This window comes from Glandiceps talaboti, chromosome 20 (genome assembly GCF_964340395.1).
Source record: "Glandiceps talaboti chromosome 20, keGlaTala1.1, whole genome shotgun sequence".
Lineage (NCBI taxonomy): Eukaryota > Metazoa > Hemichordata > Enteropneusta > Spengelidae > Glandiceps > Glandiceps talaboti.
In genome coordinates, this window is record NC_135568.1 from 18,558,454 (window position 1) to 18,702,632 (window position 144,179).

The 144,179-nt window shown below is 34.3% G+C and overlaps 3 protein-coding genes across 7 annotated transcripts in view; 2 read left to right on the plus strand and 1 right to left on the minus strand.

Annotated features, from left to right (window-relative positions):
• Nucleotides 1–11,763: 11,763 nt before the first annotated feature.
• On the plus strand, nt 11,764–20,629 carry LOC144450814 (protein Wnt-10a-like). Of its 2 annotated transcripts, none has more exons than XM_078141549.1 (4): nt 11,764–11,939; nt 12,156–12,427; nt 18,034–18,308; nt 19,601–20,629. In XM_078141549.1, the coding sequence occupies exons 1-4, from the start codon at nt 11,893–11,895 to the stop codon at nt 20,060–20,062; spliced, it is 1,056 nt and encodes a 351-aa protein (XP_077997675.1). In that variant the 5' UTR covers nt 11,764–11,892; the 3' UTR covers nt 20,063–20,629. The 2 variants fall into 2 exon arrangements, with proteins under 2 accessions (XP_077997675.1, XP_077997676.1); XM_078141550.1 differs by having other exon boundaries at nt 11,785–11,887.
• Nucleotides 20,630–43,893: 23,264 nt separating this feature from the next.
• Nucleotides 43,894–106,631, minus strand: LOC144450800 (flagellum-associated coiled-coil domain-containing protein 1-like). The gene is made up of 13 exons (XM_078141527.1): nt 106,491–106,631; nt 94,575–95,204; nt 81,407–81,599; nt 74,660–74,784; nt 73,728–73,745; nt 58,419–58,512; nt 57,132–57,291; nt 56,091–56,243; nt 54,863–54,966; nt 52,116–52,277; nt 49,506–49,615; nt 49,035–49,134; nt 43,894–45,926 (listed from the first exon to the last, which is right to left on the minus strand). The coding sequence occupies exons 2-13, from the start codon at nt 94,736–94,738 to the stop codon at nt 45,597–45,599; spliced, it is 1,713 nt and encodes a 570-aa protein (XP_077997653.1). The 5' UTR covers nt 94,739–95,204; nt 106,491–106,631; the 3' UTR covers nt 43,894–45,596.
• An 11,919-nt stretch (nt 106,632–118,550) lies between these two features.
• The window catches only part of LOC144450752 (voltage-dependent L-type calcium channel subunit beta-1-like), a 113,938-nt gene continuing 88,309 nt past the window's right edge, over nt 118,551–144,179 (plus strand). For 3 of the 4 annotated variants that reach the window (XM_078141455.1, XM_078141456.1, XM_078141458.1), the window contains exons 1-2: nt 118,551–118,790; nt 119,880–119,969. In XM_078141455.1, coding sequence (XP_077997581.1) covers nt 118,719–118,790; nt 119,880–119,969 — 162 coding nt within the window. In that variant the 5' untranslated portion in view covers nt 118,551–118,718. The remainder of the gene's footprint in view (nt 118,791–119,879; nt 119,970–144,179) is intronic. The other variant, XM_078141459.1, reaches the window with a different exon arrangement.

Here is a 144,179-nt window from a genome sequence, read left to right on the forward strand (position 1 = left end):
TGGTCAGACAACATCACGGTACACGTCATTAATTTGTGTATTTGAAGTGTGGGGGGGGGTTACAACGTCCCTGTGTTCTATAGTTGATGGGTACAACGCCTCTGTGTTCTATAGTTGATTGGGTGTACCATAGGGAGCCCAGGAATCGTGTTACAAACAAACATATAACCAACCAACCAAATTAATTAATAGATTTAAAAAAAAAAATATGCATGAGTAAATGAATCTCATTTTAAACTCATCTATAACTGTCTATACATGTATGTATATATGTACATACGTCTCTGTGTTCTATAGTTGATGGGAGGTACAACGTCTCTGTGTTCTATAGTTGATGGCGTGTTTTCTAAGACCACTATGAATTCTGTGCAATGAACGTTTTTTGACAAGTTGTGACGTACATGTAGATGTAGATACTTCGGGATGAATAGGTTGATACAACGTTACGTTCGTCTTTATAACGGAACATTTAGTTCATGTTAGGGACGATCGCACAATGTTGCACAAGCTCAATAAACGTCCATTGTTCGTTTAAAGCAACCCCCCTCCCGCTAAACGGACACCCCCCCCCCCCCACTAAACGAACGTTCATAAGTTTGACGTCACACGTTTATATATGATGTAAACTATGAAAGTGGCCACACTGTAGCGGTCATACCACTACGATCGCTGCAACGTAAAAACATGATGGTTTAGAATATGAAGTTCCAACCTTATGAAGCTGTTGACTGAGATGACTGTATAGACATCAAATACTACCGGAAACCCAGCACTGTATCTCACATTAGAAGTAAATTTTATCAACTTATCAACATCTCAGTAGTAAATAAGAAGCTGTTATCATTGAATGCCCGAAAGTTTCGAAATTTGGTTAGAAGTGTGAAAATGAAGCTCAGCAATTGCATTGACGCCAGACTCCTCCCCCGAGACGAACGAAGTTCGCTGAGTGAGATTGTGTGATATTGTGCCCTTACTTACGTTGTGATATTTGTGAGATACCCATCGCATTTTCGCCTTTTTTGACAAGTTTATTATAAACATGTATTTTCTGTTGACTCAACAACAATTAAATACTTATAATACTTTGGACAACTTCACAAGATATTATGTTGTAAGGCAGGTATGAAGTACGACATTTTCGATAGTACGAGCTACAATATGACGATAGACGACTTTTCAGCGGATTCCCGTTTTCTTTACCAAACAAATTGTGTGGTTCCGGTTACGCTCAATTTTAGAATAGACAGGGGTAGACAGGTTTTTATTTTATTCATTTTTTAAATTCCACGTGTGAGTGTCTAGTTCAGGTAGTTATGTTTTCCGTTGTTTTATATATGGTCTGTGTTATTGGTTTTTCCCCTCAGATGTACAGCCATTACAGATTGGAAGAATAGTTTTATATTGGTTTTTTTAATTAAAAGTTGATGTCAGATTCCGCACCTCATACCAGTGCAGCACAAATGTCCTTACGTCCGATGCTAGCACCAACATAGGACAGTTCTACTGGCATGGCACACTTTAGGTTCGGTCTGACAGCGATGGTGTCACGAACATTAATAAATATCACTATTTTTCACAGACTTCACAATTTTCGCGATTTTATTATTTTTTTCTCGATTACATAAGAAAAGTTTAGGATCGGCAGTGAAAATCTAGGTGGGGTCGGGTAACCGGAACTACACAACTTCGTTTAGGCCTTATAGCAGCCCTTATAGACTAGTGATCTTGAACTATTTGTAGGAAATAAGTTTTATTTCCTTCATCATTAATTTGTTAACCGCCCCTCTTACAATTAAAATGACTTTTCACAGTGCCTATAGACTTTGATAGTTGTGCATTCACGCATTGCCTTACGCGCCTTCTCTTGATAAAACCTAATAACTCTCATAATACAATGTAATAAGGAATTGAAGATACAAATAAATGTCATTTCTATTAACGGAACGCCCAAATAAAAACAATATGTTCATTTCAAAGGTCCTGAGTGGTTGATTTGTGAGATTCTGAGCACCAATCCCACAAAAATTGATTATACAAATTACACCACCAATAGCAATTAGATATATATTCTGTTTTCATGGTATCGTTAACATTTCTACAAGTCTGATGAAATTCTTAGCTACAATTGATGATGTATACCCTAATTATGCAAATTAGTATAGTACAAGTTATGCTACTCAGTCTACAGGGAATAAGGGTATTTTTATGACAGTTGGGTTCTGGTGAGTCTTATCATGATTAATTACACATCGCATAATTTTTGCTGGGTTGCAAAGAAACATATCCAAATGAAACCTCTATTGTTCTTTCAGCAGAACAACATGCATCATGGGTATTACCAGACATTCGTCATGGGTATTACCAGACATGAATATTTATCAGATGCACACTCAATATTCATGACTCCTATGAGCTTATTTCCTTTAGATAAATAATCAATAACTGTATTGCATTGTATTGTATTGTATTGTATTGTATTGTATTGTATTGTATTGTATTGTATTGTATTGTATTGTATTGTATTGTATTGTATTGTATTGTATTGTATTGTATTGTATTCGCTAGATTTAAAAGCTTCATTTATAAGCTTTGTGGGATGTTTTTGCTTTGTTATTATCAGTGTTTGTACCAAAAGTGAAGCTTGCGTACAAAAGATATTAATTAAAGAAAATCATTTATTATGCAATTTACTCATTTATTATGAAATTTAGTCATTGTAGTCAAAAGCTACAAAAAAACAACATCAAGACATACTACCACCAAAATGTGTACGAAATTATATGAACATGTACTATAAAAACATTAACTAATTGCCGAAAATCGTTCATTGCACAAATACCTTATTAATATTCTTTGAACTTTACTCAAACCTTATCAGTTGTAGCCATTACCCTAAAGAAGGTATGTACCAGAGCGATCCGTTCTAGCACAACTGAACTGATAAGGTTCAGTAGTGCTATAGGCATGTGCGGTGTCTGTCCGTCTGTCTGTCTGTCTTTCTGTCTGTCTGTCTGTCTGTATGTATGTATGTATGTATGTATGTATGTATGTATGTATGTATGTATGTATGTATGTATGTATGTATGTATGTATGTTGGCTTAAACTCAAAAACCACCAGACCGATTGTCTTGGAATTTGGTGGGGATATTACTTTTGGCATCTAGATGGGAAATTTTACAAAACAAAATGATCGCATCACAGATATGTGATTTGGGTCAAAAAATGTCATTTTGGTCAAAACACTTAAACTCCAAAACTACTTGGCAGATTGGTCTGAAATTTGGTGAGAATGTTTCTAGAAGTTTTATTAAGATTTGTTCATGGCATGATTATTTCACCAGTAATATGCAAATTAGGGCTAAAAATGTGTCTTTTTTGTCAAAACTCTCTAATTCCAAAAGTACAGAGCAGATTGGGCTGAAATTTAATGGGGATGTATCTTGGGGTGTATTGATGAAGAAATATTAATGATCTTATTAGTGATATGTAAATTAGGTGTAAAAATGTGCATTTGGTTAAAACCTTTACCTCAAAAAGCACTTTATCTGTGAGACTGAAATTTGGTGAGATGTTTCTAGAAATGTTATTCTACAGATTTTCTTCAAAACATTTTGACACAATTGTCCCTAATTATAACAACCATGACCACGCCCTTAGCAACAACCAAATGGCAGTATACTTTGCTAAAGACACAACATCATCTGGTAGGCAAGTGAGTAAACATTCAATAAATGTATATAAATATCGCTAGCAACCATAACCACGCCCATAGCAACAGCCAAATGGTGGTGTGTTTCACAATGATAATAGGAATTTTTTAGACAAGTGAACAAACATTCAAAAAGTGTGTGTAAATGTGCCTAGCAACATGACCACACCCATAGCGACAGCCAAATGATCACAGACAGACAGATCTTCCTTACAGAAGGTAAAAATCAAAAGAAAAATCAAATCAGCCTGCAGTCATCACCACGTATTAAGAGAGTCACGTGACACGTATGAGGCAAGTCACGTGCATGTCACAAGTGGATGGTCGGACTCACAACCATCCACTCCCTGTGCTGTCTTACAACCTGCTATCCAGTCTCCGTGTTGACTAACGGTTAGCCGTCCATCCTCCATATTGACTTACGGCGAACCAGCCATGCTCCGTATTTACTTGTGGCTAGCCACCCACCCTCCGTGTTCATATACAGTGAGCCACCCACCTACCCACCCTCCGTGTTCATTTACAGTGAGCCATCCATCCTCCGTGTTGACTTATGGCTAGTCATCCCCCCTCCGTGTTGACTTACGGTTAGCCGTCCATCCTCCATATTGACTTACGGCGAACCAGCCATGCTCCGTATTTACTTGTGGCTAGCCACCCACCCTCCGTGTTCATATACAGTGAGCAACCCACCCACCCACCCTCCGTGTTCATTTACAGTGAGCCATCCATCCTCCATGTTGACTTATGGCTAGTCATCCCCCCTCCGTGTTGACTTACGGCTAGATGGCTGTCCATCCTCCGTGTTGAGTTACTCCTAGCCATCCACTCTCCGTTTTGACTGACGGCTAGCCATCGATCCTCCGTGTTGTCTTTCTGTAAGCCAACCAATCTCCATGTTGACTTACGGCTAGCCATCAACTCTGCAATGTTGACTTTAACGGCTAACCATCCAACCTCCGTGTTTACTTACGGCTAGCCATTAACTTTCCGTTTTGACTTATGGCTCGCCATGCATCCTTTGTGTTGATTTACGGTGAGCCTTCCATCCTCCGTGTATTCTTACGGCAAGCCATCCGTGTTGCCTTTTGGCTAGCCATCCACCCTCCGTGTTGCCTTTTGGCTAGCCATCCACCCTCCGTGTTGCCTTTTGGCTAACCATCTACTCTCCGTGTTGCCTTTTGGCTAGCCATTCACCCTCAATGTTGACTTACGGCTAACCATCCATCCTCTGCGTTGAATTATGGCTAACCGTCCCTCCTCCGTATTGACTTACGGATAGCCATCCACTCTCCGTTTTGATGTACGGCTAGCCATCCATTCTCCTGTATACTTTACGGCTAGCCACCCACCCTCCGTGTTGACTTACGGCTAGCCGTCTCCCTCCGTGTTGACTTTTAAACGGCAAACCATCAACTCTCCGGTGTTGACATACGGCTAGCCATCCATCCTCTGTGTTGACTTACGGCAAGCCATCCACCCTCCGTGTCGACTTACGGCTAGCCGTCCCCTCTGTGTTGACTTAAGGCTAGCCGTCCCCCTCCGTGTCGACTTACGGCTAGCCGTCCCCCTCCGTGTTGACTTACGGCTAGCCGTCCCCCTCCGTGTTGACTTACGGCTAGCCGTCCCCCTCCGTGTTGACTTACGGCTAGCCGTCCACTCTTCGTGTTGACTTACAGCCAGCCATCCATCCGTAGTGTTGCTATTAGTTAGCGAAGGATGGAAGAGAACTTTGGATTCAATTTTGGAAATAACAGTAAGATATGATTTAGTTGTGTAATTTGGGAGAAAAACTAGAAACGTTTGTTAAGCCCACCATAAACTAGCCGGAAGGGATATAAGTTAGTGTCGGAAGTATTACGATACCATCTTCCTTAATCGACAAGGGTTGTTGTGATGACCTCTCTCGATAATACATAAATTTCATATATCTTACGAACTTGTAGGTTCTCATGACCTTGTGGACTTCCGTGTGCTACTACAGTGTGGATTCATTGTGACAATCAAAACTTATTTCATCATAGCTCACGTCTGATTGCATTTCTTGGAAATTGTACTTAATGTTGGTATAATTCCCAATGTACGTAGATATTGTGACGACGTTTGACAGATCTATAGGTTGGGAATTATAATATATCTACAGTTCTGCCACTTTTTTTTAGCTCCACTGTCAGCATAAATAGAGAATTTAAGGGATAAGAACACTGTCCGTCATCTTTCGTTGAAAGCTATCTATTGTCGTCGTCCGTCCGTTCCCGTGATTTGAAACAATTGATCAGGTTGCGTTGATGTTTTATGTGTATGCGTCTAGATGGGCGGGTGTTCATATTGATCTTTGTATTTGGTAGTGTTTTGAATTTTAAGCCTGTTTAGATTTGTTCATGGTTCAAAAGGCAATGTTCTACTTCTCTTAATCCAACTATCAGTCTTAGTTTACTTTGATATGGTATGTATATTTCTAGGATGAAGACGTTCAGATTTATTCTTTAGGATTAGAAAGTGATAAAGTGATGTCTCTCTCTCTCTCTCTCTCTCTCTCTCTCTCCCTCTCCCTCTCTCCCTCTCCCTCTCCCTCCCTCCCTCCCTCCCTCCCTCCCTCCCTCCCTCCCTCCCTCCCTCCCTCTCTCTCTCTCTCTCTCTCTCTCTCTCTCTCTCTCTCTCTCTCTCTCTCTCTCTCTCTCTCTCTCTCTCTCTCTCTCTCTCTCTCTCTCTCTCTCTCTCTCTCTCTCTCTCTCTCTCTCTCTCTCTCTCTCTCTCATCTCTAGAATGAGAGAAGTGCATGTATGTGCGTGTGTGTGTGGGGGGGGTACTACATGCACATCTTAAAATAATATTATGTTTAGCCTGGGGGGACTACAAATATTCTTGGTTTCATTTCGGGGGGGGGGTCATACATTTTTTGAGAGCGCAAAGGGGGGGGGGGCAGCTGCAAAAAAAAATTGACAAAAAATATTTTCTCCCCAAAGTTTAATTGAGAAATGTTGCGATATATTTGTAGTATACAAATTTAATATTCCGACGCCAGTCTAGTCTAGCATGGGTAGGTTTAGAACAGAATTTAAATCAACAAACAGACCCTTTAAGTCATCACTAATGTGTGTATAGTTTTGTATTGCCTGAAAGATAGATAATACAAATTCGGGTTTATTTACATCAAAATCAAACTTTATTACAAAACGCGTTATGTTCTATTATTTGGTATATATCATGATATAGGGACATCATTTGAATGGCTTGCAGTTTATATCGGGTTTAAAATAAAAATGATTTTAAATTTTATACGTTTTTTCAAAAGTGTTGTAAGTTCGTATCATCAAATGATAATTTATTTTGTTCCAACTTAGCAATATTTGATGATCATAGACACTTTTCTTCACAAAGCATAGGTTTGATCAAGTTGTCAATTTGAAATACTGTACTATTTACTCCCTTCCGTCGACTTCAAACACATAGTGTTCAACATGTATCATTCCATGCGATATTATGTTGACATCACGTGGAGGGTATACTTAACCAATGCACCATCTCTACATACCAAGTACTCTCCTGTCCCCAATAGGCTCAACTGATCGCGATTTGATTGGATTCGAAACAACCACCCTGAGTGGGCTTCGCTCTGGATCAGTAAATTTAAATTTGATATGAATGAAGCACAAGTGGGTACAGGTGAATGGTTAGACTCTATGTATTTGTGTGTGGGCATACCTCGATATTACGATTGAAGTTTTATCGAAATACTGTATGTCTGAACTATCAACGGCCAAGTTATCAATGAAAACGTCACTAGCGACCTCTGTAACCTACCTTATTTGGTTTCATTCCCTGGTGACTTTATATCGTAACGGAACTTTTAGTTGTGGTTCACCAAGTGATTGAATCCAAATAGAACCACATGTGGAGTTTCAATAAAATTGTCATCACTCCCTGTTACGTTTGCCGTCTTTACTCTATTACACAGGATATCAGATCTGAGACGATAATAATCGCTCTTTTCAGGATCTTAGATTTAAGTCTTTACTAATAATGTACATTATTTTAGATTTGAGAGACGATGATAATGTACATGATCTTAGATTTCAGAGACGATGATAATCAGAAAGTCATCCTGATAATTCTCAATGAAGTAGTTTCTTTTACTTTAATGTTTGGCAAGGAGTGTTTTCGTAACTCATATACACCATTGTATTATATATCGTAAACGGCAAGACTTCAAGTTAAAGATCGTAAAAACGTCATTTGATGTGCGTGGTAGTTATTTTCTATGTAATCCGTCAAATGGTAAAACATTAAATTAATGTAAATAAATGTGAAATCAATTTATCAGAAATTATATCGTACGATTTGAAAACGTTCAATTGTAATTTGTTTTCAGGATTGGTGTATATGTAGAATGATAAGTAGTCGTGTAATCTGTGCACTAATTAGCCCCCCTCACCCTCTCAGCCCCTCACCCTCGACTCCATCAGTTCATGACAAGTTCCTCGATTCATAAAAACACTTCACTTTTCTTATTTGTGGTATTCATGTTTTTTCAAAATTTTTGTTGATGTTATTTTCTTAGTCATATTTATTACTATTATTACATGGTAATCTAATCAAAAACCTAATGTATTGTAGTATGTAACATTACTACTGTAATATGTTGGACATGTATCTCATAGATGTATAAGCAAATGAGATAAGATAAATCGTAATCATATATCACATCACTTATCATATCATATCATATCATATCATATCATATCATATCATATCATATCATATATCATCACATCATATCATATCATATACCATATCACATCATATCATATCATATCATATACCATATCATGTCATATCATATCATATCCATACTGCCATCATATCATATCATGTCATATCATATCATATCCATACTGCCATCATATCATATCATATCATATCCATACTGCCATCATATCATATCATATCATATCATATACCATATAATATCATGTCATATCATATCATATCATATCATATCATATACCATATAATATCATGTCATATCATATATCATATCATATCATATCATATCATATCGTATCATATCATATCATATCATATCATATATCATAATATGTCATATCATATCATATGTCATATCATATCATATCATATTCATTTCGACTCAAAACAGGGGCATAACCCTATCTCTTTCCAACTCTAACCCCACAAACACCCATACATATACACAAATACCCATACATATACACAAATACCCATACATATACACAAATACCCATACATATACACAAACACTATGTAAATTGCCATCAAAAGTATTTTTAACTAGTAGACTGTAAGTATTGCTCGTATTCTTGTATAAATTCACACCTGTCGTGTAGATTCTTAATTATTATTGGTATACTATTCCATAGTTTGACACCTGTGTATTATTTTATAAATATGATTATATATATCAGAATTAGACTTAGCATACAGTGTGTATTATTCTATAAATCGGATTATATATATATCAGAATTAGACTTAGCATACAGTGTGTATTATTTTATAAATGGGATTATATATATCAGAATTAGACTTAGTATAAAATGTGTATGATTCTATAAATGGGATTATGTATATATCAGAATTAGACTTAGTATACAATGTGTATGATTCTATAAATGGGATTATGTATATATCAGAATTAGACTTAGCATACAATATGTATTATTCTATAAATGGGATTATGTATATATCAGAATTAGACTTAGCATACAGTGTGTATTATTCTATAAATGGGATTATATATATCAGAATTAGACTTAGCATACAGTGTGTATTATTTTATAAATGGGATTATATATATCAGAATTAGACTTAGCATACAGTGTGTATTATTCTATAAATGGGATTATGTATATATCAGAATTAGACTTAGCATACAGTGTGTATTATTTTATAAATGGGATTATATATATCAGAATTAGACTTAGTATAAAATGTGTATTATTTTATAAATGGGGTTATATATATCAGAATTAGACTTAGCATACAGTGTGTATTATTCTATAAATGGGATTATATATATCAGAATTAGACTTGGTATAAAATGTGTATTATTCTATAAATGGGGTTATATATATCAAAATTAGACTTAGTATAAAATGTGTATATAGAGATTATAAAATCGCTACACTTTGAGAGTTAGATTCCAAATCATGTTGAAGTGTAAATCATTACAATAGCTTCAGATGATGGTATGCCGAAATGTGGTTTAGTGATTGCTTCAATGTCCAACTAGTCTAGTCCCCTATACGGTATCATTACCATATCACGTTGGCGTCCAGACTAATGTTCAACCAGAAATGTAATGTTATTTCAAGGCATGGCTTCTTCTAAATCTCCAACTTTCAAAAATGTATTAAAATGACAGTGTTGTCGAAACTATGGAGTCTAGATGACTGACCCTTTAATTCAAATTGCACATTCCCCCACTCACGTCAAATAAGATTACAATAGCACATTCCTTCACCCAGATATAAAATTAAGATAAGTTTATCAGGTTTGATTTTGCTCTATCTCAACCCTGGAGTTAGAGCATAAAGATTACACACTTCAACTAACTAACTAACTAACATACCTTATTTGATGCCAGCGGCGTAATTCAAACGATGGTTAGCATGTTTGCAAACCATGACGCCCTCTCTTTGGAGAGGATACGCCGTAATCGTTTTAATTTTACCATTGCTATGGCAACGTCACGATATAAAGGAATATTGTGGTCAACCTCGCGACCACAACCCTTTAATAGTCAGTAAAACAAGACTTTAATTTAATGTCCAAGGTTTGGGCCCTATTGTGTTAGGAGCAATTAGATGGCGAATGGACTGTCTAACGAGATCGTCAGCTCTCGATCTCAGCAAAGATACAATATCGACTTCGAAAAGTCAGTTATGTCGAGCTATGTTACACAATGGAAATGTTTATAAACTCTGTTATTTGTCATATAAAAACATCAAATCCAACCAAACTGACTCCATTTATATGTAGCTCAATCATGAAGTTTGAAGTTGTATATGTACGAATATATAGCATAGGCTGTTTGCATCAAAATGTGTGCGTATTGTGAAGATATATGTATTCACGTCAGTAAACCAGCCGAGAAAAAACGATGCGCTTTAAGTTTTAATTCAACACGACGTAAACGCTGTGTATGGGTGTATGTATGGAACAGTTCTAAGATTTTATTTGGAGGTAAGTATTTGTTCGACACATGCATTTTTTTAATAACTCGAGTTTGAACGGGGGGAGGGAATTTGAAATGACTGATTTTGGTCTGTGTGAAATTCAGAGATTACATTGAAAGTTTAGGACTTGATTAGGGGTAATTTATGTGTTCGCCAGGAGAACTTACTAGTTATATAGACCACATATGTTGGGATAGGGTGTATCTTTACACAGAGTTTACATCCGTAAAGCCTTCACAGATGAATTTATTAAAAATGAAAAAAGACAGCTGATAAAGCTAGACGCATAGCTTGTACGGAACTATATAACAGCTGATTATAGTTTGTTGTAATATGAAGTGAATGGCAGACTCTACATGCACACTCATATTTTTTCATACTTGATCCCACGATAGACTTTATCAACTGAACATGAAGAGTAGCCGATCATTTATAGGATAATTATTGACCACCAGACCTTGTCGGGAAACTCACACAAAACGTTATAAATACAATCCGAGATCCCTGTTCAACGGTTTCCTAACGTTTGATGAGACGATCATGGTGGTATTGAAAGTCGTAGTTGACGGCACCGGGAAAATAGGAAAAGTTCTGGAATGGGAAAAGAGGTAATTGTAAAAGTGAACCTTAATCAAAAAGTCGTTAACATGTTATTGTTTCCGTTCATCGATGACGTCCCCCTTCGTTTGTAAAGGTACTATAAACACGAGCAAGGGAAGTCATCCTCACCATCAGCTTTGTTTGTGACTCATATCACACGTCACTATAAAGCTTGGCCAGTGGTGATGGGCTATATAAAAAGCAAGCGACGACTTGGTGATTGACAAAAGTACGCATCTACTCATTATTCGAGTTGAAACAGTAAATGTGCTGAGAGAGAAGTGAATTGAAGACAGGAACGACGACGTGTTGGAAAAACGAAGCCATTGAACTAAAAGTGTGCTGCCTTGTAAATTGAGAAGGTGGAATGTTTCTCATATTGATTGCTTTGTTGATCTACTTGCCCTTACAGAGGTAAAGATCGTTTATCTTGATTGAACACCCTTCTTATTTACTGTCTATAAACAGTCCTTCTCGCCACGTCTGTTAGATTGTTATGCCATGTGTAAAGAATGTGGCTGGCTATCGGGACTGGCTTGATCAAGCACATCTATACTGATTTCATATGCATTATGCTTCTGCAATGTCCCAACAGTTATTATAATTGCAGTATTGTCATTTCTTTTCTAGAGGGTACGGTAACGAAATACAGAATCCAACAGAAATGACTCGACCAACATATAAAGCATTAGACGCTTATACTGTTTGTGGAATGGTACCAGGATTTACTAGACGGCAACACCGACTGTGTATGCAGAAACCAGGACTTGTAGCCAGTGCAATACAAGGAATGATGGTAGCAGTTCACGAATGTCAGTATCAAATGAGAAATAGAAGATGGGATTGTTCGGCCTTAGAACAGAAAAGTAAAAATCCATACGAAAGTCCAATAATGGCAAAGGGTAGGTTGGCAATCATTACTACAACTTTCTCCTTCAAATATTGGTATTAATTGTAGATTGTGTTGAAAAGCTATCAAGAAAGTTATGTACTTGGAGAATTTGTATTGCATCAAGCCTACTTAAGTACGAAGTATGAAACTTAAGTACACTTTAACCTCTCTCTCTCTCTCTCTCTCTCTCTCTCTCTCTCTCTCTCTCTCTCTCTCTCTCTCTCTCTCTCTCTCTCTCTCTCTCTCTCTCTCTCTCTCTCTCTCTCTCTCTCTCTCTCTCTCTCTACATACATATAAAGTATGACGAATAATGTAATTATGCATCATTGTATTTTTACGCCTACAATTATCATTTAAAAGTAAGTTATTGTTAGAGAAAGTAGTTCACTTTCTAAGTTCTACTATAAATGTCCGTTTACATGTCGTTCCGTGTTCGACATCGATGACGCCGACGGCGCAAAGTAACGAAACTGCGGTACATTTTAGTCACACTCACTAAGATATTAGGATGGTCATAAATGCTGATCCTAGTCCTGCTAACACACATCAACATTGCAGCTACGCTACATTCTACTATATTGACCGCTAGATTCATACTATGTTGACCGCTATCATTTCCTCCAATAACGTGCTAGTTAATATTTTATTGCAGCAAGCAACCTCCCCTATTAACACGCTAGTTAATATTGCAGCAAGCACCCTCCCCTATTAACACGCTAGTTAATATTGCAGCAAGCACCCTCCCCTATTAACACGCTAGTTAATGTTGCAGCAAGCAACCTCCCCATTTAGCACACTAGTTAATATTGCAGCAAGCACCCTCCCCTATTAACACGCTAGTTAATACTGCAGTAAGCACCCTCCCCTATTAACATGCTAGTTAATGTTGCAGCAAGCAACCTCCCCTATTAACACCTTGGTTAACGCTGCAGCAAGCATCGAAATCTTATGTCATAGCTATTGATACATGGATAATGTCGTAACTGATTCCCTCCTCTATAATTATATATCTGATAAATATTAACGCTCTGCATTAAAGTCTTGATGCATATTAGGTGAGATTCCATTTCCATTAAACGTTAGTAAATATCGTAGCTAGCCACTTTCTACATTTATAACAGGTTCATAAATATCGTACATTATCCCCTCTATTAAAACACTGGCCCCTACCAATGTTACAATCAGCGTTGCCCCTCTACCATGTGATAAAAGTTTTTAAAGTTTAATACTTCACCCTGTCACTACCATGACAACTGTGTATCTATCCCCTTACTACCATGACAACTGTGTATATATCCCCTTACTACCATGACAACTGTGTATATATCCCCTTACTACCATGACAACTGTGTATCTATCCCCTTACTACCATGACAACTGTGTATATATCCCCTTACTACCATGACAACTGTGTATCTATCCCTTACTACCATGACAATTGTGTATCTATCCCTTACTACCATGACAATTGTGTATCTATCCCCTTACTACCATGACAACTGTGTATCTATCCCCTTACTACCATGACAACTGTGTATCTATCCCCTTACTACCATGACAACTGTGTATCTATCCCTTACTACCATGACAACTGTGTATATATCCCCCAACTGTGTATATATCCCCTTACTACCATGACAACTGTGTATCTATCCCCCTACTACCATGACAACTGTGTATCTATCCCCCTACTACCATCATGACAACTGTGTATCTATCCCCTTACTACCATGACAACTGTGTATCTATCCCTTACTACCATGACAACTGTGTATCTATCCATTTACTACCATGACAACTGTGTATTTATCCCCTTACTCTTTCAAGTCCTTACAGATGTTTTAGTCACCCATTTTAAGAATGTGACGAGGATTACATATACATATTCCCCTCTTCTATTAGTAAGGTTAAAGCTAGGAGACCTGACTGCCTATTACCTGACAATTTGCAAATGTAATGTTACAGAAATGTACTAATTGCAATTTATACCAAGATATATTTACATATGCGATATAGACAAGAATAGTTTTAGTCTCGTAAACATACAGCGACACTGTTACTTTATAACCTTAGTCAGTTTTCTATTTTGATCAGACATCATAAAGTTAGAAGATCTATGAAATCTACGTTGCTATGCCAACCATTGATATGCGAACACTTGCCATCTGGAAGTACTTGGATTGGCGTATTAGTCATACAGTATACTATCATCGTAAACAATGTTGTGTATTTGAATACGTTATTAGTCAAGATAGGTAACTAATGTCATTTCAAATATTGTAATGTTGTGTTCGTTTATTCGTTATAGTCAGTCTGCATAGTTAATATATTGGTACAAACCATTATCGACAAACATACACGTTTGGACATGTCACTTTTCATTTCCTATTTGATATCGTTAAACTACGATTGTCGAATTTAATTGAAGATAATAATTGAATGAATATATCTATGACAACAGAGTTACATATTATGGCATTGACTATTGTCTGTAAGGTACTCCGTGACGGGGCGCCCTCACACATCTGTTGCCATCACTGGCGTTACCACGGAACATCAACATAAATGAAATGTTAACACTAACTACGTCATCATCACCACAACAAGAACAATATTTCCTTCTATCCTTAGCTACAGAAAGTGATAAAAACGAGCCTAACTATTCCAATAAGAATATTCAGACTAAAGATTTACAAGTCGATTCTAATCTCGAGTCCAACAGTGTTAGTCGAACAGTGCAAATTTGTACAACATAGTAACACGGCTCTCAGTTGACACAATGTATTTTCATTCTTAACATCTGGAAAGTTGACTTATTTTGCCAAGTTTTTACGACAATAACCTTGGGTTTGTTGAGATGTCCGATAATCACCGGGAAAACAAACTGCACTTACAAGGTCACTTCATAGGGAACTATTGGTCATTGTCTTATACACATATTTTGTATTACGTAAAAACGTGTAAAGTCCGTGTCACAGTATTATACACCATTGGGTTGTACATTTTATACATGCATTGGAGAATTATCATCAAATGAAACGATCTATGTACAAAAGTAGTAGAAATTAACTGGTGTACAGCGATCGATAGGATATCCATTCATTTCCATTAATTCCCTTATTGTGCACTCTCAAATCGTTTTCGAAAAGAAATTGGTTTTTAAAGCATTATATTGTATTATCCTTTGGCAATATATTAAATAGGCAATAATACCCATAAATAGTTTGTGTCAAAGGTAGAGAAATGGTCTATTATTACAGGATAAAAAGTTATATAGTGTAAATGGTCTATTATTACCAATATTGCATTCAGTGACATTGCAATCGTCCACACCAATATTGCATTCAGTGACATTGCAATCGTCCACACCAATATTGCATTCAGTGACATTGCAATCGTCCACACCAATATTGCATTCAGTGACATTGCAATCGTCCACACCAATATTGCATTCAGTGAGATTGCAATCGTTCACACCAATATTGCATTCAGTGACATTGCAATCGTCCACACCAATATTGCATTCAGTGACATTGCAATCGTCCACACCAATATTGCATTCAGTGACATTGCAATCGTCCACACCAATATTGCATTCAGTGACATTGCAATCGTCCACACCAATATTGCATTCAGTGACATTGCAATCGTCCACACCAATATTGCATTCAGTGACATTGCAATCGTCCACACCAATATTGCATTCAGTGACATTGCAATCGTCCACACCAATATTGCATTCAGTGACATTGCAATCGTCCACACCAATATTGCATTCAGTGACATTGCAATCGTCCACACCAATATTGCATTCAGTGACATTGCAATCGTCCACACCAATATTGCATTCAGTGACATTGCAATCGTCCACACCAATATTGCATTCAGTGACATTGCAATCGTCCACACCAATATTGCATTCAGTGACATTGCAATCGTCCACACCAATATTGCATTCAGTGACATTGCAATCGTCCACACCAATATTGCATTCAGTGACATTGCAATCGTCCACACCAATATTGCATTCAGTGACATTGCAATCGTCCACACCAATATTGCATTCAATGACATTGCAATCGTCCACACCAATATTGCATTCAATGACATTGCAATCGTCCACACCAATATTGCATTCAATGACATTGCAATCGTCCACACCAATATTGCATTCAGTGACATTGCAATCGTCCACACCAATATTGCATTCAATGACATTGCAATCGTCCACACCAATATTGCATTCAGTGACATTGCAATCGTCCACACCAATATTGCATTCAGTGACATTTTCGCTACCCAACCACAATGACCTCATGATAACAGTCACACAAAAATAATAAATTGTATTGTAAGTAACTTACCATGTTGCCATGACGACTGTATAAAGGTGGAGAACAAGGGAACTTAATATTTCCCATGGTAATGAAAACATTATATCACATTCGCCTTTGAAGCTTTTACATGCCTTGGCACATTATCATCAACGATAGCTTAAAGTGGCACAAGCTGAGTTCATACACATTTAGTCATCAAACCTCGATTAACCTATTCTAGTATAAGGTTAACATTGTTACGTGTCTTCTATAATATTCAGATTGTCTCCTAGCATTATTTGAACAGTTGATTACATGGTAGCAATTTCCGTAACATGTTTAATATGTACAATAAATTACGTCATCTGATCATTTATATGTTGTAATACCATGCAGATTTAAGTTCTGTCAATTTGAAGTAATTGTTAAGTATACTTTAGTAAATAGGATATCATGACATGCAGGAGGTTACCCCCCAAACAATACGAACTCGGTCTGTTCCCTTTTAAAAAGAGAATGAATTATCCGTTCATTTGGGAATCTTGACAATTTGTATGTATGTATGTATGTATGTATGTATGTATGTATGTATGTATGTATGTATGTATGTATGTATGTATGTATGTATGTATGTTTTCTTTTTGCATTAAATCTATATATATATATATATATATATATATATATATATATATATATATATATATATATATATATATATATATATATATATATATATATATATATATATATATATATATATATATATATATATGATATCCTTGTCATGCCTGGTGGGATTTGTGATGTACATCACGTAACACTACAGATAAAACCTAAAAGTACATCTTATATATTTTCGTGATTTTCGTAAAAATTCAAAGGTGACTGTCAATGTTAATATTTAAATATCTGCCAACAAAAGAAGGGAAAATTGACTCCTTGAAAGAATTTACCCCCCCCCCCCCCCCCCCCCCCGTTTACTCTACTCTATTTTCGTGGCGGATTGGAAAGTGTATGTTGCTTATCCGTCATTTCAACTAGCCTGCATTGCAAACGTAGTATATTTAGTTGTCAAAAGAAAGATGACATTTGTATGGTACCAGTGTCATATGCGGGGAATAATTACTAACTGGTTACCCGAGGATGTTACTGTACAGAAGATGAATGAAAACCTATTGAAAGCAATTATGAGGTCAATGATCTGTGGAGGACTGTTAGTACGAACAAGACTTTCAAGTCAAAAAGTCTTCATATTTTAACAATTACTAATTTGTCAAATCGATCTCTTATTCTGCTATAGGCTATCGGGAGACAGCATTTGCATATGCCATCGCATCAGCCGGTGTAACGTATCAAGTGACTCGGTCGTGTGCAGAAGGTCGACATCCAGCAGAATGTGGCTGTGATGAAACTCTTAGAATAGCGCCACCTGGTGTGGACTGGCAATGGGGTGGTTGCAGTCACAATGCTGCCTTTGGAGAACAGTTTGCTACTAATTTTCTTGATATTAGAGAAAACGGACGCTCTGATGTACAATCAAGGATGAATTTACAAAACAATGGCGTCGGAAGGACGGTGAGTTGAATATGAAGTATAAAAGATATGCTGGTTTCTTTCTTTTTTTAAATTGAGATACAATATGACCGGACAGTATTAAATGCAAATCAGACAAATCATTTTCTGAGAACAGAATAATATATGTTTAAGATATATAAGATATCCCGTACTACTTAACACCATTACGTCACATACTCGGTAATACTTAGTGTAAGAGTCAGATTTTGAAGTAAACTGTTGAAAATAAAATGTTGATATAATTGAATTGGTCTGTAATAATTGGTAACATTGTGGCACCGTTTAATGAAATTGGTCTGTAATAATTGGTAACATTGTGGCACCGTTTAATGAAATTGGTCTGTAATAATTGGTAACATTGTGGCACCATTTAATTAAATCAAATACATTTGGGAAAGAAGCACTGAAAATACACAATTGAATCGACTAGGGAGACTTTGTGTAAGTTAAAGTGTACTGACTTTTACTCATGCATGTATATCGTCTGAACAGATGAAATATTGACGATCGGTTGTTAGGAGATGTTCAGTTTTTAAGTTCAATAGGAATATGCCAAACTTTAGGAGATTGTTCAGTACGAAATACATTTATTCATCAAAAATGTCACAGTTAAATTGCGGCAAAATTTCTTCAAATTTGTTTAAATTTTAATTCTTTGTTGTATGATACTTGTAACAAATGTTGGTTTAATTAGAGTTAGGACTAGGTAGTTGATGAAGATACTTCGACAAGTTTATATTGGGGTTTTTTTTTTGTTCTGACATTCCCTAGAAAGTTTTTCTATTTTTATCTAGTTGTGATTTTCCCCTTTCTAAACTTGTTTCTCTAATGCCAAGGAGTCAATATCATTTTTTCATGAATTCTGGAATGTTATGATATATAATTCGTCATTTCTCTTTGTTTGTATGTTTATTTACAACAAGAATGTAAAAAAGTGGCCGTGACATCGCCTGATAATGTAGAACTAGCCATTGTAAGAGTTAATGTTTTGTAGGACTTTCCTTACTATTTTTCACAAAAAGTTTTAGTAAATGTTTGCCAATAGAGGGCAGTGTTCATTCAAGATATAAAATTTCAAGATGCACGCCCATGTCCGACCGATTTGTCCATATTACCATTTCATATACTATAAGTTATACTAGGCTTTGTGAACACACCACGTGACGCTTACTTGTATTTGATTATCATAATGATTATTTGAATCAAAACGACCTTGTTCACAAATTCAACAGTTTCCTTTTTATGCATTCACATCATTTTGAATATCTATGTATGATTTCTACTTCTTTCAGATTGTTTCACAATCGGTGGCAAAAAAGTGCAAGTGCCACGGTCCATCAGGAAGCTGTCAAATTAAAACGTGCTGGATGGAAACAGCAAAATTTCGAGACATAGGCGAAAGCGTCAAGGAGAAATTCGACGATGCAGTGATAGTATCGGTTGACAATGGACGAGGAAGGAAGTGGTTTCAGACAGATTCAAACAGACATTTGGAACAAACTGATTTAGTGTATTTTGAAAGGTCACCAGATTTTTGCGAACCAAACACACTACTTGAGACACCTGGTACACAGGGACGCATGTGTAACAGAACCAGCAGTAACCAGGACAACTGCAATAGCATGTGTTGTGGACGAGGCTATAATATGTATCTTGATCAGAGAATAGAAAAATGTAACTGTACTTTCCATTGGTGCTGTCATGTCACGTGTGATGACTGCCCAGTGTCAGAGTGGGTAAATGTGTGTAAATAATTGGTAGTGTCTGTGTCATAGAGGAAGTAAACATGGACTTTGTTTCTAAATATGGATTACATCGTGTATAATGACGTCATGACATGCTAAGAGCTATAGATGACAACAATCCATAGATGATCATGAAAACAATTAAAAAGTGTCGTCATGAAAACCATCTCTGCTGATCATGTAATCTCTGTGTGGAATTGCATTTGTAATGTACATCTATTTCAACGCTATTAGAATATGATGTGGTTTGATTGCCTTCTTTTGACCTCTAGTAAACTCTATGCAAAGTGTGTCTTGTACGTTTTAATCGACATGATAGTATACAATCATCATGTCAGTTTCAAGACACTTCGATGACAATGACTGGTGAAAACATGACCCATGATATGTATACTTACTAATACTAGTATTATCACATGATCCATGTATGACGTGTATACTTACTAGTATTATCACATGACTTACTAGTATTATCACATGATCCATGTATGACGTGTATACTTATTAGTATTATCCAATGACTTATTAGTATTATCACATGATCCATGAGGGGGCTTTTGACTGGTTGATAATTAAAGCTGATTTTTTTACCATTTATTGAATGATTGTGCGTTTTGTGTAAATGTGCTAACCATAAATTTGGTCATTTCATTTACGTCACGTGATGAATAATATTGTACATACTGAGACATCTTGTATTATGATGAATCTACCGTCGTATGCGAAAATCTCCAGAAACTTAAGTCACAATTATTATTGTCAACCGTTTCAGTATTTTACTACCGTGTTTATCCAACTCTTCAATCAATTCTATCTATGGAGATACCTCAGACTTGCAAAGAATAATGATGCACATCTCTAATGTCACACAATAATAATTATCAGCCATGGACACCTAATATAAACTTGATATAAACCTAATATAAACCTGATATAAACCTAATATAAACCTAATATAAACTTGATATAAACCTAATATAAACCTGATATAAACCTAATATAAACTTGATATAAACCTAATATAAACCTGATGTAAACCTAATATAAACCTAATATAAACCTAATATAAACCTGATATAAACCTAATATAAACCTGATATAAACCTAATTGAATGAGATCTGTTCAAGTATGTCTGAGTTATGGCTTTGGACATGGAAAATTGGCTGCTAGGCGGCCATATTGGATCGTATCATAAAACAAATTGATGTGCATATGTATGCCACAGTATGTTGCCCCTAAACCTGATATGCACCTAATATAAACCTGATATAAACCTAATATAAACCTGATATAAACCTAATATAAACCTAATATAAACCTAATATAAACCTGATATAAACCTAATATAAACCTGATCTAAACCTAATATAAACCTGACATAAACCTGATATAAACCTAATATAAACCTGATATAAACCTGATATAAACCTGATATAAGCCTAATATAAACCTAATATAAACCTGATATAAACCTAATATAAACCTAATATAAACCTGATATAAACCTAATATAAACCTGATATAAACCTAATATAAACCTAATATAAACCTAATATAAACCTGATATAAACCTAATATAAACCTAATATAAACCTGATATAAACCTAATGTAAACCTAATATAAACCTAATATAAACCTAATATAAACCTGATATAAACCTAATATAAACCTGATATAAACCTAATATAAACCTAATATAAACTTAATATAAACCTGACATAAACTTGATATAAACCTGACATAAACCTAATATAAACCTAATATAAACCTGATATAAACCTGACATAAACCTGATATAAACCTAATATAACCTAATATAAACCTGATATAAACCTTTTATAAACCTAATATAAACCTGATATAAACCTAATGTAAACCTAATATAAACCTAATATAAACCTAATATAACCTAATATAAACCTGATATAAACCTAATATAAACCTGACATAAACCTGATATAAACCTAATATAAACCTGATATAAACCTAATATAACCTAGTAATATAAACCTGATATAAACCTAATATAAACCTGATATAAACCTGATATAAACCTAATATAAACCTGATATAAACCTAATATAACCTAATATAAACCTGATATAAACCTAATATAAACCTGACATAAACCTGATATAAACCTAATATAAACCTGATATAAACCTAATATAACCTAATATAAACCTGATATAAACCTAATATAAACCTGATATAAACCTAATATAACCTAATATAAACCTGATATAAACCTGATATAAACCTGATATAAACCTAATATAAACATAATATAAACCTGATATAAACCTAATATAAACATAATATAAACCTGATATAAACCTAATATAAACCTAATATAAACCTGACATAAACTTGATATAAACATAATATAAACCTGATATAAACCTAATATAAACATAATATAAACCTAATATAAACCTAATATAAACCTAATATAAACCTGACATAAACTTGATATAAACATAATATAAACCTGATATAAACCTAATATAAACATAATATAAACCTGATATAAACCTAATATAAACCTAATATAAACCTGACATAAACCTGATATAAACCTAATATAAACCTGATATAAACCTAATATAAACCTAATATAAACCTGATATAAACCTAATATAAACCTGATATAAACCTAATATAAACCTAATATAAACTTAATATAAACCTGACATAAACCTAATATAAACCTACTATAAATCTGATATAAACCTGATATAAACCTGACATAAACCTGATATAAACCTAATATAAACCTGATATAAACCTAATATAACCTAATATAAACCTGATATAAACCTAATATAAACCTGATATAAACCTCACATAAACCTGATATAAACCTTTTATAAACCTAATATAAACCTGATATAAACCTAATATAAACCTAATATAAACCGGATATAAACCTCACATAAACCTGATATAAACCTTTTATAAACCTAATATAAACCTAATATAAACCTGATATAAACCTAATATAAACCTGACATAAACCTGACATAAACTTGACATAAACCTGATATAAACCTAATATAAACCTAATATAAACCTAATATAAACCTGATATAAACCTGATATAAACCTGATATAAACCTAATATAACCTAATATAAACCTGATATAAACCTAATATAAACCTGATATAAACCTGATATAAACCTAATATAAACCTAATATAAACCTGATATAAACCTGGTATAAACCTGACATAAACCTGATATAAACCTAATATAAACCTAATATAAACCTAATATAAACCTAATATAAACTTGATATAAACCTAATATAAATCTGATATAAACCTGATATAAACCTAATATAAACCTGATATAAACCTGATATAAACCTGATATAAACCTACTATAAATCTGATATAAACCTGATATAAATCTAATATAAACCTGATATAAACCTGATATAAACCTGATATAAACCTAATATAAACCTAATATAAACCTGATATAAACCTAATATAAACCTAATATAAACCTGATATAAATCTAATATAAACCTAATATAAACCTAATATAAACCTGATATAAATCTAATATAAACCTAATATAAACCTAATATAAAACTCATATACACCAACTGGATATTTAATTATATTCTTTCGTCATTGCGTCGCCCCAATAACTGCTAACGGAAAATAACCATAAATAACTTACGTCATGTATAAAATTTTACCTAATAAATTCAAATAAAATAAAATCAAAATCAAACCTAGTCCGCAAATCTCTTACCGGCTACTTTTTCAGAAATCTGTTTCAAAATTCTTTGTTTCAACCGTCATATCCATAGTTGGGCAGATTCACGGGGCTTGTTCGTAGTCTGGCCATTATAGAGACAACTTGGAATACTGAGTACGATGTCAGACTCATAGTATGACATTGGTGAGTTTCTGATACTCCATATAATTATATGGAGATAATTGAAACTATGTACAACGCTAGACATAAAATGTGTGAATCGACACTAAATTAATAGTAAATTGTTTATTTTGTAAACCATTTGGAAGTAAACCTAAACAGAATACAAATTATCATTTGATTTTAAACATCATGAAAGTCATTCATGTAAGCACTGAAATATTACCACCAGACTAGGGGGCCCACCATTAACATCTAGTATCCTGTGGATTGTGAAAACTAGGATGTAACCATGGAAACGGAAAATCACCAAGTGACTTTTAAATAATTTACATTCAGTTCGTTGATTATTAAGAAGGAACTAACCTATGCAGTGTTTTATATTCATTGTCAAATTAAGATTACTGGTTCGATTTTTTCCTCTTTATTCCAAATCTACACACAGTCTGTCAACTTGGTATATAGTTTGTGATATGTATATGAATACACATATACAATGTGTGGGCAAATAATATTATGGGATACATACACTGATGATACGACGTGGTATGTAAGAACAAATACAAAATATGTGGATATATACGGTACAGACAAAGAAACTGCTGCGAGAGAAGTATGGTTCCCCGGAATAGACAAATCGGTAAAAGCCAAGCTACACAATGTAGTTGTATCCCCTCTGTCAAGCTTCTACACAATGTAGTTGTATCCCCTGTCAAACTTCTACACAATGTAGTTGTATCCCCTGTCAAACTTCTACACAATGTAGTTGTATCCCCTGTCAAACTTCTACACAATGTAGCTGTATCCCCTGTCAAACTTCTACACAATGCCATAGATCAGGACCACTACAAATGATTGAACTACCTGATACGATGCCGAAAGATTTATGCGCACGCAAGAGAAAGCCATTCGACCAGCGCAAGCCGAAGGAAAACCATGGAAACAAGAACTGTATACATTTCTAAGAAACTACAGATGTACACCACTCAGTACGACTGGCCTACCACCAGCCACAAAAATACATGTATTCCAACGACCGCTAAACATCAAACTACCAACATACAATGGCATGGCAACACCATAACCAGGCATAAAAGATAACAGCAGAAAACAAAACGCGCATGATCACCCGAAATGCCCCCATTTTTCAAACGAATACAGGTTAACAACGCCGAAATTGAGGCGCGAAACAACGCAAATGATGACGTCATGAGCACCTCAAGATAAGCCCAAGGACGTGAAACACCCCAGGGAAAACAATATCCAACCAGAAATCGCTGACGTCCTCAATATTTCGACGAACATTATTGATAAGTTAGACATAATCAAGACACTGTCACAATGACTGGGAGAAGAAAAATCTCCGGACTTGAAGTAAAGAGGAAGGGTAGACTCTCTCACATCACAGTCCTCGAAGCTTCGCATAAATAGCTAAAACTTGGGTTGTTTTGAATGTATCTACTGCATAATTGTACTCATATACTAGTAACCCAAGCCCTGTACTGTGCGCCCTCATCGATCACATAGAGCTTAGTGTATTTTTATTTTTATGTATGTATTTTGTTGTATTGTCCTGTTGTGGGACCATGGTTGTTGGCGCTCCCCCCAAAAAACAACAATAACAAGAACAAAAAGGCGTTTCTAAATAACTCCTGCAATAGTAATATGCGGTAGCATTCATTTTCGCGCTCAGAAATACTATCTGAAAGATGATTTTCTCCACTTTGGTCCCATGCATTTTATCTGAGAAAACACTGGTAATGTAGGACGACTTGTTACATTTTTCACTTAGACTTTACCTTGACACTTGATAGAGGTATATAATTAGTGTGCTATCAAATCAAGCCGAAATACGAAGGAATGTGTTGAGTGTGTATAGGACTACAAAGAGTGATATATTCGGAATAGCTATTTTTGTGTTTGAGGCTGCCGCTAGGTGGCGATGCAATAAAATTTGCTGACGGTTCAAATATATGCGCAACTTTGGTGATTTTCAATTTTAGATCGCTCAATGAAAAACAAATACTAGCCAGTTGAACATTATTCAAGGAAAATCAGACTATACTAAAGAGTGACTTTTCCCTTAGTTGATAAACGTGAATTATCAATCAAAGCGTTAAATTGTGCACTCAGTCGCGAAATAAATAATGACATTATTATTATAACACATACCTCTTTTTAAACGGTCCTTATCTGAGTTTTTAGACTTTTCCTCGCATATTACATGTAAATGGTACTTACAGTAGTATATATACTACCAAGGAAACTTAACCATCTCTTGGTATTCATAACGCAACCCCAATATTTTGATGCATAATCAATTAGATGACATCTTACCAATTTAGCATTACCTACATAATAGAATGTTAAAGAAATTCCCAGTATAAATTATCGTAACTTAATATGTAGAACGCCGTCAAATGTGTGCACTGAAACTAACATAATACAATAGTTTATTGTATATTTTGTAAATCATTCTGGGATTAAAAGAAAACATAGGATATAGACTATAACTGATTTTAAACGGGAGGAAAATTATGCAATTACTGAAATACTACTAACAACATTTTCTTGTATCCCGGTGCGACGTTAACACAGAGATATGGAAAATCACCGTTACGGTTATGTCTGAACACATTTTTACATTACATTCTGGGATTATTACTTGCGTCAACTTTTTTGTAAAAAAATAAATAAGCTTACTAAATTATATTGATGACGTGTTGAGGAGTCAATGCATATGGGAGGGAAACTTATATATAAGCTAGACGACAACAAATAAGTCTGAAGCCGCGTTCAGTAATCAATAATGTAAAAACTGTCACCATAAAAAGACAGTAAATCTGACTGACAGCGTATAAATTCTCAAAAAATCCTTTCAATACAGGTCAATAGAGGTACCGGTGATACTGAATTGTGTCGCCAATAAATGTACGTTCGATGATGCAGGTACCGGTGAAATCGTACTGTATCGATCGTATTTACATTTGTTGGGCTCTGACATGTTATACCTGAGGTATGTAATTCAAACGGGGGAAACACATCCTGACTTCTACGTTCTGAGCAGTTTCACAAACGTGTGTACATTGCAGTGCCCAATGTCCGTATTTGCATTTCGAGACGAACAATTTACTAGTATTAGTGTAGTGTGAACCCCCCCCCCCCCCGTGTATGTTATGCAAGGATGTTCTTGAAATAATTGCAAATTCACAGAAAATAAAATAAAACAATTTGTACTGTGCACTTTGATTGGCTGTTTCTCAATGCTACAGGTGCGATACCTCGCGTCACTATTCGTGGATATCATAGACAAAGGTTTCCCGCCAAAATGTCAATTCAAAGCTGGTGGGTTTGGGGATGCCTTTATTGTGATTGGTTCTCATTGACAATTGGAATTTAACACCTGAAGTTGTGTATATATAGAGAGTTATCCCGTTGTGAAAGCCGTCTTTGACCGCAGCTCACGCTACAAAAAAGATGGATGCCCGATGCCTTTGCCTGCTGACACTATATTACTTAGTTCTGTGCTACATACGTGACCTGGTGAGAGAAAGAACGGATGGAAGATTTTCTGGAAGTATGCTTGGTTTGGTCGAAGTGGTTTGTTGCAGTTTGAGAGGTTTGGTTGGAAGAAAGCTAGAAGAGAAGATGGTTATGTATTTCTGGGTGTATTTGCTGTCTGTACTACATGTCGTTGTCTGCCGCTGTATACGTCTACTGCATAAATGGAAGATGAATATATGGACTGCCATGGATGACTTGAGAAGATGGACTTGGAGAATGCCTGAAGTGATGTCTACCTGTTGTTATGTTGGGATAAGTGACCTGGGTTTTTTTTCTTTTGCATGTGGGTACTTTATACGCGTTTGGTTAGGAGAACAATGGAAGACAGTTTGGCCGGTCCCATTGTTAAGAAGTGTACAAAAGTATAGCATAGGGTGGACAGATGAAAAAGTAGGATTAAAATGTTTTGTTTTTTTTAAATTTGGTTGTTGTGTTGTTGTTGTTTTTGGTGGGGGGGGGGGGGTCTTTCATCTACAAAAGTATCATGTTATCAAAATCCAAACACAAATTCCTGAACTGAAGAAAATAGAAACAAAAATAAAACCCCAAAACATACAATATACCCACACGAAAAACAAACTAAAAAAAATACCACATGATAATATTTCTTCATTGATATGCAAATTGGGGCTTAAAAGACTAAAACTAAGTCTATAATTCCAAAAAGTCAATAACAGTATGATCCCATCAGTGATATGCAAATTACAATCTAAAAATGTGTCTTGTTGGTCAAAAGTCTATAATTAGATTAAAATGTATTCTTGATATGGTTATCTCATCAGTGATATGCAAATTAGGGCTTAAAAGACTACAACTAAAAGTCTATAAATAGTATAATTCCAAAAAGTCTATAACACAATGATCCCATCAATGATATGCAAATTAAGGCTAAAAATTGTGTCTTTTTGGTCAAAAATTTGTAATTTCAAAACTAAAGAGCAGATTTGACTGAAATTTGGGGGGGAGCAGTTTTAGGGGTGTTTAGTCTACAAATTGTTCATCACATGCTGATCCCATCAGTGATATGCAAATTACGATCTTAAAATGTGTCTTTTTGGTCAAAAGTCTATAATTAGATTAAGATGTATTCTTGATAGATGATCCCATCAATGATATGCAAATTAGGGCTTGATTAAAACTAAAAATTAGATTAAGATGTATTCTTGATAGATGATCTCATCATTGATATACAGATTAGGGCTTAAAAGAATAAAACTAAAAGTCTATAATTCCAAAAAGTCTATAACACGATCCCATCAGTAATATGCAATTTAGGGCCTAATAATGTCTCTTTTTAGTCAAAAGTCTATCATTAGATAAGATGTATTCTTGATATGATGATCTCCTGTGATATGCAAATTAGGGCTGAAAGGACTAAAACTAAAAGTATACATTTACAAAAGGTTTATAACACAATGATCACTGAGCACTAAGCAAAGACCATTAGTAGTTTTTTTTACCATGGGAGTAGTTTAAAAAAAAAGTTTTATCAGAAAACTACTCCTGTCTCTGTCATTAAGCTCCGTAAAAAATAAATAAAAATAAAAGCTGTAAAAATACAACTGGTGTAAACCAAAATGCTCCTGTAGGTTGCAATTGGTTTTGCCAAATTAAAACTGAATTAAGCAAATTATTCTATTATAACAAAGGTAATTATCCAAACTAAAATTTGTGCACATCACTGGAAAAGTATTGCTATTATAAAAGTTTGATTCAATATTTATCAATTGAAATTTTGAACAAAACTATAGGGTTTACCACACTTGTGTTTCTCTCTCAATCAGAGATTACAATGTTTAGAAAAGGGAATAGAATCTGTCCACCAAAAGCATTTTTAGTCCCCCAAAGTGTGTGACTATTACAATGGGCTCCATCTGTCCGTAATATGTCATTTCTCAGACTTGCAATATCCGATTTCTTTCAAAACTGGCACAAAGGTGGCATGTCATATGGAAAATATGCATGTCACTCTTTTTTTCAACATATGCAAATGTGACCAAATGGCGGCCATATTTGTTATCAAAAATCAATATTTACTGCATAATTAATTCAAAAACTGATTGAGCAATTACAAATATTACCATTCATGAATACATAGCTGGGGCAACTCCCATGGACCATATGGGGAGGGTCTGCTGTAAAGTTTGTATGTCATAAGGTATGACATAGGGTGTATACTTTTCTAGGCCAGAAGATTTTTGGAAAACCCTGCCCATCTAGACTGGTTGATTTTTATTGTAATTGTAGCTCAAAATATTCATATTTTTTTCCAAATAATTCTTACAATTGCTAAAAGTAAGATTTCATTTCTCAAAAATATAATTATTTTTGATCAGTTTTTAAGTATTACATCATATGAAGTACCGTCTGCATGTATTATAGACCTGTATAGTATGTATTTTGAGTGATACAGTTGGTATAAGAAAGGGTCAGACCCTTTTTTAGGGTGTGTAATATGACAACAGTTTGGGTTTTGGGGGTTTCAACATAACCTCCCTATGTCATTTCACAAAGAGTTGCCCACCTCATCCCTGGATACATGGTCATGTGAACAAAATTAATGAAAGTGGTTTATTTTGCCAATACTAGTTCAAAGAAGCACACTTTAGATAAATTTTCTTTGCCGGCCCTACTATTAAATTCTATCTTAATAACAATGATAATAATAATAACTTTAGGGTAATAATAATAACATATAATAAATACTAATAAATGATAGATACTAACATATAATAAATACTAATATATAATAAATACTAATATATAATAAATACTAATATATAATAAATAATAATATATAATAAATAATAATATATAATAAATAAGCACATAATTAGGCACCAATGAATTTCTAATTCTCCTTTCATAATTAATTGCACTTAAAGTTGAAATAGTATTGGCATTATGGATTACTCTCATTAAACATGTTCATATGACAGGACAACTCTGTGTGAAATGATACTAGGAGGCTTTGCTGGGATCACCAAGCCCTTACTGTTGTCATACTACATACCCAAAAATGGAGACACTTTCTAATACCAACTTTATAGCACAAAATAGATACTGTACAGATCTATGATACATATAGGCGTGAGTTTGTATGATGAAATAGCTAAAAACTGACCAAATTAATTGTCTTTTGGAAAATGAAATCTCACTTTTAAGAATTGTAATAATGTTTTGAAAATCATAGAATTATTCTAAGCTGCAATTGCAGCAAACTCTATCAGTCCAGTTCAACAGGGTTTTCCAAAGTTTTCCAGCCCAGGAAAGTATACACAAAATACACTGCTTTCCAGCAGACCTTTCCCACCTATGGGAGTTGTGCACCCCCCCCCCCCCCCCCCCATTACTTCTGCAAAATTAAATTCTCTGACATAGGACAAAAATACACATTTTGATAACACATACAAATCCTACCCACTTTAGTCAAAGTTATTGTTTCATATTAATCAATTTGATAGTATAAAAATGCTTTTGCTTGACTTATTGTCATTGGCTTTTCTTACCATTGGGGTCGTTTTTTTCAGGGAGAAACAGTAAGACAATAAAACAAGATTTGATTTCTTCCCAATTCATAAAATAATGTTGTCTACAAATTATAACCTAGAAAATTTAATATCAACCATATGGGAGCACTTTGGTAAATGTAATTTATATTGAATGTATTTCTTCATTATTTTATTAAATAAAACACAATATATTAACCAAACTGTATTAATACAATTTCCATGCAAGTTTATTTTCAGGAAGCCAGGCTCAACAAAGATGGACAAATGATGGAAAATGTGAGTCAAAAACTTTCTTTTTAATATTTAATATATGTATACATTGAAAGTTAGATTTAGAAACTTTATTTCTATTTGACTGTCATGTTTGCAATATAAAATAAATTTAGAAAATACTATAATTGCATTGTGAGTGAATACTTCAATTCTTATACTATTTCTTAAATTTCTTTCTTTTAGCCTGTGGTGATAAGAAGACCCAAGACTGATTGATTGATGTGATTACGACGATACTGATGTGTATTTTGCTGTTATCTTTAAAATGTAATTTCTGTATTGAATTGTATTTTGAAGTTATTTTATGAGTAGAACTTTTGGAGCAGTTTAGAAGAACAGAAAAACAGTTTTAGACATCAGCACCAAATAAATTTCATGAGTTTTTTTTAGTATGTATGGCTGCATGAGTGATTGCTCTTTTAAGAATCCCACCCCGACCCCTTCCAACATACGTACATCAAATACACTATCATTTTTGCGTCTACGGTACCAAACGTCATATCTGCGCCATCATCTACCTCGCGTTTCGGTCTGCTGTCATCGCTGCACATGATCATATATTACATATTGACATACACAAACAGAATCCCATCGATTTTTTGTTATCCCTTCCGTACGTCTGGTTTCTTATTGTCGTCTTCTCTGACAAGGTGGGTCTCTATGGTTGATACTTTGTTGGTTGGTTGGCAATGGTTGGTTAGTTGGTTGGTTGGTTGGCAATGGTTCATTGGTTGGCAATGGTTCGTTGGTTGGTTGGCAATGGTTCATTGGTTGGCAATGGTTCGTTGGTTGGTTGGTTGGTTGGTTGGCAATGGTTGGTTGGTTGGCAATGGTTTGTTGGTTAGTCCTTTGTAGGTTTTACATATTTTTCACTTGCTGTCTATGGCCTTAATCTCTCATACAAACACACATAAACCTCACAAACCTCCGTCGTGTCGCCGTCATCTCTATTACTGCCGTGTCGCCGTCTTTATTTGCCATCATCGTTGCGCGTCATATTTAACAGTTACATTACAACAATACAGTAAAGTCCCCATTCCTTTTAACTTCCTGTATGTATGTTTGTTTGTATGGTTTAGAGTTATAATGGCACATTCCATTATAACTCTTCATAATTTGCAGTCAAGCATGTGCATGTGTGTAACCCCCCCTCCCCCAAGCATATGTCCTTGTATGGTGAGTCAAATTGGCAACAAAGAATTGCTTGGTAGCGATGACACCCCTAGCATTGACTAGATAATATGGATTTTAGAGTAATCAATTTTCAATGCGGCCTAAATTCAACTGCATACAGAGCTCAGTAGAGCTATCAAACATTTAATCCTCTTTTTATCAGGGGGGTGGGTTGATCAATTTCACTACAAACATTCAAATATTAAACTCTCAAATCCAGGGGACCATATAGCCGGAATTACCATACGAGTATGACTACATTCTCAGTCTCAATAATTGTTGGCATAATGGTAAAAATGCTACTAATGACTGAGTGAATTTAAGGTACTGTCATCTTTAGTGTATCCATGGCTGTGTATTTAAGGTACTGTCGTCTTTAGTGTATCCATGGCTGTGAATTTAAGGTACTGTCGTCTTTAGTGTATCCATGGCTGTGTATTTAAGGTACTGTCGTCTTTAGTGTATCCATGGCTGTGTATTTAAGGTACTGTCGTCTTTAGTGTATCCATGGCTGTGTATTTCAAGGCAATATCTATTACATGGTATGTCTACAGAATATCAAGTATACATCACCTACACTAGTATGCCCTCACACATCGGTCAACCCCTCTCACGAGAGTAGGCCGGTGAGGGTGAAACCTCATGACGTATATTACAGTCTACACCTAACAGCTAAGAGTGGTAAGTGTCATCTATAAATTCTTTTACTAACTTTTTGTTGTTCATCTACAATTGATTTGTAGTGTCAATAACGCATATGAAAAATTATTCAATTGTATTTTCAAGTTATTTCCAGTAAATTATTCCAATATTTCAAATAATACTAGCTAATTCATATGCTGAATTTTTTATGCCAAATATGATCAAAATTTTGTCATCATTGGCAAGGTCACCAAAAAAAAGCAATGTCAAGGTCTTGAAGCTCATTATAAATAACACTGGTTAAGTAACTTAATTTAGATTTCTATGTATTAAGCTACCAGTACAGTCTGAGTTAGTGCACAAAATGTCAAATTTGACAATAAATATGGCTGCCATTCAACCATTATTGCCAATGTCAAAGTACTCTGCATATGTGGACTGCTGTTTCTGACATTTGTGGCAGGCTTGGTTGGAATTGTATCTCTATGTATTTCTGCTGTGTACTATGCACTCCAATGTATGATTAATTTATAGCTCTTTGACCTTGAAGACAGAGGTCGAGGTCAAAGGTCAAGGTCTCAGAAAGACCATAATCGATAATATGGATATAGATAATATCACACTCAAATTGGGTCACCATTAAACTTTAGTAGTTTAAATAGCATGCAAACTGAAGTTTTACAATAATGTCATTCACGTTATTTGACCTTGAGGAAGAATGTCAAAGAAAGTTATCATTACAAGCTTGGCATTGACTCATGGTGGGAGGTGGGACTCCCATAGAAAGGTGTATGGGTATGTGCCATCCAAATGGGTCACTTTTTCATGAACAAAATTCCACAAACATGGGCCAACTTTGTGTCTAAAAAATCCCTAATCATGGGTCGATAACATAGGAAACATCCATTGGCATGCTTGTATCCCATCAACAGAATAAGGGACCAGTTAATTTCTCCAGCCTGGGAGTTGGTGGAATTTTCCATCGGGAATCTGATGAGATGTGGTGATTTGTCGTGTCGATAACATGTAGTGTCAAAAATAAAAAGTACTTATCCCTTCTGACAAGTTCATACTGATGAGTAGAACAATTTAGATTAATTCTTTTATAAAGTAACTATGAAGATTACCATTACGAAACCTTCAAGTTCACCTTTGGCCCAAAGTGCAATATCAGTGAAGCATTGATTGTGAACCAGCCAAGCATTTACATGACATGTTCTGTAACTGGTGTGATAGCTATACATATTTATATATATATATATATGTGAGGTAGAATTGTCATAGTTGGACTGAGTTTATTTCTTTGACCAATATATAGAGTACCGTAGCCTGCGGGGGTGGGGGGGGGGGGGGGGGTGGGGCAGTAAAAATTGTAACTTTTTGCAGCAAATTAAAAATTCTTTGCGCGGGACAGTAAAAAAGAAGTGCGCACATGCACTGTGCATTTTCTGTGAGTAACAGTAGCCTTGAAAGTCTCCTTCATTTGAAAATAGCAAGTCACAATTATAATGTCAGCAAGTGAAACTTAAAAAAAAGACGGAAAAAGTCGTTCAACGTGAGGTCGCCTGCTATGCTGCATGCAGTGACTCCGAAGTTGCGCTCGATCTCATTTACATCTTGTTCATTATATTAAAACATTTCATGCTGATAAATACGGCAGATCTCTTTTTGAAATATTTGGTGGCCCTCAAAAACTATTAACTAGGTACGCAGTTTAAGATCCACTATTTGAAGATATTTCTTTCAATAATTGTGTTCGATGTTGTCTTTGGTTAAAATGTTGTTTGATATAATTATCTCATTGGACACTGACACTAGCGTTATTCTGCAATTCATTTTGAAGCGACAATTTGCTATGGAAAGAATGGCCCTGAATTTGTAAACAGAGCTGTACCTTAGACATCAAAATCCAAACTTCCATTTCCATTATAATGATAATGACAAGGAGAATTCACTGAGTTCACCTTGGGTTCTGACATAAACGAGGCCATAACATTTTTGGGAGTTGGGTAAAGAAAATGATTATTTTGTTGTGTTACTTTAAATAGCACTATTGCAAGAAATGTGGGAATTGAATCCATTGGCTTTTAACAATTTTCAGAATGCTGAATTATCCAACATATTTCCTCAACAAATTCCTAATATTGTTGAAAATGTTTTGCCCTTATGGTCAGATCTATAGATGCCATGTGATGGAGTCGGTATATCTCTTTTTCACTACTTGGCTGACTAATAATCTTTAAAATATCAAACAATAATAAATATGACGTGCACACTTCATAACTAAATGTCCTGTTTGTAAATGTACTGCTCCAGTATAGTGAGATTCGGGATTACAATGTGAGATTTCCATCCAAGGGCATTGTCTAAGGAGATAAACTTAAGTCACTACTAATGGAAATAATGGCATTTTTGTATACAAACACTGCAATCTCAAGTCACTTCATGATTTTACATCACTTATGTTATGCACAGTTGCCTAGAAATACATATTTGAAACTTGCTCCTTATTCACTGTTCATGTTAGCTCCTTGTTATGGGCAAGCATTGCCTTATGGGAGTCCGAGTAGACAGTACATGAAAATAATCAAAATGAGTCCATGTCTCTATAACATTTTGTAGGTACATGTGCAGTTGGGGTAATTGTTGGTGTATGCTCATGCAGGGAGGTGTTCAGAGCACTCTATAATACTATGCGACTACTATAATTGATCATTGCAGAATTCAAACTTGGTGTTCAGTCATACATGCATGTATATACATGAAGTGTAGCTAAAAATAGTTTGGATTTACCAGCATATTGCACATATAATTGTTCCATGTATATGATTTAATAAAAGGGTGATCACAGTAATAATTCAAACACAATTGACACAATTTCAAATAATCAAAATGCTATTTAAATGATTTGTTAATTTAAACTAAAATTTACAAATTTAAAACTTCCACAAATGTCATTCTTGGTGTATGTTTTTCTTCAAGATTAAATAAATATCTTATATCGATTCATGTAAATTACAGAGTTGATTCAAGTTTGTGTATTTGTAAATATTTTAGATGGGAAAATTAGATATTTATTTCCCAAATATTTCAGCCAAGGAAAATATGAGTGACCTAAGGGGCCTTGCCATGAGTTTCAAGATGACCGGTGACAAAACTCTTGGTTCATGAGTATTTTTCCTTTTGATTGAAGTAAAATATGGAAGAATAACATATTTATATCTCCTCCAGCATAATTTATTTAAAATTGGTAAAATTAATGGTGATTTGAAATGTTTTGACCTGTATTTTTAGCACTCATCCAATTACATAGACATACCCGGTCGTTCTGTCTAGACAAACTATATCTACATTTTCTGTTTGAACACAATAACTTGGTTTGTGCATTGTCTATAAATACATGTAAATAATATGCAATTGTACAAATAGCCATTGTTAATCATATGGATAGCCGAATGCATCCCTTGAAATAGGAATAATTAATTATTAAGTTGATTGACTCAAATATTATTTTGCATCATAAAATGTACCAAACATAAAGTGTATTTTGTACAAAACATAGACAAAACACTAAAATGAAAGTAGATACTCACATTCTTCCCCCCCCCACACACACACACACCTACACATACATACACACACACAAACAGACACAGACACACACACACACACACACACACAGACAGACACACACACACACACACATACATACACACACACAAACAGACACACACACACACACACACACACACACACACACACACACACACACACACACACACACACACACAAAGATTAAGGTGATATTTTGTGGTGTTATACTATGGTATAATGATTATTTTTAATTCAAGGGTATATCCTGATTAATTAGCTTGTTAGTGGTACATAAAACAATTTATTCTCTTCCCTTTAGTGGTTACCACACTTTCTTGTGAATGGTGGAATTTTAAAATACCATTTTTTTCTGTCATTTGATCCCAAACAGTAAAAAGCAGCTCTCTGCCATTAATTTATCTCCTAATTCAACAAGCATCAGAAAGTGGTACTTTGTATTGTGATGAATCTATCTGAAATATTCCTGCCACAAAGGCACAAGTTGCTGTGATTCAAACAAAGATTTATAATTTGAGCTGGGGTAAATATTGTTTATTTCTTCCTATCAGATGTACAGCCATTACAGATTGGAAGAACAGTTTCATTATGTTTTTTAAATTTGATACAGTTTCTGCATCCACTATTTCTCATGAGATTTCACAGTTTTTGCGATTTTATTATTTTTTTCTTGAATACATAAAAAAAGTTTAGGGTCGGCACTGAAAAGCTAGGTGGGGGTCGGGTAGTGGAACCAAACAATTATTTCTTTTTATCTACAGTTAGATTGGACGTATTTACTTAGTTATTGTTGTTGTTGTTGTTGTTGTTGTTGTGTGTATTGTATGTATATGTAAATTTTGAAGATTCAAGATTTGTTATATCATATTGGATATACCCAGATAATATTTATTGTCAATTGTCAAATGTATTTATAGGGGTTGGACTAGATTAGTTGCTTGACAACTTTTTCCATTCCTCCTTTCCCATTACCTATTGATAGACATTATATTTATCTGGTAAATGTATTTGTAATTTGTAATTACTATATATTGTTGGGAATAAATTATCATTATTATCATTATTAATGTGTGAATATAAATTTGTGAAAACACAAAATGTGAGAAAGCCCAAGGGATCATGCAGGGTGGAATAGGTTTATAACTCATAGTTGAGTTCTGTTTGCATTTTGGCAAATTTGGTCTATCTTTAGGTAATTCCATACCACGTAACATCAGTCGACCCGGATATATCCATCTTACTCTAACCATTTCCATTTTTTTTTTTTTGGAGGATTTGCACGCAGTTATGTGGTATTGGGTTGATAGCCTGTTTTTATCGTAACTCTGTGAACAAACATAAAAAAGAAGTGATTGTGGTATATACAAACGTGCATTCCACACATGTCAATAAATAATACAACCATTAACTCACCTTGCTAGAAGGTTGTATTGTACCTAGACTATCACCAATCCATTGGAAGATTTTTTTGTCTCAGAATCCTCAAATGTTTGGAATTTGTTCTTCACTTCAAATTTGATAAGGAAAATGTGGTCAACTATTTTTTAAAATTTTTCCCTGTAACTAGTAGTCTCTCAAGGGACTGATGTCAGTCGATCATCAGAATTCAGATATTATTGACCTGAAATGTGGTCAATAAACAGAGACAACAAACACAGGTCCACAAATTACTCTAGCCAATCAGATGAAGTGTATCAAGACTAATTTGCATATATAGTAACCTTGGTACTGTTAAAACACCAACAATTATAGTGGTCATCATTATCCATAAGCAGTACAGAAACAGGTTGAAATCATGATTACCACTGAGGGTACTGAGTTTTGGGTGTGGACCATAAAATCAATTTAATTTTATTTATTGTTTATATAGCTACAAAATACATTGATCCACAAGTGATGTGATATCGTTCACAGTGTACAACATTATGTTAGTATAAATAAATGTAAGTTATTGTACCTAACAAAACATTTTTTTTTTAAATGTTCAAAATACAGTCAGTGCAGCTTTAAAGTGTCAGATTTTCAACAACTGGACTGTAACTTGAATAAAGTTAGGTCAAATTAAGGTTTGTTGAAAGATGAAAGTACTGCCAAATTATGACAAAGAATTATCTTCTTTGTTTATGCTTTTATATAAAACACACACACACACACACACACACACACACACACACAGACAAAGACAGACAGCCAGACACATATACATACATATATATGTAAGAAAGAAAGAAAATTGAAAATTGGTAACATGGAAACCACAGAAAAAAAAAGAAACAAACAAAAAAAAAACCCAACAACAACAACATGGAAACGGAATCCTGAATCATTTTCCCCAGCATTTTATAAAGCATTCATGGTATTCTACTTACTGATGCATACTTACATTTACCCCCCCCCCCCCACCCCCAGTAATCATTACTTGCAATTACCTGAACTTAAACCCAGCAATAACTTATAAATGATCCAATGACATAATTTATTATGTACAGGACTCCATATTATATGTAATCAACAGTTCTAAGAATGTCAGAACACAAATTGTGATGTCATAGAAGGTTTACATCAACATTAACATTATACTAGAATAAGTAAATTGAAGATCTTGTAAGTATGTTCACGTTTACAGACATATATGATACTCAGCTTGTGCCACTTTAATAATCATGTTACACTCACACAGCAGTGTATGTGATATTCCTTTAGCTAAACACAACACTATACAAGCATAACATTGACACATATTGACACATTCTGGCATGTATTTTTAAGAAAGATCACAGAGGATGTCAACATTTGACACTGTAATCCCAAATCAAGATCAAACAGAGATAGGGGCACACATGACAAAGTATCTATAATTGGCTGCAGTGATCATACTGCCACCTAGAGGTCAACTGCAACTGTGGAAATACTGTCATTCAGATGAGAATCACCAACCTTGACAGATGAAAAGTTCAAAATGTTAAAATGTTAACCTTAAGTTTAATGTAATTCTTTTGACCTACTGGGACTGATGAATTATGGTCACTTGTAAATGCTTCTTTTTATTCATTGAAATAAAAAAACTGGTTCTAAGTGGTTTCATAATTGACATAATATACTATCTATAATGGTGTTTGTACAGATAGTATATATATGAACATAGTATATTATTTCAATAGTATTATACAGGCCTGCATATACATATATTTGTTTGTTTGATTGTCTGTTTGTTTGTTCACCTACCTACCTACCTACCTACCTACCTTACTTTACTTACTCATTAACTCCTAGAACTTCTACAGATTTAACTTTAGGTGTTCTAGGTTTAATGTCAGTCGAAGCTTATAGTGCAAACTATGCCTTTTCGGAACTCTATGCAATAGTGACAATTTGTCAACTAGGAAACATATTTCTACAAAGTCTTTTTGAGTTCAAACTTTCTTCAGTTAAAAAATGTTTGGGTTTCATTCCTGATATTATGGGCATTTTGTCAAAATACGATGTTTTAATGTTTCCTTGACGAATTCTGTACCACAAGCTACTTTCCTCCTAAAACAATACGGAAAAACATTGTAAAGGAAGCCATTAATGAAAACGAGTACAATCTTTGGAGACAGAGACTAGATAGTAGAGACGAATTATTACTCTTCTCTCAATTACATCAGAGCCTTGTACCGTGTCATCTGTATTTCCAATTATAAAAGTTCCCTCAATACAGGCCAATAGTTTACAAAATAATGAAAGTCCTAGCTTTTTTAGGACAAACTGAATGTACTAAATGCAAAGAGCTCGTTGGAGATTACCTAACTCATTAATTAACTTCATGTCGTAATATGGCTGTACAAAATGTTTTCTGGTCAACTCCATATCAACGTTAACTTGGCTGTACGTTTGTACAACTTAAATGAAGTTGATTTTACAATCAGTAAGATAGCAAAAACCACTTTCAACAATCGGACGAATGGGAAATATTTCAAGATATAGTCTTTAAGTTTATAGACACATGCTGAGATTTTTGATTGACTTATGATGTCATGTTACATTTGTAATTAACTCTTATAATTACCTATTGACTGATATATTTTTACATTAATTTGTGAATTGTGTTGTATCAATCTGGATGTTTGTACAACCCAAACGAAGTCAATTTTACTATCAATATTTTAGAAGATAGTATCAATTTCAGAAACCGAACAAATAGGAAATATTCAAGATAAAATCTGTAAGTTTATTGTTTGAATAATTTATGAAGTCATGCTCTCTATACTTATTTATTTATTTATTGGTTTATTTGTATATTTGTGAACTGAGTTGTAGGTGCGTGACTAATGACGTCCAAGTGAAATCATAATCTATCCAGAGATGATGTGATTCGTTTTTGACGTAATTTCAAACTATGAATACGTGTTTAAGAAATCAACATTTGAAATTACATGTGACTTTGGAACGTTGTGTTTAGGGTGCTGATATTGAAATTCAAACATTCATTTTTTGAAATGCAATCAAAATCAAACCACAAACAGCATTTCACGTTTCAACATTTTACTGGAGAGTTAGGGGGCACCTTTTACTTGTACTATCTGCAGTTTCTTTGAAGTTTGCAGTTTGTTTACTAAAAATTATATCAAAGCGAAGATCAAAGGAAAGCGAAAACAACAAGTAACAGATACAGTCGGAATATGAACATAACATAACATAACATGGTGGGTGTCCTAAATGTACAAATAAATTGTGAATTTGTAATCAATGTTTGGAGCGGGACCTTGTTTCTAGTGCATATTGCATGATTAACTGATAGGAATTTGAAACCTTCAACATTAACTTTCCTGACAAGAACACGCCGAGTATAATACTTCCTTTCATGTGCACAAAGAACCAGATTTAGGGTGTTGATAAAATCAACCATAATACTGCCAGGTACACACAATAACTCATAAGGTACACAATAACTCATAAGGTACACAATAACTCAATAACTCAATGTACACAATACAGAAACTAACTCATATGTACACAATACATCATAATTAGTCAATAAATTTTATTTCCTGCAAATATTTAACATGTACAATTTATTTATTTACAATTGTCATTTATAAACTAGATTGTCTCCAAATGCTGCACATATAAACAAGAAATATAAGAATTGTTAACACACACACACACACACACACACACATACATACATACATACACACACACACACACACATACATACATACACACACACATACATACACACACATACACACACACACGTACATACATACACACACACACACTCCCACACACACACATACACACACATACATACATACACACACACACACATACATACATACACACACACATACATACACACACACACTCACACACACTCACACACACATACATACATACATACATACATACACACTAAACCTTCATATACTGACTTGAAGTGCAGACTATCAAATAAGTTTTTGGCTGTAAATTATCATCAAAGCAGTAAATGCATAGTAACCAGACAGAAAGACAACAATGGTGCAAACAAAGAATACAAATAACACACATGGCATATTGTATCTCAACTGTATTTTAAGAGGGTTTTGGTCTAGCTGAGTTAATTGTCACCAGACACTTCTATCATCTTTCTACAAGACATAGTTATTTGGTTGTGGCTATGGGCATTGTTATGGTTGTTATGGAGCTGATTTCTTTAACAAATGTCAGTCAGAGTGAGTCATTTTGCAGTTCTTATAGGTGTGGTCTTTACTGCTAGATATAATCATGTCCATTTTTGGAATATAATATTTGTTCACTGTTGTTGTCTTTGAAAACGGCACTGTCATTTTGCCTTCACAATGAGTGTGGTTTTAATTGCTAGGGATATTTGTGCCCACTTTGTAAAATTTTGATCATTTTTCTATTGATCACTTGTGTTATCTGTGTAATAGGCCATCATTTGCCTGTTGCTATGGGCATGGTCACATTGCTAGGAACAGTTCTTTCTACGTGTCTTCAACTATGCCTTCAGCTGGACACCTCTGGGATGATCCATATACCTGATAGTTTTCAAGTTTTAAGTTTTGACAAAAAATTATACCTCTAGTGCTAATCTCAATATCAATAACGAAGCCAACTTGTATTGAACAACTCCAATTTCAGACACCCCTTCAAACATTCCAACCAAATTTCAGACTGGTTTTCCCCTTGCAATTTTTTCGTTTAATATTTGAAAACAAAAAATCCATTTTTAAGACCAGATTTGAATATCAAGAGTTCATATCATATCTACCCATAGAAACATCCACACCAAATTTGAGACCAATCCACCCTGTAGTTTTAGAGTTTACAATTATTGTTTTTATAAAATCAAAAATCATTTAAAAAAAAATCTTATATGCATATTACTGATCTGATCACCTTATCTAGAACACTTTCCCAATGTGGGATTTAAGTAATACATGTATCCCCATTTAGTATCACAATAATGGCCACAACAGTTTTTTAATATAAGTTATTCACATACAAAGACATGCCATGCTTGTAGTACTAAACTAATACTACTACAATTATGCTAATGAAAATCAAATCAATGTACAATCATTTTCCTTTACATATATGTAATCTTGTTAAATGAAATTTTTGTGCACAGCACATTGAGAGGCAGTCATTAATATCTATATATGTCACATATTCAAAAACAAAAATTCTTACAATTTTATACACAAACCATTTCTTCATCTACACTTTCACTTACAAATCATCCTGCCACGACTATCACATTAAAGGCTACACCAAGTCAGTCCACAATGGCTACACCAAGTCAGTCCACAGTGGTTACACCAGGCCTTCTGTGTGCCTGTCAGACAGTTCTGTATAGTCTAATATGTGCACAGTTCTGTATTGTCTAATATGTGTACAAGAAACTTCAAGCAACTCACAAAAATCATACAAAAAATAGATATTCTTAGAATATCTAATACAGGAAAGAAATAATGACTTAACAAACTGTAAGTACAAAATATAAACTGATTGGCAACTTTAAAGATTGTCAACATTATGAAACATATTGAACCCTTTTTAATTTCAATAAAACCTTTGGTTCTAACTTTGAAAGGACTTTGAAATCATTAGTATATCATTTTAAAATCATTAGTATATCATTTTAAAATCATTAGTATATCATTTTAAAATCATTAGTATATCATTTTAAAGTCACTTACATCATCATAAAACGGCCTTTTTGAGACAAGAGTAGAATATTCCAACATAATAGAACATGATAACAACAAAATTACTCTCATAAATGGAAGAAGTGTAATAGATCAATATAACATCACAGCTATTATGGAGACTGAAATCATTTCTGAGAGCTTCACATTGGCCAATCAGTGAGATCCTTCTGAGAGCTTCACATTGACCAATTAGTGTGATTCTTCTGAGAGCTTCACATTGACCAATTAGTGAGATCCTTCTGAGAGCTTCACATTGACCAATCAGTGAGATCCTTCTGAGAGCTTCACATTGGCCAATCAGTGAGATCCTTCTGAGAGCTTCACATTGGCCAATCAGTGAGATCCTTCTGAGAGCTTCACATTGGCCAATCAGTGAGATCCTTCTGAGAGCTTCACATTGACCAATTAGTGTGATTCTTCTGAGAGCCTCCATTTACATCAGTGAGATCCTTCCGATGTTAGTTTACACATAGTTCTTTGAGAGATGTTTATGGCTAGCATAACATTTTATTGTCCAATTGCTATGAAAAAAGTTTGAAAACAACCACTGTTACTCTAAAAAGAATTGTCATTAGCATATGTAAATATTCTTAACAAGGCTTTATAGAAGACACATACCTCTAACCCCTTACTCATACATACTCCTAACTCATACGTGTTAATATAGGGTACACAATTACAAGATGTGTCAATGTCTTTTGGTATCTACACTGTAGTACAACTAGTAGATTATTACAATAAATATGGCTGCAATTATATGTTAATTACCAAAATAACTCAACTGTATTACCTTTACACAAGATGAGAGAATTGGTGGCATCTATATACCACAAAGTGATTGCACTACGCAAGAACAGACTTGATTTGAACAATTTTTTATAACTGTCCCTGATAGTCAAGGGTCAATGTCTAAAAAGAAAGTGTACACCTGATTAAGGTGTAGACACTTGAATGAAGTCACTATTAAATTAGACCTTTTGGTGTAGACACTTGAATGAAGTCACTATTAAATTAGACCTTTTGGTGTAGACACTTGAATGAAGTCACTATTAAATTAGACCTTTTGGTGTAGACACTTGAATGAAATCACTATTAAATTAGAACTTTTGGTGTAGACACTTGAATGAAGTCACTATTAAATTAGACCTTTTGGTGTAGACACTTGAATGAAATCACTATTAAATTAGAACTTTTGGTGTAGACACTTGAATGAAGTCACTATTAAATTAGAACTTAGAGTTAAAGGTATATGGCTGTCATTTGGTCAAATTGGCAATCTTGTGAAATATAATGACAAGCTTCTGGTTTCTAGTGTACTTATGTCCATTGCCAGGTAACAATGTGATCTGTGTTTGCATGTCAGATGGAAGATGGGCCAAAAGACAGACAGAACTATTTGTAGTAGACCCCTTCCCCTCTGGTAATGCCTGAAAGAGGAGGGGGGGGGGCACTAAAAACTTGCATTCAACCATACTGTTTCCTAAGGTAACACAACACGATTCAAATAAAGTAAAAAATATCATCATTCGGTAGCTAGTCTAATAACTCGTAAACTTGTCACAGAGATAGTAATTATGGTCTAACAGCTAGTACAATTGTCCAAAGGATACTATTTCAGAAATGCAACTATATGAGTACTCTATGGTGTTCCTGCATTAAGCTAAGCTTTCTTTACATAGATTGCATAGATCCATAGCCAAATGAATCTAACATAGAAAGAGCCCGCTTGGCATTTGGAGGTGGTGCAGAACGGAAACTGTGTGATGTGTTTGGTCTTGATGGCGGTCTACCACGTAGTAGCTTGTCGTCATGTTTGTCACGTTTCTCTATAGGGTTGGTGATATGATCAGTTTCACCAGCACTCAGCTTGGCTGTAATTTCTTCTTTCTTGGTAACAGGTGCACTGGCTGGTCTTAGTTTAGGTGCTTTGGGTTGATTGTCCAGAGCTGGATCAGAGCATGCCATGCTGACATTAGTTCTGTTTCGTACATGTATCAACATCTACAGAGAACAAACAATAAATGAGTCACTTGTAAAACTCAATATCATGTCAAAGCCACAAAGTGAGTTCACTAATAAATTCCCTACAATATTACTGAACCACAATTTCCCATAAAAATAAGGTTGAATGTATATAAACAAGTGACTTATTGGTTGAAATAGCTCTGTTGTTGTTTTTGTTACATACATGGTGAAGGAGAAGGACAAGGTGATTCTAAAAGTTTGTCTATTTAGTCTTTGAAGTAGACGCAGTCCTCTTCAAATACATTTAATACATCTATGTGACTGAATAGAGACGTGATTTAAAAGAAATTGGTGGCAACAAATAAATACTACAACGTGTTTGTGATAATGTAGGAAACTGCTGAATTTTTATAATTGAACCTGAATATCCAGGTAAAGGCCAAAGGTCAACGTCTCAAAAGAAAACCTGGCAATAAGGGAGTAGACACTTGAATGTAGTCGCCAAAGGTGTGGATCTTTTATCTGACTTGTGAAAGGTGGACGCACTTTTACTAGGCGTATTATTGACTTGTGAAAGGTGGACTCACTTTTACTAGGTGTATTATTGACTTGTGAAAGGTGGACGCACTTTTACTAGGCGTATTATTGACTTGTGAAAGGTGGACGCACTTTTACTAGGCGTATTATTGACTTGTGAAAGGTGGACACACTTTTACTAGGCGTATTATTGACTTGTGAAAGGTGGACGCACTTTTACTAGGCGTATTATTGACTTGTGAAAGGTGGACGCACTTTTACTAGGCGTATTATTGACTTGTGAAAGGTGGACGCACTTTTACTAGGTGTATTATTGACTTGTGAAAGGTGGACGCACTTTTACTAGGCGTATTATTGACTTGTGAAAGGTGGACGCACTTTTACTAGGCGTATTATTGACTTGTGAAAGGTGGGCGCACTTTTACTAGGCGTATTATTGACTTGTGAAAGGTGGACGCACTTTTACTAGGTGTATTATTGACTTGTGAAAGGTGGACGCACTTTTACTAGGCGTATTATTGACTTGTGAAAGGTGGACGCACTTTTACTAGGCGTATTATTGACTTGTGAAAGGTGGACGCACTTTTACTAGGCGTATTATTGACTTGTGAAAGGTGGACGCACTTTTACTAGGCGTATTATTGACTTGGGAAAGGTGGACGCACTTTTACTAGGCGTATTATTGACTTGTGAAAGGTGGACACACTTTTACTAGGCGTATTATTGACTTGTGAAAGGTGGACACACTTTTACTAGGCGTATTATTGACTTGTGAAAGGTGGACGCACTTTTACTAGGCGTATTATTGACTTGTGAAAGGTGGACACACTTTTACTAGGCGTATTATTGACTTGTGAAAGGTGGACGCACTTTTACTAAGCGTATTATTGACTTGTGAAAGGTGGACGCACTTTTACTAGGCGTATTATTGACTTGTGAAAGGTGGACGCACTTTTACTAAGCATATTATTGACTTAATGAATAAATAAGCTAAAGTGTCTCCATCACAAAATCAGGATCAACAATGAGCTTAATAAGGATTTATTATGGTAGATAAACTTTGCAGCAAATGGTAAAGCTAAACAAGTCATTGAGAATGACATAGTCCCAGCTATGATTGGGTTTAAGGAACATGAAAACTACTCCAACAAATTGGCTGCCAGGCAGCCATATTGGATTGTATGACAACGAAAATGGATATGCACGTATGTCATAGAACACTGTGCTAATAATAATATTAATAATAATAATGTTGGTTTCTTATATAGCGCTTTCCCACTCCGTGCTCAAAGCGCTTTACAATTATTACCCCTGGCTCGGATCAGAACAGCACAACGGCCCTTTAGTCTTCCTCAACTCCCCGGGGAGCATACAATCCATTACAGCCATTTAAGCGCATAGGATTAAAGCCTTCACATTGCAACCTACATCCTACCAGGTCCCCAGTTATACAGCTGGGTTGACTGAGGCACAGTCGTGGTTCAAATCTTGCCCAAGGACTTTAGCCACTCAGAAACAAACAGCAGGCAGCGACGGGGCTCGAACCTGCAACCTGTAGATTCCAAGCCGGTCACGCTAACCATTCACCCATCATGACTCCACAATACCAACTTTGAATGAGATCTGTTCAAGCATGTCTGAGTTATGGCTTTGGACATGGAAAATTTGTAAACAAAATGGCTGCCAGGCAGCCATATTGGATCGTATCATGACAACAATGAATATGCACATGTATGTCATAGAACACTGTCCTAATGCCAACTTTGAATGAGATCTGTTCAAGCATGTCTGAGTTATGGCTTTGGACAGGGAAAATTCGCAAACAAAATGGCTGCTAGGCGGCCATATTGGATCGTATCATGAAACAAATTGACATGCATATGTATGCTATAGTATGTTGCCTCTGTACCAAGTTTGAAAAAAATCGGTCCAGGCATCTCCAAGAAACGGCTCTGGACGGACGGATGGACGCACACACACACACGCACGCACGCACAGACAGACGGAACCCAATCCATAAGTCCCCGCCGGACTAACTAATAAATTCAGAAACAATTCCACAATGCTGGAAAATCAACATGAGAAAGTAATTGGGGAATGCCATGGAGAAAGTAATTGGGGAATGGGATATTGTACCTATGCCATGCAGAAAGTAATTTGGAATTATGGGATATTGTACAAATGTCTTTTCATTTAACAATGCATGGATGCCATACTCACCTTTTCTAGACTATATCAAACATATAACAGTGATGACAGCATTGAGAAATATAGAATTAATATGTACATAGTTAGTAGGTAAACACTGAAATGGAGTCTCTATGTATTACAGGTTTTGAGTTTAATATGTAGCAGTTAATGTTGATTTCTAACTGCAAATATGGCCACCAGTATGTCAAATTTGCATAAGTAGTGAAATAAAGTTATGTTCATGTGTCCAATATGGTATATCACCCTTGTGCAAAGTTTAAATGAAATTACATAGTGCATGTCAGAGAAATTATGTATTACAGACACACAGAGGGATGGACATTCAGAGCTTAAATTTGTAATAGCCCCTTCACCATTCATGGCTCAAAAAACATGTGAAATTATGACATGACATACCTGCATTGTTTCTTTGGCGTTACTTAGTTTCTCAACTCTCTGTACTTCTGTGTTAGATTTCTCAGTGAATAGTTCATCACATTTCTGCATATACCTCCTCCTATGAGAAAACAAATAAATATGCTGCTACATTTACTTTTTAAGTACAGAGAAGACAAATAACCTGGGGCAAAGAGAGAGAGAGAGAGAGAGAGAGAGAGAGAGAGAGAGAGAGAGAGAGAGAGAGAGAGAGAGAGAGAGAGAGAGAGAGAGAGAGAGAGAGAGAGAGAGAGAGAGAGAGAGAGAGACAGAGAGAGAGAGAGACAGACAGACAGACAGAGACAGACAGACAGACAGAGAGAGACAGAGGAGAGAGACAGACAGACAGACAGGCAGACAGAGGAAGGAGAGACAGACAGACAGACAGACAGACAGACAGAGAGACAGACAGAGAGGAGAGAGAGACACAGACAAACAGAGTGATATCAATACCTGAGGTCTGCATTTTCTCCCATTAAATTGTGCATTCTTTGTTTATACTTGTCGTCCACTTCTTGTATTTTATCATGAAAATGTTCCTCAAATCCTGCTAGACGGATTTTCTAGGTGAAGAAGGAAAACAAGTTTGTTACATAAAAGTTCAAAAACTGTAGATTGTTAATATGACAGAACTCCATCACACATTAGTGCAAGTGTAGAGAATATTGCTGAAGTAGCGGTTTCCATCTCATGTAAAGTTGACGAGGTATCAATAGTATCGAGGTTGAAGCATATTGTTGTTATTTTGTTGATAAAATAGTGACTGAATTGCTCACTGAGCTCCTTGACAGATGTATGATTAGGGAGAGACTTCTGTTGCTGCATGCCGGATAAGCTAGAAAATATGTGAAATAGTGTTTTCACGTCCCTGCAAGCTGAGAGTGTGGAACAGCCAGTGTGAGATCAATTTGATCAGCAGGTAGTAGGTATTTTAGTCAGCAGGTGTAGGTATTGATTAACAAATAGAATAACGTGTAATATAGAACCGGAACTACTTGCATTCCAGCAGACGATAACAAACTTATAATGTTGTCATTTATGCCACATCGAAGATGATGAATATTGGTGAATCAGATATATTTAGGTAGGATTCTTGTGATTTGTTGTTGTTTAAACCCCTCAAAACGTATCGATTGTTCACCATTTAGAGACAAGTGAAAAAATAAATCACATGGTGTATGTATTTATTTACATGGTATATGTATTTATTTACATGGTATATGCCTTTATTTACATGGCGTATGTGTTTATTTACATGGTGTATGTATTTATTTACATGGCGTATGCGTTTATTTATATGGTGTGTTTATTTACATGGTGTATGTGTTTATTTACATGGTATATGTGTTTATTTACATGGTGTATGTATTTATTTACATGGTATATGTGTTTATTTACATGGTGTGTTTATTTACATGGTGTATGTGTTTATTTACATGGTGTATGTATTTATTGACATGGCGTATGTGTTTATTTACATGGCGTATGTATTTATTTACATGGTGTATGTATTTATTTACATGGTGTATGTATTTATTTACATGGTATATGCCTTTATTTACATGGTGTATGTGTTTATTTACATGGTGTATGTATTTATTTACATGGTGTATGTATTTATTTACATGGTGTATGTATTTATTTACATGGTATATGCCTTTATTTACATGGTGTATGTATTTATTTACATGGTGTATGTGTTTATTTACATGGTGTGTTTATTTACATGGTATATGTGTTTATTTACATGGTGTATGTATTTATTTACATGGTGTATGTGTTTATTTACATGGCGTATGTGTTTATTTACATGGCGTATGTGTTTATTTACATGGTATATGTGTTTATTTACATGGTATATGTGTTTATTTACATGGTGTGTTTATTTACATGGTGTATGTGTTTATTTACATGGCATATGTATTTATTTACATGGTGTGTTTATTTACATGGTGTATGTATTTATTTACATGGTATATGTGTTTATTTACATGGTATATGTATTTATTTACATGGCGTATGTGTATTTACATGGTGTATGTGTTTATTTACATGGTGTATGTATTTATTTACATGGTGTATGTATTTATTTACATGGTGTATGTGTTTATTTACATGGTGTATGTATTTATTTACATGGTGTATGTGTTTATTTACATGGTGTATGTGTTTATTTACATGGTGTATGTATTTATTTACATGGTGATGTGTTTATTTACATGGTGTATGTGTTTATTTACATGGTGTATGTATTTATTTACATGGTGTATGTGTTTATTTACATGGTGTATGTATTTATTTACATGGCGTATGTGTTTATTTACATGGTGTATGTGTTTATTTACATGGCGTATGTATTTATTTACATGGTATATGTGTTTATTTACATGGTATATGTATTTATTTACATGGCGTATGTGTTTATTTACATGGTGTATGTGTTTATTTACATGGCGTATGTATTTATTTACATGGTGTATGTATTTATTTACATGGTGTATGTGTTTATTTACATGGTGTATGTATTTATTTACATGGTGTATGTGTTTATTTACATGGTGTATGTGTTTATTTACATGGTGTATGTATTTATTTACATGGTGATGTGTTTATTTACATGGTGTATGTGTTTATTTACATGGTGTATGTATTTATTTACATGGTGTATGTGTTTATTTACATGGTGTATGTATTTATTTACATGGTGTATGTGTTTATTTACATGGTGTATGTATTTATTTACATGGTGATGTGTTTATTTACATGGTGTATGTATTTATTTACATGGTATATGTGTTTATTTACATGGTGTATGTGTTCATTTACATGGTATATGCCTTTATTTACATGGTGTATGTGTTTATTTACATGGTATATGTGTTTATTTACATGGTATATGTGTTCATTTACATGGTATATGCCTTTATTTACATGGCGTATGTATTTATTTACATGGTATATGTATTTATTTACATGGTATATGTATTTATTTACATGGTATATGTATTTATTTACATGGTATATGTGTGTATAGTGTGTAACAATAATTTATTATAGACTTACTGTATCTTGAAGTTCAAGTTTTGTCTTCTTTAGTTCAGCAGTCGCTGTCTCCAATTGTTCCGACTTCTTTGCTAATATCCCTTCAACACTTTTCAGCTTGTCGAAAGATTTCTTCATATTTTCCATGTCCACAGCTGCAGTAGAAAATTTCTTATGCAAAGTCTACAGGGAAAGAAGTCATATGTATACTTTAAAAACAGCACTAATGGCACAATTGTATTGGGTTTGTGTTAATTTTTAAAACTGTTTATTCACATGGTGGTCCATCCTTGTTAACTTTGCAATATTCACCATCATTACTGTTGCTAAAGTGGTGTCTTAGTTGCTGGTGACTATATGTCACTTTTTTAACGTTCATTCACTTGCATGACCATTCACCTTGCATGAGACATCATTATTTCATTGTTGCTACAGCCATTGAGAAATCTTTCTGTCTGTCTGTCTGTCTGTCTGTCTGTCTGTCTGTCTGTCTGTCTGTCTGTATGTATGCATGCATGCATGCATGCATGTCTGTCTGTCTGTCTGTCTGTCTGTCTGTCTGTCTGTCTGTATGTATGTATGTATGTATGTATGTATGTATGTATACATATGTGTGTATGTGTGTATGTATGTATGTATGTATGTATGTATGTGTGTGTATGTATGTGTATGTATGTATGTATGTATGTATGTATGTATGTATGTATGTATGTATGTATGTATGTATGTATGTATGTATGTGTGTGTGTGTGTGTGTGTGTGGTGGGGGGGGGGGTGAACACACCAAGCACACATCAGCACCAACAAATGAAGATATAGAGATGAAGATATAGAGATGAAGATATAGAAATGAAGATATAGAAATGAAGATATACAGATGAAGATATACAGATGAAGATATACTGATGAAGATATACAAATGAAGATATAGAAATGAAGATATAGAAATGAAGATATACAGATGAAGATATACAGATGAAGATATACAGATGAAGATATACAGATGAAGATATACAAATGAAGATATAGAAATGAAGATATAGAAATGAAGATATACAGATGAAGATATACAGATGAAGATATACAGATGAAGATATACAGATGAAGATATACAAATGAAGATATACAGATGAAGATATACAGATGAAGATATACAAATGAAGATATACAGATGAAGATATACAGATGAAGATATACAAATGAAAATATAGAAATGAAGATATAGAAATGAAGATATACAGATGAAGATATACAGATGAAGATATACAAATGAAGATATAGAAATGAAGATATACAGATGAAGATATACAGATGAAGATATACAAATGAAGATATAGAAATGAAGATATACAGATGAAGATATAGAAATGAAGATATACAGATGAAGATATAGAAATGAAGATATAGAAATGAAGATATACAGATGAAGATATAGAAATGAAGATATAGAAATGAAGATATACAGATGAAGATATAGAAATGAAGATATAGAAATGAAGATATACAGATGAAGATATACAGATGAAGATATACAGATGAAGATATAGAAATGAAGATATAGAAATGAAGGTATACAGATGAAGATATACAGATGAAGATATACAAATGAAGATATACAGATGAAGATATACATATGAAGATATACAAATGAAGATATACAGATGAAGATATACAAATGAAGATATAGAAATGAAGATATACAGATGAAGATATACAGATGAAGATATACAGATGAAGATATAGAAATGAAGATATACAGATGAAGATATAGAAATGAAGATATACAGATGAAGATATACAAATGACGATATACAGATGAAGATATAGAAATGAAGATATAGAGATGAAGATATACAGATGAAGATATACAGATGAAGATATAGATGAAGATATAGAGATGAAGATATACAGATGAAGATATAGAGATGAAGATATACAAATGAAGATATACAGATGAAGATATACAAATGAAGATATACAAATGAAGATATACAGATGAAGATATACAGATGAAGATATACAGATGAAGATATACAAATGAAGATATAGAGATGAAGATATACAAATGAAGATATAGAAATGAAGATATACATATGAAGATATACAAATGAAGATATAGAAATGAAGATATACAGATGAAGATATAGAAATGAAGATATACAGATGAAGATATACAAATGAAGATATACAGATGAAGATATAGAGATGAAGATATAGAAATGAAGATATACATATGAAGATATAGAAATGAAGATATACAGATGAAGATATACAGATGAAGATATAGAAATGAAGATATACAAATGAAGATATAGAGATGAAGATATAGAAATGAAGATATAGAGATGAAGATATACAGATGAAGATATAGAAATGAAGATATACAGATGAAGATATACAGATGAAGATATACAGATGAAGATATACAGATGAAGATATAGAGATGAAGATATACAAATGAAGATATACAGATGAAGATATAGAAATGAAGATATAGAGATGAAGATATACAGATGAAGATATACAAACAAATGGAAATATACAAATGAAGCTACCTATAAACAGGACAAACAAAATTACAAAAATTATGCAAATGAAGTAACATATGACAGATTTATCAATTGACATCAGAAGAAGGCAAAATTCACTTTGTAATAACAATGTGAACCACTGGGTTTGAAAGTATTGTTTGTATAACAGATCTAAGAAGACTTGAAATCTACCACGTCACATTTTATTCATAAATTTTGAAATTCTATCAAACTTACATCCATTTCTCTGCGGTGGTCCTGTGTTATTACATTTAACTGTCTTTGGAATTCTCTGTTCATGGCTTTCTTCTCTCGTTCTCTCTCATTCACCCACTCTTGTCCTGTAATATCAATACTATCAGTAGTAAGACAGATTGTATGTTGTAGCATTAACATTATCAGTAATTACATGCTGTTAGAATGTCCTTACTTCACAGGACTATGTATTCTGTATGGTAACATAGTAGCATTACATCATGTGACTATGACTATGTATTCTGTATGGTAACATAGTAGCATTACATCATGTGACTATTTATGTATTCTGTACGGCAACATAGTAGCATTACATCATGTGACTTATGTATTCTGCATGGCAACATAGTAGCATTACATCATGTGACTATTTATGTATTCTGTATGGTAACATAGTAGCATTACATCATGAGACTATTATGTATTCTGTACGGCAACATAGTAGCATTACATCATGTGACTATTTATGTATTCTGTACGGCAACATAGTAGCATTACATCATGTGACTTATGTACTCTGCATGGCAACATAGTAGCATTACATCATGTGACTATTTATGTATTCTGTATGGCAACATAGTAGCATTACATCATGTGACTATTTATGTATTCTGTACGGCAACATAGCATTACATCTGTGACTATTTATGTATTCTGTACGGCAACATAGTAGCATTACATCATGTGACTATTTATGTATTCTGTACGGCAACATAGTAGCATTACATCATGTGACTATGTATGTATTCTGTACGGCAACATAGTAGCATTACATCATGTGACTATTTATGTATTCTGTACGGCAACATAGTAGCATTACATCATGTGACTTATGTATTCTGTATGGTAACATAGTAGCATTACATCATGTGACTATTTATGTATTCTGTACGGCAACATAGTAGCATTACATCATGTGACTATTTATGTATTCTGTATGGCAACATAGTAGCATTACATCATGTGACTATTTATGTATTCTGTATGGCAACATAGTAGCATTACATCATGTGACTATTTATGTATTCTGTACGGCAACATAGTAGCATTACATCATGTGACTTATGTATTCTGTATGGTAACATAGTAGCATTACATCATGTGACTATTTATGCATTATGTACGGCAATATAGTAGCATTACATCACATGACTATTTATGCATTATGTATAGCATTTTAATTTCTGGCATCTTCCTATTTATGCCTTACTTTGATCTTGAAGTGCCTCATCAATTTCTTCTTGGAATTGCAGCTTCAAGTCACTTTCTCTCTTGGCCCATTTCTCTTCCATTTCTTGTGCCACATTACCCTTGTATGCTTCAAATGCACCTTGTAAGAATTCTACTTCTCCTTTCAACCGGGCTAAGTAAGAAAACATATCAAAATCAGTAGTACATTTCAAATACATGTATACTGCTAAATGATGGTAGTACTTTGATATCATTTCAAATACATGGTTTTTATGGAAATTTGCTGTTTCAGATAAACATATGTAATATTAACAGAACTCCATGCCATGTGAGTTTCAGTCTGGGTATGATTCAATTTGGAAAGATTATCTCACTTCCAGGTGTCAATTTGTAAATTGTAGGTAGAAATGGTGTTACTTCTCCAAAACATGCAATTATGTGTGGTGTACCTCATGGTTCCATCTTAGGCCCTACGCTTTTCTTTATATACATTAATGATATGCCACTCTCTTCTGATTTCTTCAACTTTAGGTTGTATGCTGACAATTCAAATTTGTTTCAAACAATGACAAGATAGAAGCAATGTCATTGATCTTAGGTCAGTGATGAATTGACAAACGTTACCAACTGGTGTGATGTGAATAAGCTAATGATAAATTGAACTAAAACTAAATATTTGCTTATGAAGGGTTCCAGAAAGAATGTAGAAACTGTTGGATCACTTGCCATAAAAGACACCATGATACAAGGAACTGAGAGTGCATCATTTGTTTTTGGTCAGAGTTGACCAGCGTCTATCTTGCAAACAAAAAATAAAAGCCGCCAAGGCCAAAATAAGTAAATTAACAGGAGTATTTCTACAATTGCATGATGTTGTGCCTCAATACATACTTATCATGTTATATAATGTCATTGTTCTTGCACACATCACTTATGGATTAGAAGTATGAGGCAGCACATACCCAACATATCTCAATCAATCAATTGTACAATCATGATATCATAAAAACAATGACTTATGAGAATTATAACTTTCAGCAAATAGAATGAATGTGCTTACACTGTGCTGCATGTGCTGCAGTTCTTTCCTGTTCAAGCTGTTTTTTCTGAAGTGTTTTCAATTCTTCTATTTGTTCTTCTAACTCATCTTGTAATTCCTGCATATCGTGACGGTGTTGTTCTTCCAATTCTTCTATCTTCTCCTGCATCAACATGGCAGCCTGAATACAACACATATATTTCATTATTACATTATTGCAAGCTAAAGTAAACAGCACATAAAATAACAAATTTAATATGCAAATATTAATCATTATCATATTCTTCCTACATTTTCAGACTTTTGGTTTTGTTGCACATTGTGGCATAAAGTGTACTAAAAGTGTTGTATAAAGTGTACCAACATTGTAGTATAAAGTGTACCATTATTGGGGTATAAAGTGTACCAACATTGTAGTATAAAGTGTACCAACATTGGGGTATAAAGTGTACCAACATTGGGGTATAAAGTGTACCAACATTGGGGTATAAAGTGTACCAACATTGGGGTATAAAGTGTACCATTATTGGGGTATAAAGTGTACCATTATTGGGGTATAAAGTGTACCAACATTGTAGTATAAAGTGTACCAACATTGGGGTATAAAGTGTACCATTATTGGGGTATAAAGTGTACCAACATTGTAGTATAAAGTGTACCAACATTGGGGTATAAAGTGTACCAACATTGTAGTATAAAGTCTACCAACATTGGGGTATAAAGTGTACCAACATTGGGGTATAAAGTGTACCAACATTGGGGTATAAAGTGTACCAACATTGTAGTATAAAGTCTACCAACATTGGGGTATAAAGTGTACCAACATTGGGGTATAAAGTGTACCAACATTGGGGTATAAAGTCTACCAACATTGGGGTATAAAGTGTACCAACATTGGGGTATAAAGTGTACCAACATTGTAGTATAAAGTCTACCAACATTGGGGTATAAAGTGTACCAACATTTGGGTATAAAGTCTACCAACATTGGGGTATAAAGTCTACCAACATTGGGGTATAAAGTCTACCAACATTGTAGTATAAAGTGTACCAACATTGGGGTATAAAGTGTACCAACATTGGGGTATAAAGTGTACCAACATTGTAGTATAAAGTCTACCAACATTGGGGTATAAAGTCTACCAACATTGGGGTATAAAGTGTACCAACATTGGGGCATAAAGTGTACCAACATTGGGGTATAAAGTGTACCAACATTGGGGTATAAAGTGTACCAACATTGGGGTATAAAGTGTACCATTATTGGGGTATAAAGTGTACCAACTTTGGGGTACAATATGCAACTTACCCTTTCTTTCGTTGCTCTGTGGTTGAGTCTTTCCTCTTCTAAATACAGACTTAAGTCAGCTATCTGTTGCTGTAATTGCAGTATCAGGGCATCCCTAAGAAATGACCATAGTCATTACAATAATTCAATCACATGATACACATTTAGATCTAGGTGAGATTTACCTTTCTATCACTCAATCATGACTTTGTCAATTTCAGTGAGTATCTCATGATGACACCTCACTGCATACCCTTGGTGGATACATAGTCTTAACATTCATAAAAATACTGCCAATGGCATTGTAGCACAACTGTACAGTTTTTACAATTGTTTATCCACATGCTGATCCATACTAGGTATAGGTGTTCATTTGCTCAATGATTATCCAGTTGCCTATCCAACCATGTTGTTATCTTTGCAATAAATGCTATCATTTGGCTGTTGCTATGGGTGTGGTCATGTTGCTAGATATATTTTCATACATTTTGAATGTTTGTTCACTTGTAAGTTGTATATTAATCCCTGTTGTTATCTTTACAATATATGTGATCATTTGGCTGTTGCTATGGGCATGGTCTTGTTGCTAGGCACATTTACATAAATTTTATGAATGTTTATTAATCCCTCTTATCTTTGTGAAATACACCATCGTTTGGCTGTTGCTATGGGCGTCATGGTTGCTAGGGATATTTGCATACACTTTTTGAATGTTTACTCATTTGCCTACCAGATGATGTTATTTGACCAAAATATACTGCCATTTGGTTGTTGCTAAGGGCATGGTCATGGTTGCTAGGGCCAATTATGTCAAAATATTTGGAAGAAAATCTGCAAAATAACACTTTTAGAAACATCTCACCAAATTTCAGTCTCATTGACCAAGTACTTTCTGAGATATATTGTTTTGATCAAAATTCAATTTTTACACCTAATTTGTATATTACTGATTGAGATCATTATATGCTGAATATTTCTTCATCTATACACCCCCAGATGCATTCCCATTAAATATCAGCCCAGTCTGCTGAGTGGTTTTGGAATTAAAGATTTTTGACCAAAAAGACACATTTTTTAGCAATAATTTGCATATCATCAATGGAATCATCATGTCATGAACAAATCTTAATTCACTTACCACTAAGAATGTTTCCACCAAATTTCATTTGACCAAAAATTACATTTTCGACCCAAAATGCACATCTCTGATTTGAACAATTTCCCAACTAGACACCCAAAGTAAAATGACCACAAAATATCAAAGCAATTGGTCAAGCAGTTTTTGACTTTAAGTTGTTTACACACACACACACACACACACACACACACACACACACACACACACACACACACAGACAGACAGACAGATCGCCATGCCTATAGCACTACTGAACCTAAGAAGTTCAGTTGTGCTAAAAAGAACTAACAGCAACATGTAAGAAACAGAGATAAATTAAAGAAATCACACCACGTTAACTACATCACATTTTAATCAGATTGGATCATATCCCTGCTCTCACACATTTCATACTCAACATGATTACATCACTACACACATTTCATACTCAACATGATTACATCACTACTCACACACTTCATGCTCAACATGATTACATCACTACTCACACATTTCATGCTCAACATGATTACATCACTACTCACATTTCATACTCAACATGATTACATCACTACTCACATTTCATGCTCAACATGATTACATCACTACTCACATTTCATACTCAACATGATTACATCACTACTCACATTTCATGCTCAACATGATTACATCACTACTCACATTTCATGCTCAACATGATTACATCACTACTCACATTTCATACTCAACATGATTACATCAATACTCACATTTCATACTCAACATGATTCGACACTACACACATTTCATACTCAACATGATTACATCACTACTCACATTTCATGCTCAACATGATTACATCACTACACACATTTTATACTCAACATGATTACATCACTACTCACATTTCATACTTAACATGATTAACTAAAACTAAAATTAAATATTAGACCTAAAACTAAATCACATTAAATACTGTACCTAAAACTAAGTCACATTAAATACTGTACCTAAAACTAAGTCACATTAAATACTGTACCTAAAACTAAGTCACATTAAATACTGTACCTAAAACTAAGTCACATTAAATACTGTACCTAAAACTAAGTCACATTAAATACTGTACCTAACACTAAGTCACATTAAATACTGTACCTAAAACTAAGTCACATTAAATACTGTACCTAAAACTAAGTCACATTAAATACTGTACCTAAAACTAAGTCACATTAAATACTGTACCTAAAACTAAGTCACATTAAATACTGTACCTAACACTAAGTCACATTAAATACTGTACCTAAAACTAAGTCACATTAAATACTGTACCTAAAACTAAGTCACATTAAATACTGTACCTAAAACTAAGTCACATTAAATACTGTACCTAACACTAAGTCACATTAAATACTGTACCTAACACTAAGTCACATTAAATACTGTACCTAAAACTAAGTCACATTAAATACTGTACCTAACACTAAGTCACATTAAATACTGTACCTAAAATTAAGTCACATTAAATACTGTACTTAAAACTAAGTCACATTAAATACTGTACTTAAAACTAAGTCACATTAAATACTGTACCTAAAACTAAGTCACATTAAATACTGTACCTAAAACTAAGTCACATTAAATACTGTACCTAAAACTAAGTCACATTAAATACTGTACCTAAAACTAAGTCACATTAAATACTGTACCTAACACTAAGTCACATTAAATACTGTACCTAAAACTAAGTCACATTAAATACTGTACTTAAAACTAAGTCACATTAAATACTGTACCTAAAACTAAGTCACATTAAATACTGTACTTAAAACTAAGTCACATTAAATACTGTACCTAAAACTAAGTCACATTAAATACTGTACCTAAAACTAAGTCACATTAAATACTGTACCTAAAACTAAGTCACATTAAATACTGTACCTAACACTAAGTCACATTAAATACTGTACTTAAAACTAAGTCACATTAAATACTGTACTTAAAACTAAGTCACATTAAATACTGTACCTAAAACTAAGTCACATTAAATACTGTACCTAAAACTAAGTCACATTAAATACTGTACCTAACACTAAGTCACATTAAATACTGTACCTAAAACTAAGTCACATTAAATACTGTACCTAAAACTAAGTCACATTAAATACTGTACCTAACACTAAGTCACATTAAATACTGTACCTAAAACTAAGTCACATTAAATACTGTACTTAAAACTAAGTCACATTAAATACTGTACCTAAAACTAAGTCACATTAAATACTGTACTTAAAACTAAGTCACATTAAATACTGTACTTAAAACTAAGTCACATTAAATACTGTACCTAACACTAAGTCACATTAAATACTGTACCTAAAACTAAGTCACATTAAATACTGTACCTAAAACTAAGTCAAATTCAAAATAAGGCTTAATAGTTAAGTGATACTCCTACAGTACTAATGATTACAATGATAACAAATTACCAATCAGACCGAACACAATTTATGTGCATAATGTTTTCTGTCATTTCTAACTTGCCATCAGGTGTGTGATCCCTCTATGATTACATTGTCCGCCATCTTGTAATCACGGCAATCATGGTTCGGGGCATGATTACTATGATTACCAATCATGATTGTGATTGGTATTTATCAAACGGAAAATCATGATTGTGATTGATAAATCATGATTATGATTGTGGAAATCAAACACACCCCAGATGACTTCATGTATGACCATAGAGGGCAGTAGATTATGCATAATTTAGTTATTAATTGTAATTTCATACTTTATCCTTCAATCCCTCTGAGAATGTGTGAATGATAGGAAAAATGAATATATGAAAATATAATTTTCAGTTTTCCTTCATCCTGTTTTTCAGATGTTGGATTGTACCTTAAAATCTTTGCATTGTCACAGAAAGTAATGAAATGTGGTGTAAATGATTTATTGTGTTGTATTGTGTCATTTGCATATTTTGAGCCTAAAGACAATTTACTAATTCATACTTTGAGCCTAAAGACAATTTACTAATTCATATTTTGAACCTAAAGACAATTTAATAATTCATATTTTGCGCCTAAAGACAATTTAATAATTCATATTTTGAGCCTAAAGACAATTTAATAATTCATATTTTGAGCCTAAAGACAATTTACTAATTCATATTTTGAACCTAAAGATAATTTACTAATTCATATTTTGAACCTAAAGACAATTTACTAATTCATATTTTGAGTCTAAAGACAATTTATTAATTCATATTTTGAGTCTAAAGATAATTTATTAATTCATATTTTGAGTCTAAAGATAATTTACTAATTCATATTTTGAGTCTAAAGATAATTTATTAATTCATATTTTGAGCCTAAAGACAATTTACTAATTCATATTTTGAGTCTAAAGATAATTTACTTATTCATATTTTGAGCCTAAAGACAATTTACTAATTCATATTTTGAGCCTAAAGACAATTTACTAATTCATATTTTGAGCCTAAAGACAATTTACTAATTCATATTTTGAGCCTAAAGACAATTTACTAATTCATATTTTGAACCTAAAGATAATTTACTAATTCATATTTTGAACCTAAAGACAATTTACTAATTCATATTTTGAGCCTAAAGACAATTTACTAATTCATATTTTGAGCCTAAAGACAATTTACTAATTCATATTTTGAACCTAAAGATAATTTACTAATTCATATTTTGAACCTAAAGACAATTTACTAATTCATATTTTGAGCCTAAAGACAATTTACTAATTCATATTTTGAGCCTAAAGACAATTTACTAATTCATATTTTGAACCTAAAGACAATTTATTAATTCATATTTTGAACCTAAAGACAATTTACTAATTCATATTTTGAGTCTTAAGACAATTTACTAATTCATATTTTGAGTCTAAAGATAATTTACTAATTCATATTTTGAGTCTAAAGATAATTTATTAATTCATATTTTGAGCCTAAAGACAATTTACTAATTCATATTTTGAGTCTAAAGATAATTTACTAATTCATATTTTGAGCCTAAAGACAATTTAATAATTCATATTTTGAGCCTAAAGACAATTTACTAATTCATATTTTGAGCCTAAAGATAATTTACTAATTCATATTTTGAACCTAAAGACAATTTACTAATTCTTATTTTGAGCCTAAAGACAATTTAATAATTCATATTTTGAGCCTAAAGACAATTTACTAATTCATATTTTGAGCCTAAAGACAATTTACTAATTCATATTTTGAGCCTAAAGATAATTTACTAATTCATATTTTGAACCTAAAGACAATTTACTAATTCATATTTTGAACCTAACGATAATTTACTAATTCATATTTTGAGCCTAAAGACAATTTACTAATTCATATTTTGAACCTAAAGACAATTTACTAATTCATATTTTGAGCCTAAAGACAATTTACTAATTCATATTTTGAACCTAAAGACAATTTACTAATTCATATTTTGAACCTAACGATAATTTACTAATTCATATTTTGAGCCTAAAGACAATTTACTAATTCATATTTTGAACCTAAAGACAATTTACTAATTCATATTTTGAGCCTAAAGACAATTTACTAATTCATATTTTGAGCCTAAAGACAATTTACTAATTCATATTTTGAAACTAAAGACAATTTACTAATTCATATTTTGAACCTAAAGATAATTTACTAATTCATATTTTGAACCTAAAGATAATTTACTAATTCATATTTTGAGCCTAAAGACAATTTACTAATTCATATTTTGAACCTAAAGACAATTTACTAATTCATATTTTGAACCTAAAGACAATTTACGAATTCATATTTTGAACCTAAAGATAATTTACTAATTCATATTTTGAACCTAAAGACAATTTACTAATTCATATTTTGAGCCTAAAGACAATTTACTAATTCATATTTTGAGCCTAAAGACAATTTACTAATTCATATTTTGAACCTAAAGACAATTTACGAATTCATATTTTGAGCCTAAAGATAATTTACTAATTCATATTTTGAACCTAAAGACAATTTACTAATTCTTATTTTGAGCCTAAAGACAATTTACTAATTCATATTTTGAGCCTAAAGACAATTTACTAATTCATATTTTGAACCTAAAGACAATTTACTAATTCATATTTTGAGCCTAAAGATAATTTACTAATTCATATTTTGACTAAAGATAATTTACTAATTCATATTTTGAACCTAAAGATAATTTACTAATTCATATTTTGAACCTAAAGACAATTTACTAATTCATATTTTGAACCTAAAGACAATTTAATAATTCATATTTTGAGCCTAAAGACAATTTACGAATTCATATTTTGAACCTAAAGACAATTTACTAATTCATATTTTGAGCCTAAAGATAATTTACTAATTCATATTTTGAGCCTAAAGACAATTTACTAATTCATATTTTGAGCCTAAAGATAATTTACTAATTCATATTTTGAACCTAAAGACAATTTACTAATTCATATTTTGAACCTAAAGACAATTTAATAATTCATATTTTGAGCCTAAAGACAATTAATTAATTCATATTTTGAACCTAAAGACAATTTAATAATTCATATTTTGAGCCTAAAGACAATTTACTAATTCATATTTTGAGCCTAAAGATAATTTACTAATTCATATTTTGAACCTAAAGACAATTTACTAATTCATATTCTCAACTTCATGACAAATATGGCAGCCATTCAGCCATTATCATGTAGATGCAAAACAAAAAATGTACATATGTGGACTACTGTTTCAGACATTTGTGCCAAGTTTGCATAAAATTGACCAATGCATGTCAGATATTTACATACACTTTGATAAGGTCAAAGGAAGGTCAATGTCTCATTACATATACATGAAATTGGATATTGTATCATAGACAGATGGACACACACACATGTGAATGCATAGAGGAACAGACAGAGCCGATAATAGTACTAGCTCTCTTCAGGATACTAAAATGTAACAAATTAAAGTCTCCTGTTGTTATTAATTAACTGCTAGCTTATAAAACTTACTGTAGCCGTGTCAGTGGTGTATACCCTGAATAATGGACAGATTTTATGTTGTGATATTCCTTGGCAAGATTTCCTAATCTAATATTAATCTGTCTTTGTTGAACTTTTGGTACTACATGTCTTTTTCTATCTATCACCTCTCTAGGTAATGTTCCCTTCTCATTCCTGTTATTACACATATGCACGCACGCACACACACACACACACACACACACACACACACACACACACACACACACACACACACACACACACACACATGCACACACACACATGCACACACACACACACACACACACACATGCACACACACACACATGCACACACACAGTGCAGATACAGATACAGACAGATAGACATACACATACACATACACACATGCATATTCAACAGTCACACATACAGTCACACAGGGAGTACACATTAGACATCAAATAATTAATGAGAAGGGCAAACCATGCCAGCCAAGGTGGTTGGTCAGGAGTTGTGGAAGAAAACAGGAAAGAGAGAAAGTGGTTAGTTACAAGATTTAAAGTATTCTATTCAACCATGAAATGTTAAATATACTGTCTTACATTGTTACAGCCAAATAATTAGAACAGCTATATACAATGTTTGGTACAATACATGGATTTTATCTATAGTAGTCACCATATTATATCCCCGTAACACACTCACAATGGATATGTGCATGTAATACAACAGAGGCAGCAAGTAGTTACATGTATTGGCTAAACTTAATATTATTTGCATTAATATTCAAAATCAAAATAAAACATACAACACAATTCATAAATTAACACTTATAGTATTTGTTATTAGTTTTTGTACTGTTTACATATTTTGTGTATAGCCAGTGATGAAGTGTAATAAATAAATACCAAATAAATAACAAATAATGAATAAAATGCAGAAACATCTTTTTGTTATGAACCAGTTATCAGATTATGTAATTAACACACACACTAGCTCACAATTGCTAGGAAAATGACAACATGTGAGTAAGCGACATCATTGTAAAGCTGTGGAGGTCAAAGGTCATGACATTGACAGATCGGTTGATTATTCATCAGAATGTGAGTGAAGTAAATTGTATTAATTGTCACATACAAAGTTTGAAGTGGACACAGATCACTGTATGCCTGCTTCAAAAACTTTTGATATCATACATGTATTTCTGTTTATATTACAGAACATAGTCATGTTAACATAGCGATATGATAGACAGAAAGCTTGCTGTAGAAACTATGTTGCAGTGTTAGGAATATATATATAGGATAGTCAGAAAGCTTGCAGTAGAAACTGTGTTGCAGTGTTAGGATAGTCAGAAAGCTTGCTGTAGAAACTGTGTTGCAGTGTGAGGATAGTCAGAAAGCTTGCTGTAGAAACTGTGTTGCAGTGTTAGGATAGTCAGAAAGCCTGCAGTAGAAACTGTGTTGCAGTGTTAGGATAGTCAGAAAGCCTGCTATAGAAACTGTGTTGCAGTGTGAGGATAGTCAGAAAGCTTGCAGTAGAAACTGTGTTGCAGTGTGAGGATAGTCAGAAAGCTTGCTGTAGAAACTGTGTTGCAGTGTTAGGATAGTCAGAAAGCTTGCAGTAGAAACTGTGTTGCAGTGTTAGGATAGTCAGAAAGCTTGCTGTAGAAACTGTGTTGCAGTGTTAGGATAGTCAGAAAGCTTGCTATAGAAACTGTGTTGCAGTGTGAGGATAGTCAGAAAGCTTGCTGTAGAAACTGTGTTGCAGTGTTAGGATAGTCAGAAAGCCTGCAGTAGAAACTGTGTTGCAGTGTTAGGATAGTCAGAACGCTTGCTGTAGAAACTGTGTTGCAGTGTTAGGACTAAGTCAGAAAGCTTGCTGTAGAAACTGTGTTGCAGTGTTAGGATAGTCAGAAAGCTTGCAGTAGAAACTGTGTTGCAGTGTTAAGACTAAGTCAGAAAGCTTGCAGTAGAAACTGTGTTGCAGTGTTGGGATAGTCAGAAAGCTTGCAGTAGAAACTGTGTTGCAGTGTTGGGATAGTCAGAAAGCTTGCAGTAGAAACTGTGTTGCAGTGTTAGGATAGTCAGAAAGCTTGCAGTAGAAACTGTGTTGCAGTGTTAGGATAGTCAGAAAGCTTGCTGTAGAAACTGTGTTGCAGTGTTAGGGTAGTCAGAAAGCTTGCAGTAGAAACTGTGTTACAAGTCCACCAAGCCTTCATAGAAGACATAGACTACAACCAGTTTGTCGTTTAGCAAAGTTAATCTGCAATTATGCAAGTTTGACCTTGAAAATGAAGGTTATTGTCAAAAGTGTGTCTGAATAGTAACCATACCTCTAACAATGTGAGTGGACACATTTGAATGGTGTCTCTCAGGATGAAACTTCCAAATACATTGAACAATTTACTAATTGACCTTGAAGATGAGGGTCAAGGTCAAAGTTTTAGTATTAAGCTTGAAAACTAACCTCTATAAATATAGGTGCAGACACTTGAATGGTATCGCTAGGAACAAAACTACATAATTTGTTGACCAATTTGCTATTTGAACTTGAATATGGAGGTCAATTTTAAAGGTCAAGGTATAAAAAGAAGACTTTCAAAGTCAAAGGTCAGGGTGTTAAAAGAAGCTCATCTTTAACAATATGGGTGTGGCACTTAAATTGTGTCTCTATGTATTATACCTCCTAAGTTATGATGTAAATTGTGAAATTTTAGAACAGATATGGCCACAAAACAAAGTGACATTCATATGTCTCACATAGTATGTTACCATTGTGTTGGGTTTGGAAACTGTGGTTGAAATCAGTTGGTACATACTAGAGAAATGAGGTTTAATGCATGTACGTGCAGACAGCCAGACAGATGGAAGTATGGATGAATGCATGGACAAGGTGGTGTCTGTTGAAGGCTAAACATTTGCAGTACAAACATGTTACAATGCAGTAGATAGAGTGAAAACTGTAACAACACATGGTCCATGTTGGTCCTTCACAAATGGTGACAACAATGAGTATGAGACAAGGCTGGAAATGACATCACTGAATACACTGACTGTACATACCATGTTGCATTCCCAATGCAAGTTACTTTGAACAAGTTCTGACCTATGCCAGAAGTCGGAACATTGGAGGGGTGACTGCTTCAATATCGAAAAGATTTACGAGTTGGGACGGATGATCTGAGCAAAAAAAAAGGTGACAAAAAAAATGGCGTGCACTGTGACTAATACAATGACAAAAAGTGCTGTATCAGTACATGCAATTTGCATGCCAATTTTACATGCTATGTGTACCAACTTAATTAAACAAATCATTTGTAAGACAGTATAAGTAACACTTGATGGCAATGAATGTGAGTGTAACTGGTGAGTTAGTGTCACTGCAGATATAGGGATACATGTATATAGCTAGTAGTTGTATTATCAAACAATCAGTTTACACTTACGAATAGTTTATAACCTCACTATGCTCACTAGTACTGGTAAATGCATTAACAGGAAGAAAGTTTGAAATACGAATGAAAATAATTGTTTAATGAGAATGCATCCAGCAAACACACACACAGCAAACAACACAAAATAGCAATGGTTCATAATTCTATGGACACCATATCAATTATGCCATCAGCAAATAACTTAACACCCTTTGCAGTGTTCTCCACAGATGAAAAAATTTAGGGAATGGCTATTAAATTTCCATAAATGTTAGTATACTAATTTGCATATATTTGCATAAACAGGGTACAATGTCAAACTACAAACTAAAAGTGTTTTCAGAGTAAAATTGAACTCAGAACTGATGATATCGTCACTTTATCAAAGGTACAATGTACATTAGTCGGTTACACTCTTTTGATAGTTCTTGGGTGCAAATGGATGTGTACTGTACAATATCAATGACAATGAATACAATACGTCTATCTTGCCTGTCAGCTCGTAGGTGTGAAACATGTTTTATCATTTTGAGTCGCATCTTGTATTAGGATGAGTTTATTAATGAGTCGTAATTAGCACCGGTTGTAGTTGTCAGACAACAGTGTATGTAATTAAGATTTCCTTTTCATTCTTTCAAAAGTAACACTGTTTAGCATGTAAGTAAGTGGCCCCTTGTAAAACAATGGGCAGTGGACTGTCTCCAAACAAACACAGGCTGAACACATCAAAGTTCTGAGCAGCTGGTATGTAAATTTAAAGGGTGGTTGCAGTTTTAATGGGGAGGTAGCAAAATTTAATGGGACATATGTCTCATCTTTAAAAAAGGCCATGGAGAACACTGCTTTGATAATCTTTTGTGGAGACACACATGTTAGATTTCACACTCTTTGTACCTTATTCTGTTAAAAACTCCAACAACACAAATTCTGCAATCTTAAACTGGAATCAAAGTGCTATCATTACAACTATATCATACAAAACTACCCAATCAGACTCAGGAGGCTGTCTTTAATCTAGCCAATCAGAGTTCTGTCTTTACAACTATATGATACAAATCTAACCAATCACAGTTCTGTCTTTACAACTATATGATACAAATCTAACCAATCACAGTTCTGTCTTTACAACTATATGATACAAATCTAACCAATCACAGTTCTGTCTTTACAACTATATGATACAAATCTAACCAATCAGAGTTCTGTCTTTACAACTATATGATACAAATCTAACCAATCAGAGTTCTGTCTTTACAACTATATGATACAAATCTAACCAATCAGAGTTCTGTCTTTACAACTATATAATACAATCTAGCCAATCACAGTTCTGTCTTTACAACTATATGATACAAATCTAACCAATCACAGTTCTGTCTTTACAACTATATGATACAAATCTAACCAATCACAGTTCTGTCTTTACAACTATATGATACAAATCTAACCAATCAGAGTTCTGTCTTTACAACTATATAATACAATCTAGCCAATCACAGTTCTGTCTTTACAACTATATAATACAATCTAACCAATCAGAGTTGTCTTTACAACTATATAATACAATCTAACCAATCAGAGTTGTGTCTTTACAACTATATAATACAATCTAGCCAATCACAGTTCTGTCTTTACAACTATATGATACAAATCTAACCAATCACAGTTCTGTCTTTACAACTATATGATACAAATCTAACCAATCACAGTTCTGTCTTTACAACTATATAATACAATCTAGCCAATCACAGTTCCGTCTTTACAACTATATGATACAAATCTAACCAATCACAGTTCTGTCTTTACAACTATATGATACAAATCTAACCAATCAGAGTTCTGTCTTTACAACTATATAATACAATCTAGCCAATCACAGTTCTGTCTTTACAACTATATGATACAAATCTAACCAATCACAGTTCTGTCTTTACAACTATATGATACAAATCTAACCAATCACAGTTCTGTCTTTACAACTATATGATACAAATCTAACCAATCAGAGTTCTGTCTTTACAACTATATAATACAATCTAGCCAATCACAGTTCTGTCTTTACAACTATATGATACAAATCTAACCAATCAGAGTTGTGTCTTTACAACTATATAATACAATCTAGCCAATCACAGTTCTGTCTTTACAACTATATAATACAATCTAGCCAATCACAGTTCTGTCTTTACAACTATATAATACAATCTAACCAATCAGAGTTGTCTTTACAACTATATAATACAAATCTAACCAATCACAGTTCTGTCTTTACAACTATATGATACAAATCTAACCAATCACAGTTCTGTCTTTACAACTATATGATACAAATCTAACCAATCAGAGTTCTGTCTTTACAACTATATAATACAATCTAGCCAATCACAGTTCTGTCTTTACAACTATATGATACAAATCTAGCCAATCACAGTTCTGTCTTTACAACTATATGATACAAATCTAACCAATCAGAGTTCTGTCTTTACAACTATATAATACAATCTAGCCAATCACAGTTCACAAGTTCTAGCCAAATCTAACCAATCACAGTTCTGTCTTTACAACTATATGATACAAATCTAACCAATCACAGTTCTGTCTTTACAACTATATGATACAAATCTAACCAATCAGAGTTCTGTCTTTACAACTATATAATACAATCTAGCCAATCACAGTTCTGTCTTTACAACTATATAATACAATCTAACCAATCAGAGTTCTGTCTTTACAACTATATGATACAAATCTAACCAATCACAGTTCTGTCTTTACAACTATATGATACAAATCTAACCAATCAGAGTTCTGTCTTTACAACTATATAATACAATCCAGCCAATCACAGTTCTGTCTTTACAACTATATAATACAATCTAACCAATCAGAGTTCTGTCTTTACAACTATATGATACAAATCTAACCAATCACAGTTCTGTCTTTACAACTATATGATACAAATCTAACCAATCAGAGTTGTCTTTACAACTATATAATACAATCTAACCAATCACAGTTCTGTCTTTACAACTATATAATACAATCTAGCCAATCACAGTTCTGTCTTTACAACTATATAATACAATCTAACCAATCAGAGTTCTGTCTTTACAACTATATAATACAATCTAGCCAATCAGAGTTGTCTTTACAACTATATAATACAATCTAACCAATCACAGTTCTGTCTTTACAACTATATAATACAATCTAGCCAATCAGAGTTGTCTTTACAACTATATAATACAAATCTAACCAATCAGAGTTCTGTCTTTACAACTATATAATACAATCTAACCAATCAGAGTTCTGTCTTTACAACTATATGATACAAATCTAACCAATCAGAGTTCTGTCTTTACAACTATATGATACAAATCTAACCAATCACAGTTCTGTCTTTACAACTATATGATACAAATCTAACCAATCAGAGTTCTGTCTTTACAACTATATAATACAATCTAACCAATCACAGTTCTGTCTTTACAACTATATGATACAAATCTAACCAATCACAGTTCTGTCTTTACAACTATATAATACAATCTAACCAATCACAGTTCTGTCTTTACAACTATATGATACAAATCTAACCAATCACAGTTCTGTCTTTACAACTATATAATACAATCTAACCAATCAGAGTTCTGTCTTTACAACTATATAATACAATCTAGCCAATCAGAGTTGTCTTTACAACTATATAATACAATCTAACCAATCACAGTTCTGTCTTTACAACTATATAATACAATCTAGCCAATCAGAGTTCTGTCTTTACAACTATATAATACAATCTAGCCAATCAGAGTTCTGTCTTTACAACTATATAATACAATCTAGCCAATCAGAGTTCTGTCTTTACAACTATATAATACAATCTAGCCAATCAGAGTTCTGTCTTTACAACTATATAATACAATCTAGCCATTATTTATGTTCTCTCATAGCAAGGACTACTGGTTGTCCTAGTGTCTTTATCGTGTTCTATGACCATAATTAGCATTCATTCCAAACTGTTTCATAAGCAAAGGCCTACAGTAGTATATGACATTGCCTAGTCATTCAAACTTGACATCATTTGGTAATCATTTCAAAGTAGATGATAAAGTTAATACCTGATATAAATCAAGAGATTAACCATAGATCCTACACATAGGGTCTATGGATTAACATGACATTTTTACTGTTCATTTCTCAACTTTGAGAGAGAATTTCACAACTCACAAGGTAATTAAGTGGAATTGGTTCTACTATATCACAAGTAACATTTGGATTACTGATATTGTGTAAGCCAATAGCGTAAGTTGTAAGATTGCAGAATAAGTGTTCTGAGACTGTAAGGTACATACATGTAGTATTAATTGTGTACAGGTCATTTCAGTTACTTTGTAACAACAACTACCACACCATCAAATCTGTAGGCAGTTCATTTCTATTTCCAAAATTGTACACTAAAGTTGACCAAGTCAATTGTAGACTAAACGTTGACCAAGTCAATTGTAGACTAAAGGTGACCAAGTCAATTGTAGACTAAACGTTGACCAAGTCAATTGTAGACTAAACGTTGACCAAGTCAATTGTATGTCTTAGCATTAGTCTTGTTACTATGCAAACAATTCATGCTTCCATGGCAACCATGCACTGGTAGACCAAGTAGAGCATGTAAAGGTGTGAAGTGTCATGAGTGTTGAGTAACCATGCAGTGGATGAATCAATGTATGTATGTCATACATGTATGTACATAAACAATTCATAGCTTTGTCTACCTTACCTTTCATGGTCAAAAGATCTGAAAAAAAATTTACAGAGAAAAATCAATTCAATTCATACCCATAAAAATGTATTGGTTCACATGTATATATTCAATTAGAACATGTTACAACATTAAACTTGCTTGGTCAAGAGCCCACACAATTATACCCCGCTTGGTCAAGAGCCCACACAATTATACCCTGCTTGGTCAAGAGCCCACACAATTATACCCTGCTTGGTCAAGAGCCCACACAATTATACCCTGCTTGGTCAAGAGCCCACACAATTATACCCTGCTTGGTTGAGAGCCCACACAATTATACCCTGCTTGATCAAGAGCCCACACAATTATACCCTGCTTGGTCGAGAGCCCACACAATTATACCCTGCTTGGTCGAGAGCCCACACAATTATACCCTGCTTGGTCGAGAGCCCACTCAATTCTACCCTGCTTGGTCAAGAGCCCACACAATTATACCCTGCTTGGTCAAGAGCCCACACAATTATACCCTGCTTGGTCAAGAGCCCACACAATTATACCCTGCTTGGTCGAGAGCCCACACAATTATACCCTTCTTGGTTGAGAGCCCAAACAATTATATCCTGCTTGGTCAAGAGCCCACACAATTATACCCTGCTTGGTCAAGAGCCCACACAATTATACCCTGCTTGGTCGAGAGCCCACACAATTATACCCTGCTTGGTCGAGAGCCCACACAATTATACCCTGCTTGGTTGAGAGCCCACACAATTATACCCTGCTTGGTCGAGAGCCCACACAATCAATTTATTGTTTGACAGTCGTTATAAATTGGAGTTTCGCTGGATCGGGAGAAGTGACTTGAATGAGATACTTCACAGTAATTCAATTGTGCAACAGGAGTGTTGCCTATATGTTGACTGGTACTAATATTATTTAGTGATATTTCTATAACATTACTTAAAACTTACCGAACAGATTCCGCCCTTTTTGGTGGAGCATCAAATAAACCAGTGTGGATTGTGACTGCAACTTTACTTTTACTTTTAGACATAGTCATCCCAGGTGCCAGCTCATAATCCTTTACACTGAGATGCTGGTGATATAAATAAAACACAGATGTGAAATGAAGGTCTGGGTAATCAAAACCATGAAAATTACCAAAATTTACACTCTTTCACATTACTACATGTATGCAGTCAATTACGCCAATGAATGTGTGAGTTTAATTTCATGTTTGTTCCAGCCATGTTGGATTTTTACATCCCACAACGGAGGTTATGTTATCCTTTTGTCTGTCTGTCTGTTTGTGTGTCTATGTGCGTGTGTGTGTGTGTGTGTGTGTGTGTGTGTGCTGTGTCTGTCTGTCTGTCTGTCTGTGGACACAATATCTCAAAAACTACTATTCTAATGAAGTATGCTACAAATCTTCCGTATGCTAAACACAAGATCTGATTACATATTGGTAAACATCCAATGAAGATTTATTGGTCATTTGCATAATTAATGTTTTTTAGTACTTAGGTTATATCTTAAGAATACAAACTTTAACCAGATTTAAACTGAATGCCTTCCGTAAGGATTTATGCAAGAAATTTAGCTCTATATCTGTTGCGGCATTGTTGACCATTTATTGTGATACCGAAAAGATGATTGTCGGTCAGTTTCGTTTCTTTTTCCAATAAAGATTTTCAAAGGTGTAAAACTTTTTCAGCTTCGGAATCCTGGAATGCATTGACAGCAGACACTCTCCGTAATGCATGGCACAAACTCAAGTTGAACATCCCTGATGAAGCAGTTACAGAACCGATCGTAACAACTAGTGGTGAAACAGTATCAGATGACGTCGACAATGAAAACATGCTGGTGTGATTGACCAGATTGCTCCCACTGACAGACAGGAAATTTTGGACTGGCTTATACTACGAATGAAGCAGACCCCAGATACCAAACTTTTGATGATGAAGAGATATTACACGATGCTAAGATTGACACTGAAATTGATAGTGAAACTGAAGATAAAGAAGACGATGTCCCGTGTGAACCGGTATCATCGCACGGCAAAGTGACAGCTTTGTTTTCTCGGTGTTTGTTATGGCTAGAGTCGCAGCCTGATTGTGAACCTACCCAGTTGTTTGCTCCGTAGTTTACACAGAAAAGCAGCAGACAGCCGTGCAATGAAACAGAAACCCCTTACTTCGTTTTTTCTGAACTTTATTTTTTTTCTCATTGAGTGGCTAAATTGCGGACACATCGTTTGTACACATTGATACAATTTGATTACATTTACATGTCAGTGAACACTATTTATAGATGCAACCATGACAACAGTGCGTTCTTATCAGCTGTCCACCACGTCGTCGTCTTTCTTGTAAATACGTTTTTTTAAAATTTATTCTACACATATTCAATTCACAATGGCGTTTTCCTATTATATTCAACTCTTTGTTTAGTTTTAGTATTAAATAACTACAGTTCATTTAAAAGGTTTCTATGTAGTACGGTACGTTTCATTTGTCTGAGAGTGCATGTAACATGTGTAAGTGTGATATGCAGTGTATGTGTACGTTCATTCTGTATGAGTGCGACCTTTTGACCCTGCCCCGTCCCATCTTGATGCAGATCGCACATCCGAACTGACCGCATATCCGAACTAAATGCATGTCCCCATAAGCGTTTGGATAATCAACGTTTTACTGTACTTCCTAAACTTCTAATCGAAAATCTAAAAAGACAAGATTTCTCTTTATTCATCTGCGCATCAGTGTGTGAAATTTGAAAATGATAAGTCCATATTTGACGAAATTGAAACGATGATAAATATTTCACCTGTTTGTGAACTCCGCACTCATTGTAAACCTATTTTAAAGCCAAGAAAAAAAATTGTTTTCTGGTGAGTTTGAATCATTTAAATACCCTGCCTCGCTCTTCTTTTTTCTCGTGTTTGTGCAGCCAATGCAGAGTGCAGATACAAGGGAAACAAAATAAGGTTGGCACAAAACCCCTGAAAACAGAGTCTTTCTCAGTAGTGTAGAGCACGAGTATAAAGTTGGCGTCAGATTCAGATTCGGATCTGAGGCCTCTGACTGCCTCGGTCTTCTTTTTTCTCGTGTTTGTGCAGCCAATGCAGAGTGCAGATCCAAGGGAAACACAAAATAAGGTTGGCATGAAACCCCTGAAAACAGAGTCTTTCTCAGTAGCATAGAGTAGTAGTATATAAAAGTTGGCATCACATTCAGATTCGGATCTGAGGCCATCTGACGCTCAATATAACGTTCATAAGATAACGCTACCTGAATCTGAATCTGACGCCAACTTTATACTCGTTCAATTGATTAATTACTCAAATTGGTCATTAATATTCATCGGATTATTACCAAAACCTAATCAGTTCTGGCCATTACCCTAAGGAACATATCTATGAAATTTCGGTTGAATTGAATAAATGATGCAGCCGTTTTTTCGGAAATGGTGATACAGACACACACACACACACACAGACTTCATCAGTATATTATCACCTTCCTTACGGAAGGTAAAAATCAATATAATTTACACATGTAGTATCTACATTAAGCATAACATAGCGCATATCTGTTGTAAAGCATGTTGATGTAGCTTATAGTTTTAAAAGAATGATTTGCATAATCAATGAGCTTTGGTAACTAGGCTAAATCTTAAAAATTCAAGAAGCTGCAAATTCCATATAATTTGGCATATACATCAACCATAACAAAGCACACATCTCCTTTAAAGCATGTTGGCATATTGGTTAGTTTTAATGATTAATTTGCATAATTAATGATTTTCAGAACTTAAGCTATATCTCTTTAGAATGCATATTTCAAATTCTGCAAAATTTGGTACATACATCAACCATAGTAAGCACGCGTGTCCTATAAAGTCTGTTGGCATAGTACAATGTATTTAGTTTTGGCGACTAATTTGCATAATTAATGATTTTCAGTAATCAGGTTTTATCTTATCTTTATCTTATGCAAGTTTCAAATTTCAGTTATAGGTGATTCAAAATGCTCACAATCACTATTGCTATTTTGCTAGACGACATGTTTGTGACACGTATTCTGGTTTTAAAACTTTAAAAAAGCGTCTGCAAACACCTTAAAATGACCTTTTTTCAATGAAAAAATTGCACAATTAATGATTTTAGGTAACTAGGTTGTATCTTAAAAATGCAAGCTTCAAATTTCGTATAATATGATACGTACATTATAATAATACGCACCTGTCCTATGAAGTTTGTTGCTATAACTTTTTCCTTTAATGAGTATTTTGAATAATGAATGATATTCAGTAATTAAGCAGTATCATACACTCTTACATACATTAACCTAAGAAAGCAAGCTTGTCCAAAAAACAAAGCCTGTTACCATAGTTTTTTAGTTTAATGAGTTATTTACATAATTAGTGATTCCCTTACGGGAGGCATTCAGTTTAAATCTGGTTTTGGGATGTTTCACATTCAATGATTTTTATTTATCTGATTTTTATCATTTGCCGACAAGAAGCACTACAATATCACTGTGACGGCATAGTTTAGCCCTCTCACTCATGTCACCTTTTGAACGGCGCAAAATGGCAACAAAGTAAACACATTCCATCACAAATAAATATACTAGTAATTATTAGAATACCCATGGAAAACTTCAAGAAGGTGTATCAGGACATATTTGTTTTGGTCCCATAATACAGTAATTAATTCAATTTGCTCCGAGCATATGGAAGCACACTCGTTGCATGTAAATAGCACTGTATACCACTCAAAAGCCGAGGTCCATATAAGTTACTTGCTAAATTTCAATGAAAAATGACATTAATGACAAAGGTTTATTAACTGGATTTTATTATCAGCAATAAAGTTGTAAAGAATCACAAAATTTTGTGAGTCTCAGGTTGTCGACTTTAGTGACTTGTCTAAAAGAAAACTTCTATGGTTTCCCTTCTTGCACTTCATACAACAAGCCTATTTAATATTCATTTCAATAGAAAAATTTTGTAACGAATCATGGTATCCGAAGTATACAGTTTAGGAAACCAACAAATCAAATATCGCGATGTGTTCATGATATTCTATATGATTGGACAATATTGACGTCGACAATCAAGGTCATGACCCCACCGCAAGGTTATGAGAAAAGCCTGCAACTAGATTGGAGTCACGTCCGGTCCAGTTTCAGTTTGTTTTGATGTTTAAGAGACATTATTTCTGTATGACTTAAAATGTTTTACAATATATCCAATTGACAAATATGGATTATATCATGCAGATAACTTCAACCTGAGTGTAGTGTCCAAGGCCATACATACACTACTTCAGCTTTGGTCGGGGAACTGTCCTACGTATACTGCCGTGGCCACGGTGACTGCCCGCAAAATAAAACTTCTGCCTTGACAACATTACCCACCTACCGATAATTAAATTCCTAATAAACATCTGTACACCGTGATAAAAAACACACAATAATTTGAGTCCCCAACAAGTCAATGAGACCTACTTCTGTTCAGTTCGAATGTGAGTTTCTGAGGTTTTACATGGGTCTCAGACTCGGGCTAGAGTATTGCGCCCTAGACAGCCCTGGCCGAAAATAATAGATGTAAGCTTGCATTCACAAGCCAAACATGTGACAATACAAGACCACAACGAATACTGTGAAACATTTACAGGTCATTCTCATTCCATATATAGACAACAAAATTAGATCGGCTTCATTTTTCGTCAAGGACGTCAAAGGCCTAAACTGCAAAACCACTGAACTTTACTTTAAGCAATCAACTTCTGCGACGAGAAAGAATCAACAATCAAAACTTTACACTTGGTTTGAATTAATACTCGTCAATACATTGTAGTTTATATCATTAGAGGCATTTTGATATCGACTTGTAACATGTAGTTGAGCTCCTAGTTTTATCCAAGGCTGAATAGGCAATCAACTTGAACCCGGTATACTCTCCAACATGACTAGCATTTTCACTATTGTTGCTATTATACATGTATTGTAGGACTACATAAAAGCTAAATCTATCTATTGAACCATGGTTAAATCATCATAGAAAGAAGATTCATCACTCTCAGATTAATTCTGACAAGTATCAAAGTTAGAATTACTACTGTCTGCCATTACTAACTATAAATGTATGTTTCTAAGGAATGGGATAAATGTATGTTTCTAAGGAATGGGATAAATGTATGTTTCTAAGGAATGGGATAAATGTATGTTTCTAAGGAATGGGATAAATGTATGTTTCTAAGGAATGGGATAAATGTATGTTTCTAAGGAATGGGATAAATGTATGTTTCTAAGGAATGGGATAAATGTATGTTTCTAAGGAATGGGATAAATATATGTTTCTAAGTAATGGGATAAATGTATGTTTCTAAGGAATGGGATAAATGTATGTTTCTAAGTAATGGGATAAATATATGTTTCTAAGTGATGGGATAAATGTATGTTTCTAAGGAATGGGATAAATGTATGTTTCTAAGGAATGGGATAAATATATGTTTCTAAGGAATGGGATAAACTCATTGAGTCAAGTGAAGTACCAGTATTCTATATATTGTGATGGAATTCCCCTATCTCATCTTATCCCTATGTATATGTATGGACAAACACTAGAGATTTGTTAACATATCAATGCAACTTTTATTGTTTTGTGTTTTCAGACTATCACCATCACTAAAACTGACTCACAAACCAATATAACTTTTACTGTTTTGTGTTTTCAGACTGTCACCATTGCTAAAACGGACTCATAAACAACTTCATGTAAAATGCAATAGACATATCATATCAGAATCTAATGTAAAAAGTTCATTTCACTTAGATAATTAATAATCAATACTTTTCACATTTTAATAGTTGTCATCATATATGTCTATAGATTTGAATAGACCACTTTGGTGAACTAGCTATTCTAAGCAAAGTTGACCCTTTTATAGATTAGTTTGGTGCAATTGCATTAAAGGTAGTAAAGGCAGTTAAATCTCAATGAAGATAGTACACAATAGGAAGACTGCTTTTAATGAATACATTCTTTACAGCTATGTTGGTGTTGCTTGGTACTTGTCAATACATCACATTTATATTCACAGACAAACTACATGTACCTTGTTCCAATCACATGACGAATTTCATGAAAACTGGTCATTCTCTTGGTGGTCAGCAAAATGTACAATTAATAATACACTTAATACCTTGTCTACTGTTTGGGAAGCCATTTTGATAATATTCACTTTGTGGTCTATCCACCTACTAACTCCTGTAAAGGTATGACAATGTGAATGTGGGCATGAACTGACAACCACAATATCCATTGTCACCAATCTACAATATTTGTCAGGGAGAAAATACAACTATTCAATGTTTGTATGGTGGTTGGAAAAAAAAAGACAAATAGCCGACCATTGTTCAATATGTTTCACACATGTGCTAACTACTAGACACGAATACTGGGACCTTTGTCATAATAGTGTCCTATAGTATACTAAAACTATAGTTTACGTGACCCTATGTATTGGTTGACGGAGACAAATATCTGAACCAATACTGTAGGGGCTAAAACAGACACTCATCTTGCTATTTGTGTTAGCCCATATAGATTTCTAGATATATCTTTTTCAGAAGAGAAAATACAAAGTTTAAATTTACAAAGACAATACGTGACTTTTCCTGAAAGAATATACAAGTGTCACTGACCTCTTGTTCATGATGATGTACTGCTCTAGTTTTCTTAACTGGTAAATGACTTTCTAACATATTCTTTCTTCCAGGGAAATCTCTCTCCACTTCATGAAACCGATCACAGCGTGGTCTAATTCCAGGTGGGGCACTTGCTGGTGGTTCGTAGCCTTGTTCTGGACTTGCTGCCTGTAGAGCTGCTGGTGTTGACCTAGTGAAAGAGTGAAGACAATTTGTAGAACGGAGATTGGTATGGACTATTTTTGGTAACATTAAGACATAACATCAACACAGAGGTTGCCAGGCTAAGCAATGCAATGCCATGTCCTATAGACAGCAGTCTGAGTAACGTTGTTGGCTGTGCATACATATGCAAATTTTACATCAGTATTAATGTTTGCAATATCACAACACTCTCTGTTTATACATAGTGTTTTGGTTTGCCTTGGTTCAAAGACATCATCAATGAAAAACGTCATGCATCATTCACTTTATTGTCATTACTGCCATCATGCACAATGGATTGTTTAGATATCTACATTAAACAAAGAATGCACTGTGATTGGTTTAGTCAGATGATAAAATTATCTCACAACTAACCAATCAAATCTTAGACTTATCATTTTCACTATTCCTCTTACTCAAATATGCAAGATGAAAGGGGACGGGCTATTGCATCATGGGAGTCATCAGAAATGTAATATGTTCAAAGGTTTAACACTGAAGTGTATAGCAATTTTGTACTTATGAATATTCATTGTTCAACCATTGAATACATTATTTCTGCTGACTCCCATGATGCAATAGCCCATAGCAAAGATATCCTATAAATGCAAAAGATTAACTTAATATATCTCTGACACACACACAAAAATCTAGTAGTAATGTTTATGGAGTTTAGCCTTGAAAAGGTCAGTGTCTTGACTGGCTTCCATATCATGGTTTAGTAAGTTCCAGTCCCTAATTGTTGTAGGAAAGAAACTGTGTTGATACAAGATACAAGATACAAGATACAACTTTATTATCTCACAATCACATAGAGAAATTACGGTGATGTGGATCCATACAATAAACACTTATTAAAATAAAGATACAATAAATACAAAATAAAATGTACACAAGCTTTGGGTTTAAACTGAAGGTGCTTGAAACTGCCTCTTCTACCCGGTGCTCGAAGATTAGTGTCTTTAGTGATTGCTATCTTCTCATTTACAATTTGGAACAGTAGTATCAACCTTGCATTTAGACACCCGTAAATGTTATTTACATGTATGTAAATGTTGTTCTCAATGTGCACTTAAATCATAAAATTCTCTGAGAAACCTGCTCTGATCTTTAGAACACTCGAACTGGAAGAGACGATAACAGAAAAGTATATGTCACTGCAATAACTGGAAGTGACGATAACAGAAAAGTATATGTCACTGCAATAACTGGAAGTGACGATAACAGAAAAGTATATGTCACTGCAATAACTGGAAGTGACGATAACAGAAAAGTATATGTCACTGCAATAACTGGAAGTGATGATAACAGAAAAGTATATGTCACTGCAATAACTGGAAGTGACAATAACAGAAAAGTATATGTCACTGCAATAACTGGAAGTGACAATAACAGAAAAGTATATGTCACTGCAATAACTGGAAGTGACGATAACAGAAAAGTATATGTCACTGCAATAACTGGAAGTGACGATAACAGAAAAGTATATGTCACTGCAATAACTGGAAGTGATGATAACAGAAAAGTATATGTCACTGCAATAATTGGAAGTGACAATAACAGAAAAGTATATGTCACTGCAATAACTGGAAGTGACAATAACAGAAAAGTATATGTCACTGCAATAATTGGAAGTGACAATAACAGAAAAGTATATGTCACTGCAATAACTGGAAGTGACAATAACAGAAAAGTATATGTCACTGCAATAATTGGAAGTGACGATAACAGAAAAGTATATGTCACTGCAATAATTGGAAGTGATGATAACAGAAAAGTATATGTCACTGCAATAATTGGAAGTGACAATAACTGAAAAGTATATGTCACTGCAATAACTGGAAGTGATGATAACAGAAAAGTATATGTCACTGCAATAATTGGAAGTGACAATAACTGAAAAGTATATGTCACTGCAATAACTGGAAGTGACAATAACAGAAAAGTATATGTCACTGCAATAATTGGAAGTGACAATAACTGAAAAGTATATGTCACTGCAATAATTGGAAGTGACAATAACTGAAAAGTATATGTCACTGCAATAACTGGAAGTGATGATAACAGAAAAGTATATGTCACTGCAATAATTGGAAGTGACAATAACTGAAAAGTATATGTCACTGCAATAACTGGAAGTGATGATAACAGAAAAGTATATGTCACTGCAATAATTGGAAGTGACAATAACAGAAAAGTATATGTCACTGCAATAACTGGAAGTGATGATAACAGAAAAGTATATGTCACTGCAATAATTGGAAGTGACGATAACAGAAAACTATATGTCACTGCAATAACTGGAAGTGACGATAACAGAAAAGTATATATTACTGCAATAACTGGAAGTGACAATAACAGAAAAGTATATGTCACTGCAATAACTGGAAGTGATGATAACAGAAAAGTATATGTCACTGCAATAATTGGAAGTGACAATAACAGAAAAGTATATGTCACTGCAATAACTGGAAGTGACAATAACAGAAAAGTATATGTCACTGCAATAACTGGAAGTGACGATAACAGAAAACTATATGTCACTGCAATAACTGGAAGTGACGATAACAGAAAAGTATATGTCACTGCAATAACTGGAAGTGACGATAACAGAAAAGTATATGTCACTGCAATAACTGGAAGTGACGATAACAGAAAAGTATATGTCACTGCAATAACTGGAAGTGATGATAACAGAAAAGTATATGTCACTGCAATAATTGGAAGTGACAATAACAGAAAAGTATATGTCACTGCAATAACTGGAAGTGACAATAACAGAAAAGTATATGTCACTGCAATAATTGGAAGTGACAATAACAGAAAAGTATATGTCACTGCAATAACTGGAAGTGACAATAACAGAAAAGTATATGTCACTGCAATAATTGGAAGTGACGATAACAGAAAAGTATATGTCACTGCAATAATTGGAAGTGATGATAACAGAAAAGTATATGTCACTGCAATAATTGGAAGTGACAATAACTGAAAAGTATATGTCACTGCAATAACTGGAAGTGATGATAACAGAAAAGTATATGTCACTGCAATAATTGGAAGTGACAATAACTGAAAAGTATATGTCACTGCAATAACTGGAAGTGACAATAACAGAAAAGTATATGTCACTGCAATAATTGGAAGTGACAATAACTGAAAAGTATATGTCACTGCAATAATTGGAAGTGACAATAACTGAAAAGTATATGTCACTGCAATAACTGGAAGTGATGATAACAGAAAAGTATATGTCACTGCAATAATTGGAAGTGACAATAACTGAAAAGTATATGTCACTGCAATAACTGGAAGTGATGATAACAGAAAAGTATATGTCACTGCAATAATTGGAAGTGACAATAACAGAAAAGTATATGTCACTGCAATAACTGGAAGTGATGATAACAGAAAAGTATATGTCACTGCAATAATTGGAAGTGACGATAACAGAAAACTATATGTCACTGCAATAACTGGAAGTGACGATAACAGAAAAGTATATATTACTGCAATAACTGGAAGTGACAATAACAGAAAAGTATATGTCACTGCAATAACTGGAAGTGATGATAACAGAAAAGTATATGTCACTGCAATAATTGGAAGTGACAATAACAGAAAAGTATATGTCACTGCAATAACTGGAAGTGACAATAACAGAAAAGTATATGTCACTGCAATAACTGGAAGTGACGATAACAGAAAACTATATGTCACTGCAATAACTGGAAGTGACGATAACAGAAAAGTATATGTCACTGCAATAACTGGAAGTGACGATAACAGAAAACTATATGTCACTGCAATAACTGGAAGTGACAATAACAGAAAAGTATATGTCACTGCAATAACTGGAAGTGACAATAACAGAAAAGTATATGTCACTGCAATAATTGGAAGTGATGATAACAGAAAAGTATATGTCACTGCAATAATTGGAAGTGACGATAACAGAAAACTATATGTCACTGCAATAACTGGAAGTGACGATAACAGAAAAGTATATATTACTGCAATAACTGGAAGTGACAATAACAGAAAAGTATATGTCACTGCAATAACTGGAAGTGATGATAACAGAAAAGTATATGTCACTGCAATAACTGGAAGTGACGATAACAGAAAAGTATATGTCACTGCAATAACTGGAAGTGACAATAACAGAAAAGTATATGTCACTGCAATAACTGGAAGTGACAATAACAGAAAAGTATATGTCACTGCAATAATTGGAAGTGATGATAACAGAAAAGTATATGTCACTGCAATAACTGGAAGTGACGATAACAGAAAAGTATATATCACTGCAATAACTGGAAGTGACAATAACAGAAAAGTATATGTCACTGCAATAACTGGAAGTGATGATAACAGAAAAGTATATGTCACTGCAATAATTGGAAGTGACGATAACAGAAAAGTATATGTCACTGCAATAATTGGAAGTGACAATAACAGAAAAGTATATGTCACTGCAATAACTGGAAGAGACGATAACAGAAAAGTATATGTCACTGCAATAACTGGAAGTGACGATAACAGAAAAGTATATGTCACTGCAATAACTGGAAGTGACGATAACTGAAAAGTATATGTCACTGCAATAACTGGAAGTGACAATAACAGAAAAGTATATGTCACTGCAATAACTGGAAGTGACGATAACTGAAAAGTATATGTCACTGCAATAACTGGAAGTGACAATAACAGAAAAGTATATGTCACTGCAATAACTGGAAGTGACAATAACAGAAAAGTATATGTCACTGCAATAACTGGAAGTGACGATAACAGAAAAGTATATGTCACTGCAATAATTGGAAGTGATGATAACAGAAAAGTATATGTCACTGCAATAACTGGAAGTGACGATAACTGAAAAGTACATGTCACTGCAATAACTGGAAGTGACAATAACTGAAAAGTATATGTCACTGCAATAATTGGAAGTGACGATAACAGAAAAGTATATGTCACTGCAATAACTGGAAGTGACGATAACAGAAAAGTATATGTCACTGCAATAACTGGAAGTGACGATAACAGAAAAGTATATGTCACTGCAATAACTGGAAGTGACAATAACAGAAAAGTATATGTCACTGCAATAATTGGAAGTGACGATAACAGAAAAGTATATGTCACTGCAATAATTGGAAGTGATGATAACTGAAAAGTATATGTCACTGCAATAATTGGAAGTGACGATAACAGAAAACTATATGTCACTGCAATAACTGGAAGTGATGATAACAGAAAAGTATATGTCACTGCAATAACTGGAAGTGACGATAACAGAAAAGTATATGTCACTGCAATAACTGGAAGTGACAATAACAGAAAAGTATATGTCACTGCAATAACTGGAAGTGACAATAACAGAAAAGTACGTACAGCGAATTAGCCGAGATAATAACAGACTAACATTTCATGAACTAAACACACTACTATTTGATGAAATAACATTTATTTAAATCAAAACATATTCTTAGTTCAATATTGTACTTAATATGTGTTGTTAAATAAAGTCATTTTTTCTAGGAATGTGTTGTTTGTCTCTTTGTTTAAATGATGGTGAAATTGTATTCTAAAAAGTGAACAGTACAAGTATTTTCTAATAATAAGTATAGTTGTTAAAATAATCATAAAATATTAACATGTTATAAATTTTTGTTCCAACACTTACACAATAATATCAATACTCAAATTTTGTTTCCTCATTGACATAAAATCTTGCTAAGTATTTCCTTTTGTGTATATCCCAGGTTTTATAACCTATTTACTTTTCCTTCTACTTGCATATCAATTTTTTTCCAGAAGTGGTATTTATTCATTTGTACCCCAAGTACTATTACTATCAAATAAAATCATGACAAAATTTACAGTTGATTCAATCACCCAAACCTAAGAAATCAGACAATAATTGACAAGTGATTATGAATAGGAAATAAGCCACAGGTCATTTGATGCACATAGAAGGACAACTGATCCACAAAAGTTAGGTATACACTAGAGGAATCAGCTGAGCAAAATGTCACTTGTGACAATTTCCTCATGTCGATTCCTCTCGTATGTGGGCAACTTTTAATGAGAATTTGGTCATTTGTGGTCGTGCGCCAAATATCTAGCATGTTTGATATTTTTGGCCTCGCATGAATTTTTCCTTGTGTGTGCACTTGAATAAGAGCATTCTGTTCATGACTTTATCTTAAGAGTGCATACATGGTAATGACATAAGTACAAAATGTTTGCCCCAGTCTATAACACAGGTGAGTAAACTTCTAAATCAATAACTACGATATTTTCAAGAATTTAGAACACAAACGTGTTGATTTTTGGTTAAAATAGCCATAGCCATTGCTTTACTGAGTGGGAATAGTCCCAAACTATACCAAATAAGATAACTACAATGTATCTCATGCTATGACACAATAGCCGGCGTCTTGTTCACTATTCCACAAACTCATTTAGAAATTTAAAGGTATGCAAATCCTAGAATACACCAAAACTATTGTCACTAGAGGGCGCTCTACTTCCAAAATTAGTGCAGGGACGATTTCTTTCAAACCTGAGGCTGACACAAGGTGTCACAGAACAATACACAAAAAAAATGTATACATCAACATCAAATATGAGATATTTTCCACAAATATCTCGTTTACATATTTTAATATAAAATTACATGTACATTTGTATGTGGAGGTTAGTTGATATCAACTATCAATTCTAGCATTCTTAATACATAACAATTAGTTGGTGAAATTTACCAAAGTTTTCCACAATCTGTTTCATTATTTTCTTCCTAAATTATGGGTATATGTAAAACAATATATAAGTTTACCAGAATTTCTGTGTGTTGTATTGTATCTAGATGCACTGTACTGGTTTGGTTCTAACACCATAGCTACAAAATTGACTTCACAATCCTTGAATACTTAATAGTAAACCTGTAGTACATGTACATTAGAATTGTGCTAAAATGGCAGATACAAATTAATAATCACAACAAATTAGACCAGATTAAAATGTTAAATTTCTGTAAATATAATACACAAATCCAGTGGGTTTTTTTCACTAGTTTCTTTCCATATATGAATTATATCTTAATTATCTTAATTTATAATTAATTATATCTTAATTATCTTAATTTATAATTAATTATATCTTAATTATCTTAATTTATAATTAATTATATCTTAATTATCTTAATTTATAATTAATTATATCTTAATTATCTTAATTATCTTAATTTGAAAACATGGAATTGAAGGGAGACACTAGACTGTCAACAGTTGTCTTGACTTTATTGTAATTTATCTTTAATACTATTTTAGTTGATGAAATTGAATTAAAACATGATTTACAATGTACATTTGATGAAGTCAAGGCGACTGTTCTAACCAGCTGTATTTTCATTAAATGTCAATTATTCATGAGCTTCCCTATATTTTCATAACAAAACAAATGTAGCATTATTATACATTATGATACATGTCCCTGAGTTTTAGCAGCAGGTGTAAACGCCATTTTTGTTTACTTTTCATCCAAGATCAATTTAGTTTTTAAGTATCCATAAAATTTGGTAATAATTGAAAGTTTCATAGTTGCACTTCACATGCATGATTGTGCATTCAAGTTGTTAATATTGTCCACCATGATTATGTTAATATTATGGTAATTTGAGGAATAGAATGCAGTAACACTGATGCCTAGGAGCTAAACACTACTAGGGGGTACTTCCGGGTTAGTACAGATGTCAGATTATTATATTTATGTATTCAACTCAGTGAGTAGCACACAACAGGTATAGAATGTGTACTGTACATTCTGATTATTATATCACATGTTATACGTTACGTATTGCACACAATTAGTAATCCGATAAATCAAACAAATATTTCAGAAGGTTTTTAGGAATATAGACTATATATATAAGGAGACACCACAGACAGAATAACACTAGTGCACTGTTAACATTTCAAATGAGGTCACCTTGGCTTTGTTGCCATGGACAACAAGTTGCAAGCAGGTATAATAGGTATGTAAACAGACAGCATATAATGTGTCTAAGGTGTGTAATCAGCACACACTTGTTCTGCCACACTATGACCTCCATGACATACATGTACCTAAATATAGAAGTCACTAACATTAAAGTTCTGTTACATGTATACATGTATATGGCATTTGATACATACATTTTGTACACCTTGATACCTGCAATAACATTTTCCATAAAAATACTAGAAGGTCAAAACAGAACAGGAAGGTTGACATACATATTGGCACACTTCAGGTTAAGCTGCCATAGTCTTGCAATTGAGAAGGGACGCCACATACATTGTACAACCCAAAACTTCTATTGAAAATAGACTTTGTAAAAATTGTAATACAATAGAAGACGAAGAACGTTATTTGATACATTGCAAACTATATACATTTAGCAAAGAGATAAATTATTTAGTGTCCTTTATAATATCAATTCAGAATTCAATAGGATAGAAATGAAAGAGCAGTTTAAATTTATAATGCAATCAAATCATAAAGAGATTTGAATTGCTCTCTGTATATATCCACACTAAATCAACAAGTTAGTATACTTATATAACATTAGCCTATTTCACTGTAGTCATCTTTAATATCTTTATTACAGTTATGTACCCAAATAGAATTGTCAATTTTTTATATGGTTGTAATAAAGTTATATCTAATCTAATCTAATCTAATCTAATCTAATCTAATCTAAATCCAATCTACTGTACAGTATTGTCATGTTGGCTTGTATTAATATGTGTACACTGTTGTCATGTTGGCTTGTACATGTATTAATATTTACATACATTTTTAAATGTTCATTCATTTGTCTATTATCCCTGTTGTTATCTTTGTAAAATACACCACCGTTTGGCTGTTGCTATGGGCGTGGTTTTGTTGCTAGGCACATTTACATACATTTTTGATTGTTTATTCACTTGTCTATTAATCCCTGTTGTTATCTTTGCAATATACATGATCGTTTGGCTGTTGCTATGAGCGTGGTCTTGTTGCTAGGCAAATTTACATACAATTTTTTTGAATGTTTATTCACTTGTCTATTAATATCTGTTGTTATCTTTCTGAAATACACCACCTTTTGGTTGTTGCTTTGGGTGTGGTCATGGTTGCTAGGGATATTTGCATACATTTTTTTAAATGTTTACCCACTTGCCAACCAGATGATGTTGTTATTTCACCAAAATATACTGCCATTTGGTTGTTGCTGAGGGCGTGGTCATGGTTGCTAGGGCCAATTGTGTCAAAATATTTTGAAGAAAATATGCAGAATAACACTTCTAGAAACATCTCACCAAGTTACAGTCTCACGAGCCAAGTACTTCTTGAGATTAATTTTTTACCAAAATTCACATTTTTACACCTAATTTGAATATTACTGATGAGATCATTATTTGCTTAATAGTTCTTCACCTATACACCCTCAGATGCATACCAATTAAAGTTCAGTCCAATCTGCTGAATAGTTTTGGAATTAAAGATTTTTTACCAAAAAGGCACATTTTAGCCCTAATTTGCATATTACTGATGGAATTGTCATGCAATGAACAAATCTAAATTCAGTCACCTCTAAGAACGTTCCCATCAAATTTCAGGCCAATCTGCCAAGTAGTTTTGGAGTTTAAGTTTTTCGACCAAAAATCACATTTTTTGACCCAAAATGCACATCTCTGATGCAATGATTTTCATTTGAACAATTTCCCAACTAGACACCCAAAGTCACATGACCACCAAATACCATAGCACTCAGTCCAGGAATTTTTTACTTTAAGTTGTTTACACACACACACACACACACACACACACACACACACACACACACACAGACAGGAAGACACTGCCATGCCTATAGCACAACTGAACCTTATCAGTTCAGTTGTGCTAACATTTTTAGTATATATAGAGGACATGGTCACTCTTTTAAAATATGCCTCCCCTGTCACATTATTTGCTTAATAGTTCTTAGTTCCCGCCAAAATTAACATCAAAATCCCATTATGATGTGTCTTTTCCTAATTTGCATGCACATGTATTTCAGATGCACACAAAATACAAATGTCTACATGTACCCATGGCATTCTTCCGCACATCGTATACAAACATGTAGATATACAAAGCTTACACTTCCAAAATATCACAAGAAAACATTTATATGCAACAATACTGTATACAGTGGTTTAATTTAATCTTTCTAGACTTTTCTATGGTAATCACTCTCTGGAAATATGTGCTCCGAGAACAAAATCAAATGAATCTCTGTTAGGTGAAATCCTCTTACAACTTTAGACATAAAAGAAATCCTACAGGCAATTTGACTTCTACAATAATGCAATTGTGTGACTTTATATCCACCATTGTACATACCATAAGCCAACATGGAGAACTGTGGACTAGATTAATTTCAAGTCAACTATTTCCACGGTCCTCACCAGAATTGTTTGTTGTTATTTGTTTGCATAGTTATTATCTTATGTTTGTGGTGAAATAAAATTCAATTCATAAATGTGTGACATGAGTGACATTTATATGAATGTATACATTGTGTGTAGATCATTTGTAGTGTATTAATTTAATTGGTAGACCATTTGTAGTGTATTATATGGTAACATTTCATTGGTAGACCATTTGTAGTGTATTATATGATAACATTTCATTGGTAGACCATTTGTAGTGTATTATATGGTACCATTTCATTGGTAGACCATTTGTAGTGTATTATATGGTACCATTTCATTGGTAGACCATTTGTAGTGTATTATATGATAACATTTCATTGGTAGACCATTTGTAGTGTATTATATGATAACATTTCATTGGTAGACCATTTGTAGTGTATTATATGGTACCATTTCATTGGTAGACCATTTGTAGTGTATTATATGGTAACATTTCATTGGTAGACCATTTGTAGTGTATTATATGGTAACATTTCATTGGTAGACCATTTGTAGTGTATTATATGGTACCATTTCATTGGTAGACCATTTGTAGTGTATTATATGGTACCATTTCATTGGTAGACCATTTGTAGTGTATTATATGGTACCATTTCATTGGTAGACCATTTGTAGTATATTATATGGTACCATTTCATTGGTAGACCATTTGTAGTGTATTATATGGTACCATTTCATTGGTAGACCATTTGTAGTGTATTATATGGTACCATTTCATTGGTAGACCATTTGTAGTGTATTATATGGTAACATTTCATTGGTAGACCATTTGTAGTGTATTATATGGTACCATTTCATTGGTAGACCATATTTGTAGTGTATTATATGATAACATTTCATTGGTAGACCATTTGTAGTGTATTATATGGTACCATTTCATTGGTAGACCATTTGTAGTGTATTATATGATAACATTTCATTGGTAGACCATTTGTAGTGTATTATATGGTACCATTTCATTGGTAGACCATTTGTAGTGTATTATATGGTAACATTTCATTGGTAGACCATTTGTAGTGTATTATATGATAACATTTCATTGGTAGACCATTTGTAGTGTATTATATGATAACATTTCATTGGTAGACCATTTGTAGTATATTATATGGTACCATTTCATTGGTAGACCATTTGTAGTGTATTATATGGTACCATTTCATTGGTAGACCATTTGTAGTGTATTATATGGTACCATTTCATTGGTAGACCATTTGTAGTGTATTATATGGTAACATTTCATTGGTAGACCATTTGTAGTGTATTATATGATAACATTTCATTGGTAGACCATTTGTAGTGTATTATATGGTAACATTTCATTGGTAGACCATTTGTAGTGTATTATATGGTACCATTTCATTGGTAGACCATTTGTAGTGTATTATATGATACCATTTCATTGGTAGACCATTTGTAGTGTATTATATGGTACCATTTCATTGGTAGACCATTTGTAGTGTATTATATGATAACATTTCATTGGTAGACCATTTGTAGTGTATTATATGGTACCATTTCATTGGTAGACCATTTGTAGTGTATTATATGATAACATTTCATTGGTAGACCATTTGTAGTGTATTATATGGTAACATTTCATTGGTAGACCATTTGTAGTGTATTATATGGTACCATTTCATTGGTAGACCATATTTGTAGTGTATTATATGATAACATTTCATTGGTAGACCATTTGTAGTGTATTATATGGTACCATTTCATTGGTAGACCATTTGTAGTGTATTATATGATAACATTTCATTGGTAGACCATTTGTAGTGTATTATATGGTACCATTTCATTGGTAGACCATTTGTAGTGTATTATATGGTAACATTTCATTGGTAGAGTTAGTGTCATCATACTACCAATACCAATCAAAGTGTTAGCAGTGAACTATAATTTTTCTGGTGTGCCACCCTCATGTGTCAGTCATTATTATTATTATTATTATTATTATTATTATTGTTTTTTACCCACTTTTTTAATAATTTGTCATCATTTATTTTTCTGTATATGTTAATGTAAATATTGTAAATTTCCCTTACTCAGTCAATTCACATTGTGAATTAATCGACAATTTATCGAGTTTAAATAAAGTCTAACAAAAAAACAAACAAACACTGATCCAACCCATCATCAAACTATCAAACTGCCCCCCCCCCCCCCCCCCATTAATTTCACTACTTGGACCAAACCACTTTATTGCAGGGGCTGTAGAAATGTTTGTATAACATTGTTAATGTATAGATTTTTACACACTAATAGAATACACACATACATGTCAGACTTTACTCAAGATTACACACATACTACAAAATGATATTCACAAAGTACATTTTGTACACTTTTTTGTACATACAAGTTAGAAGTCCATGTACATGTACCTTAATCTCTTACACACTGCAGAAAGAAAGAAAGAAAGATGACATAAGAAATGGGTTTCTTACTTTGGCCTTGGTTTGTCCAATTGTTTGTACTTCTTCTTGTGTAGATTAGCCAGACCACTCATCTTGTATTTGTTTGCCTCCATTTTATCTCTGTTTGTCATTTCTCCACCCAGAGACAGATTGGACCGTGGCTGGGACACACTTGGTGTATTGAAATTACTCATATTGATAACTCTTAGTATCAACTTTATCAACAGGTTATTTGAAAGGTTCAAGTGTTCTTTGATGTCTCTTATCAAGTCCAGATTACTGGTATGTCCACCACAATCAGTAGTAACGTCTTTGGTAAATATCCTTGGATTGTTTAGCACTAGTCTTTATTAAATTAAGACTAACAAGTTTGTTTTAATCAAGTGATTGTCCACACTCCACCCTCTCTGCTTCCTAGTAATAATTATTGGTTTTCATCTTCTGAGGGCAAACATCTGGCATGTGTTTGACACCCAATTAACATCTTTGCTGCTATAGTAACAGTTGTGTAAACAATGTCCAAACTCAAATAACAACTTTTTTTGTGTGTTGGACAATTATCTCAATGTCATTTGTTAAAAGGGACACATTTCTTGAAAAGATCAACTGATTTCCATGGTAACAAGCAAGCAAATTTAGATTGTCTTCACATAAAAGGTCCTGTGTATAAAAGAGAAAACATAATTATGAATATTTCAATATCGTAATATCAATAACAAGTCTTTACAGAAGACACAATCTCCCATAACTATGTGAATATTTGAATATTGTAATATCAATAACAAGTCTTCACATAAGACACAATCTCCCATAACTATGTGAATATTTCAATATCGTAATATCAATAACAAGTCTTCACATAAGACACAATCTCCCATAACTATGTGAATATTTTAATATCGTAATATCAATAACAAGTCTTCACATAAGACACAATCTCCCATAACTATGTGAATATTTTAATATCGTAATATCAATAACAAGTCTACACATAAGACACAATCTCCCATAACTATGTGAATATTTGAATATTGTAATATCAATAACAAGTCTTCACATAAGACACAATCTCCCATAACTATGTGAATATTTCAATATCGTAATATCAATAACAAGTCTTCACATAAGACACAATCTCCCATAACTATGTGAATATTTTAATATCGTAATATCAATAACAAGTCTTCACATAAGACACAATCTCCCATAACTATGTGAATATTTTAATATCGTAATATCAATAACAAGTCTACACATAAGACACAATCTCCCATAACTATGTGAATATTTGAATATTGTAATATCAATAACAAGTCTTCACATAAGACACAATCTCCCATAACTATGTGAATATTTTAATATCGTAATATCAATAACAAGTCTACACATAAGACACAATCTCCCATAACTATGTGAATATTTCAATATCGTAATATCAATAACAAGTCTTCACATAAGACATAATCTCCCATAACTATCTGAATATTTCAATATCGTAATATCAATAACAAGACACAATCTCCCATAACTATCTGAATATTTCAATATCGTAATATCAATAACAAGTCTACACAGAAGACACAATCTCCCATAACTATCTGAATATTTCAATATCGTAATATCAATAACAAGTCTACACAGAAGACACAATCTCCCATAACTATCTGAATATTTCAATATCGTAATATCAATAACAAGTCTACACAGAAGACACAATCTCCCATAACTATGTGAATATTTTAATATCGTAATATCAATAACAAGTCTTCACATAAGACACAATCTCCCATAACTATGTGAATATTTTAATATCGTAATATCAATAACAAGACACAATCTCCCATAACTATGTGAATATTTTAATATCGTAATATCAATAACAAGTCTTCACATAAGACATAATCTCCCATAACTATGTGAATATTTTAATATTGTAATATCAATAACAAGTCTACACATAAGACACAATCTCCCATAACTATGTGAATATTTTAATATCGTAATATCAATAACAAGTCTTCACATAAGACACAATCTCCCATAACTATGTGAATATTTCAATATCGTAATATCAATAACAAGACACAATCTCCCATAACTATGTGAATATTTTAATATCGTAATATCAATAACAAGTCTACACAGAAGACACAATCTCCCATAACTATCTGAATATTTTAATATCGTAATATCAATAACAAGTCTTCACATAAGACACAATCTCCCATAACTATGTGAATATTTTAATATCGTAATATCAATAACAAGACACAATCTCCCATAACTATGTGAATATTTCAATATCGTAATATCAATAACAAGTCTACACAGAAGACACAATCTCCCATAACTATGTGACTGAATAGAGACATGATTTTAAAGAAATTGGTGGCGACAGATATAAATTACTACAAAGTGTCTGTGATAATGCATAAAATTGATGAATTTTGGTAAACTGTACATGAACCTGAAGATCCAGGTAAGGACCAAAGGTCAAAGGTCAATGTCTCAAAGGAAAGTTTAAACCTGGCAATACATGTATGGGGGGTAGATACATATATGGGGGTAGATACATGTATGGGGGGGGGGGGGTAGATACATGTATGGGGGGGTAGATACATGCATGGGGGTAGATACATGTATGGGGATAGATACATGTATGGGGGTAGATACATATATGGGGGGTAGATACATGTATGGGGGTAGATACATGTATGGGTGTAGATACATGTATGGGGGGTAGATACATGTATGGGGGGTACATTTTGTAGATACATCATGTATGGGGGTAGATACATACATGTATATGGGGTGTAGATACATGTATGGGGGGTAGATACATGTATGGGGTAGACACATGTATGGGGGTAGAGACATGTATGGGGGTAGATACATGTATGGGTGTAGATACATGTATGGGTGTAGATACATGTATGGGGGGTAGATACATGTATGGGGGTAGATATATACATGTATGGGGTAGATACATGTATGGGGGTAGATACATGTATGGGGGTAGATACATGTATTGGGGTAGATACATGTATGGGGGTAGATATATACATGTATGGGGTAGATACATGTATGGGGGTAGATACATGTATGGGTGTAGATACATGTACATGTATGGGGGTAGATACATGTATGGGGTAGATACATGTATGGGGGTAGATACATGTACAATGTACTTCAGGGTTCTGTCAAGCTTGAATGTAGTCCTAATTTACATAATTAATATTCATGACTAAATTAACGATACAATTGAAGTCATCATATACATGTATTCACAAACAAGTAGAACACACATGGCCAAAGAAAAAGTTAAAAGGCCAGAATATTTCTTACTTCACAATATTAGAACCACTAAGAATCTCATGACTCAATAACTCTGAAGTTTTTTTTTTTACATTTCGATTTTTTTCAACCAGTGTATTAGATTATATTTTCATTAAAGTTGAAAATATTTCAAACTAAAAGTACATTGTCTTTTTCACAAAGATTTTTATTTGTTCATTGTCTATATTCATGTAAGGGCAGAAAACTTAGGTGACAATGTAATACGCCGTATTCCGGTTATCGAAAAAGCCCCGAAAAGATAAAAGATATGATTGTTTGGCCACTAGGGGCGCTGTTTTAGAACCGGAAGTGAGGGCCAGAAATTGTAGAGCATTGTTGCAAAGCATAGAGTCTATAGGCATCGTAACCACTGACTAAAGATTGTCTGTCATTCCCCGTAACTTTACGCTATAATATTGCATTATCGCCCATCAAATAATGAAATAGCAAATTAACCTCTCGTTCTCCTAATATTTCGCGTAAGTTTGGCTCTGCAATTCGAACGTGAGGAAAACCCAAAAGTAGCAACATTTTGAAACGGGTAGTACACACTGACATCTCACTCACGTTTTCAGTGTGACCTCGTCCATTTGCGTTACCGTTGGAGAAATTGTAGTGATTGCTTCCAGTCAAACATCGGAACGGAAAAAGGTACAAAAACAGAGGAAAGAACCTTCAAAATCACAATATACGCTACAGTTATTGCAGCTTGTATAAAACCAATCTGATTAAAATCCGATGTAGATGTCGGCTAATCGTTCATTGCTATTTTACTTTCGTTATTGTGCGTGAATTGACCTGCGTGGTACATGTTTGATCGCCTCCTCTACCGATCAGGACAAAAACGTAAACATGTACCACGAAGGTCAATTCAGGCAAAATAACGAAGGTAAAATAGCAATGAACGATTAGCCGACATCTACATCGGATTTTAATCAGATCGGTATAAGACATGGTATGATGAGTGAACCACGTAAACGTTACATGGAAGGCCAATTCATTGAAGGGGTGGGCGGTGTGGTACATCAATCACAATAACAATATTTATGATTCGTTGCCGACTTCAATGGGTTTTTTTTAATACACTGATGGTCCTGAATGAAGAATAGCAAGCTAACCAAAGTGTGATAGTAAAGTTGAGTATATCAATACACATATGTTTATGCCAACTTATAACCAGTACATGAAATGTTTTTTTCCGGACAAAGTTTTATGATTTCACCCGTGGTGCTACACCACTGTTCTAATAAACAAGAAAGGCCTAAGTATGCGGCGACATCAGTTACAATATAAACATGTGGCTTGGTAATTGTCGACCGAACTCTCAATATTGCAATGACTGTAGCTGGAAGCTGTTCAATCTGATTAAAATCCGATGTAGATGTCGGCTAATCGTTCATTGCTATTTTACCTTCGTTATTTTGCCTGATATTATTTTTCTTGGTACATGTTTAGATTTTTCAGCCTGATCGTAGAGGAGGCGATCAGGCAGGCTAAAAAATGTAAACATGTACCAAGAAGGTCAATTCAGGCAAAATAACGAAGGTAAAATAGCAATGAACGATCAGCCAACATCTACATCGGATTTTAATCAGATTGGAAGCTGTTGTCAGATTTGTAATTTTCTAATCGTTCTTTTGTCCAGCAACAGACACCAGTAAGGTAAAGAAATATGTTTATCATGTCTACATCAGGTATATTTCGAAGGTCATCCGTCCAACTTTCAATGTTTCCGCTGTCGATTAGTAATCTTTTGATGCCCGACATCCACTATTCGTCTCCTCTTCCGTTCTCTCAGAAAATTATCATTTTCTAGTGTTTCAAGACCAAGGTTGACAGCATTTCTGGCGATATCTAGTAGATTTAGAAGTAGTAATTTTCCACTCTTTTATGAATGCACGGGGTTCTTTTACGCCCATTTTGTTGACAGCTTCATACATCGCCATACTATTAGATGCCATGACGAAAATTCTGGCCCTCACTTTGTCAGATATGGTGCGCCCTCTCGCGATACTTTCCTGCGAAACAACCGGAAGTTCGATAACCGGAATACGCCGTATTGCATCCGTCATTGAGCACAGACAGATACTAACATCTTAGCGGGTCCCAGGAACTCACTAGTCAAAATTGAAGTGGGTCCCATCAAAATGTAAGTGCGTCCTGGACGTGGAATAACGGTTCAACACGAACCCTGTTTGTAGTAAAAACTCATTACATTTGTGTATTTCTGCGTAATTGCAATAGATGGCAACTCCATTCAAGTGTCTAACCCACTACATATGATCACATGTACATATATGTAATTTTAATATGTATTTTATAGATCAATGATAGTACAAGTGACAACAAATACATTGAAACTAAAAGGTATTTAATAACATAATGTACAAATGTGTTTGTGGGTTTATTATTAAGGTTTATAGAGTGTTTCTATAATGTGTTTGTGGGTTTATTATTAAGGTTTATAGAGTGTTTCTATAATGTGTTTGTGGGTTTATTATTAAGGTTTATAGAGTGTTTCTATAATGTGTTTGTGGGTTTATTATTAAGGTTTATAGAGTGTTTCTATAATGTGTTTGTGAGTTTATTATTAAGGTTTATAGAGTGTTTCTATAATGTACAAATGTGTTTGTGGGTTTATTATTAAGGTTTATAGAGTGTTTCTATAATGCGTTTGTGGGTTTATTATTAAGGTTTATAGAGTGTTTCTATAATGTGTTTGTGGGTTTATTATTAAGGTTTATAGAGTGTTTCTATAATGTGTTTGTGGGTTTATTATTAAGGTTTATAGAGTGTTTCTATAATATGTTTGTGGGTTTATTATTAAGGTTTAAAGAGTGTTTCTATAATGCGTTTGTGGGTTTATTATTAAGGTTTATAGAGTGTTTCTATAATGTGTTTGTGGGTTTATTATTAAGGTTTATAGAGTGTTTCTATAATGTGTTTGTGGGTTTATTATTAAGGTTTATAGAGTGTTTCTATAATGTACAAATGTGTTTGTGGGTTTATTATTAAGGTTTATAGAGTGTTTCTATAATGTGTTTGTGGGTTTATTATTAAGGTTTATAGAGTGTTTCTATAATGTGTTTGTGGGTTTGTTATTAAGGTTTATAGAGTGTTTCTATAATGTGTTTGTGGGTTTATTATTAAGGTTTATAGAGTGTTTCTATAATGTGTTTGTGGGTTTATTATTAAGGTTTATAGAGTGTTTCTATAATGTGTTTGTGGGTTTATTATTAAGGTTTATAGAGTGTTTCTATAATATGTTTGTGGGTTTATTATTAAGGTTTATAGAGTGTTTCTATAATGTACAAATGTGTTTGTGGGTTTATTATTAAGGTTTATAGAGTGTTTCTATAATGTGTTTGTGGGTTTATTATTAAGGTTTATAGAGTGTTTCTATAATGTGTTTGTGGGTTTATTATTAAGGTTTATAGAGTGTTTCTATAATGTGTTTGTGGGTTTATTATTAAGGTTTATAGAGTGTTTCTATAATGTGTTTGTGGGTTTATTATTAAGGTTTATAGAGTGTTTCTATAATATGTTTGTGGGTTTATTATTAAGGTTTATAGAGTGTTTCTATAATGTACAAATGTGTTTGTGGGTTTATTATTAAGGTTTATAGAGTGTTTCTATAATGTGTTTGTGGGTTTATTATTAAGGTTTATAGAGTGTTTCTATAATGTGTTTGTGGGTTTATTATTAAGGTTTATAGAGTGTTTCTATAATGCGTTTGTGGGTTTATTATTAAGGTTTATAGAGTGTTTCTATAATGTGTTTGTGGGTTTATTATTAAGGTTTATAGAGTGTTTCTATAATGTACAAATGTGTTTGTGGGTTTATTATTAAGGTTTATAGAGTGTTTCTATAATGTGTTTGTGGGTTTATTATTAAGGTTTATAGAGTGTTTCTATAATGTATTTGTGGGTTTATTATTAAGGTTTATAGAGTGTTTCTATAATGTATTTATGGGTTTATTATTAAGGTTTATAGAGTGTTTCTATAATGTGTTTGTGGGTTTATTATTAAGGTTTATAGAGTGTTTCTATAATGTGTTTGTGGGTTTATTATTAAGGTTTATAGAGTGTTTCTATAATGTATTTGTGGGTTTATTATTAAGGTTTATAGAGTGTTTCTATAATGTATTTGTGGGTTTATTATTAAGGTTTATAGAGTGTTTCTATAATGTGTTTGTGGGTTTATTATTAAGGTTTATAGAGTGTTTCTATAATGTATTTGTGGGTTTATTATTAAGGTTTATAGAGTGTTTCTATAATGTGTTTGTGGGTTTATTATTAAGGTTTATAGAGTGTTTCTATAATATGTTTGTGGGTTTATTATTAAGGTTTATAGAGTGTTTCTATAATGTGCGAATCATAATAAGTAACAATAAAATGGAACCCCTAATTTTTTTTGAGAGACGCTATATTTTGAGTAGTGATGGGTTCCTGGGACTCACTGGTTTCAAAGTCTAGTACAACCCCTGTATACTATAAATATGACTGCCATTCAGTAAAAGTAAAACAAGCACCAAAACTAATGCTTGTGCATAGTTCTTTTCTTAAAAATTACTTGTAATTAAGTTACATGATTTAAAAGAAATTGGCAATATGTAAATACTACAATGTGTCTGTGATAAGTAGGAATTAGGTTGATTTGAATAATTGACCCTGAATATCAAGGACTCAAAGGTCAAGGTCTCAAAATATAGCTTGCATCTGATAATATGGGGGTAGACACTTGAATCTCTATATATTACAGTTTTTGAGTTATGCAGTAAGTATCGATGTTTTACTACAAATATAGCCACCATTCGGTCAAATGTGCATATACCACAAAACAAAGTGATGTATACAAAATGTAGTATATCACCTTCATGCCTGGTTTGAAAGAAATTGGATATTGCATTATGGACAGACAAATCTTTGCAATAAGATTTACATGATGTACATGTACAAAAATCAGGAATGGATTGATAGAAGCCTACAAGCAAAATATGTAAATGAGGTAAGGCCGACTGAGTATAATTTCCATGCTATTTGTGCCCATCTTTCATCTCGATTTAAATTCCATCTCGTCAAAAAGCTTACTAGAGTGTCTTCTCAGCTGAAGATACAAATGATAAAGTGTGGTAGATTATTATTGCCACAATTCCTGCTGCCAGTGAAGTTACATTAGTGGTCACAATTGCCTTTCCTGAGTTTAGTTATAAAAGACGTCATACATGTAAATTACAGAAGATATAAAAAAACATTGTGTGTCCGCTATATTGACTTTCAGTCTTGGTTTACATGTATCCCTCTATCAGTTTGAAAGAAAACCAGACTTCTGATTTTAACAGAATGAAAAACAATCTGATGCTCTAAAATTGTGATGAGTTGAAATGGGACGAGTGATTCATCAGGACTGTCGTGGTGAAACCCTATACCAAGGGAAAAAGCTTTGACAGTATGAACTAAAATTGTTGAAAATAGTTACACCACAGATGTATTAGGACTCTTCTACTTACACCACAGATGTATTATGACTCTCCTAGTTACACCACAGATGTATTAGGACTCTCCTAGTTACATTACACCACAGATGTATTAAGACTCTCCCAGTTACACCACAGATGTATTAGGACTCTCCTAGTTACACCACAGATGTATTAAGACTCCCCCCAGTTACACCACAGATGTATTAGGACTCTCCTAGTTACACCACAGATGTATTAAGACTCCCCCAGTTACACCACAGATGTATTAGGACTCTCCTAGTTACACCACAGATGTATTAAGACTCCCTCCAGTTATACCACAGAAGTATTAGGACTCTCCTAGTTACACCACAGATGTATTAAGACTCCCTCCAGTTATACCACAGAAGTATTAGGACTCTCCTAGTTACACTACAGATGTATTAGGACTCTCCTAGTTACACCACAGATGTATTAAGACTCTCCTAGTTACACCACAGATGTATTAGGACTCTCCTAGTTACACTACAGATGTATTAAGACTCTCCTAGTTACACCACAGATGTATTAGGACTCTCCTAGTTACACCACAGATGTATTAGGACTCTCCCAGTTACACCACAGATGTATTAAGACTCCCCCCAGTTATACCACAGATGTATTAGGACTCTCCTAGTTACACCACAGATGTATTAAGACTCCCCCCCCCCCCCCAGTTATACCACAGATGTATTAAGACTCTCCTAGTTACACCACAGATGTATTAGGACTCTCCCAGTTACACCACAGATGTATTAAGACTCCCCCCAGTTATACCACAGATGTATTAGGACTCTCCTAGTTACACCACAGATGTATTAAGACTCCCCCCCCCCCCCCAGTTATACCACAGATGTATTAGGACTCTCCTAGTTACACCACAGATGTATTAGGACTCTCCTAGTTACACCACAGATGTATTAGGACTCTCCTAGTTACACTACAGATGTATTAGGACTCTCCTAGTTACACCACAGATGTATTAAGACTCCCCCCAGTTATACCACAGATGTATTAAGACTCTCCTAGTTACACCACAGATGTATTAGGACTCTCCTAGTTACACCACAGATGTATTAGGGCTCTTGGAGGATTTTCGAGAGAAAACAAATTTGTCACCAGCCAAAAGTTGGGAAAAAATTTGCTGACCAACCCAACACAGAAAAAAGTTATTGTGCTGCAAGTGCAGAAACTAGCTACACTTGTCAAATTCTCAGGTACATGTGTTTCTGACACCTAAACTTATAAAGTTTCTTGTCCAAGGTTTATACTAACTGTTGGCAAATGCTGAAACAAACCAAAACACTACTTTCAAACAAATTACTAAGAATACTGATCTGGCTTAGTACCTTGAATGAATCCTGTAATTTTTCATAATGATAAAATAATTTTAAATGATATGGCATGCAACAATATACAATGTATGTTGAGGATTTTTCTCAGTCTTAGTTTTCTGAATTCAAATTTCAATTGTGATCAGGAAAGGGTATTGACACCAGATAGCACATTTTCAGTCCTCAATAAACCCATACACTCCCCCATGCTGCTCACATGAATTTTAACTAGTATTGTTGCCACCTTGACATATTAAATAGCATCACAAAACACTTTTAGATCTTGAATTTCAAATATTTCTAGGGGTTCACAGCCCACATTGCTCCCTTGTATTTTGAATCAAATATAATACCTTGACATGTTAAAATAGCACCAGAAAACATTCTTTTGGTCCTAGAATTTCAAAAATCTACAGGGGCAGGGAAGGGAATACCCCAGTATCATACCCTCCCCCACTTGGCTCCCTCAAACTTCTATTCAACTTTCACCGTCTACTTTCCAATTTTACTAACTACTTTTGGAATATTAAACTGCATTGTTACCTCTTACTTTTGAAATAAGCTACATTCATTTTGTATGTTTCCTATTATGAGAGAAAATAAAAAGTTACAAAATGCGACGTGATGAGAAACAACACAGCGAAAAGTCAAATTAAACATATACTTATTTATAAGCAAAAAATTTTGCTTTACCCCTACTTGGCAAAAAAAAAAAATGATCTAGTTGCGCTTGAAAAAAAATTGGTCATGGCGGTTGAAAAAAATTGTTGTTGGGACCAAATCATCCACCCCACACCCCCCGAAATTAAATGGTTTACCCCTTAAGACTTGTGTCATTTTCATTGCATTATGCAGTGCACTCCTGACATTTGCACCACTTTCCATAGTTAGTAAGTAACTCAAGCTTTTCAGCTAGGCACTGAGAAGACAGATAAATACTGGTGTACAATCATAGACACTGTCTATGGTACAATAGGAACTGCATAGTGACAATCAATAATGCTGGCAGGGTATCACAAAGACTAACGAGGGAGTTCTTCTTTGATTACCTAAATTTGTAAATTCAACTTGAAACTCGAATGGAAAAAAAACCCTTCCTTCTGGCGGGCGAGTGTTACTTAATTTTCCGTGTTAGTAACACCAGACTCTATGCGACCACAGATCGTGGAGGTAGGAAGGACTGCTTGAAGAAGAACGGTTGGCGTTGGACGACCCTAGTCACGAGGCTAGTGACTGAAATTTTACCGATCGATATTTTGAAATAACAACATCCCAAATGTCGTGTGTTTTACTCATAAATTAACGTAATTTACGATGACACTACAAGCTACTATGACAGTTAAGTTTTACTTTACCCAAATAACATTACTATTATTATTAATACTATTAACGTTATCACTATTTAAAAAATTAAACGTACAATGTAATGGAAACTTATAATCCCCAGTATTTCTATTCAATGGTAACTACTGGACTATGTAATGTTTTATGAAAAGCCTAGTGCAGCTAATTTCTCAAACCGTTTAGTGAACATGTAAGCGGGTGATTTGTCTCGTCTTATTGCCTGAAACCAAGATTGAACGCGAGTCGCGTCAATAGTCGCATGTCAACAGTATAAATGCCGTGTTACAATGCGTGCAATGAGTGTATCGGCGACAACCAAACCATACAGCAACGCCAGCTCGTGTTTCCAACGACAACATTAGAACCAGGTACGTGAGAGCGATCGACTGTGTATGTAACGTAAATAGATAATAAATCCGTTGACTGAATGCTTACTTTAACGATCTCCAGATTGTCTTCACATCTCCCTGATTAACGTGTTATTCAGTTCCTATATTTCCATTCGCACACACCTTACATGTACAACACGTACAACGACAGAACCTTGTTGCACTTACAACTTGAAGTTAGTAGTTCTTTTAGTTAGCACCTATTTGCACAGCGCCACCGTACGTTAGACAAACATAAAGAGAATATGCGCATGCGTGGTGTTGCTATGCGACATGAGACTTGCGACACGATGCGTCAAAAGCCGCGGTACCACCGGGGGGTCTTAGCATGGATGTTCTAATACATCCATGATGGTCTTACTTGCTTTTCATAAAATGATTTTTTTTTAAAAAACACTTGACGTGAAATGCTAAAGCGTGAGTGAGTGATTGCAAAACAATCGGTTGGACGCGAAAGCCTTGGGAAACTCCTTGTATTAACAGGGAAAACTACAAAGGAAGCATAGGCACTCGAATCAATTTGTATGATTTTTTAAAAACAAATGTAAAGTAAATAATTGTTTACTTTACATTTTAAAAAATCATACAAATTGATTCGAGTGCCTATGAAGTGAAGGATAATAGTTTCCTTACATAAACCACAGGGGCTTGGCACATAAACCACAGGGGCTTTGAATCCATGCCATATTTGTTTATGAATTTTTGTTTTTTGTTCAAAGTTTACTTCTTTTTTTGCAGATATTTTTTTTTTTTGCTTTTAAAACAATATCTTTTCTCTAGAAGGTGCCATGTAATGATTTGAAAAGCTCAATCAATTTTAACTGTTCTTTTGTATGTCTTCTTTTGCTGGTTTTGCTACTATGACTACCTTGCTATACTAAGCGCCCTCAACTGGTTACCTTTCCTCGTCCATACTCACCACGAAAAAAAGACGTCCTTTCCCCTTTTCATGGTGAGCGGGGACAAGGAAGAGGTTGAGGGCGCTCAGTAGAACTAACTCATGAAAAATTTAAATAAATTAGTCATAGTGAAGCGAGTTTAAAAGAACAGTTAAATTAGTCAGCCCCAAAGCTCAATAACAATCTAGTATGTGACAAGATCTGTTTCATGACTGGAAATCTGTCACTCGAAATCAAAGGGTAAACCTTTGGCAGTTTGCAAAAATTGATTCAAACAATTGTGAAAATGAATGCCCTCCGGACTTATCTTTGGCATTCAATAATTTTCCGCACATAGACACAACAATGGCAACAAAAAAATTGCAATGAAAAATATTATTTAAAATGTACTTAACAATCAACTTTCAGGTGCCATGAAAAGCAAAACATAAAATCGCCGGACTACGCATAGGTTTTCAAAAACTTTCCTAGCACACTGAAGATGTTTTACAAAGCTTATTTGCCTTTTTATTAGTTGAAACATCATTTCAAAGCACTTTTAAGTTTTCCATAGCTACTTTGCTAGAAATCAATGGCCATGTGGCGTCCGTCGAGAAACTCAGGTAAAACTGATCATTGAACCCTGATAACATTTACGGGTCTTCAAAAAAAAAACACTGTGACAAACTGATTTTATTCGGCATTCTGTTCCCAGCCACTATAGTACAATTGTTTAGCTTCGCTGGGGGTCTAGGAGTGACCGACGTGATACATGTATTCATTTTCAAGGGACCCCCCCCCCCGGCCATTATACATCCCTGTGGTAACAGTATAGTAATATCCTGCCAATGTAAATTTATGTTTTTCGGTAGGTATATTCAACCAAAAATAATATTTTCTAGTGGTTTGCAGAAAAGCGTGAAAATGTTGTTTTGTCGGCATGGTTAATGTAGCTATGTTGAGCTTTAGAGAGGCTTTTGTTATTTTGGATACAAATGGAGTAAAGTAAGTGGCAAGGTGACACCAAGGTGACGATGATGTAATCTCGTGTGGCAGGATTTCCATGACCATTGATTGGTTACAAGTTTGGGAGTAGTAATTTGATTGGCTACTCCATTAGACGGTAGCGTGACTTTGAGAAGTGGGCTCACGTACGTAGGTAGGAGGTACTAGACACAGCAAGGGGCCAACCACCCCACGTGTTTCGTAATTTTCCGGAATTTTTCCTTTCTTGAAAAACGAATGATATATCAATAACAATCAATGCCTTCTGATTTGACTTGGTAACACACGCTTTTCAAGAGATTTTTTCTCTTTTTTTAGTGCGGATTGATCAACCATGTGAGGTTATTATCAACTACTATAATAATATATAAAAACTTTGACCCTGCACGCACATTTTTGACACCAAAATTGATTTTGCCTCCCGCGCTCGAATTACAGATCGTAGATTCATGCCGTTTTCGGCCACCAGCTGCTACAGGTCCAGGCACATGTTGGTGCACAAAAAGAGTAATAAAATGATAGATTTTGACGGGAAAAAAAAACAGTTTTATAAGTCTCGTGGTCTCGTGTAGAGTGAGATCTCGTGCATGGCATGTAGCAACTTTTGTAGCGACTGCGACGTGACCCCCCGTCGCTTACCCTATTCATTCGTCGCAACTACGAAATAATTCTTGAGTATGAATTACACGAACAATACAATGCCAATGAATGCATCAATCAATCAATCAATCAATCAATCAATCAATCAATCAATCAATCAATTAGTCAGTCAGTCAGTCAGTCAGTCAGTCAGTCAGTCAGTCAACCAACCAACCAACCAACCAACTAAACGTAATGTAGCGCTTTTTAGTTGTGACAACGTTAACTCAACCACGTGATATATATTGCTTGTTCATTTCGCTCGTCATTGCAGTACCGGGAGTAGATAGAACACATATTTGGTATTCGTAAACATGTACGTAATGTATGTTAATAGCACTTGGTTGGTATGTACAGATAATGTTTTGAATGTAATCAGGGTGGTTCTAAATTGGGGACACATGAGTAATAAATTTGTTGAATTCGAAATATCTTGATTTGCACAATCTCTGGACCATGGTTAGGTCTATCTGGAGTAGAATTGATTTGGAAATGCCACTTCATATGATCCACCAGCATGCAACCATTCTTTTATGTTTTTTTGTTTTTTTGTATATTTTTGTATATGATACTGGTTAGCTGAGCGAGATCACCAACATTGTTAACGCAGATTAATAAATTGAGATGTTATCTCAATCTTAAAATCTTCTGTGCCCACATGATTCATGTACTACATTTTCTAACACAATCTTTAAGCGTATGACATTGACAAATGTCAATGTCAAATAGCCTTTACCGCTACCACAAACCGTTGTTCATTCTGTAGCAATATGCACAATATTGAGTTCAGTACTCACGAATTGATACAACAAAACAACAACATTGTAGTTTTGCAGGATGGCTTAGAGAACGCATCATGGTTGGTGTATAAATAACTTTAATACAGAAATGATATCTATGTGATCTTGATATTGAAGATGCATGTTTTATTTAATTTCACATTATTTTACTGTGTGTGTGTGTGTGTGTGTGTACGTGTGTGTGTGTGTGTGTGTGTGTGTGTGTGTGTGTGTGTGTGCGTGTGTGGTCGTGGGGAGGGGGGAGGGGGAGGGGGAAATAAATAGTTCAGAAATGAAATATGGAATGAAATAAGGTATCAGGATGGTTTTTTAAAAATTATGAATTGATAGAATTGAAATTTGATGAACAAGGTGTAAAGGACATTGATTTTCAGAAATAGAACAATACCTCGAGCGCGATATTGAGAAAGCAATATGTCGTTGTCGTCGTCGTTGTTTTGGGGGAACCATTGGCAATGAACAAAATCTATCACAAGTTACTCCTAAACAGCCAAATATTTCCTCGTTGTCCACATTGTGAAGCACACTTGTTAATATATAAAATGTAAAAGCATCTACATACAAATCTTATTGTGCTTCCTATTACCCAGAATAAAACATTTGAGCTTCCTGCTATGTGCCCTTGATCGTGTCGGACACAGTGATATTAATTTTCATGTCAGGCCAACTATACCTAGTGTACTATAGCAGTGACCAGTGACACTGTATCGCCCTACAGTTCAAATTGCAACAAATTATACTCGTATAAAAATTACCTACATTGTCTCCCCATGAAAATAGTATCAATGGATGTATGTACGTACGACCGGCACAGTTACAGCGTCACCAGCGACAGAACTGAGAATTCAAATATCAAATTAACACTAATTAGCGTACATCTCACCGCTGTAGGCGCCCTTTACGAACAGGGCCAACTTTAGGATCTAGGAGTCGGGGAGGGGGAATAGTTATTTTAATCACACGTTTCTGAAAAAAATGCGTGTGTCTCCTTAAAACCAAAATAAACTAACAACCACATACTATACCACAACTTAGTATTAATGTATTGTATTGAGTACCTATTTTCAAGGAAAAGTTTAAATGTAAATCTAAAATCAAAGATCTCTGAATGTCTCCTACCACCGATATTAACATATGCGGCTGAAATATGGGCAATTAATACAATGATGAAGAACTGGGACAAAACAGAGATTGAAAAATGCCATCTAAAATGGTGTAGACAAATTTTAAACGTTAACAACAAAACAAGTAGTGTCGGAACTTGGTAGAATGTCACTTTTGCCAACCATCCAAGTGAAAGTAATACAGTACTATAGAAATATAGAAGACAATAAGAAAGGACACATTTATCACGCTATGAAAGAATTACAAGAAACGAAAGAAGGAATATGGAATTTAAAACTTCAACAATACCACAAAGGAACACTTTTTGAACATTTGTAAAGATTATGTCACTAAAAAATGGACCAAAAACAGTAACAGCCAGGACTCAAAGCTCAGAACTTAGACAATAAGATACTAACAATTATTTTAACATTATGAAAAAAATAGATAGAGAGGAAGTTAGTTTAATCGCAATACTTAGACTGCGCTCACGTGATCTACAAATTGAAACTGGAAGACATAAAAGACCCAAAACTAGAGATAAAAACAGATTATGTAACACGTGCAATATGATAGAAGATAAAATACACTTTATTATAACATGCAACAACTATAATATTGAGAGACAACACATGTATATCAGAATAAGTGCAATCAGTGGGCTTTCATAAAATCAGCGCTCATCAAAAGGAAAGACATTATATAGAGTTAAAAAAATATACATTACATTTATCTAACCAAAAGTTTACACTTTCGTATAAACCATATTTTTTTCTTGTTATCTATTATTACTGTAGTTTATATATTTACTAAGTTTGTTTTAGCACCAAATACTTATTGCAGAAAATCCAATGAAGAAATGTAGTTTTCTTGACGGATGCAATAAAGATTCTATTCTATTCTATTCTATTCTATTCTATTCTATTCTATTCTATTCTATTCTATTCTATTCTATTCTATTCTATTCTATTCTATTCTATTCTATTCTATTCTATTCTATAAGTATACGTGTGTCCTGCACTTGGTTGGGATTTCTTGAACTTTAATACAAGTAACTTGTTCTGGACCGAAGCTGGCCGGGAAGATGTTTTTTCTACTAAGAAATGTGTGATTTCGGGTTTCGGGTGGTGTAGTTATGTTAAAATGATTTAACTCAAACACAGTCACTGTTATATACACATACACATTTTATTTCGGGCATGCTAACAAAGACTGAAATTGCGACAGCAACAAAGAAAAATACAAACAACAAAGTGTGATAAACACGGGATTTGATTTTTAAATAAGGCAGTTACTAGGAATTACTCAAGTTTAGAACTCCAGAATCTGATTGCATAAATACTAAACAGTACTGCAATATTCAAAACTGGGGGTTTTGGGCTTTTCCCCGCAAAAAGTCCAGCACATGACGATTCCAGAAATCGACAACAATTTCTCTGATACTGGTCTCTGACTCTTTGTATGTTTTTCGTTGTGGTGGTGCTGGTTCACCTGCGATGAACTGATTCACGATAATGTTGTTCAGCGCAGTCACACCCTTCTTGGTCTTTAGATAAAAGTGATAAACACCGCCTGAAATCACGCCTTTCATTCGCACTACATTGGGTAGAAATGCTAAGTAACCCTCAAACACACCTTACTTGGTCGAATAGTGCGCCATAGTCCTACAATAGGCATTTGTTCGAGGGCATTTGTCCGGGGGGGGGGGGGTTGTTGTTGTTGTCCGGGGGCGTTTGTCCTGTTACCAAAATTTAATATTAGTACTATGCTTTCCGTATTTCAAAAGATGACAAACACTTCTTTCAAACAAACTTAAGATTTACAGGACATGTCGATGTACATTTGTATGTCCGCCCTTCAGTTATCTTATTGTATAGAGCACCCGGGGGGCAACTCCCATAGGCGGCTATACGGCCGGGGGAGGGTCCGCGCGAAAGGGGTCGTTTTTTATGCTGGTTGGTATCAGAAAGGGTATACTTTTCATGAAGTGTTGGTATCAGAAAGGGTCTGTAAATCAGACTATGCAATCTGGAAGCGTTTCAACCTGTTTTTCTTCCTTGAAAACTTCTCTCGTCGCTCACGCCACTTCAGATCTAGGGCCACCTCCCCCTGAAAACCCTTGGTTTTAATCACGTACAGCATGCAATATTCCTGCAACCATAACCAGACTGAGCTCGAGCATGTCTCCAGCAATGGTATAATGTGTAAACATCCAAAAATCCAAGAACCGGACCATAATGATAATTATCAACATATAGATGATGATGGGGTTATCAGATTTGTAGTGCCACCATCAACACAAGACAACAGACTGAGTGCTAGTGGGCTGAGACGGTTACGGCGAACAAGGACAGTTCGATCAGTACCGTAGCCTGTGGGGGGGGGCAAGGGGGGCAGCTGCCCCCCCCCCCCCTGAGATTTTGGAAAAAAGAAAGAAAAAAAGCTACTTTTTGAATACATAGCGATGCTATTAAAATCGTCATTTACGTGACGATTCCTAGCATGCGCGATTTAAATGGATAGTTCACTAAAGTGACTGTACACTGACTCCTGGCTAATATGTATCTTATATCGCTATTGTACGCTGGCTTAACTTTGAATAAAAGTGTGTCCAGTTCAAAATTGTAACTTTTTGCAGCAAATTAAAAATTCTTTGTGCGGGAAAGTACAAAAGAAGTGCACACATGCACTGTGCATTTTCCGCGAGTAACAGTAGTCTTGAAATTCTCCTTCATTTGAAGATAGGAAGTCGCAATTATAATGTCAGCGAGTGAAAATAAAAAAAAAGACGGAAAAAGTCGTTCAACGTGAGGTCGCCTGCTATGCTGCATGCAGTGACTCCGAAGTTGCGCTCGATCTCATTTACATCTTGTTCCTTATATTAAAACATTTCATACTGATAAAACCGCAGATCTCTTTTTGGAATATTTGGTGGCCCTGAAAAACTATTAAACTAGGTACGCAGTTTAAGATCCACTATTTGAAGATATTTCTTTCAATAATTGTGTTCGACGTTGTCTTTCGTTAAAATGTTGTTTGATATAATTATCCCATTGCATACTGACACTAGCGTTATTCCGCAATTCATTTAGAAGCGACAATTTGCTATGGAAAGCATGGCCCTCAGTAAACAGAACTGTACCTTCGACATCAAAATCCAAACTTCAATTTCCATTATAATGATAATGGCAAGGAGAATTCACTGAGTTCACCTTGGGTTCCGACATAAACGAGGCCATAACAGTTTTGGAAGTTGGGTAAAGAAAATGATTATTTTGTTGTGTTACTTATTTGAGAAAGCACCATCCATTTTTTTACCTTGAATGTGACATCTTTTCGGCAACTACTTTGAAAGATACGACATTAGGCCAGAAAAAATGAAAAAGCTGTTCAACCTACCCATATATTTTTTCTGGTGATGGGCAATATATCCTCATGCGGGCTTCGCATTTTTGTTCAAAATTAAGGATATTTCTTTATATTTTCTGAATAGTACATGTAACACTATACATTTGAGTCTATTCCAAATTATATAATATCTTATAGAGTGGTTTACTTGGCTCTGATGTTGCATACAAGCATGAATTGAGATTAAGTATCCAATGTGCACTAAAAAGAATTAAACAATGTTTACGACCATTGGGCCATCACCAGTCTGAAAGTCTTGAAATGTTTTGCTCTTTATTCGGGATATTTTGGAACCAAATTAAACTTCAGGAGAAGTCATTTACCATGTGCACAGTACATCATTCCACATACTATCTTTCTTTGCCACAAAATACACTTCCAGATAATATGTAACGCATAGCATAATTGTTTCAATTCTGGTATTTTATTATGTCTATGGTTTGATATTCTATGCCTCTAAATGGCCTCCTACACTGTCTTATTTTCAATTTTCTTTTTCACCTTTGGAGTTGTCTCCTTCCAATGCATCATTGTACCATATGATTTGATATCTCCACTGTAGTGTAGGTGACAGAAGGGGTGGCTAAAATAATGCTCGAGATTCAATTGGCGGGGCTTAACATTTTTGAGAAGAGAGGGTGAGAGGAACTACAACATTTGTTTGCAGACAAATTGCATGAGATAGTATCACGATGACTGAATAAGTTCTATCTAAACTCGACCTGAAATATTTTGCTATCATTATATATGGTTTGTTTTATCCTTGTCAAGCATTGTGAAAAAATGAAATCGACCTACTTACCCAATATGATGGGTTAGGTTACCCGTTGACCAGCATTTTTTATTTTTTCTGACCATACATATGATATTTAATTGCGTATGCTAAAATAGATATTATGTAAATTGCATGCACATTTATGTAAATTAGCACGATTGCACCAAGACAAAGTTCTGCCCTGGCAATTTGGTCAGGCTACGGCCCTATCGATTGCACTTAGAGTAATTAAAATGGTATCAGAAAGGGTATCCTTTTTTGCATAAAAGTGATATCACAACAGTTTGGGTTTTAATGCTTGTGATTAGCCCCCCCCCCCCCCGTAATGTTACCCATGGAGTTGCCCCCCCCCCCCGGGATAGAGCATAAATTGATACATTTGTAGCAGCATGATTCGTGTGGTGTGTTTTTTTATCTTATTTTAGGAAAACACTAATCTAAGCAATAATACGTGTCCCTTTGGTTTTAGAAATGTGTACACGAGTCTGTTAAAGCTGCACTAGCTGCTACGGGAACGTTTTTTTTAAATGACTGTTCTGTTAGGTAGACTAACTTACTATGTATACATGATAAAATGACTGTTCTGTTAGGTAGACTAACTTACTATGTATACATGATAAAATGACTGTTCTGTTAGGTACATTAACTTACTATGTATACATGATAAAATGACTGTTCTGTTAGGTACATTAACTTACTATGTATACATGATAAAATGACTGTTCTGTTAGGTACATTAACTTACTATGTATACATGATAAAATGACTGTTCTGTTTGGTAGACTAACTTACTATGTATACATGATAAAATGACTGTTCTGTTAGGTACATTAACTTACTATGTATACATGATAAAATGACTGTTCTGTTTGGTAGACTAACTTACTATGTATATATGATAAAATGACTGTTTTGTTAGGTACATTAACTTACTATGTATGCATGATAAAATGACTGTTCTGTTAGGTACATTAACTTACTATGTATACATGATTGAATGAGTGATTGCTGTTCTACCTCTCACCCACACATAAAACAAACTATAATAATTTTCGCCTTTTTGGCAGTCATCTACTTCGTCTTCATTCTTTGTCATCGCAGCTCATGACCACAAATGACATATTTGACATACACAAACATCCCTTTTCTCTTATCCCTTTTTGTCATTGTGTCACTGAGGTTGTAATTTTTTCGGTGGTTTTCTGATTAGGTGGTTTCTATAATGGTTGATTAGTTGGTTGGTTTTGTTGGTTGGTCTTGATTTTGTCAGCTGGTTGATCCACATAAACACTTAGCAGTTCCGACACAAAGATTAAGGAAAAAAACTGTGTCCTCTTGTATGGCAACTCAAATAGACGACAAAGCTTGGCAGCAATGACACCGCTAGCATTGACTAGGTAATATGGATTTCAGAGTTATCCATTTTAATGCGGCCAGATTCAAAAGCTCATTAATACTGGATAGTTCTTTAAGTATATAAACACTTGTCTCCCAAGAAGTCCAATCATTGAAGCTCAATCTACTAATTTGTAAATTTTATCATAGACAGGAGGGGATTTAATGTGCGTTTTGAAAATCCACAAACTCTGAACTCTACGGGACCTATGCCAGAATTTGCCATACATGAATGCAATGCTAGTATTTGTTAGATGGTATCTACAGCATATCAAGTGTACATCACATACATTTGACAGGTAAGAGTTGTAACAGTGTCATCTGTAAGCTTGTCTTTGTTTACTCAATTTCTTGAGTTAAACATACAAAGAAAATTTCCTTGAAAATGTTTGCCAAGGTCAAATTACAGGCCAAGTCTCATTAGAAAGCCCATCATTGACAATGTGAGACACTTTAATGGTGTCCATATGTTTCAAACTTTTGGAGATAACAGACAAAATGTGCTTGTTTATTGTAAACATGGCTTTCATTTTGCTATACAGGTCAAAGGCCGTCAAATTAAGTGATGTGCATATGCTTCACATAGTGAAACCCAAGTCATGATCAAAATATCGATCATCACTTGAAATGTTTGATTTACAAAGTTATGAATATAACACAGATTTCAAAGTTCAAGGTCTTAAAAGAAAACTCATATTTGATAAAAAAAAATAATACAGGGTGTAGGCACTTGAATTGAGTCACTATGTATTATACCTCCAAAGTTATGATGCATATATGTCCATTCGTCCATATTTCATTCAGTCACAAAGCAAAGTGATTTGCATACGTCTCACAATATACGTTACATTTGTACCAGGTTTATGAGGGTGAATGCACAAAGGGACACATACATGCACACAAACAATAAATGCCCTATGGGCACCACAGACTAATCATTATTGCTATAATTGTAGAACTTAAACTTGGTATTTAGGGTAGTCAAGATTTAATGACATAACACAGTCTACATTGTAAAGTCGTTAACTGGAAAAATGCCATTATGTGTGTCACAACAATTCAAAGTTTTTTGCAAGATTCTAAACAATGAATGTAAAATGATTTATTATATAATACTATAATGTATCAAATAAAACATACACATATTCATACTTTGAACTTTCTTTTATTTCTGATATTAAAGAATTCGTTTAGCTTGCAAATGTTATTAAATGTATCCAAATCAGTGAGTTCTAATGACAAGGTTTCATATTGATAGACACAATAAAGATACTACTACCTGGTAGGATAGAGCTTACAATGTGAATGTGTTAATCCTATATATAGAGGCTGCAATGGACTGTATCATGTCCCCCAACCGTTGTGTTGTGCTGATATACATCCGTGCCAGGGGTAGTCCTGCTTGCAGACGGTGCACGGGTCTAGGTTACTGAAATGACCCTCGGAAAGGGACGACTTACTCCGTATGCAAGCAGAACTATGCCAGGGGTAAAGCGTTTTGAGCACGGATCGCGGAGTGGGCGCTATAAAAAAAACACCAAACCACTATAAGTATTACATGTAGTGTTATCTGGTCTCATACATCGCATAATTTGTGGCCATGTATTTTCTTAGTATATCATTCATTGAAAGTAGTCTAGTTATACGGTTTCGTTACGATTATAGTGTACGGTACCTCCCCTACTTGAATTTCCAAGCGAAGTACAGTATCGTGTTGTGACGGTGTATCCACAGGGAAGATCCGAAATTTCGCGAAGAGCTTCGGTAATCCCCGATGGATTATCAACCAATCAATTGCCAGCTTTGATTGGAATGACGTTTGCAGGTGTAAGTCATGCCCATTCTGTTAACGGGTAAAGCCGCAAGGCAAAACACTTTCCCTTTCGGCAGTGTTTATTTCATTTGGCTCCAAATGATATTATTCTCATCAACAGATGTCGAAAGAGTGTCTCCGTATCTTTTGAAATTCATGTATTGCTTTGAATCTGTCTTAATTTTGAAGTTTGAAGTCTGTTGAGCTGTCCATCCAACCCTTATGTATATGAAATAATAGAGGCTTCCTTCGTGTAATTCTATGCCTGAATTCGCTGTTACCATCTGCGCTGTACGATCATCGAGTCTGGCAACACATTCCTCGTCTATTTTCAATGTGTATTAAGCATCAAATTTAAAGACTTTCGTCGTACTATTCATTTCATTGTTTCGGCTGATCACACGGAAATCACACATAACTATGATGTAACCCATGGACGTCAAGATCATTGGGAAATATGGCGCGGTCGCCCGCTAACCTCCGAGACTACGAGACCGATGTCGTCCCGAACCATACACACCATCCCCAGGTACGTACCTAGTATCTAGATATGGAGCTGTGCGTATATATTATTCGATTCTATATTTTAGTCTAAAAAAAAATTCCTGTCGATGTATGATATATTACGTTTTAAGTTGATTTATGTTAACAGTACATGCTAAATATTACAGAAGTAATAGTGTGTGTGTTCAGTCGGAGAGTTGTAATAATTACTAGCATCTGTAGTCGTAACTCTCAGTATAAAAAATAATACATCACACGAGTAAACCACGGCTTGAGATTCACTCATATTGTAAATATAGAGTTGGGTTAAGATTTTAGAAGGAGGTTGTGATTTCGAACGAGATATTTGTTTACATTGAGAAGGGGTACGAAGATCACAGGAAGTAACGTTGGGCAGCTTTAGTTACGTACATACAGAATAGGGTGAGAGACGTACAGATCGGAGATCTTGAGAATATATATACATACATAATAACTTTGAGAAGATCGTCACAGATTTGTAACAGAAATTAGACTATAAAGCTATGTGTTCTGTCTAACAAACTATCGTAAGCGAGCGCTATCAAAAATTACTCATGGAATGACGAAACTGGGAACATCATCATGTGGGATGTTTTGCGAGAAATACAGTCCCATCATGCATACATCGCCGCCATATTTGTTTTGTGTTCAGACATAGATCTGTCAAGTGTCAAAACGGTCCAATTTTCACCCATTTAGAACTTAGCTACTGCAGTCGCAACGTCGATAATGGTTATCATTTAGCTTAATATTGTATTAAGATTAATAAAATTACAAATTTAGATTCGATGTCTGGTTTTGACGATATTTTGTTAAGGAATTCTACGAATGTTAACCATCTTAAGCTTGATGTGCTTGCCAATGCTTCAATTCATTTTCCTCTACGAATTTGTCAAAAGTGTGTTTAAAATACAGTAATATGGATGTAATTCAGTTGAAAATTAAATTCCGGTGTCGTCGGAATGACACAAATCATGATGGGTCACCCGAACGATGTCAGGCTTGGCAATATTTACATCAGTACAATATCAGAATTACTAAGCAGCGAACATGTGTCAACCGGCTTCAGTCTCTCATTTCATTTGTATTACAGTCGACTGCTAGGGGTGCACGGCGAAAAGGAAGAATTAAACGATCGGACGGTAGTTTTTCAGATACAAGCTCTAATAGCTACATAATACAGGTATGGTAATTTGTTTTATTAGTAGATTCCTATGAACGATGAGACTAGGGAATTGCAAGCAAGATGGCTGACCATGTGGCTGTTAGGTTTACTAATCACACCCAATAACTGACTTGGCTGCACCTCTAAGTCTACTTTGCTATTTATTGTTATGATCTGCATTATCTGTTAGACCAGTCCATCTATTGTGGACAGTGTTTAAACTTCTAATTAGTTATTTGAAGGTTGTCGTCAAATTTTGTGAAAATGTGAATGATTGTGGATATACATAATGTATGTGCTTTGCTACACCTGTAGAGTTTGTATTGAGTAATGAGAATATTATCAAGTGTAAGTTTCTTTATATATTGTTTTGATTGATGTTGTTGTGTAGTATGTAACATTAAAACTCGTGGATGATGAATAATTTGTCATGTCTGACTCGTCCTTTTTGTTCTTCACATATTATATGTAGATTGTTATTAATGTCATTTTACAGTGTCATTCCAGGTTTTATCTGTATAACATGTTGTCTTTCTTAACAAAGTACCTTTCAAATGTGAATATCTTGTTGATATATGTATGTTGTTGAACTGTGTATATTTGTGACACATTTATATACACTTGTAATATTAGTGCATTTATTTACTCCTTATTTACATGTTACAAGTTAATGAAATTATTCTTGCCCTCCTTATATAAGTTGTATGCATGTTGTACTTAGTAAATTTCATTGTCAAACACACAAAAAAAAGAAAAGATTTATTCATTGAAATTCCGTGAAGGCTTCGGTGATCAACAGGTCACTTGCTATTGAGGACATGTGGCCTTACAAGTACATGAAGCCCAGGGAGGTAAAAGGTGTCCTGAAGTGTGTATCATCTGCTGTCTCTGTTTAAATAATGGTTTGTTAGTAAATGAATACTTTTTCTAACTGTCATTTCCATGTCAGGGATTTTAAGTTTGTCTTCAAAGTATACAGAATGTGGTGGTGATTGATACACTCACCATGTACCTTTTGTCCTCATATTATGTGCAAATGTTCATCATGTCTCATGTTGTAAATAATGAGTCAATCGTAATGCTGATGACAAAAATATTTACACAACAGTTTCACATTTTATGTACTTGTGTTGTTGCTTTAGTTTTTGAAAAACAACATTTTTAAGTTTTCCGACACGTGTGTGTGTGTGTGTGTATGCGCGCGCGTGTGCGTGCGTGCATGTGTATGTATGTGTATGTATGTATGTATGTATGTATGTATGTATGTATGTACATGTATGTATGTATGTATGTATGTATGTATGTATGTATGTATGTATGTATGTATGTATGTATGCATACATGTATGTATGTATGTATGTATGTATGTATGTATGTATGTCTGGCTGTATGTGTGTGTGTATGTGTGTATGTATGTATGTATGTATGTATGTATGTATGTATGTATGTATGTATGTATGTATGTAAAATACATTCAAAAGGGTTGTGTATGATTTGATCATATAAATCTACAAGTGACTTAGTGAGCTATACATGTATTTACAAATTAAAAATTAAAATTTGGAGATACCATGCTGTTTTAGTGTACAAATTTGGACTATGAATTCTGCAACACATTCAATGCTAAGAAAGCAAATACAAACATAGCTGTCACATAAAGACTTACTGAACTTTAGAACTGAAACAGGGCATTCATTCTCTAAAAATATGTAAGACATTTACCTTTCATCTGTATTTGCCAACAGTAAAATGATCAACTCAGTTCAGGTTCTACTGTACAATGTATACACAACATTACTGTTACCTAGCTCCTACGCATCAATGCTATCAATACATGTAGCTGCCTTGAATATGGCAACCACTTTTGTATTATCATAGAGTTTTAACATTCATATGTGTACGAATAATCAAGACTAACTGATTTTGCTTGTTATTAATTATCTTTGCTCATAATTGAAATGTTGTAGGATGGCCATCTAGTATGCTGTTAATAAGTTTGCATACTGGACTGGGAGGTATTGTAAATATATTCTTGGTCATTACAGTCGATTTGGAAAAGTTGTTGATCTGAATCGGTCCTGACAATACATGGTTCTGTATTCTGGAATGTCTTTAATTATAGCATACAATGTATGTATATACTTTTAATTCATATAAAACAATTCCAATGCCAGTATTTACATATGATGATTACACTTGGTTTTTATCCAATGCCAGTATTTACATGTGATGATTACACTTGGTCTTATCCAATGCCAGTATTTTCATATGATGATTACACTTGGTTTTATCCAATGACAATGTTTCCATTTGATGATTACACTTGGTTTTTATCCAATGCCAGTATTTCCATTTGATGATTACACTTGGTTTTTATCCAATGACAATGTTTCCATTTGATGATTATCACTGTGCCCTCTAATGATAGTGGAATTTTGTTGTTGTGAGTCAAAATGAGAAAAACTGGCATTTCTTGTGAGTGAGCACATAGTAAGAGATAGGGGATCACCAAATTTTGGTGCGTCACTAGAAATTGTGTGCGTCAGTGGCACGTCAAATTGGTTTAGGGCGTACTGATGATTACACTTGGTTTTATCCAATGACAGTCTTCCCATGATGATAACATTCAACTAAGATACTGCCCATACCATTACCTTAGCTGTTTTACACATGGGCATAGGCACTGAAGACTCATGAATGTTCAATGTGCATACATTATTTCTGCTGACTCCCATGATGCAATAGCCCATAGCAAAGATACCCTATAAATGCACAAGATCAACTTGAAGCTTCTTTGAAATTGCAAGTAATTGTGGTATGATGTAACATCATGAAATGACTCTCCAGAACCCATAGTTTAAGGAAATGTCACTGGAATGGTGGCTGTGTTCCCCTTCATGAGAAATTTTATTTTAATACTGTATGTTCAGCTTTCACATTATTCTGTCACCTTGAGAGGGCGCTGCAACTTGTCTGTGTCAGTGTGTAAAGCTATCAAGATATTCATATTCCAGTGTTCTCTACAGATGGAAAAAATTAAGGGATAGCTCATTTGCATATATTTGGATAAATATAAAAGCTGTAAGTTATATGCTAGCTATTCAAATGATCCAGCACACTTTAATTTACTTGTAGAATTGTAATAGTAGGGCCTGGGCTACTTCTAGTTTAGTAGTACAATCTTTAAAATGCATTTAACTCCACATTGACTATTTCTACAAATACAGGCTACTTTCAAAATTCTTCCTCTGAGATGATGACACAAACAGTTCAAGCTTTCTGTTTGTAACTCAAGCCCAGACCTTCAAAGCCTTGGCAAAATCAAAGCAAAATTCATAGTTTAATTTAAGTTTGTGTAAGTTTACATATATTTATATACAGGCATTGCATCTGTCCTAATTGTCGTGAAACATGAGACTTACTATGAACTCACAATAGTTAGTGATGTCATGAGCCGCAATATTGGAATATACATGTTTTTCAGTTGCTTGAAATTTCACAATGTATGATGTCAAACTATAAACTAAAAGTGTTTTCAGAGTAATATTGAACACAAAACTGATATTGCAACTTTAGCTAAAGGTATATTAGTCTGTTACATTCTTTTGATGGTTGTTGGGGTACAAATGGATTTAGTCTGTGACATTCTTTTGATGGTTGTTGGGGTACAAATGGATGCATATGATGTGACTGACATTGAATACCTACGTTTATCTATAATATACTTGCCACTAAGCAGACCTGTCAGCTTGTAGGTGTGAAATACATTTATTATTTTGAGTAACACCTGGTGTTAGGACTAACCCAACTAACATATCATAATTAGCACCAGTTGTAGTTGGTAGACAACGGTGTATGTAATTGAAATTTCGCTTTCATTGTTTCAAAAGTAATACTGGTTAGCATATAGATAAGTGACTCCTTGTAAAACAATGGGTAGTCAGCTGTCTTCGAACAAACGCAGGCTGAACACATCGAAGTTCTGAGCGACTGGTATGTAAATATAGTAATGATATAATAATAATGGTGTCAGTTTTTGTATAGTGCTTTCCCACTCTGTGCTCAAAGTGTTGTACAATTATTAAGCATAGAACGATCTCATCAGCAATATGCAAATTAGGTGTAAAAATATGAATTTTGGTCAAACTTATATCTCAAAAATTGCTTGATCAATGAGACTGAAATTTAGTGAGATGTTTCTAGAAGTGTTATTCTGCAGATTTTGTTCAAAACATTTGACACAATTGGCTTTAGCAACCATGACCACACCCTTTAAATGCCACTATATTTTACTAAAATAACAACATCTGGTAGGCAAGTGAGTAAACATTAAATAAATGTATGCAAATATCCCTAGAAACCATGGCCACACCCATAGCAATAGCCAAACAATGTATTTGACAAAGATAAGGATTTTGAGACATTTGAACATTCAAAAGGTGTATGCAAATATGCCTAGCAACAAGACCATGCCCATAGCAACAACCAAATGATCATGTATATTGCAAAGATAACATCAGGGATTCATAGACAAGTGAAGGAACATTCAAAAAATGTATGCAAATATGTCTAGCAACCCAATCACCCCCATAGCAACAGCCAAATGATTGCATATATTATTGCAAATATAACAAGAGCATTGGATAGGCAACTGGATAATTATTCAGCAAATGAACACCTATACTTAGCATGGATCAGCATGTGGATAAACATTTTTAAAAAGTTCTACAATGCCATTGGCGCTATTTTTAAAAAGAAAAAAATAACACATAGTTATGCTACTATGCCATTGATTGTGATCTTCCTAATATACAACCATAATTAACAGCAAATAACTCAACCCTTTAGAGACTGACTGGGGGGGGGGGGGGGGGAGTCTATGCACTTTTGTGTATGACTATGTACCATGGTCATCATTCCAACAGTTTTGGGGAAATTTGGTGATTTAACCCTGATATATATTTTGTTTTCCTTATTTAACGACCTTCCCAAATATATATATATATATATATATATATATATATATATATTGGGAAGGTCGTTAAATAAGGAAAACAAAACAAATGCAACATTATATATAAAATGTTCAAATTCTGTATATGTGAGATGTCCCCTCACCTTCCAAGCTGTCACATTGTGTATGAAAACAATCTTTTCTCATGAAATGTATAATTTTGAATGGAGACATCAAAGTGATGACAGGATGTACAATATCTTCAAAAATTATCATTTATGACCCAGATGACCTAATTAAATATTCAAAATGGCTTCTGAGAAATTCATAAATATCTTCTCTTAATGATCAGAGTCATGCATTGTATCATGCCCAACATTCTAGCACACAATAAAAATGGAGAACATTTATTCACAGGGCAGCATATAGTTCCATGCAAATGTCATGGACAGACACTTGCAAACATATATCTCCATACAAATGTCATGGATGGATCATACTGCCAAGCATTTCATTTCATGTGTTGTTGTTATGGTAATCGATCACATCCATTGTTATTGTTCACACTAGGTTGACACAGGTTATTTTCCATACAACTTAAAAGTGGCATCAATTTCTTGTTCAATGACGCCAAGGAAATCGTCATTACTGGACTCTGCTTTAAAAATTTCCAAGACTCGGTTGTTTAAAATCCCGTAAAATTGGCTGTGATTTACCCGAAGTTAGGCTGAACTCATTCCCTGAGGTAATCAAAGAGTTGAATCTTCACCTTGGTTAACATTGCTCCTATCACTTGATAAATAACAGTCTCCATAGTCTACTTGGCTTGGTCGGCATTTTTTAACATTTCAATTTTCGATCGGGAAATTTGTTGTGGATCGGCAGTCAAACTTCCCAGCCTCATGTCACAGCCGCCATATTGCATATCAATTGAAATCTCTAGAATAACACTATGTCATTAGACTAAGCATACTGCCCTCAACGATACAGTATGACGATGACAAGGTCCTGAACAGAAATGATGCTGAGGTCAAAGGTTAGGTACTGTTGAACCTGATATATCGGGTATCTGCCCTTAAGGTAGACGGGGAAGAATCGCCTTGACTATTTACGACGTAATCCGACACAGCATGAAGTGTTTTGGACTTTGAACTTATTTGCATATGTCAAATTGTCCATGCTCACGTCCCACCACGGCCAGTCAAAGAGGAGGAACATTATAGTCCAATATTCATGCTCCTTTACCAAAATATACTCAAGAATTGTCATTCCTGACAAAAAAATTCTTATTTACTGCACTAATGTTTCAAAATTCCCGCGATGTCACAACCAATGCGATCCGTTATGCAGAGACCTACTTCCGCATTCCACTCCTTTATCATGGCGCCACCCATAACATCTCATGAATATTTATTAAAAACGTCATCTTCGGCTTCGTTCGGCAAGATTTTTTCACGGTCGGACTAATCCTTTGACCCAACTTTGCGTGTTAGCGGGAAGTACCCGGATGATAACGTAGTTCTATGGTTATTCTTCAGACTCTGACCTATCGATGTTTGGTACTCGCTTTTCAATCGGATCACTCGTTACAGATTTACGTGATTTCGCCTGGGACTTGAAAATGACATCGTTTGGACTCAAAAATGCACCATTTTCATAGTTTTTACTAAGAATTAATTGGAAATTCACCTATTTCTATAAAACATCGATAGAGTATGTTGTTTTGAATGTGTCTAGGTCATAGTTCAGGGTGTACGGCAAATACATTTACAGGAAACGTTCGCCGAAATTTTCACCAATTTTTTCCAAAAATCTTGACCAAATTCTACCAAGCAATTATTTTTTCATACATCGATTCACTAGGTATTTTTAAGTCTGTATTCGAAGTTTCATGAAAATTAAACGGCAAATTTCCATATGAGTGGCATGTGAAGTCAACAATATATGTTAGTAATTGTTACAGATCTAAGGGCCTGCAATCGGCAGCGGTTCTTCCCCGTCTACCTTAAGGGGTTAACATATATAGACTCCATTCAAGTGTCTATCCCTGTCATATCAGGTGTGAGCTTTCTTTTAAGACTTTAACCATGACCTTCCAGGTAAATTATCAAATCCAGTCATTTCTTGCATACCTTTACTTTTTGTAGCATTGATTTGTTGTCACCAATTTCTTTGAACTCATGCTGCTTGCTGTTCAGTCACATGGAAGTTATGTATTTGAGGGGGGGGGGGGGGGATGGTCTTCCCACGAAGACTTTGTTTTGAATTACTTTAAACTACATGTGTATATTCAGTTGTCTTACAAGTTCAACACAGTTTGCTTTAATCTTAAATGAGTAAACATATGATACATGTATGCAATAATAAATGTCCACATGAGGGCCAGGTTAGGTACACTGGGTAATATTGCACTCATGCTTGTGGTGTTTGCTACTACTGCTAAATATAATATAAATATAGTCATAGCCTTGAAAAACTATTTAGAATGTCAGGATGAATGGCAACATGCACGTAGATCTGGTCATGGTGAACAGCTGTGAATTTACACATGCTATGAGTCAGGTATACATATATGTACTGAATACATTAAGTCATATCTGCTTAATTGCATGCTCAGTATTAAACATAGCGAAAAAAATGATGTACAGTGTATGAAATGATATATTGTGTATGAAATGATATATTGTGTATGAAATGATATATTGTGTATGAAATGATATATTGTGTATGAAATGATGTACAGTGTATGAAATGATATATTGTGTATGAAATGATGTACAGTGTACTCTGTATTCTATGAAATGTTCTACAGTATCTTCGTCACGTATGAGTATGTGTGTGTGTGTGTGTATGTATGTATGTATGTATGTATGTATGTATGTATGTATGTATGTATGTATGTATGTATGTATGTATGTATGTATGTATGTATGTGTCTTATGAGGGTGGGTAAGGTGGAATGATACACAAAATTCTCATAAAATGATACTTACAGGCAGACAATGCATACCTTTATTTATGGATTGGTCATGGTAAAGAATGTTAAAGTATTCCCCTCATGGTTATTGTGAAAAGCCAGATGTTTACCTGAATGAATATTGATGAATTTACACTTATCTAAGGAAACCAGGTGTCTTTTGTAGTAGAGATGTAGGATAGCAGATGAGGGCAATTGCTATGTCATGAGTATTTACATTGATGTGTGAAGGATGATGTGGGAAGACCAGGCAACAGTTGTCTGCATTTACTGTCATGATTTGTGTGAAGGTTAGTACATATCAGTCAGTGTTGAAAACACAATACAATCAAGAATGGAGCTGTAATCCTGTATGTCCTGATTGAGATTGACTTCTAGCATGAATAACTGAAAGAAATTCTTGAAAATTGTTGTATGTCGTGGCATTCTATTATAGGTTGTAGCCTTGGATCTCTTCAGGTCATAGGTCGTAATCTTGGATCTCTTCAGGTCATAGGTCGTAATTTTGGTTCTCTTCAGGTCATAGGTCGAAATCTTGGGTCTCAGGTCATAGGTCGTAATCTTGGATCTTCTCTAAATGTTTACCTTGGCCATTGAATGATATTGTGATAAAATGTTAAAATATACAATTATGGTTATATTGAAAAGTGTTTATGAAAATGTTATTGAAAAAAGAAAATGCAGAATGCAGTGGTGTGTGTGTGTGTATGTGTGTGTGTGTGTGTGTGTGTGTGTGTGTGTGTGTGTGTGTGTATGTGTATGTGTGCATGTGTGTGTGCGTGTGTCATTCTGCACGTAATTTAATTGTTAAGAACTTGCGGTATGTCGTTCTATTCCATAACATTTAGATACATGTATATAGTCATTTGGCGACCTACTATTGTATATCTTGCCTTAATATCCATAGGATAAAGAATATTGATTTGAAATGTCGGATTACATTTATTGATTGGGACTGTTTCACTCTTGTGATACACTGACCACTGGTAATAAAGTGTACAGATACAAGATAGTTGTGATACACTCTGACCATTGGTAATAAAGTGTACAGATACAGGATAATTGTGATACACTGTGACCACTGGTAATAAAGTGTACAGATACAGGATAGTTGTGATACACTCTGACCATTGGTAATAAAGTGTACAGATACAGGATAGTTGTGATACACAGTGACCATTGGTAATAAAGTGTACAGATACAGGATAGTTGTGATACACTCTGACCATTGGTAATAAAATGTACAGATACAGGATAGTTGTGATACACTCTGACCATTGGTAATAAAGTGTACAGATACAAGATAGTTGTGATACACTCTGACCATTGGTAATAAAGTGTACAGATACAGGATAGTTGTGATACAGTGACCATTGGTAATAAAGTGTACAGATACAGGATAATTGTGATACACTGTGACCACTGGTAATAAAGTGTACAGATACAGGATAGTTGTGATACACTCTGACCATTGGTAATAAAGTGTACAGATACAGGATAGTTGTGATACACAGTGACCATTGGTAATAAAGTGTACAGATACAGGATAGTTGTGATACACTGTGACCATTGGTAATAAAATGTACAGATACAGGATAGTTGTGATACACTGTGACCATTGGTAATAAAGTGTACAGATACAGGATAGTTGTGATACACTCTGACCATTGGTAATAAAGTGTACAGATACAAGATAGTTGTGATACACTCTGACCATTGGTAATAAAGTGTACAGATACAGGATAGTTGTGATACACTCTGACCATTGGTAATAAAGTGTACAGATACAGGATAGTTGTGATACACTCTGACCATTGGTAATAAAGCGTACAGATACAGGATAGTTGTGATACACTCTGACCATTGGTAATAAAGTGTACAGATACAGGATAGTTGTGATACACTCTGACCATTGGTAATAAAGTGTACAGATACAGGATAGTTGTGATACATTGTGACCATTGGTAATAAAGTGTACAGATACAGGATAGTTGTGATACACTCTGACCATTGGTAATAAAGTGTACAGATACAGGATAGTTGTGATACACTCTGACCATTGGTAATAAAGTGTACAGATACAGGATAGTTGTGATACACTCTGACCATTGGTAATAAAGTGTACAGATACAAGATAGTTGTGATACACTCTGACCATTGGTAATAAAGTGTACAGATACAGGATAGTTGTGATACACTCTGACCATTGGTAATAAAGTGTACAGATACAGGATAGTTGTGATACACTCTGACCATTGGTAATAAAGCGTACAGATACAGGATAGTTGTGATACACTCTGACCATTGGTAATAAAGTGTACAGATACAGGATAGTTGTGATACACTCTGACCATTGGTAATAAAGTGTACAGATACAGGATAGTTGTGATACATTGTGACCATTGGTAATAAAGTGTACAGATACAGGATAGTTGTGATACACTCTGACCATTGGTAATAAAGTGTACAGATACAGGATAGTTGTGATACACTCTGACCATTGGTAATAAAGTGTACAGATACAGGATAGTTGTGATTCTTTGGTAAGATGGAGATGTTCAACAAAGCAATCACCAAGGTGATGTACATGTACAGTCGAACATATATACATAGATAGGCATAAAAACACATTGTGTGTGTGTGTGTGTGTGTGTGTGTGTGTGTGTGTGTGTGTGTGTGTGTGTGTATGTGTGTATGTGTGTGTGTGTGTGTGTGTGTGTGTGTGTGTGTGTGTGTGTGTGTGTGTGTGTGTGTGTGTGTGTGTGTGTGTGTGTGTGTGTGTCAATGTGTGCCTTGATTACAATGTCAAAATACTGGAAACAGAAGTGCAAGAGGTTAACTAAAATGGGAGTAAGACAAGACTGAAACAATGGCAGGCAGTGGACTGTGACACATGCCAACAGCTGTTACTTACCAATAAATATTGTTCAGGCTACAATATCCGACATTTCAAGTGATGGCAAGATGACATATGACGAAATATTTATAATATTAATGTACATGAATAATTCAATTGATAGTGGATAAGTTATAAGCAAATTATACTAACACCTGTTATTGAATATCAGTTAAATTTGTGATGTATGATAGTGGCAACACATGTATTCATGGTTTGATATCTTTGTTGTACACGTACAAGTAGTTTGATTTTGTAGCTGTAGTCTTTACCCTAGGGTTTTGTTAAAAGAAACCATGGGTGTACAGTGGAGATGAACTGAAACATAGGTTAGTGAACATGTATTCCATCCTGAAGGTTAAAACATATAATAGTGATTGGGTAGTGTGACATGTGACACAATCTAAAACTTATGTTAGTGATTGGGTAGTGTGACATGTGACACAATCTAAAACTTATGTTAGTGATTGGGTAGTGTGACATGTGACACAATCTAAAACTTATGTTAGTGATTGGGTAGTGTGACATGTGACACAATCTAAAACTTATGTTAGTGATTGGGTAGTGTAACATGTGACAATCTAAAACTTATATTAGTGATTGGGTAGTGTGACATGTGACAATCTAAAACTTATGTTAGTGATTTGGTAGTGTGACATGTGACAATCTAAAACTTATGTTAATGATTGGGTAGTGTGACATGTGACAATCTAAAACTTATGTTACTGATTGGGTAGTGTGACATGTGACAATCTAAAACTTATGTTACTGATTGGGTAGTGTGACATGTGACAATCTAAAACTTATGTTAATGATTGGGTAGTGTAACATGTGACAATCTAAAACTTATGTTACTGATTGGGTAGTGTGACATGTGACAATCTAAATCTTATGTTAGTGATTTGGTAGTGTGACATGTGACAATCTAAAACTTATGTTAATGATTGGGTAGTGTGACATGTGACAATCTAAAACTTATATTAGTGATTGGGTAGTGAAAACTTATGTTAGTGATTGGGTAGTGTAACATGTGACAATCTAAATCTTATGTTAGTGATTTGGTAGTGTGACATGTGACAATCTAAAACTTATGTTAATGATTGGGTAGTGTAACATGTGACAATCTAAAACTTATATTAGTGATTGGGTAGTGAAAACTTATGTTAGTGATTGGGTAGTGTAACATGTGACAATCTAAAACTTATGTTAGTGATTGGGTAGTGTAACATGTGACAATCTAAAACTTATGTTAGTGATTGGGTAGTGTGACATGTGACAATCTAAAACTTATGTTAGTGATTGGGTAGTGTGACATGTGGCAATCTAAAACTTATGTTAGTGATTGGGTAGTGTGACATGTGACAATCTAAAACTTATGTTAATGATTTGGTAGTGTGACATGTGACAATCTAAAACTTATGTTAGTGATTGGGTAGTGTGACATGTGACAATCTAAAACTTATGTTAGTGATTGGGTAGTGTGACATGTGACAATCTAAAACTTATGTTAGTGATTGGGTAGTGTGACATGTGACAATCTAAAACTTATGTTAGTGATTTGGTAGTGTGACATGTGACAATCTAAAACTTATGTTAATGATTTGGTAGTGTGACATGTGACAATCTAAAACTTATGTTAGTGATTGGGTAGTGTGACATGTGGCAATCTAAAACTTATGTTAGTGATTTGGTAGTGTGACATGTGACAATCTAAAACTTATGTTAGTGATTGGGTAGTGTGACATGTGGCAATCTAAAACTTATGTTAGTGATTGGGTAGTGTGACATGTGACACAATCTAAAACATGTTAGTGATTGGGTAGTGTGACATGTGACAATCTAAAACTTATGTTTATGATTGGGTAGTGTAACATGTGACAATCTAAAACTTATGTTAGTGATTGGGTAGTGTGACATGCGACACGATCTAAAACTTATGTTAGTGATTGGGTAGTGTGACATGTGACAATCTAAAACTTATGTTACTGATTGGGTAGTGTGACAAATGACAATCTAAATCTTATGTTAGTGATTGGGTAGTGTGACATGTGACACAATCTAAAACTTATGTTAGTGATTGGGTAGTGTGACATGTGACACAATCTAAAACTTATGTTAGTGATTGGGTAATACAGGTCAAATGAAATATACACATGTATTTTGGTGTTCATGTCACTTTTCACCACATCTGAACTGATAAGGTTCAAAACTGTTATGACAGTGTGATGGATGTGTGTGTGTGTGTGCGTGTGCGTGCGTGTGGGTGCGATCTGGGTAAAAAAATGTCAGTTTTGGTTCAAAAACTTAAACTCAAAAACTATTCAGCAGATTGGTCTGAAATGTGGTGGGAACGTTTTTAGTGGTATGTACTTTAAAATGATGTATTTTGTATGAGAGGTAGATCCCATCAGTAAAATGCAAAGTAGGTGTAACAATGTGTCTTTTTGATCAAAAATCTTTTAATTCCTGCATTAAACTACTGAGCAGATGGAGTTGAAATTTAATGGGGATGGATTTGGGGGTGACAAAATATTAAGCATATAATTGATAGCCAAGTGAACAAAAATTCAGTGTATGCAAATATGCCTAGCAACAAGACCATGCCCATAACAACAGCCAAATGACCGCGTATATTGCAAAGATAACAAGGATTAATAGACAAGTGAATAAACTTTCAATAAAATGTATGCAAATATGTGTTGCAACAAGCCTGTTCTCATAGCAATATCAAAATGATGGTGTATATTGCAAAGATAACAACAGGGTTGGATAGGCAACTGGATAGTCATTCAGCAAATGAACACCTATACCTAGCATGGATCAGCATGTGAATAAACATTTTTAAAAACAATAGTTGTTCTACAACACAATTGGCACTATTGTTACCGAATAACAGCTGTATTTGTAGTGAGCAATCAATAATAAAAACAGCATAACTAAAAAAACTTAAATACTTATTGGCACCATTCAAGTGTCTACCACTATATTATCATGTGTTAGATTTCTGTTTTAGGACCTTGACCAGTGACCTCAATTGGACATCACCATGGGATACTTCGGTACAGCTGAAAGTATATCATGAATAAATTATGATAATAAATGTCATCAAATGCCATGTGATTGTGTAATACCAAGATTCCAAAGATCGCAAGTCTGTGTTGACTTGTTAGGACCACGTGGGAAAGTTCCTTTGATATTTAAAAGTTGAAATTCAGAATATGAGTGGCGGTATATTTAAGTTTGGATTTAAACAAGTCTGTTCTGAGGCAAGTGATGGCTCAATCTCAGTGGGAAATGCAAGCTCAAGTACATCTATATCTCTCAGTGAGTCGACTTGCGCGATCACAGAAACAAGTGTAATTTTACCCCCTTTCATATATAATGTACAGTTGGCTAAATATATTATCAACATTTTATTGTACAAATGTATTCTGATAGAAACATTCTGATACATGTCTCGGAAAACAAGTGCCTGTGCTCAAGTACCAGTAAAATAATTATGATCTAATGATTTTTAATTTTACAATGGACATACATGTATGACATCATAATTTTACAATGGACATACATGTATGACATCATAATTTTACAATGGACATACATGTATGACATCATAATTTTACAATGGACATACATGTATGACATCATAATTTTACAATGGACATACATGTATGACATAATTTTACAATGGACATACATGTATGACATCATAATTTTACAATGGACATACATGTATGACATCATAATTTTACAATGGACATACATGTATGACATCATAATTTTACAATGGACATACATGTATGACATCATAATTTTACAATGGACATACATGTATGACATCATAATTTTACAATGGACATACATGTATGACATCATAATTTTACAATGGACATACATGTATGACATCATAATTTTACAATGGACATACATGTATGACATCATAATTTTACAATGGACATACATGTATGACATCATAATTTTACAATGGACATACATGTATGACATCATAATTTTACAATGGACATACATGTATGACATCATAATTTTACAATGGACATACATGTATGACATCATAATTTTACAATGGACATACATGTATGACATCATAATTTTACAATGGACATACATGTATGACATCATAATTTTACAATGGACATACATGTATGACATCATAATTTTACAATGGACATACATGTATGACATCATAATTTTACAATGGACATACATGTATGACATCATAATTTTACAATGGACATACATGTATGACATCATAATTTTACAATGGACATACATGTATGACATCATAATTTTACAATGGACATACATGTATGACATCATAATTTTACAATGGACATACATGTATGACATCATAATTCAAAGAAATTTGTAACAACCAACAACTACTGGGACATATGACTTGACTGTCATTTTGTTGGGAATGATAAACTTTATTTCAATTTCATATTCATCATAATCGTTTGTTAAGATGATTAAAAATTAATGAGTCATTTGTTAAAAAGTAACATACTTAAAATGAAAATAAAACATTCCATATTATTTGTTCAAGTTTAACTTTAAGGATTTCAAAATGGCTGACATCTTGCATTGTGAGTGTAAATTCATATAAGCTTGAACTTAAAGATAGAGATAGGATGACTACATTGAAATGAAATGCCAGGTATTTGCTGTTCAGTTGACCTGACAGATGTCATACATGTACTTCTAGGCCTACACAGATGTCAACAATTCCTTTGTTGACCTTGGAATTCCAACACAGAGGGCGTTGTCACAGTTCTAGTACTTTTATGAGACTGGTGTGTTTTGCTGTGATTAGTACAACTGAACTGGAACATGGAGAAGTGTATGTGTGTAGGTGTGTGTGTGTATGTATGTATGTGTGTGTGTGTGTGTTTGTTTGTTTGTGTGTGTGTGTCTGTGTCTGTGTCTGTGTCTGTGTCTGTGTCTGTGTCTGTGTGCATGTGTGTGTGTGTCTGTGTCTGTGTCTGTGTCTGTGTCTGTCTGCGTGTGTGTGTGTGTGTGTGTGTGTGTGTGTGTGTGTGTGTGTGTGTGTGTGTGTGTGTGTGTGTGTGTGTGTGTGTGTGTGTGTGTGTGTGTGAACGACCTAAACTCCACTGGGCCTGTTGTTTGGATGTTGCTTGTGTTGTCTAGTTGAGAGATTGTGCAAATGAAATTGGTCGTCTCAGCGGTATGGCAAATTAGGTTGAAAAATGTCTTGTTTGGTCAAAAAACTGAAACTCAAAAACTACTGGGTAGATTGGTCTAAAATTTGGTGGAACGTTCTTAGCAGTTTGGAGATTAAGATTTGTTCATGAACTAATTCTAAAAGTGTGTCTTTTGGGTAAAAAATCTATAATTCCAAAACTACTGAGCAGATTGGACTGAAATTTAATGGGGATGCATCTTTGGGTGTATAGATGAAGTAATATTAAGCATATAATGATCTCATCAGTGATATGCAAATAAGGTGTAAAAATGTTAATTTCGGTCAAAAACATATCTCAAAAAGTACTTTGTCAATGAGACTGATGTTTTTTAGAAGTATTATTCTGCAGATTTTCTTCAAACAATTTTGACAGTATATTTAGGTAAAATAACATCTGGTAAGCAGAAAAAATGTATGCAGATATACTTAGCTACAAGCCCATGCCAATAGCAACAGCCAAATCATGGCAAATGATCACATGTACATTGCAAAGATACTATGAGGGATTCATAGTCAAGTGTATGGAAATATGTCTAGCAACATGACCACGCCCATAGCAACAGCTAATTAATCATGTATCTTGCAAAGATAACAACAGGGTTGGATAGGCAACTGAATAATTATTCAGCAAATAAACACCTATACCTAGCATGGATCAGCATGTGGATAAACATTTTTCAAAACTGTACAGTTGTGCTTTAATGCCATTGGCGCTGTTTTTTCAATGTGACCCTCACTTGAAGTGGTTTTCCTCAATGACCACCCTAACACCCCCTTCCCCATTGCAAATATTTTGTCCCTTATTAGATATTAACTTTTGGTCGACCTCTTGTCAAAATTGAAAAAAACAAAACATTTCAAATGATGACGTTATTTCTACAGTATGTTATAAACTTGACTGTGGACATTGTACATTGTAGTTGGGAAGTGTTTTATAAATTTGACTGGACTTTGTACATTGGGAAGTGTTTTATAAACTTGACTGTGGACATTGTAGTTGGGAAGTGTTTTATAAACTTGACTTTGTACATTGTAGTTGGGAAGTGTTTTATAAACTTGACTGTGGACATTGTAGTTGGGAAGTGTTTTATAAACTTGACTTTGTACATTGTAGTTGGGAAGTGTTTTATAAACTTGACTGTGGACATTGTAGTTGGGAAGTGTTTTATAAACTTGACTGGACTTTGTACATTGGGAAGTGTTTTATAAACTTGACTGTGGACATTGTAGTTGGGAAGTGTTTTATAAATTTGACTGGACTTTGTACATTGGGAAGTGTTTTATAAACTTGACTGTGGACATTGTAGTTGGGAAGTGTTATATAAACTTGACTGTGGACTTTGTAGTTGGGAAGTGTTTTATAAACTTGACTGTGGACTTTGTAGTTGGGAAGTGTTTTATAAACTTGACTGTGGACTTTGTAGTTGGGAAGTGTTTTATAAACTTGACTGTGGACTTTGTAGTTGGGAAGTGTTTTATAAACTTGACTGTGGACTTTGTAGTTGGGAAGTGTTTTATAAACTTGACTGTGGACTTTGTAGTTGGGAAGTGTTTTATAAACTTGACTGTGGACTTTGTAGTTGGGAAGTGTTTTATAAACTTGACTGTGGACTTTGTAGTTGGGAAGTGTTTTATAAACTTGACTGTGGACTTTGTAGTTGGGAAGTGTTTTATAAACTTGACTGTGGACATTGTAGTTGGGAAGTGTTTTATAAACTTGACTGTGGACATTGTAGTTGGGAAGTGTTTTATAAACTTGACTGTGGACATTGTAGTTGGGAAGTGTTATATAAACTTGACTGTGGACATTGTAGTTGGGAAGTGTTTTATAAACTTGACTGTGGACATTGTAGTTGGGAAGTGTTTTATAAACTTGACTGTGGACATTGTAGTTGGGAAGTGTTTTATAAACTTGACTGTGGACATTGTAGTTGGGAAGTGTTATATAAACTTGACTGTGGACTTTGTACATTGTAGTTGGGAAGTGTTTTATAAACTTGACTGTGGACTTTGTAGTTGGGAAGTGTTTTATAAACTTGACTGTGGACATTGTAGTTGGGAAGTGTTATATAAACTTGACTTTGTACATTGTAGTTGGGAAGTGTTTTATAAACTTGACTGTGGACTTTGTACATTGTAGTTGGGAAGTGTTTTATAAACTTGACTGTGGACTTTGTAGTTGGGAAGTGTTTTATAAACTTGACTGTGGACATTGTAGTTGGGAAGTGTTATATAAACTTGACTTTGTACATTGTAGTTGGGAAGTGTTTTATAAACTTGACTGTGGACATTGTAGTTGGGAAGTGTTTTATAAACTTGACTGTGGACATTGTAGTTGGGAAGTGTTTTATAAACTTGACTGTGGACATTGTAGTTGGGAAGTGTTTTATAAACTTGACTGTGGACATTGTAGTTGGGAAGTGTTTTATAAACTTGACTGTGGACATTGTAGTTGGGAAGTGTTTTATAAACTTGACTGTGGACTTTGTACATTGGGAAGTGTTTTATAAACTTGACTTTGTACATTGTAGTTGGGAAGTGTTTTATAAACTTGACTGTGGACATTGTACATTGTAGTTGGGAAGTGTTTTATAAACTTGACTGTGGACTTTGTAGTTGGGAAGTGTTTTATAAACTTGACTGTGGACATTGTAGTTGGGAAGTGTTATATAAACTTGACTTTGTACATTGTAGTTGGGAAGTGTTTTATAAACTTGACTGTGGACATTGTAGTTGGGAAGTGTTTTATAAACTTGACTGTGGACATTGTAGTTGGGAAGTGTTTTATAAACTTGACTGTGGACATTGTAGTTGGGAAGTGTTTTATAAACTTGACTGTGGACTTTGTACATTGGGAAGTGTTTTATAAACTTGACTGGACATTGTAGTTGGGAAGTGTTTTATAAACTTGACTGTGGACATTGTAGTTGGGAAGTGTTTTATAAACTTGACTGTGGACATTGTAGTTGGGAAGTGTTTTATAAACTTGACTTTGTACATTGTAGTTGGGAAGTGTTATATAAACTTGACTTTGTACTTTGTAGTTGGGAAGTGTTTTATAAACTTGACTGTGGACATTGTAGTTGGGAAGTGTTTTATAAACTTGACTGTGGACATTGTAGTTGGGAAGTGTTTTATAAACTTGACTTTGTACATTGTAGTTGGGAAGTGTTATATAAACTTGACTTTGTACTTTGTAGTTGGGAAGTGTTTTATAAACTTGACTGTGGACATTGTAGTTGGGAAGTGTTTTATAAACTTGACTTTGTACATTGTAGTTGGGAAGTGTTATATAAACTTGACTTTGTACTTTGTAGTTGGGAAGTGTTTTATAAACTTGACTGTGGACATTGTAGTTGGGAAGTGTTTTATAAACTTGACTGTGGACTTTGTAGTTGGGAAGTGTTTTATAAACTTGACTTTGTACATTGTAGTTGGGAAGTGTTTTATAAACTTGACTGTGGACATTGTAGTTGGGAAGTGTTTTATAAACTTGACTGTGGACATTGTAGTTGGGAAGTGTTTTATAAACTTGACTTTGTACATTGTAGTTGGGAAGTGTTTTATAAACTTGACTGTGGACATTGTAGTTGGGAAGTGTTTTATAAACTTGACTGTGGACATTGTAGTTGGGAAGTGTTTTATAAACTTGACTGGACTTTGTAGTTGGGAAGTGTTTTATAAACTTGACTGTGGACATTGTAGTTGGGAAGTGTTTTATAAACTTGACTTTGTACATTGTACATTGGGAAGTGTTTTATAAACTTGACTGTGGACATTGTAGTTGGGAAGTGTTTTATAAACTTGACTTTGTACATTGTAGTTGGGAAGTGTTTTATAAACTTGACTGTGGACATTGTAGTTGGGAAGTGTTTTATAAACTTGACTGTGGACTTTGTAGTTGGGAAGTGTTTTATAAACTTGACTTTGTACATTGTAGTTGGGAAGTGTTTTATAAACTTGACTGTGGACTTTGTAGTTGGGAAGTGTTTTATAAACTTGACTTTGTACATTGTAGTTGGGAAGTGTTTTATAAACTTGACTGTGGACATTGTAGTTGGGAAGTGTTTTATAAACTTGACTGTGGACATTGTAGTTGGGAAGTGTTTTATAAACTTGACTGTGGACATTGTAGTTGGGAAGTGTTTTATAAACTTGACTGTGGACATTGTAGTTGGGAAGTGTTTTATAAACTTGACTGTGGACATTGTAGTTGGGAAGTGTTTTATAAACTTGACTTTGTACATTGTAGTTGGGAAGTGTTTTATAAACTTGACTGTGGACTTTGTAGTTGGGAAGTGTTTTATAAACTTGACTTTGTACATTGTAGTTGGGAAGTGTTTTATAAACTTGACTGTGGACATTGTAGTTGGGAAGTGTTTTATAAACTTGACTGTGGACTTTGTAGTTGGGAAGTGTTTTATAAACTTGACTGTGGACATTGTAGTTGGGAAGTGTTTTATAAACTTGACTGTGGACATTGTAGTTGGGAAGTGTTTTATAAACTTGACTGTGGACATTGTAGTTGGGAAGTGTTTTATAAACTTGACTGTGGACATTGTAGTTGGGAAGTGTTTTATAAACTTGACTGTGGACATTGTAGTTGGGAAGTGTTTTATAAACTTGACTGTGGACATTGTAGTTGGGAAGTGTTTTATAAACTTGACTGTGGACATTGTAGTTGGGAAGTGTTTTATAAACTTGACTGGACTTTGTAGTTGGGAAGTGTTTTATAAACTTGACTGGACTTTGTAGTTGGGAAGTGTTATATAAACTTGACTGTGGACTTTGTAGTTGGGAAGTGTTATATAAACTTGACTGTGGACTTTGTACATTGTAGTTGGGAAGTGTTTTATAAACTTGACTGTGGACTTTGTAGTTGGGAAGTGTTATATAAACTTGACTGTGGACATTGTAGTTGGGAAGTGTTTTATAAACTTGACTGTGGACATTGTAGTTGGGAAGTGTTTTATAAACTTGACTGTGGACATTGTAGTTGGGAAGTGTTTTATAAACTTGACTGTGGACTTTGTAGTTGGGAAGTGTTTTATAAACTTGACTGGACTTTGTACATTGGGAAGTGTTTTATAAACTTGACTGGACTTTGTACATTGGGAAGTGTTTTATAAACTTGACTTTGTACATTGTAGTTGGGAAGTGTTTTATAAACTTGACTGTGGACATTGTAGTTGGGAAGTGTTTTATAAACTTGACTGTGGACTTTGTAGTTGGGAAGTGTTTTATAAACTTGACTGGACTTTGTACATTGGGAAGTGTTTTATAAACTTGACTTTGGACTTTGTACATTGGGAAGTGTTTTATAAACTTGACTTTGTACATTGTAGTTGGGAAGTGTTTTATAAACTTGACTGTGGACATTGTAGTTGGGAAGTGTTTTATAAACTTGACTGTGGACTTTGTAGTTGGGAAGTGTTTTATAAACTTGACTTTGTACATTGTAGTTGGGAAGTGTTATATAAACTTGACTTTGTACATTGTAGTTGGGAAGTGTTATATAAACTTGACTTTGTACATTGTAGTTGGGAAGTGTTTTATAAACTTGACTGTGGACATTGTAGTTGGGAAGTGTTTTATAAACTTGACTTTGTACATTGTAGTTGGGAAGTGTTTTATAAACTTGACTGTGGACATTGTAGTTGGGAAGTGTTTTATAAACTTGACTGGACTTTGTAGTTGGGAAGTGTTTTATAAACTTGACTGTGGACATTGTAGTTGGGAAGTGTTATATAAACTTGACTGTGGACATTGTAGTTGGGAAGTGTTATATAAACTTGACTGTGGACTTTGTACATTGTAGTTGGGAAGTGTTATATAAACTTGACTGTGGACTTTGTAGTTGGGAAGTGTTTTATAAACTTGACTGTGGACATTGTAGTTGGGAAGTGTTATATAAACTTGACTGGACATTGTAGTTGGGAAGTGTTTTATAAACTTGACTGTGGACTTTGTAGTTGGGAAGTGTTTTATAAACTTGACTGTGGACATTGTAGTTGGGAAGTGTTATATAAACTTGACTGGACATTGTAGTTGGGAAGTGTTTTATAAACTTGACTGTGGACATTGTAGTTGGGAAGTGTTTTATAAACTTGACTTTGTACATTGTAGTTGGGAAGTGTTATATAAACTTGACTGTGGACATTGTAGTTGGGAAGTGTTTTATAAACTTGACTTTGTACATTGTAGTTGGGAAGTGTTTTATAAACTTGACTGTGGACATTGTAGTTGGGAAGTGTTATATAAACTTGACTGTGGACTTTGTACATTGTAGTTGGGAAGTGTTATATAAACTTGACTGTGGACATTGTAGTTGGGAAGTGTTTTATAAACTTGACTGTGGACATTGTAGTTGGGAAGTGTTATATAAACTTGACTGTGGACTTTGTACATTGTAGTTGGGAAGTGTTTTATAAACTTGACTGTGGACATTGTAGTTGGGAAGTGTTATATAAACTTGACTGTGGACTTTGTACATTGTAGTTGGGAAGTGTTTTATAAACTTGACTGTGGACATTGTAGTTGGGAAGTGTTATATAAACTTGACTTTGTACATTGTAGTTGGGAAGTGTTATATAAACTTGACTTTGTACATTGTAGTTGGGAAGTGTTTTATAAACTTGACTGTGGACATTGTAGTTGGGAAGTGTTTTATAAACTTGACTGTGGACATTGTAGTTGGGAAGTGTTATATAAACTTGACTTTGTACATTGTAGTTGGGAAGTGTTATATAAACTTGACTTTGTACATTGTAGTTGGGAAGTGTTTTATAAACTTGACTGTGGACATTGTAGTTGGGAAGTGTTATATAAACTTGACTGTGGACATTGTAGTTGGGAAGTGTTTTATAAACTTGACTGTGGACTTTGTAGTTGGGAAGTGTTTTATAAACTTGACTGTGGACATTGTAGTTGGGAAGTGTTTTATAAACTTGACTTTGTACATTGTAGTTGGGAAGTGTTTTATAAACTTGACTGTGGACATTGTAGTTGGGAAGTGTTTTATAAACTTGACTGTGGACATTGTAGTTGGGAAGTGTTTTATAAACTTGACTGTGGACATTGTAGTTGGGAAGTGTTTTATAAACTTGACTTTGTACATTGTAGTTGGGAAGTGTTATATAAACTTGACTTTGTACATTGTAGTTGGGAAGTGTTTTATAAACTTGACTGTGGACATTGTAGTTGGGAAGTGTTTTATAAACTTGACTTTGTACATTGTAGTTGGGAAGTGTTTTATAAACTTGACTGTGGACTTTGTAGTTGGGAAGTGTTTTATAAACTTGACTGTGGACATTGTAGTTGGGAAGTGTTTTATAAACTTGACTGTGGACATTGTAGTTGGGAAGTGTTTTATAAACTTGACTGTGGACATTGTAGTTGGGAAGTGTTTTATAAACTTGACTGTGGACATTGTAGTTGGGAAGTGTTTTATAAACTTGACTGTGGACATTGTAGTTGGGAAGTGTTTTATAAACTTGACTTTGTACATTGTAGTTGGGAAGTGTTTTATAAACTTGACTGGACTTTGTAGTTGGGAAGTGTTTTATAAACTTGACTGTGGACATTGTAGTTGGGAAGTGTTTTATAAACTTGACTTTGTACATTGTAGTTGGGAAGTGTTTTATAAACTTGACTGTGGACATTGTAGTTGGGAAGTGTTTTATAAACTTGACTGTGGACATTGTAGTTGGGAAGTGTTTTATAAACTTGACTGTGGACATTGTAGTTGGGAAGTGTTTTATAAACTTGACTTTGTACATTGTAGTTGGGAAGTGTTATATAAACTTGACTTTGTACATTGTAGTTGGGAAGTGTTTTATAAACTTGACTGTGGACATTGTAGTTGGGAAGTGTTTTATAAACTTGACTTTGTACATTGTAGTTGGGAAGTGTTTTATAAACTTGACTGTGGACATTGTAGTTGGGAAGTGTTTTATAAACTTGACTGTGGACATTGTAGTTGGGAAGTGTTTTATAAACTTGACTGTGGACATTGTAGTTGGGAAGTGTTTTATAAACTTGACTTTGTACATTGTAGTTGGGAAGTGTTTTATAAACTTGACTGTGGACATTGTAGTTGGGAAGTGTTTTATAAACTTGACTGTGGACATTGTAGTTGGGAAGTGTTTTATAAACTTGACTGTGGACTTTGTAGTTGG

What these genes read in the sequence shown, in the direction of transcription:
- LOC144450800 (XM_078141527.1), bottom strand. Translation starts at nt 94,738, where the DNA reads ATGAGTAATTTCAATACACCAAGTGTGTCCCAGCCACGGTCCAATCTG. An exon ending in ACCACCGCAGAGAAATGGAT is followed by an intron (nt 52,278 to 54,862) that starts GTAAGTTTGATA and finishes CTTTCCCTGTAG; the next exon opens with ACTTTGCATAAGAAATTTTC. An exon ending in AACTTGAACTTCAAGATACA is followed by an intron (nt 49,616 to 52,115) that starts GTAAGTCTATAA and finishes TTCTTCACCTAG; the next exon opens with AAAATCCGTCTAGCAGGATT.
- LOC144450814 (XM_078141549.1), top strand. Translation starts at nt 11,893, where the DNA reads ATGTTTCTCATATTGATTGCTTTGTTGATCTACTTGCCCTTACAGAG. An exon ending in ATCTACTTGCCCTTACAGAG is followed by an intron (nt 11,940 to 12,155) that starts GTAAAGATCGTT and finishes TTTCTTTTCTAG; the next exon opens with AGGGTACGGTAACGAAATAC. An exon ending in AAGTCCAATAATGGCAAAGG is followed by an intron (nt 12,428 to 18,033) that starts GTAGGTTGGCAA and finishes ATTCTGCTATAG; the next exon opens with GCTATCGGGAGACAGCATTT.